The sequence below is a fragment of the Esox lucius genome, chromosome 2, assembly GCF_011004845.1.
Source record: "Esox lucius isolate fEsoLuc1 chromosome 2, fEsoLuc1.pri, whole genome shotgun sequence".
NCBI classification, from domain to species: domain Eukaryota; kingdom Metazoa; phylum Chordata; class Actinopteri; order Esociformes; family Esocidae; genus Esox; species Esox lucius.
The window spans coordinates 15,109,110-15,253,288 of NC_047570.1; the positions used below are offsets into that span (position 1 = coordinate 15,109,110).

The window sequence follows — 144,179 nt, forward strand, 5'->3', positions numbered from 1 at the left end:
ATGAGGGTTCCTACTGCAATATAGAGGGCCCTATTTTTCAAAAGTTACATATGAAGATTATGGCTATCAAATAGTATTAAAACAATGGGAATTGAATGAATGCAATGGGAGTCCCCAAATGTATTTTGATGTATTTAATTCTATCTGGAAGGTGAAGGAGTTATATAATGCTACCCAGAGGATTAGGGTTTATTGTGTTCACTGTACCAGGAGAACTTCACCTTGACTTGGCAATAAAACCAGTCTTCATCCCCTGTAAAGTAAATACCATTGAATTATTGAACTCTAACTTCAAAGCCATGCGGCAATCTATGAAACATATTTAATTTAAGTCATCATTTTCATGATCACATATTAAGTAAACTGACAAAACCTCAGGGTTTGCCTTATTAAATATACCTTCACACAATATATATTTATATTAGTTTGTATTGACAGGTATTCTGTATGCATTATACAGTATTTCAATAAATAGCCCTTCACACTTTATTTTGCTTCCTAGGATACACACTCATAGTGTTGAGCTCATGCTGACCTGAGAAATGCTGATTCTCCAAAAGTGTTCTTTCTCCTCTCAGTATGTAATGGTTATACATAAGTAAAACATTAATTTAGCAAGAATCCACAAGAAGGTTTTTGCAGTTGGGCTGATACTATGAAGATATACAGTGGGGAGAACAAGTATTTGAAACAATGTGTCATGGTTGTGGTAGGAGTAGGACACGGGCGCAGATTCGAGGAAAAGGTTATAATCCATGTTTTAATGAAACAAAAGACTCAAACAAAACAAACAACGGCAGCGACCAATGACGTGGGGTATTCCAAACAAAGGAGAAACCAAAATGAACTACACCAGCATGGCAAAATCAGAGGCCTTAAATGGGGTCCCCAATAGGAGTAGGGTGACCAGACGTCCCGAAAAATTCGGGACAGTCCCGAAATCCAAGCAGTTGTCCCGAATCCTGCCCTAATTGTCCCGAAAATTTGAACGAAGTCTCAAAAGCAGACTCTCGAGTAATGATATATATTTTTTTTGACTCTCGATTAGTTCTAGTATGATAGAACATTAAAAACTGTCCATGCAATGAGGCGTCCTGCAGCCAGCTCCCATCGGCTGCTCATTGGCTGCAAGTTGCAATAGTATGTATAGGCGGCTATAGGCATGAATTTTCATTCATTCATTTTTGAAATGGAGGCTCAGGCTGGTGTCCCGGGACCCGATCAAGGTCAACACGTAGCTAAAAAGCAAAAACGCAAAAAAATACCCCTGGATTACTGCAGTTTTACGCGATGCTGAGAGTGCTGGCAGCAGTGAAATCCTCCGCGAAATATGCCAGCGTCGTGCCTCCAGCGCAACCCAATCTTAGGAGGTATTATATAGCTTATGTATTACACTTTTGTTGTTTCTGTTATTTTATACGCACAAAGAAAATACAACCTATTTGTCCCCTTTTTATGTCATAGAGTAGCCTAGATGAAGACAAATAACTAAAACTGATACATCCACCTGACATTATATACAAGAACCTTCCTATAGAGTTAGTGTATTAGAATGCCTGAGAGCCAGCCAGGCGCACCCACCTTGTCTCCACTGGCGCTGGTGAGGACAAACGTGGAGAAGACCGGGAGCTGGTACTTGGTGTTGAGGGGCCAGCTCTCCACGGACATTACCCATTCTCATCTGGTCACCCTAAATAGGAGGCAACGACCAACACCTGCCTCCAATTGGGGAGACCAAAAGGACTGTCCTGTCCTGGCTATGCCCCGTGCCCAGCGCAGAGATGGCTAGAGGCATAGCCAGGGCGTGACACAATGCTGATTTTGTAGGTTTTCCTACTTACAAAGCATGTAGAGGTCTGTAATTTTTGTCATAGGTAAACTTCAACTGTGAGAGACTGAATCCAGAAAATCACATTGTATGATATTTAAATAATTAATTAGCATTTTATTGCATGACATAAGTATTTGATCACCTACCAACCAGTAAGAATTCCGGCTCTCACAGACCTGTTAGTTTTTTTTTAAGAAGCCCTCCTGTTCTCCACTCATTACATGTATTAACTGCACCTGTTTGAACTCGTTACCTGTATAAAAGACACCTGTCCACACACTCAATCAAACAGACTCCAACCTCTCCACAATGGCCAAGAGCAGAGAGCTGTGTAAGGACATCAGGGATACAATTGTTGACCTGCACAAGGCTGGGATGGGCTACAGCACAATAGGCAAGCAGCTTGGTGAGAAGGCAACAACTGTTGGCGCAATTATTAGAAAATGAAAGGTTCACAGAGGTGGGGGACTCGAGTCACATGACTTGACTCGAGTCTGACTCGAGTCACAATTTTCAGGACTTGTGACTTGCTTGATTAAAGTATGAAAATGACTTGACTTTGACTTGAGAACAAGTTGCTTGAGACTTGACTTGAAGTGGAAGACTCGACAATGACTTGAACTTAGAATAAACAAACAGCAATAAAATAATTGTATATGTTGTGACATCAGCACCACTTATCAGCGTATGTGTCTTTAACGCTGCACAATTCAAACCGCGCCAAACATGGCAGACAGTAACGTTAGTCGAGCTCCACAAATAGTATCGTTTGGATACAAGGACTTGAACTGGACCGGGTGAATAAAAAAAGATATGCCAGATGCAAAATATGCAACAACGTCAAATTTCCTTCGTCATTTTAAGAACCACAAGGAAAGGTAAAAAAGTTTATATTCAGTTTCTCTTTATATTCAGTTTCACTAAGATCTATAACGATTAAGTTACTAATGTAATGAATTAATCTTTTGTTTGTCATAATTTGGCCTTGGTTGCATATTATGTTTTATTTTTTTTCTTGTTAGAAATGTGACCATTATCATTACTGAATACGTCTGGTAAATAGATGTAAGGGAATTTGACTATAACAGTTGCATAGCCTGAATTTTAATGTTGATGGGCATCTTAAAATGAGCGGGCATGTATATTATTACACGTAGGCTATAATGTCTGTATTAAATGTGCGCATTTTCAAGTGTTTGTGGACTGCGTGTGGAAACTTAAAAGCATTGTGCTTACACCATAACAGTTAACTTTACTGCATGAAAGGCTAACATGGGGGCGCCGATGTGATTACTAGCACCTAAACATTTCGAAGAGTTTTTTTTTTTACTCATACAGACAAGAATAATTACAGCGTAATTACATATTAGGCTGTTTTTCAGTCACAATAATTAGTTTATAAGGTTGTTATTATTAGCCCTTATTACATGGATTGGCTAAATTCCAGTGCAGAATGCGTGTTATTTCTTGATAACAGACCGTTGCCATGAAAAACAGCGCGTTGCTATGGACGCAGCAGGATTCTAACCAAAGACGGAACGGACTATTTTCTTTAGAGGAAGCAATACAATCGTTTTTAAATCAATACATTCCTTTTGAAATCAATATTTTGTGTCAAATTATTGATTTATTTGGTAGGTATGTAATAAGCGGGATAAGATATAGCGAGGCGGTTGTTATAGCGAATACAACCCCTTCAGGCTGATTCAAGATCCCTCCGCTTCGTCCCCCCAAAAAATTGCACCGCGGAGGAGAAAAATATTTGATTTTGAAATCGAGCATCGCCGAGCGCACGTCAGAAACAGAGGACAGTGTGTGTGTGTGTGTGTTCATCTCTTTAGTACTGTGACTTGACTTGAAACTTATAAGGACTCGACTTGACCTGCTTAGGGTGTACCCTTGACTTGACTTGACTTGCTTGATTTATCTGAACTGTGACTTGAGACTTGACTCGAGACTTGATGGTTAAGACTTGAGACTTGCTTGGACTTGACCATGTGTGACTTGTCCCCATCTCTGGAAGTTCAAGATGACGGTCAATCTCCCTCGGTCTGGGGCTCCATGCGAGATCTCACCTTGTGGGGCATCAATGATCATGAAGAAGGTGAGGGATCAGCCCAGAACTACACGGCAGGAGCTGGTCAATGACCCGAAAAGAGCTGGGACCACAGTCTCAAAGAAAACCATTAGTAACACACTATACCGTCATGGATTAAAATCCTGCAGCTCACACAAGGTCCCCCTGCTCCAGCCAGCGCATGTCCAGGCCCGTCTGAAGTTTGCCAATGACCATCTGGATGATCCAGAGGAGGAATGGGAGAAGGTCATGTGGTCTGATGAGACAAAAATAGAGCTTTTTGGTGTACAATCCACTCACCGTGTTTGGAGGAAGAAGAAGGATGAGTACAACCCCAAGAACACCATCCCAACCATGAAGCATGGAGGTGCAAAGGGAACAGGACGATTGCACCATATTGAGGGGAGGATGGATGGGGCCATGTATTGTGAGATCTTGGCCAACAACCTCCTTCCCTCAGTAAGAGCATTGAAGATGGGTCGTGGCTGGGTCTTCCAGCATGACAACGACCCGAAACACACAGCCAGGGCAACTAAGGAGTGGCTCCGTATGATGAATGCAGTATGTTATCAGACAATTTGCATTCTTCTGCACGAAAGCTGCGCATGGGACACTCTTGGATTTTCCAGCACGACAATGACCCTAAGCACAAGGCCAAGTACAGCAGAAAAAGTTGAAGGTTCTGGAGTGGCCATCATAGTCTGCTGACCTTAATATCATCGAGCCACTCTGGGGAGATCTCAAATGTGCAGTTCAAGCAAGATGACCAAAGATTTTGCATGACCTGGAGGCATTTTGCCAAGACGAATGAGCAGCTATACCACCTGCATGAATTTGGGGCCTTATAAACAACTATTACAAAAGACTGCAGCTGTCACTGATGCTAAAGGGGGCAATACACCATCTTAAGAACAGGGGTCAGTTCATTATTCTTCTTTGTTGCCATGTTTTGTTTTATGGTTGTGCCATTCTGTTATGACTTACAGTTGAATGTGAATCCCACAAGAAATAAAAGACGTGTTTTGCCTGCTCACTCTTTACAAATGGTAAATGTATTACTAATTCCCCAAGGGTATGCAAACATTTCAGTACAACTGTACATACATTTGTCTTTACGCTGTTGTATAATTCTTCATCATACTGCTGTAATCCATAAACATGAAGTTAGATCCATGCAGATAGTAGGTCGTAATAGTTTGGTCCATGAATTGAGCATTGGTATTTATCAAGGTTCCCTCTGCATCTCTGTTTTTTTTCCAGCAGTTGGACAAATACAGGAACCTATAATACTCAGCCTTACTGTTCTGTTTACAACAAAGAAATTGACAGTGACTGCTTCATTAACCTGGTGTATTAAATAATTGACAGTCCACATGAAATTTGATTTGGAGGGACTTATGACTGTTCACTAATGGAGGGCCACTTGCAATGAGCACAGTCACACAGTAGGAAAAGGGAAAATAACATACAATACTGTCATGGCAGTTAATGGATCAGTTGCATGGTTTGCATTAATGGTTCATGTATCACAGATCCTGTGTAGCTCAATTAGTTAGAGCATGGCACTAGTAACACCCATTAAAAAGAAAGTTTGAAAATGTATGCATTCACTGATGTAAGTCGATTTGGACTGAGCATCAACTTAATGAGTTAAATGTACATGCAACAAACTGAACTGCCTTTGTTGTGTAGCTAGTGATAAGCTCAGCAGTAGGCTATTCAACTAACCTGGATTTGGAAATAGCTTGATGAAAAAATATCCATGTCCAGTTGCAAAAATGGGTCTCCCGTATTTCAAAAATGATCTGGCTGCACAATAACGGCAATACACCATCTTGCATGAACCAAGCAGATGTGTCAACAGCTAAGTTCAGTTATATTTTGAATCTGGTGTTAGATGTACAAGGTACCTAATCTAAAACAAGCTGATGGTGCTCACTGCTACGTATATTGTTGTCTTTGATACGTTTTGCAACATTGAATGGGGTCTTAGATAAGATCCCCCAGGGTAAAGTGCCCCTTTAAATCAATACATCACGTGGATAGCCCTGTATGTTTTTGCCATTTACCTTGGGAGGTGATGGCTCCAGGATGCACTGTGTGATGATAACAAGCCATTGGGAACACGATAAAGAGTTCAAGGTGTTGACTTGGCCTCCAAATTCCCAACATCTTAATCCGATTGAGCATCTGTGGGATGTGCTGGACAAACAAGTCCGATCCATGGTGGCTCCACCTCGCAACCTACATGATTTTGAGATCAAATTATAGGTGGTTATTTACAAATTCCAGTGTCCTCGAGGAGTTGCTGAATCTTTTCTCCTGTTCACTTTGCTCTTCCATTCATGCCCCTTCGTGAGGGGAATGAGACAGTGGCAGTGCTCTCTTGGTTTGGTTCAGGTTCACACGTATCCAGAGTCGATATATTTGACTATGATTCCATCTTTTCTGCAGCTCAGGAGGCGTGCCCTATATCAGCTTTATAATAGATGAGGAATGACTTCATTGTAGGCATGACTGAATTGAATTTTCAATTGACAGTTGGCTCCTGATCATGATCACTCATATCCCCTTGGATTTCACTGCTTAACTCATCCACCTGTGGTTTACCTGCAGGATCCAGAATTGAGAAACGCTCTCCTCCACCAGAGTCCTTGTGGGAGTTTCATTCTTTCTCAATTCAGAGAAGAAGCTGACTCACTCCCTATGCTACCTTAACTATTTCTGATTCCCCTGATTATACTGGACATGTTTTGTGCTAAGAATGTGTCTCTTCTCAGTGTTTTATTGCGACTGGGTCAGGAGTTGTGCATGATTATCGAGGGACACTCTCGTAGCCTTTCTCCCAAGAGAAAGACACCTGAATTATAGACTTGGCGAAGGGCAATATAACTATTGCAAACACACAGACCAATGATGTCTGTGTGTGTTTCTGCGTTTCTGTAAAAGCACTTTGTGACAACTGGTGTTGTAAAAAGGGCTTTATAAATACATGTGATTGATTGATAGATTGATGACACACTGCTTCCTTGGGTTATTAATTCTCAATTGCTCAAAATGGAGTTATGTCATTAATAGAACTATGAAACTATTTCAGTGGCGTACTTACAAAGCACTAGGAACTGAACTGAACAGCAGCTGAATTCTGGCAGGCCCCATCTTCCACAGCTCACACCTAGAGAGACTCCTCTCTGTGGTTTCTCACATTGTCCCGGTCCCCTGAGCTCACGAAGCAGAGGGAAATAGCAGAAAGGAGTTTCTCTTGGCATGACCTTGGGAGGATGGTGCCTGACAAAATTCAGTTATGATCTGTCTATAGGTGTGCTCCCATCGCTCATTAACACAGGTGCAGGCGTCTGTGTTGTGCCTAGAATGTCTAAATAAATGTCCTGCCTGGTTCTAAATGTCTATGGGAATATTTGGACAGGAGCACAATGTCCTCCAAAACCCCCTTCAAAATTCCCCAGTGTATATGCTTCAATTGTCTATGTGCTGGAGTGTTAGACTTAGACTATCCTGTCCGGTGTCATGTTGGGTTGTATGAATGCTCCCTCTGATCTTTCTGGTGTACTGTTGAATAAAGGAGTACCTTAACATTCTTCAAATGTAGATTCTGCCTGATGACTTCTTCTGTCACTGTCCACAGTCCACCTGGTCATTCCTCTGTAAATTAAATCTGGTTGTTGTCTTCTACGGTCGCTGTCCACCGTCCACCTGGTCATCCCTCTCTAAATTAAATCTGGTTGTTGTCTTCTACGGTCGCTGTCCACCGTCCACCTGGTCATCCCTCTCTAAATTAAATCTGGTTGTTGTCTTCTACGGTCGCTGTCCACAGTCCACCTGGTCATCCCTCTCTTAAGTCAACCTATTGGTTTTCTTCTACGTTTGCTGTCCACAATCCACCTTGTCAACCTTCTCGAAAGTCAACCAAGGTGTGTTCTTCTATTGATGCGGTCCACAGTCCACCTGGTCATCCCACTCTAAAGTCAACTTGGTTGTGTGGCTGACCTGGATAATTTCTGCTGAATCCTGATATCGCATGAAACATTATATACTTGTATAATATCCACGTGACATTTCAGGACTAAAACGTAAAATAGTTGTCAGTTGTAACAATACTTTTCTTTACGATGTTTTACTGTCTTTGAGGTTTTAGGCTGCTACTGATGCAACAAAGGCCTTATAAAATAAACTTGATTAACTGATTGCCTTTCCACTACAGACCTGGCACCACTGATCACCTTTCAAGGCAGATTCATGTGGAGGCACGACAAGATTTGAAAGAATTGGCCATCATCCTCAAATATGAGTTGAAGAAAAAAACTGATTGCCACAATCAAAGGTCACCACATGAAAATGGTCAGGCCTGGAGAAGCATTTATTCACTAAATTCACTAAATTGCAGTTAAAGGGCTGATACTATGAAGATATACAGTGGGGAGAACAAGTATTTGATACACTGCCGATTTTGCAGGTTTTCCGACTTACAAAGCATGTAGAGGTCTGTAATTCTTATCATAGGTACACATCAACTGGGAGAGACGGAATCAAAAAAATCCAGAAAATCACATTGTATGATTTTAAAATAATTAATTTGCATTTTATTGCATGAAATAAGTATTTGATCACCTACCAACCAGTAAGTATTCCGGCTCTCACAAACCTGTTAGTTTTTCTTTAAGAAGCCCTCCTGTTACATTACCTGTTTTAACTGCACCTGTTTGAACTCGTTACCTGTATAAAAGACACCTGTCCACACACTCAATCAAACAGACTCCAACCTTTTCACAATGGCCAAGACCAGAGAGCTGTGTAAGGACATCAGGGATAAAACTGTTGACCTGCACAAGGCTGGGATGGGCTACAGGACAATAGGCAAGCAGCTTGGTGAGATGCAACAACTGTTGGCGCAATTATTAGAAAATGGAAGAAGTTCAAGATTACAGTCAATCTCCCTCTGTCTAATCTCCATGCGAGATCTCACCTCGTGGGGCATCAATGATCCTGAGGAAGGTGAGGGATCAGCCCAGAACTACACGGCAGGACCTGGTCAATGTCCCTCTGCTCAAGCCAGTGCAAACTTCAGGCCCGTCTGAAGTTTACCAAAGACCATCTGGATGATCCAGAGGAGGAATGGGAGAAGGTCATGTGGTCTGATGAGACAAAAATGTAGCTTTTTGGTCTAAACTCCACTCGCTGTGTTTGGAGGAAGAAGGATGAGTACAACCCCAAGAACACCATCCCAACCGTGAAGCATGGAGGTGGAAACATCATTCTTTGGGGATGCTTTTCTGCAAAGGGGACAGGACGACTGCACCATATTGAGGGGAGGATGGATGGGGCCATGTTTCGCGAGATCTTCGACAACAACCTCCTTCCCTCAGTAAGAGCTTTGAAGATGGGTGGTGGCTGGGTCTTCCAGCATGACAACGACCCGAAACACACAGCCAGGGCAACTAATTAGTGGCTCCATTAAAGGAACATCTCAAGGTCCTGGAGTGGCTTAGCCAGTCTACAGACCTGAACCCAATAGAAAATCTTTGGAGGGAGCTGAAAGTCCGTATTGCCCAGCGACAGCCCCGAAATCTGAAGGATCTGGAGAAGGTCTGTATGGAGGAGTGGGCCAAAATCCCTGCTTCAGTGTGTGCAAACCTGGTGAAGAACTACAGGAAACGTATGATCTCTGTAATTGCAAACAAAGGTTTCTGTACCAAATATTAAGTTCTGGTTTTCTGATGTATCAAATACGTATGTCATGCAATAAAATGCAAATTAATTACTTAAAAATCATACAATGTGGTTTTCTGGATATTTGTTTTAGATTCAGTCACTCAGAGTTGAAGAATACCTATGATAAAAAATTAAAGACTTCTACATGTTTTGTAAGTGGGAAAACCTGCAAAATCAGTAGTGTATCAAATCCCCACATACCCAGAACTGTCATTGATTTTATGGCGCTGCTAGTAGACAGAGGGACAGAATGTCCAACATTTGTATATAGATGTATATAGAATGGGTAATGAACATTTTCAATAATGGCACTGTACCCAATAAAGCCATTTACAGTTGATGTACATATTCACAGTTCCAGTGTATTCATTCACTATATCTAGATGCATGGAAATGACCATGAGCAGATGTTTGGGTGCAGTATAATGCAACTGTTTTATTTGGGTTCACAGTTTGTTGGTGCCCTGAAATTATGACAATAGTCTTCTAAGTCTCATTGTGATAAACCGACAGTTGCTGAGGGCCACACCACTGTGAAAGAATCTGTTCAGGTGGCATGGCTTTTTGATCATGATTGACCTGTACTGCCTGCCCGCCCTCTGCCTGCTGCTAGATCATTTTTGGAACAGTGGGTGAATGTGTTGGGAGGGGTCAGCGGTAATCTTGCCTTCACCTTTTCAAATTTCAGAGTCATGTAGGACCTTAGTGAAGGGCAGGCGGCGGCCGTTGAGTCATTCTGCTGATTGACAAGGCATCACAGTTTACCTCTGCAGCTGACAGACGCAGACCCAAACCAGACTCTGATGGATGGAGGGGGGGAGGATGTGCAGACCTAGACAGACAGGAGTCAGCGGACCTCTGACATTGTTGACACGTCTCTCTGGTCGGGACATCATTAAATGCACAGACAGGGAGAACAGATAATGACGGTGGAACTCACAGTGCCCTGGAAGGAGAGGTGAGTGGAAGCGTACCAGAAAAAGAAAGGAAATTAGAAAATCCTGTCAGATGACATGTGAGTGAGGGGATCACTTCAAAGATGGCTGCCTTGGCTTTCCTGACCAATCAACACGGAGGCTGCTTTCCGCTCTGCACATCAAAATAAAGTATTTCCAGGTTCTACCTGTTTGGGTTAGGTGGGTTTGCCATTAAGAATGCGCTGATCTCTTGCGCTGTCTTCCCTGTGCGCAAGAGATCTCTCTCATACATGAACAGGTTTGTGCTAGGAGGATGGTGTGTGTGTGTGTGTTGTGTGTGTGTGTGTGTGTGTGTGTGTGCGCAGCACGAGTGCCCATCTCCCTCCTGATCTGTTCATCTCATCCCTGAGCACGCTCTTTCCCATTGTTTGCACTTATGGTGAATATTGATTGACTGTTCTGAAACTAAGATTGGGTATATTTGGTAGTTTGTTTCATGAGCGAGCACTGTTGATGGTTTCTTTTTTTGTCTTCTAATCCTTTGTTTGAACTGGTTACTCTTTATTGAAGATAATATTTTATGATTACTTTCTATAGGTTTTATTGAACTTTTACTTTCAGTACTCTCTTTCAGAATTCCTTTGTATGTGAACAAAGCTCTCTCTGTCACACTCGAAAGATTTGCTGATGGAGCATCTTGATGCTTATGCACAATAGGCAGTGATTTGGCCAATCAGTATTGCCTCACCTAGAGAAGATTACAGGACAGGAGAATACCCCAGTGAAAAGCTGACCTGGATCAAGATGTCAGTGGATCCAACAGTGACTGTATCACGAGTAGATACTACTCCTCAAATAACGCACATTTATATTGTTTTATAATCCTGGAAATTGTTACAGGGACAGATTAAACGTTCTGTAAAATTGCTATCAAAATTTCTATCTAGAACAGGTTCTATAAAAAGTCTTGAAGTAAGACCATTTACCCCAAGCCATAAGCACTATTCACACTTTTTTCACTTTTTTCATTATTTTTTTATTGCACACATTTCTGTTTCATTCAAATGTTTATTCTAAAATGAGTGTAAATTGTTAGCCTTTCCAAATGGATGTGATAATTGTAAGCATGATCATGTCTGTTTTAGTCCCTTTTGAGAAACAGCTGTCCTCCATTGGCGTTCCTTCCTAGGGCTCAGTAGGCTTACTGAGTGTTTGATATCTATGTAAGTCTTATGTGCTGTATTAACTACAACAGTGATTAATGACTCTCTTTTCAAGCTGCAGGCTAAGCACATTATCTTGGAATACACTTAACATTTAACCTAATCTCGGGAGGAACACCATGCACCCTAACCCAAAATCACAATTCACCTGTCTTCACACAAATCTCTGTTCCATTCACACTTTTTTGCAAAACTCTACACACAACTCTCTTTGTGAAGCTAAATTGTCATGTACAGAAAACTGCTAATCCATAACCAAATAATCATCGTAATTCTAAAACTCTCAACAAAGATTTGTCAAGGTGTAAATAATAAATAAGCATAATTAGTCAACAAGCAATTTTTACAACCACTGGACCAGCGGCCCAACATTAATGATGGACCTTAAAGGCTGAAATCTTATTTTGAAACCCACGCAAAATTAATAATTTTGATATTTGTGTATTTTCAGCATAAATACATTTCAGCATTCTCTCTAGACATAACTTACAATCTAATAATATCATGCAAAGGAAAAAATCCATATGGAAAATTCTGGAACACATGGTTACTGATTCCTTAATGCCTTTTTCTAATGGCATTTTAAATTCCGCTCAGCAATGTGTCATGGCTATTCAGCAGTGCCATTGGATTCGATGCACCTCGGGGTAAAGTTTCTTTTACGTGACAGTATAAATATGGCTTTGAGAATGGTTTTGAGTATAATGCTTCATATTCGGCGACAAGTCTGGATTAGAATCAACATGGTGTGACTTTTGAGTGTTTATAGTTTTCAGGAAATGTACTACAAATTCATGAAATATGTGTTAGCCATTGTAAAAAATTAATTGGGTCATTGGGATTCAATTTATGAAACGCTGTGCATAATTAGCAGAGTTGCAAGAAGAGCTCCATCATTGTAAAAAGCTCAACATCATGCCGTGATTCAAAGGTTAGCTACTAATCTGAAGATATCTTACTTTATGTGGTTCTGCATAATTTTATACATCGACATCAATACAACTATTGTGGCCTCAGTGGCAGAAGCAGTGACGATGAATATGGTTTTCTGCACGACTTCATAAATCAATTCCGTTTATGTTTTGAGAACACGAAAATCTCACATTGCATATATTTTCCTGATTTAAAGCTGTTACTGAGGGAAGCTTTTTGATGAAACTGGGTTAACATTTATATTTAATGTCACGTTTCCCCCGGCCCAGCATGAATGTGGATGCTAATAAGGATTGGCATGCTGAAAACAGGATGCGCCACTCCGCTTCTCCCTTGGTACAGCCCACTGTCAGAAAACAATCGCTGTATGTGTGTGTGTGTGTGTGTGTGTGTGTGTACATTTTAGTTTAAAATATTTTTATACTTTGTGATATACCTTGTGATATTAATTTGACCATTAATATCATTTAATATAATTATCTTCTGTATTTTGAGAGGTAAAACAGGAAAGGCATGACATTTGCTTTGCGTCATTTGGGTCAGATATGCAAATGAGGAACAGTTTATGGCAGTTTTCTTGGAAAAAACACACGACCAAACGTTTCGCATCAGTTCTTTTACTGGCATATATTATAAATATTTGTAATGTTTATACTTAGAAAATACTCTATTGTTTACATATATTCCAACATCTTGGCATTTCCCCAAAACTGTACAGCTTAATACCATAATCGACTTAAGCTACAAACCTGAGACACTAGAAGAAAGTAAAATACAGTAGCATGGAACTCTTAGAATTGCTTGCTACACAGTAGCAGTTATGTACCAAGTACAAAAATTAACATATTGGACCCAGTATGACCTTTAAGTCAACCAATAACCAACTACACTCTTCACAAAATATATTTCATTATGTTGCAGTGTCTCGCAATGCAGAATATCAACCATATACAGTGGGGAGAACACACTGCCTTATTTTGCAGGTTTTCCCACTTACAAAGCATGTAGAAGTCTGTCATTTTTATCATAGGTACTCTTCACCTGTGAGTGACGGAATCTAAAACAAAAATCCAGAAAACCACATTGTATGTATCCAGAAAATCAGAACTTCATATTTGGTACAGAAACCTTTGTTTGCAATTACAGAGATCATACGTTTCCAGTAGTTCTTGACCAAGTTTGCACACACTGCAGCAGGGATTTTGGACCACTCCTCCATACAGACCTTCTCCAGATCCTTCAGGTTTCGGGGCTGTCGCTGGGCAATACAGACTTTCAGCTCCCTCCAAAGATTTTCTATTGGGTTCAGGTCTGTAGACTGGCTAGGCCACTCCAGGACCTTGAGATGCTTCTTACAGAGCCACTCCTTAGTTGCCCTGGCTGTGTGTTTCGGGTTGTTGTCATGCTGGAAGACCCAGCCACGACCCATCTTCAATGCTTTTACTGAGGTAAGGAGGTTGTTTGCCAAGATCTCGCGATACAGGGCCCCATCCATCCTCCCCTCAATACGGTGCAGTCGTCCTGTCCCCTTTGCAGAAAAGCATCCCCAAAGAAGGATGTTTCCACCTCCATGCTTCATGGTTGGGATGGTGTTCTTGGGGTTGTACTCATCCTTCTTCTTCCTCCAAACACGGCGAGTGGAGTTTAGACCAAAAAGCTCTATTTTTATCTCAACAGAACACATGACCTTGAGCAGGGGGACCTTGCGTGCGAAGCAGGATTTTAATCCATGACGGCATAGTGTGTTACTAATGGTTCTCTTTGAGACTCTGGTCCCAGCTCTCTTCAGGTCATTGACCAGATCCTGCCATGTAGTTCTGGGCTGATCCCTCACCTTCCTCATGATCATTGATGCCCCACGAGGTGAGATCTTGCATGGAGCCCCAGACCGAGGGAGATTGACTGTAATCTTGAACTTCTTCCATTTTCTAATAATTGTGCCAACAGTTGTTGCCTTCTCACCAAGCTGCTTGCCTATTATCCAGTAGCCCATCCCAGCCTTGTGCAGGTCTACAATTTTATCCCTGATGTCCTTACACAGCTCTCTGCTCTTGGCCATTGTGGAGAGGTTGGAGTCTGTTTGATTGAGTGTGTGGACAGGTGTCTTTTATACAGGTAACGAGTTCAAACAGGTGCAGTTAATACAGGTAATGAGTGGAGAACAGGAGGGCTTCTTAAAGAAAAACTAACAGGTCTGTGAGAGCTGGAATTCTTACTGGTTGGTAGGTGATCAAATACTTATGTCATGCAATAAATTGCAAATTACTTATTTAAAAATCATACAATGTGATTTTCTGGATTTTTGAGATTCCGTCTCTCCCAGTTGATGTGTACCTATGATAAAACTTACAGACCTCTACATGCTTTGTAAGTAGGAAAACCTGCAAAATCGGCAGTGTATCAAATCATTGTTCTCCCCACTGTATGTCTGATCCACAGGCCAAAGAAAATGTTTAACATTTACCATATGATGTCAGCTGGTTAACAAAAGACATCACAGTGCTCCAGTGACCCTGTCCATACGCATTCACCACTCTCCTTTACCCACAACAAAGACACAAAAGAGTGACAGGGTAACCACCTCATTCAGTCCAGTGTGCCACAGCATATTTGGCTAATGTTTGTTCAGGGGAGTCCATCATAGAGAACCGCCAGGCAGTGTGTTGGTGATGGACCACTTCTGTCCGGTGCATTTTTGAAGTGACAGCTGGTATCCAAACTCGTTTTCATTGCTTGCCACCAGCTCAAGGCATCGCCTCGATTTTTTGTTTTGAATGGAACCGCCCTGAAAGAAAAAAAAAAACATGCAGATGAAATTGCACCCATTCACCTTAACCTCACTGTGCTGTGAATTACTAATTTCCCCTCGAACCCTTTAATGGGGCTCTCCGAGATAGTATCAGAATTCTCACAAAAGAATAACAACAATATGTCTGCCATTATACTCAGTAGCCTTCTCAGTAGGAATGCTGAGATGATATGATAATGAAATGGGAATACAGGAGACGGCATTAGATGAGGAGAATACATTGTTCACTTGTCACCTGAGAAAACAGCCCTCGCACTCTGAGAAAACCCAATCTTTGTCATCCAAGGAACCGTGTGCTTCGAAGTGTCCCTCCCTCTCATCTGTCTTTCTATCTATGAATCCATGGGATCTGACAAGCATAAAAGCTTTAAGTTGAATTTAACTGTTGGGACCAGTGCGACGAGAGTCAGTGAGCAGATCAGATAAGCTCACTATCTCAGTGTAACTGCAGGGCCTGGGTTCAGAATATCTTCCCTCAGTCAGGACAACTCAAGCTGTAAAGGCAATAGCATTCAAACAGGCTTATGGTTGAAGACTAAAGGCTTAAATAAAGCAAAGGTGGACCAGGACATGTTGAGTTCCAGCCATTTAGCCCATGGGAACATAAGATTAACCACCTAATACTTCAAACCCCACTTTATAAAGGATTCATACTACAGTTTTTCCCAATTGCTAAAACACAAAATGTAGAATTGGGCTCATCGTGTCAAAACTCTACACACAAGAAAACTAGACCCAACACTTGGAGATGAACATCTAACTACCATGTCAAAATGACATTCTGCAATTAAAATTTAACACTTATAATTCCAAAGGTCATTTTTGGATCAATATGAAACACACATGCACATGCACATTAGACACTCAAAGCAGCAACAACACACCGGTTTTCAACACACTGGTCAGTTGTATTCAAAACACTGGTCAACTGTATTCAACACACTGGTCAACTGTATTCAAAACACTGCTGTTGTTTGTACTTTGTAGACCTTTTTTATTTTCTCATACAGGCCTTTTTTAATTTTCTCAATAGTTAAAGTGCAGTAAATCTACTCACAGTTCAAGCAACACAAAATGTGATTATTTGTTGCTATTGCAACAACACACAAAGAAACATAGAATTACAGTTCAGTCGCTTTATGGATCACGCCTTCTATGAGGGTCTGGCCACATCACCACATCACCCCATCCACATCACAAGCGATGTCCTTCCTGGCCAGGCAACGGGGAAAATATTGTCTTGCATGTCGTATCCAACCATGGATCGACCCCACCTCAGTGTCTCCACATGCCTTGTCCATTGCTTTCCAACGCCAAGCCAAAAATAATTCCTCAATCGGATTGAGAAAAGGGGAATAAGGGGACAGGTATAAAACAGTGAAATGATTGTGGTTGGTGAACCAGTTCCTGACCAGAGCAGCCCGGTGGAAACTAATGACACCAAACCTGGGCTGCACTGGTCTGTCCTGTGTAACTGCAGTATGTAATGCATCCAGAAATGTTAGTATGACTGATTGGTGTTCAGTTACAGTTTAAATGTTGTAATATGTGTAAAATTGCAAAGGGTTTGGGAATCTCATGATCTATGGTACAAAATATCATTAAAAGATTCAGAGAATCCGGAGAAATCTCTATACACGAGGGACAAGAACGAAAACCAATATTGGATGGCCATGATTTTCAGGCCCTCAGGCGGCACTGCATTAAAACCAGACATGATTCTGTAGTGGAAATCACTGCATGGGCTCAGGAACTGCATTGTCTGTGAACACAGTTTGTCACGGCATCCACAAATACAAGTTAAAACTCTACCATGCAAAGAAGAAATGGGATATGAACAAGATCCAGAAACGCCCAAGCTTATTTAAGATGGTCTAAGGTGAAGTGGAAAACTGTCCTGTGGTCTGACAAATAAAAATAGTAAATTATCTTTGGGAATCATGGATGCCGTGTTCTCCGAGCTAAAAATGAAAGGGATCATTCGGCTTGTAATCAGTGTGCAGTTCAAAAGCCAACACCCATGATGTTATGGGGGTGCATTAGTGCAGCATGGCTCCATAGTAAAAGAGTCTGTGTACTAAACTGGCCTGTCTGCAGTCCAGACCTGTCACCCACTGAAAACATTTGGTGCTTTATGAAATGAAAAATACAACAAAGGAGACCCCGAACTGTTGGGCAGCTGAATTCCTATATATGGCAAGGAATTCAGAATATTTTCAAAACTACAGCATTTGGTCTCCTCAGTTCCCAAATGCTTACAGAGTGTTGTTAAAAGAAGAGGAGATGAAACCCAGTAATAAAAATGCCCCTGTCCCAAAATTTCTGAAACGTGCTGCTGGCGTCAAATTCAAAATGGGCATATATTTTTCCAAAAACAATAGCATTTCTCTGGTTCAACATTTGGCATGTTGTCTGTAGTATTTTCAATTAAACATAGGGATTAAATTATTTGCAGATCATTGCATTCTGGTTTTATTTGCATTCTACACAGTGCTGCAAATGTTTGGAAACGGGGTTGTCGTTTTTCGGCCAGAATGTTTTCCTTGTGTGTGTAAGGTTTTGGAGATGTGACTTTTTATAATGGGCATTGTGTTAACAGTTTAGGGGTATTGGGGTATTATTTAGAGATTAGTGTGTATTAAATTGGGAAAAACTGTAGTATGGAGTACTGTCTGTTTAGTTTAGTATGCTTGTCAGGTCTAGCATTCTAAAAAGCTATGGAATTAAACAATTATCTGCTTGAGTGCAATGTGTAAAACACATGGGGGATGGCTAAAGTTTACAAATTATTTCTGTAATAGTTTTTCATCAGTAATTAACATCTCCATGTGTAGTAATGGTTGTCAGATGTAGCATGAAATTTAACATAGTTGATTCAATATGTTCAAGTTAAAGACCGATAGCCATTATATACACCTCATTGGCCACACAATGAAAATAGCTTAGAATGAGTGGGAGGAAAACAATATTACCTGCTATGAGATATGACAAAGAAAACCAATAGAAACAATAGAACGCAAAAGCACTCATGACATTCTTTTCACTTTCAGAGTTGTACATTTGCTGTTTTTATTGGGGTATTTATTTCAGCTTAATAATTATTAAAATAACTACAGTATAGAGAGAAAATCTCACTACAAAAATGATGGTGTTTATTTTTTTTCTCTCAATAACCTGACCTCAAACTTGAATCTCACATAGACTCTTTATACAGTGACCAACAATTTAAACATATGGTTCCTGTTGGTCCAATTTCCATGAGGTGAAAAAAATATACATTAAAGAGAAAAGCATATTGTTAAAAAAAATTATGTGCATAAATTTGTTTACATCCCTGCATTTCTTCTTATATTCTGGATTATCTCGATTTTAATCAAGATAATCCATCCAATTGATTGGTGTGGTATTTAAAGATGTTGATTAAACTGCATGATCAAACTAAGATCATGTTGGATCAAACCCAGGGCTACGGCATAACCTTTTGGAGCCTTTGACAACCTTACATAATGAGTGATGAACATACATTTCTCTGGTTAATTACTAAATTGGTGCAGTGCGGTCAAATCCTCCCACATGTTGCTAGTTTGACCAGTTGTATTCAACAACCACTTTTGTTGAATTTGGATGCTATTAAAGGCAGAATTACTGGCAACAAATTACTATAGAAAAATCATCCAACACTGTTATGGATGTACAGACAGAAATGAATGTCGCTAGAAAAATTCTTACTGTAGCTGTAGTTGCCTAGCTAGCAAGGAATTAACTTTGCCAGACATCATGTGAACATAACATTTAGAATGAATAACCAAAGATCATAGTTCATAGATAAAGAATGAACAAACTTAACAACTGGGTCACGTCTTTGGCTTAGACAATATGAAAGCTGAAAGATTAAGAAGTTACTGTGTTATTATTGTTGTTTGTTGGCAACCACGATATGATTGGGATGAACACCTTCGTTCTGTACGGTACATTACCTTGAAAAAAGAACTCTGCAAAGAGATTCTACCCCGCCTGGTCCCGCTGTGTTGTCGATTATTTCCAAAGTATTGTACAGAATGGAGGCGTTTATCCCATTTATACCACGGTTGCCAACTAATAAAAACATCAACACCCATACTTTTATCCCTTATATAACCACAACAAGCCCTTCAGCGTGCTTGAAAAGTGTGCCTCCCCTAGACGAGAGGCCACATTACAAGGCATGAGGTTGCTCTTTGTACTGGCAATTGGCCAGTCATGTTTGCTCCATGTACTTGATCTTGTGGACTTTTGCCAAACCAACATATTGATTTTATATATATATATAAACCAGTGAGCCAAAAAAGATAAGGGTCCTGGTTTCACAAACAGCAATGAAAGGTTAACTACAAGTGTTTTGTCATTTTCTTTCTCTAATTTGTGTCTGTTTTGGTGCCTATGTGTGTGTGTTTGTTTTAGGAGGCAACTAAAAATCTCATCAGCACTCGTTTGATTGAGTGTGCCATGCTCGTTACCAGGTGAGTTTATACGCCTTCCAGATCTGGGGGTCTGGCCGAAGCGCTGCGCACGCATCTCTTTGGTAGTGTAAATACAACGTTGTATTTAGATACCACGTTAATGTTATTTAAATGAAATACTTGTCACCATTTTTGTAGTCTAAATGGGCTCTTATAAACCCTCTCACCCTCCATGCTTCAGCCCACGCTACAGCCACCTAACTGTTATTAATTTCTTCTCTTTCCCAAGATAAATTACCATTATTTTCTTTACTTTAGGAGCGCATGTTGAATAGCCACTACAAGGCTCTTAAGCAATTTTTGTGGCACAAGAGTCATGTATGTGGGTGTATGGATTTGGGTATGCAATATGCCAGACCTGCTTTTGTGGCTCCCTTCCCCAAAGCGAAGAAAATTCACAAAATTGTCAGGCAAATAGGATTCATCCACTGAGAGAGATTAACTGATTGCTACTCTCCACTTTTCTCCATCTGCTCGAATTTCAGAGCGGTAACCCTTAAAAATGGGATCATTCCTCCTCGCTACAACACTGTACGACCCTATGCTTAAGATGTATTGATGCAATCTATTCCTTTTTGAGGTGTAAAACACATTTCACACCATTTCTAGCATAAAATGTGATTAATAAAGCGTTGTGTCTGACAGTACCATGGCCATAATTCCCTTCTTTAATCACACAATACTCAACCAACTGACAATCTAAAAAAGAAACATTAACTGTTTGTGACTTGTGAGATCAGGCATATTCTTTAGTAAAACCAGGATAACATTTCAAGAATTATACACTGTTCAAAGACTGATTAAAGTATACATCCCACATTATAAAAGGGAAATCACATTCATTAAATTAAATGTACAACATGTAGGCCCCTGAAAGTCTAACTAAAGTAATAAATTAGGACAGATATATTATATTAATGTATGATATATTTATAGATTCTTTCATTAAAACACTTACTACTCAAATAAATTAACTTAGTTCGACTTTAAGGTGCCTAAGACTTTTGCACAGTACTGCATGTGCTTTTCACCAGGTTTCACAGCTGTAAAACTGTGCTAGGCAGCATTTCAATAAACCCCTTGAACAGAACATGATTACCGTTTGAGTCAAAGCATCACACTAATAGAAAAGCAACAGACAGTCATAAATTGACTCCATAATTGTCAATACTTTGACTAACAAGAGTAGTAGTGATAGATAAAACCAATCCAGACATATTACATGATTTATTGCAGGTTTTAAAGCTCTCACTCCTTGTCATGAACATGTGGCATACAGTAGAGAACTATACATTTTTCTTATTCAAGGGCATCTACTCCAAATAAATAACTGATCCATTAATGGATGCTTTAAGATTTCTTTTGAAATCTGTGAATTCAAGTTGAATTCAAGGTTAACACCCCATTTAACATGGATATTTTGAGTGGATATTTTTGTGCATATATTATAAAGACACTGGACAGCATCAGAAGAATTTTAATTGGACCTTCAAACCTTTTACAGAGCACTCTTCAGGACATGTTGATGTGGCCCTCATTACAGGCAACTGTGCTCAGGGGCACTCCAATAATGAAGACAGAGAGAGTCATTATTGTGTATTTACAATTCACATCTAAAAGGCTCAGAGGAATTGGAACCGCGAGGTCTGTGAACCCTAAAACACCTGTATATCTGGGTGCCCTGTGACACCACTTAATGAGACCAACAAAACCACAATGAGCACTGAACTGTGGATGTCTGCAAATGTCACCCACTAAAATGTACCCAATATACTTAACTCCAACATCAAGTAAGTTCTCCATTTACTAATGATCCAACTTGCTGTAAACTAATAAATTCATCTTTGACCCATCATTTTCCATCCCCTGCTGGTCTCCTGGTTCAGTGTGCCGTTATGAGTGTTTTAAAGGTTTCTGACCTGAGTAAAGATCCAGTGGAGCTTCATGCGCTTGGCTGTGGCATAGCTGCACTCAATGAGGCGTGGCCTGCTGTTCACGTCCACCAGGCACTTGTTGTCATCATCATCGATGGTGGGACTGAGCACCCCTACATGTAACTGCTGAGTGCTGGTATAATACACATTCTGTAACAATAGAATAGACAGCACACACACAGGTCACATGGGCTACAGACAGCGTTCAAGCAATCCCAAAAGTGTTAATATGTTTTGGCCTTTTGTCAAGGTTGAGCTTACATCACCCCGAACTGACATGCATATTCATGCTGCTACCCTCACTGATCTGAACCACAGGAGAGGAAACGGCTTATTGCTGTCAGAAATGGCTTATTGTTTTTAGAGAAGAGTGTCGGAATACAAATCGAGCAGCTTCCCGGAAAAAACTCTAATGGCGGTCTCTGATGCCATCATTCCAGCCCCTATTTTCCAAGGGCACTTGTGCGCCCATATTTAACTAACAGTCTGTTAACACCAGTGGCAGGAAAAAAACATCTGTTTGAACTAGGCGGAGAAGCAGAGGGGGTGGTGTGTGCTATAGAGTGCAGCTGTATCTGGGCTCTGACTCCACTTCTGTGCATATGGGAATGAGCAGGCTTGGCTGCACACATGGGATAGCCAGAACCCTGGGAGTGCATGGGGAGGGCAACATCTGGAGTAGGGGGGACATCACAGCTGGACAGGGGAAAGGACAAGTGCTAGGGAGTGGTCTTCCATTGCCAAACCTTGGGCAACAGCAGAATTTCCAGTAATGGCGCATGATTATCTTGCATATTTGGAAAGGGAGAAACATACAACTCAACAGAATAACAACTCTCACAAAAAAATCACTGGTTTAGGTTAGGAAATTCAGACAGGAATTGTTCTCAATCAATTGTTTTCTCAAGTAAGAGTGCCAAAAAAGATGACTACTTGTTTTGCAAGCTGATATTAACCGGGGAAAAAACAGCTGGAAGGGTGTTAAGAAAAGGATACAAAAAGAATTATGTTTTCATAGCGCAGGCCTCGATTCCCCTGTTCAGCCCTGGTCTGGGCTAAGACCTGAGTGTCTTGTAATCCGAGAAACGCCCCTGGTTTAATCCAACCTTGACTTGAGCAAAGAGTGGGCACAATCACACTGTGTATGTCACCTTGAAAGAAGTACTTGTGTTTGAAACTGTGCTGAAACATTTAAAAGAGGTACAAGTGTTTGAAACTGTGCTGAAACATTTAAAAGAGGTACAAGTGTTTGAAACATGTCAATTTCGTAGGGATAAATAACCAGATGATTTTGATCCCTGCAATAATTTGGATAAGACTTGTATAATATACTTGTGGCTATTGAGCCCGGCCATACAACAACAGACAGGATTGGTGCTGTGCCTGTCTTGAAAGCAGGTGATCCTGAGCTTGAATCTCAGCAGTACTTTTCAACAGAAGTACATGTGTTTGTAACTCAGCTGCGCCATTTAAAAGAGGTGCATGTTTTTGGATAGTGTTGCTTTCATAAGAATACATTATCAGTGTATATTGACCGCTGCAGTCATAAGCTCTCCAGATGGGTGCTATGGCTTTGTTGGTTAAAGAGCCAGTCCTGTAAACAGGAGATTCTGAGTTCAAATGTCAACAGTGTATTAAAAAAAAAAGCATGTGTTTGTACCTCGGCTGCGCCTTTTAAAAGAGGTACAAGTGTTTGAACAATGTCAGTTTTGTAGAGATAAATATCCACAGGACTTTGCACATCACAATCATAGACTCGCCGGATGGGTGCTGTCACTTAGTTGTAGAGTAAACAGGAAATTCTGAGTTCAAATCTCAGCAGTGCTTGTGTTTGAAATTTAAAATAGGTAGTGTTTGGACAATCTGTTTCATGGGGAAGAATAACCAGTGGACTTTATTTCCTGCAGTAACATGCTGGGCGCTGAGGCTTAGTTGGTTAAAGCGCCTGTCTTGTAAACTACAGATCCATTCAAATCTCGGTAGTGCCATTAAAAACAGTTACAAGTCTTCGAAAACTGCTTTTTTCCCAGTGGCTTATACAACTGTGGCTGTTGAACTCTGCCATACAAAAGCAGGCAGGAAGGGCACTGTGGCTTAGTTGGTTAAAGCCCCTGGCTAATAAACAGGCAATCCTGAGTTCAAATCTCCACAGTGACTTTTAAAAGAAGTACATATGTTTGAAAACGAGCTGCGCCATATAACAGATGTTCAAGTGTTTGACTGATGTTTGTTTCGTAGGGCTAAATAATTTTTTCCCAGTCTTCTCCTTTTTTAAACTTTAGTAGGACATGAGGTCCTGGTCCACACCTGCGGAGTACCTGGTTTGGGGGGCCCGTTGCTGTCCCTGTCCTTACAGGGTCATACTTCTGACCTAGTCTAATTTTAAATAGACTCTGGATTTAGCCCAGATACATTTATTAATAATTCCAATTGGACTCTTATTATCTCACTCGGCACAGCCAGAAGAGGACTGGTCACCCCTCTGAGCCTGGGTCCTCTCTAGGTTTCTTCCTAAAATTCGGCCTTCTTAGGGAGTTTTTCCTAGCCACTGAAATTCAACACTACTGTTGTTTGCTCCTTGGGGTTTAAGGCCAGGTGTCTGTGTAAAAGCACTTTGTGACAACTGCTGTTGTAAAAAGGGATTTATAAATACATTTGATTGATTGATTGAATAATCAGGGGATATCTATCCCTGCAAAAACGCACTCACACGATGGCAGCTGTGGCCTATTTGGTGGAAGCTCCTGTTTAGTAAACAGGAGATCCTGAGTTTGAATCTGAGCAGTGCCTCATTTAAAAAGTGCTTTGTTTGTAACTCGACTGCGCAATTTAAAATAGATACAAGTTTCTGAACAACATCAATTAGATAGGAATAAATAACCAGTGGATTTTGATCCCTGCAATAACATGCTAGGTTGATGGGCGCTGTGACTTGGTTTAAGCATCCTCTTAAAAGATGTTTAAGTGTTTCAACAATCTCTCTTTCTCAAATTCCTGCGCCAAGGGGGTGGTCCATGATGAGGCATTCCTTGTTATACCGTGGAATGTTGCATTAAAACAAGGCATAAAATAAAAAATACTAATGGCCAACAGGGGGCATCTGTGAGAACGTTGATAGCCGCCTGAAACTGCAGTAATTGAAACAATATAGTGTTTACTGCTTTAAATTCAAGCCTGTGTCTGTTTTTAATAGGCCGTAATACAACATAAAAATTGGTGGAATATTGTCTACTATAAGCTTATTAATGGATTGCTATGTTTCTGTGTTTGATTTCATAAACTCCCACCTGTCACGCAACCTTTGACATTACTGAATCGTAATTTAGATGTTGGATATTTTTGTTAAAGTAATACAATGTTTTTTATTACACTTCACCATGTTTTAATAAACATTTTAATAATTGTTTTAATTTGAAGAGATGAACTGTTCTTTCTGAGTATGTAAATGTAATTATACACACATAGCCTAAATCTTTCCTTTAGTTAATCACAAATATTTAAACTGAAATAGGTCCTACCATTATTTGACTGGAATTATAGCTTTTCGATTACAACGATTAACTTAACATTTCTATAGTCTAATTGCTGACATTTACCCAGCGAACTTTAGGTCTGCTTCATTGATGCTACTTTTCTGCACGAAAATTTCCTGAAGACTCCATCTAATTCTTTCAATAAAAACAATGAAAGTAATAAGAAATGTATCTACCCACTACATTTCTATAATAAAGTGCAATATGCCACAGTAGACCTAAACCAAAATATAATTAAAGTATTTAACATATCTACGTTATAGTAAGTGGATTTTCGAAGTATGCATCCGTGCATGCTTTTTGGGGTAATGAAGACTTTATCAAAACCCTTTGGGCAGTAAAAGAGAAGGGGTTTCCACGATTCTCTTGTCTCTTCAGTTGATGAAAAAGTAAGTTATTGCCACCTATATTGATAGTTATTGTATCAATGTCATTCACAAAATGATGTTTTTGTGCCATGAAATGATATAGCTTGGCAGTGTTCGTCTTCAGTCTCGCTAGCATTTGCTCAATTCTTATGACTATTCCAAACAGTAAGTTAGTAGATACTATTAAGCCTATAACTGGCGAATAATGTGTTAAAACGGCCTGTGGCAAAAGGGTTGGGGTGGTGGGCTAGTTTGGCTCCAGGACCGTTTATTGGCATTACATTTACCAATGTGAACAGAAAAGCGTGTCTACTTGCTGTTTCAAACTGAAATATTGTCCTGAAAACTTTTGTTAATGTGAATAGGCCTTAAGCATTAAAGCCCTAAAATTGTATTCACAATCTCTTGTGTTCATTTGTGAAAATAAATTAAGAAAATATTTTTTTAAAATATGAATATAAAATACACAAATAAACACCTACTACCCAAATACATGGCTTCAGTCTGATTTTCAGGTGCCTAAAGCTTTTACCCAGTATTAAACTTTAACATGGCGCAATCCTATGGAATAGTTCCAAGAACGCTATCTGACTGGATGGCTTCACTCTGTCAAAGTAGTAGACAGTGTTAACTTCAAAGCCACAAAGTGAAGGAGTTGAAAGCACAACAACACAACAAACAGTACAGTGAACCAGGAAAATGAAATATAGTATGTCCTGCCTGCTTTATTTCAGGAGCAGTTATCATAGCAGCTTTTCTCTGCAGCTCTGTGATTTACCATTTCAGTATCACCCATCTCCCTGGCCTTCTCCTAATCCACGGCAGCTGACCGGGGCCTACCTCAACATCAATGACTTAACTGATAATGAATTGGGAACTGTGCTGGATCAAACACTGCACGTAAGTAGCAAGGCATCAAAGATAAATTAACTTGTTGAATGCAAAAATTTAATTTTCTGCCTGAAAAGATTTAAAAGTCCCTATTTATCATGTGCGAGGGCCATAAACAAAGTAATGCTTGATACTCCAAGAAAGATTCCAATCTTAATTTCTAACACATTGCAGAAATGTTATACCTTTTGAAAACAGAAGTTCAACTACAATTCAGTGCACTCCATAAGCATTCGGAGAGTAATGTCAAAATTGCTATAACAGCATGGTTTGCCAAGTCCCATTGCACCCATTGTTTAGCTATTGCTTGTTTTAGGGGGTTTCTGACTTCAGTCTCCTTTTCAGCAAATTAAATGTATGTTCCATCGGATTAAAATCAGGATATTGGCTTGGCCTGTCTAAAACTTTTCACGTTCATACCCGGATGAACTCCTTTCATCAGTGGATGGCGTTGGCAGTGTGTTTTGTGTCATTGGTTACATTGTGAAGCGCCACACTATTTGTCAGGTGGCATGTTCTAGTGCACTGGTAGGCAAAATCCTTCTGTACACATCTGTATTCATTATCCAGCTGCCATCATTAGTTTAATTAACAATAAAGATGAGTGAGTCCATTCCAGAGGCAGCCATGCATGCCCATGCCATGACACTACCTGCACCATGTTTCACAGATGAGATGATATCCTTTGGATCATCTGCAGTTTTTTTCTTCTCCACACTTTTGCCTTACCCTTCACTTTCATAATGATATGATTGTTTGTCATCTGTACATAAAACTCTGTTCCGACACTGCACTGGCTGTCATTTATAGAATTATTTTTGGAACTGTTCAGAGGTTTGGATCTTGCGGTGTAGCTTTTTAAATTCTGCTGCCAAAGGTCAGTGGAAGTAACTTAGCCATGACATGAACATTGTGTCTGAAAAGCATTTAATGATGAGTTAATCAGCTAGATAAAATTAATGCCTAAAATCTGGGCAAATGGCATAATGATTTATCTGTACAATTTAAACTATACTATATTTTTTTCTGACAGTGTTTTTATTTCTTTTTACAAAATTGGGGGAATTTGAATAATTAAAATCACCCAAAAACTTGAGATGGCAGAAATTCCTTTGCCCTCTTTCAATTGAAATCCTGACTAGATGGCTTGCCTATGGCTGATAAAATTGTGGATTTGTGACAACAGACAGAAATAAAAGCAGCCTGCCAAGGTTCGATAGCTTGCATATAAAGGGCGGTAACTTGCATGAAATGTGAAGGACTTATTTCGGCTTAACCAACAATCCACCACAGGTGGTATGTTGCTGTAATCTTGGGCATAGGAAAATATAAATGTGCAGACATATTTTGCTATGTGGGTTGTTGAGTAATCTTAGGTAGCTATAACAACCATCTGGCTCATGTTTAGCATTGTCTGTCATCTTGAAACTGCTATTTGAAATACCTATCACTGTTGGCATTACTAGCCACTACTAAGACATTCTGCCTGTACAGTAGGCACCCTCAGCAACAATACTGTATGAGGGATTGTTGGATAAGTCTTTTGATAATCTTTGTATGTTTTGGTTACTTCTGTTTAGGTGAGAAATCACTCACTCTCTCTTATTTCTCCAAACATTTTGTGTGAGTCCCTGATGGCTAGTTATTGTTTTAGCTATAGACTTAGTTACATTTTCTGTCAACTTGCCATATCATAGTTTTTCTCTGTAGGCCTATAGTAGGCTTCTATATAGTATGCTGCATTCCATTGTTGACGTCTATGCGAACTCCATGCTTGCCGCTGTCAGTGTTATTTATTCTTGCCCTGCAAGTTTAAGTAAAAGATTACTAGCTAGACAATTTATTTAACTGAGCACAGCTAATTGCTTGAAGGAACTGCAATACTTTTCGGGTGATATAAAAATTCTGTCACCATTTGGCACCGCCCCTACTATATACGGCTTCACTGTGCCACTGTTACAATCACCAATTGCTGTATGCTAGGTGTATATGTTAGCTACTGTATGTTTCCAGATAAGAGTCTCTGTATTGGACCAGGTACACAAACTCTCGTTTAAAATGATCAAACATTTGATGTAATTTCATAGCATTTTGCATCTAGCGATGGTGTGTAGAGCACCAACGAGCAGTGTTTATGAAGTTTTGAAAGTCACTGTGTATCAAACAACCATGCATTGGGGTTTAGATTCAAACACACTCCAAAAGTCAGATCTCATGGTTTCATTACACAATCATGGTGTTTTCACTCTTTATTTTTGCAGTGAAAGACTTAAATTATTCTACTCTTGGGATGTGAGATTGATGTTTTCTCTGGAGTTGTTTGTTTAGAAAAGTGTGCAAGGCATCTAGGGAATGATCAGCTTTGGCTGGCTTTCTTTCTTGCAAGAGATCACAGCTTATTTAAGGTCCTCCCAGGAGATTCCTTCTGAGCATATGTTTTCAAATTAGCGTAAAACATCAATACAGGTGCAATGAGGGTGAACAGTTTCTCACTGAGAGATGAATAGGTGATGATGATAGTTAATGCAAAACATAGGCTAATCCTTTAAGAATAAAATCACTTAATAATAAAATAACAGAAACAAGGAACCAATAGAAAAATGACTGCAGGCTTATTCATGCCAGAAATACTGTATATACTAAGTGGAAAGTTATTTGAGTATTACTTGGGTGTTTCACTCTTCAAAACATTACGTAAATGACTACAAAAGGTGAGGCAGATCGTCCCAAGGCAGCAGCTGTGTTGAGGTAGGGATGTATCAGTGTGGCAGTCTGACATGCAGGGTTAAGGGTGAATGATTAAATTCAGTCCTCTGGCTGCTCAATACCAGCTTACGAGTGAGTGGCCATTAGCGTTTGTGGACTGAATAACACACGTTCATAACAAGCGACTATGGAGGAAATCGGTTCAAAGTATCAGTTCAAAACATGAATCTCCTCAGATTCTAGGTTAGAGACGGCAAAGTGTTTATCTTACTATGATGCAATACAAGACAATTGGACTGAAACTCTGAGACATGAAACCGTTGGTGTTTTAATGTGGAGTTCCTTTTAGTCAACTGATCTAGATCATCAGACACTGCCATTACTTGACCATAAAAGAGACTACCCACATGTAGTTCAATAATGGCTCTTAAAAGGTACCACTCAAGACAAGATGAGAAATCTAAAAAAGGATGTTGAAAGGAAGCAGGTACTGTCCAGTACTGAGTCCTGGCAAGCATATTTTGTATTGTCCAAATTTTGAAAGCTAACTAATAAATAACGTGTTTCCATAAGGCTGGTGGTGACATGTTATTACATTTTTTACAGTTTCTCACAAATAAAAGTTAGATGGAAACCTGGTTAATAATATTAAAACAATTGTTTAAATTATTCTAAATCTTCACTGTTAGGCCCAAAGAAATGTAATATGAATAGGGTTTCTATAATGTATGTCTATGATTGGGGCCCATCCTTTTTCTAGGTCACAGAAGAGTTTATCGTACTGGGAATACTCACATTTACCTGCGCCCCTAGATTTTACATGTCAGGGAAATAACCAAGACATTCACACAGCTCAAAAAAATTAAGGGAACATGTAATCATCACAGTATTACACCAAGTCAATTAAACTTCAGGGATATCAATCTGTCCAGATAGGAAGCACAAGTGATTGTGAATCAATGTCACCTGTTTTGGTGCAAATGTAGGTGACAAGAGGTGAGGCAACAGCAAGACAACCCCTGAAAAGGGGAATGGTTTTGCAGGTGGTGGCCACAGACAATTGCTCTATCCTTATCCTTCCTCACTGATTATTCTCTAGTTTTGCATTTTGCTAGTGTCCTTGTCGCAACTGGAAGCATGAGACGGCACCTGCAGCCCATTCAGGTTGCACAGGCAGTCCAGCTCCTCCAGGATGGCACATCCACACGTGTCGTCACAAGAAGCTTTTGCTCTGTCCCCCAATACAGTCTCAAGAGCATGGAGGAGATGCCAGGACATGGGCCATTACACGGAGAGCTGGACAGGGCCATAGAAGGGCATCAACCTAGCCTCAGAAAGAGCTACTGGTGTGCATGTTTCTGACCAAACTGTCAGAAACAGACTCCATGAGGGTGGCATGAGGGCCTGACATCCCCTAGTGGGACCTGTGCTCACAGCTGAGCACCATGCAGCTCGATTGGCATACACCAGAGAACACCAGAATTGGCAGGTTAGCATTGGTGCTCCATTCTCTTTACAGATGAGAGCAGGTTCACTCAGAGCACATGTGATAGACGTGAAAGGGGCTGGAGACGCCATGGTGAACGTTATGCTGCACACAACAACCGGTTTGGCAGTGGGTCAGAGATGGTCTGGGGAGGCCTATCCTTGAAGGGTCGCACATACCTCCACGTGCTAGCCAACGGTACCCTGATGAAAGCCTCCGACCCATCATCACACCTTCTGCTGGTGCAGTGGGCCCTGGGTTCCTCCTGGTGCAGGACAATGCCCAGCCTCATGTTGCCCGAATGTGTAGGCAGTGCCTGGATGACGAAAGCATTGATGCCATTGACTGGCCCTCATGTTCCCCAGACCTGAATCCAATTGAGAACCTCTGGGACGTTATGTATCGCTGCATCCGCCACCGCCAAGTATGCGCCAGACTGTCCAGGAGCTCACTGATGCCCTGATCCAGGTCTGGGAGGAGATCCAGGACACCATCCACTGTCTAATCAGGAGCATGCCCAGACATTGTCGGGAGTGCATACAGGCATGTGGGGCCATACCCTACACTACTAGGGTATGGCATTGGGTATGTCATTTTGTTCTCAACAAATTACACAATGTACATATTTCGTTCATCTAGACCCAATGTGCGATTAAAGTGTTCCCTTAATTTCTTTGAGCAGTATATAATGATGTAGTGATTTAGGCTTAAGGGGGTTCGAACCTGAGGTGTCATCCCATGACAGAGGTACAGGATGGGGACGTTGTCGCTGTCCGGCCCCTGGTCCAGACAAAGGTCAGTCTTCAGGGAGTTCTTCAACTGAGGGGTAGAGATGAAGTTAAAATTCAAAGTCACTCATTGGCTACTTCAGTGAGAAGCTATTTTAATCAGAAGTACCCATTATTATAGATCCACAATGCAGGTTGAGGGGAGAGGAGGTACTTTGGGGACTGAGATGGTGGGTGGTTGTGTGAAGTAAGGCATTTGCTTTGCTGTTTGCAGGGACAGGATTATGTACATACATGATATTACAAAGGAACAGCCAGAGCCTGTGCTTGTCAACACCTGAGTGCCATAGATGTCTCATTCAGCTGATCATAAAAAAGCCTGACAGAACCAAGGATACTCTTTAGGGACGATTCACGTCTTGAAAGGATGAAGCATAACAGACAACATACAAATAAAAAAATGCTATTGATTTGTGGAGTCAGTGGTAAATAATGTGCAAAACTAATTTATGAATAAATAAAACCTTGCACTACTTATCAGTGTGGTGTTTACCAATGCCTTTGACCTCAACTTCTCTTCTGAAGACAATTTTAATTCTGGGTAAGGAATTATCTAACCAAAATTATTATTCATCAAAAGCACCTAGGAAATACAGAGTAATGAGTAATTTCTCGACCCACTTAATCCTTGAATTAATTGTTAAAGGCTGACCTATTTTCGGAGTATCTTTTTACCTTTCATAATAATATGGAAATAAATAATGCAGACCACAGTCCAGTGAGACTGTGTGTCACTGTAGATTCAGGCATATTGCACTGATGCACTGTGGCCACACAGAAATAAATCTTTTGGAACCTAGATCGCTAATATGAATACTGTTAATGTGTCTTTGTGGCCAGAATGCTAATTCAGATAAATGTGTCTTGAATTGCTGAGAATTCCATTTGGCCATCCCGGCGGATCTGTGAGAGGAGCTGACACAAAGCAAGCTCTTCTCACAAGCCCCGGCACAGCACAACAATATATGTACATCCACAATGGAATGGCCTCATGAATACACATTTCAATGTCTGTTACTGTAAGAGCTTGCACAATTCTCTGCAGTATTTCTACCTTTTCCACATGATGCCCACGTTGCCAGGCTGCAGCGTGCCAACCCTGGCAGTGTGTACAAAGGCTGGGCAGACAGGTCTGTGTTTTTTAGAGCCAAGCTGCCGCAGAAGTGCATTTCTCAGTGACAAAATTGCATTCCTAACTGCAGTCATCCAGATCATTATGCGTTGAATTATGATGATTTACTCATGCCTGTTTTTTGTTTGCTTTTGCGGAGACTCTACACAGTGTTTCCATTGTTCTAGAGGGGATCCTGCTTACCACTCCATATGCCACTGTGTCTGTGTACATCCTCATCTCTGGGTAGATGTTGACCAGGTACCAGCGAAACGTCTTACACTGGAGCCGCTTCCTCAGGGCCTTCCTCTCAGAGATATCCCCGATGTCTATTCCTGAGTCCTGCGACCATGCACACACACACACACACACACACACACACACACACACACACAGTGTATTACCATTAAAACATTCTATATTTACTAAATCTAACCTTAATGCTAATCTTTAACCCCCCCCCCCCCACGCCTTCAGGTAGAAAGGGGAACCAGCTCACAGTTATTTCTGATTTCAACTGAAGAGAACTCACTGAGGAATACTTTCCATCTGATTGAATGTGTCATAACTCTTTTGATCCACTCATGTTCCCTGCATAAAGAACCTCAGCACTAAATGACTGACTTTAACACCATCTGTCATTTCCTCTGAGTCCTAACACTGCAACAGTCACGCTCTGCCCCTTCCTTCCTTCTGCACAAGCTGCCACTCCTGTCCACTCTCCTCTAATTATTGTAATTGCTGCATCGCTGACAAACTTAAAAGCCGAAGCTGACCTGATCAACTACAATGGAGGCAAACTGCAGCTCACAGGGGTACTATAAATGGACTAATGAGAGTCTGATAGACAAAACAGAAACAGCTTTGACTTGATATGAAGGAGGTTCATAATACGTTAAGACAAAGGTAGTTCATGAGTTTAATCCTGAGGCCAAATTTTCCTTCAAGCGCGTGTCCGCCTGTGTATCCGTATCAGCATCAACGTGACTACTTGCCCTCTAAAGCTAATGGATTTGCTCATCTATTTGAAATGAATGTTAACATACATTCACCTCCAAAAATATTGGCACCCTTGATAATGATTAGACAGGGAAACATTATACTAGTACAATTGCACAGAGAAAACTAAATAAATGCCAAAATGACTGGAAACCCAAACCATTCTTATGGCTTCCTGTTTGACTGGGTTATAAAAATGACTTGTAAAATGCATACAGTATATTCCACACATTGGAAAACTCAAATACAGCTCATTACCCATGTAGAGTATTATGTCCAGCCTGTTTTGCTCATCTTTTTCAAAGGTGGCAATCATTTAGGAGGTGCAATAATTGTACCATATGAATACCAGTATCTACATAACATGCATAGTTCAGTAAACGTGTTCCAGTTAGTACAAGACAGACATTCACCTCCTGGGGGATGTTCCAGGCCATGTAGACATGGCTCTTAAACTCATCCATCCAGACCTCTGCCACCCTCAGCGCATTCCTTCTAACATGAGACGTCAGGTCCTCAGTGTAGGGCTTATGAGCGCGCTCTATATGGGCGATACGGGCACAGGGCAGGACCTCCACACTGCCCCCACACTGCCACACCTAGTATAACACATAAAAAGAAAAGCGGGAAAAAAGGTCAATCAACGCTCATTGTAAAACCACATTGCTGGGCGAAGGTAAAACCCAGAACAGATCTAGAGAGGGTACTACAGGCCCCAGGACAATTTGGACAATTTGGACACTGCAGAGAAACCGTGACCTCTCCCTGGTCCAGAAAATACCTCACAGTGCAGCGGCTTCCAGAAGCAAACAGAAGCACCATGTCTCCACTGCCATCTGGCAGCTGTCTGACTTACTAGTGGAAAGGTAACGTTTTAATCCCTGATATGTGATGACATTAGCAGTCCCAGTGCTTTATTCATCATTATTAATGGCATGATGGTACATGTTCTGCTAGGAATGTAGAGATAGAATGAGAGAGAGTAAAAAAGAAAAGGACCATGATAATTAGGGAGTGGAAGTACTGGCATTATCTTATAAACAAAAGTCCTCCCGTATTGCTATCGCTGCTATTCTTTCCCAGATGTAGTGTGACACTGTGTTGTGATGAAACTGCCTGCTCTTCGTCCCAGTGGCTCTGTGTATCTTTTCTCTGCCAGCTTTCATCTCTCCACTCCGCCCTGAAGAGCTCATACTGTAGCCTCCAGTCAGGAGCCTTTACTCTCAAATCCCTCCACTGCACAGCGCTAGCTGGACTCCAACAGGCTAACATTCCATCTGGAGAATTGTTGCCACCGACATTTATTCCACATCTCCGCTAGTTAGGTCCAATGCGCAAACATTCACTTCAAAGCTCTGCTGTTGCTCTGGAGTTGAACGGACATTCTGGATAGGTGATGCCGATTCCATGATGTCATGATGTTTCCTCTATTACTGCCCAAAGCACGCCAGAGCATGCCAGTAGTTCCCCTTCCTTTTTCCCTATATAGCACTCAGAGACAGACAGGAAGCTCAGTCATGCACACACAAACACTCTGAAATAGAAAAAAAAACACAAAGACCAGAACACATGCGCAGGACACAACATTCAGACTATATAGTTACAATGTACACTGTAATGACTGAATTATTTTATCTGATGATGTCTGTGGCTGCTTTCATACGTGTAGGAGATGCAAAAACCAAGAATAATTTATTATGGAGTAGTCTTTTACTAGCAGCAGGTTTTTACACTGAAGCCTACTAGTTTATTATGTGTTGTGTGTCATAATTCCTCCCAGGAAATACGTTATTTTGAAGATTTAATTGTTTAATTCTCAGTATAGGAGTCTGCAAATCAAATTCAATGTATGCTTTTTATGTTACAACCAAATCATATTTGAGACATTTTATTTCAGAAATATAAGTTAAATGTATTTTATCTACAACTGCTTTTTTACAGTATCTCACAAAAGATACTGTTTGAGTACACCCTTCCCATTTTTGCAAATATTTGATTATATATTTCATGTGACAACACTTGAGAAATGAAATGTTGCTACAATGTAAAGAAGTGAGTGTACTGCTTGTATAACAGTGTAAATTTGCTGTCCTCTGAAAATAACTCAACACACAGCCACTAATGTCTAAACCGCTGGCAACAAAAGTGAATTCACCTCTAAGTGAAAATGTCCAAATCGGGCCCAATTAGCAATGTTCCCTTCCCGGTGTCATGTGACTCATTAGTGTTACAGGGTCTGTGTGTGAATGGTGTGAATGGGGAGCAGGTGCATTACATTTGTTCAACATGGCACCCCATGGCAAAGAACTCTCTGAGGATCTGAAAAAAATTATTGTTGCTCTACACAAAGATGGCCTAGGCTATAAGAAGATTGCCAAGACCCTGAAACTGAGCTGCAGCACGGTAGCCAAGACCAGACTGCGGTTTAACAGGACAAGTTCCACTCAGAACAGGCCTCGCCATAGTCGACCAAAGAGGTTGAGTGCAAGTGCTCAGCGTCATATCCAGAGGTGGTCTCTGGAAATAGACATATTAGTGCTGCCAGTTTTGCTGCAGTGGTTGAAGGGGTGGGGGGTCAGCCTGTCAGTGCTCAGACCATATGCCGCACACTGCATCAAATTTGTCTGCATGGCTGTCGTCCCAGAAGGAAGCCTCTTCTAAGGATGATTCACAAGAAAGTCCGCAAATAGTTTGCTGAAGACAAGCAGACTAAGGACATGGATTACTGGAACCATGTCTTGTGGTCTGATGAGACCAAGAACAACTTATTTGGTTCAGATGGTGTCAAGTGTGTGTGGTGGCAACCAGGTGAGGAGTACCAAGACAAGTGTGTCTTGCCTACAGTCAAGCATGGTGGAGGGAGTGTCATGGTTTGGGGCTGCATGGGTGCTGCCGGCACTAGGGAGCTACAGTTCATTGAGGGAACCATGAATGCCAACATGTACTGTGACATATTGAAGCAGAGCATGATCCCCTCCCTTCGGAGACATGATAACGACCCCAAACACACCTCCAAGATGACCACTGCCTTGCTAAAGAAGCTGAGGGTAAAGGTGATGGACTGGCCAAGCATGTCTCCCTAAACCCTATTGAGCATCTGTGGGGCTTCCTCAAATGGAAAGTGGAGGAGCACAAGGTCTCTAACATCCACCAGCTCCGTGATTTCGTCATCCAGTGATGCTCTGGTGAACTCCAAGCCCTAGGGTTAAGGCAGTGCTGGAATATAATAGTGGCCACACAAAATATTCACATAATCTGGACATTTTCGCAAAAGTGAGGAGTGTACTCACTTTTGTTGCCAGCGGTCTAGACATTAATGGCTGTGTGTTGAGTTATATTGAAGGGACAGCAAATTTACACTGTTATACAAGCTGTACACTCACTACTTTACATTGTAGCAAAGTGTCATTTCTTCAGTGTTGTCACATGAAAAGATATAATCAAATATTTGCAAAAATGTGAGGGGTGTACTGAGATACTGTACATCAGAAACAACACAAACACCTGGTGCCCTTCAGCTCCTACAGCAGAACTACTGTGCACTCAGTAGGCAGTGTACTTGGTATATTTCCCAAGGACCAGGTTGGGCCCCCGTGTCTCCAGAACTACCTGAAGTCTTCAGGGGCATGGTATCCAGGGACTTTGGTCAATTCTGACACAACGGCATCAATCATTCACTCTGTGAACCTTCTGTTACGTCTTATCCCAAAAACGGCTCTATTGGGTTGACATCCGCGGATTGTGCAGGCACTCACGTAAATTGAACCGGCATTCATCCGACGAGGCAACAATTTTCCACTTTTCAATAGTTCAGTGTATACGATCAAGTGCCAACTGGAGTTGCTTTATCTTGTTTTAAGTTGATAGGGGTTTAAGCCAGTGTGGTTTTCTACTGCAATAGCTCATCCACGACAAGGACAGATGAGTAGTGAATTCCTAGCCATTGTACCGCCATTGTACTGCACTCTTAATTATTATTACTGTGCCTGTTTGGGGCCTGTCTGCTGGTTTGCACCATTCTAGCTATCCTCCTTCAACCTCTCTCACCAACAAGCTGTGTTCCCCTACAGGAAATCCGCTGTGTGGAAAAAATGTTTTGTCACATCATTCTCTATAAACCCCCGACACTGTTGTGGATAAAAAGCCCAGGAGGTTGTCCATTTCTGAGACAGTGGAACTGGCCCCCCTGACAGAAACATTCATACCATGCACAAAGTCGCTTGTATTCAGCATTGACGGTTAGATACAACTATGCTTAGATATATCCCCTGCATGGTTTTAGACACACCCTTGAAATTATAATAAACGACATGAGGAAAATTGAATATCTTACATGAGGAAAATGGGATTGTCTCATGAGAAAAATAGGAAATGTGAGGTGTTGAAAAATGTATAGTAAAGTAAATGATAAATGGAACAGTAAAATAAAGAATTTTTTTAATTAATTTTTTTGGCTTATAGCAAAGGAAATAATTAAACACTTTCATGCTTCACTATCCTTTTAAATAATTTCCTCATCGAATAACCTTTTACTGACAATTGTCCTTCCTGGGATTCCATAGTACCTTACTAAATGGCCAGTAAGTGTAGAGTATATTTCCATCCCATTACAACACATTCCGCAAGCTAAAACAGCCCATGGGGGAGGGTTGTTAGAACTATGACACAATAAGTGAGAGAACACTATTCATTACATAAATTCCCTCCACATGGCATTTCATGATCCCTGTGTACAGGATTTTAACATACCCTTGTGACATAATGTGAAGATGGTGCAGCTGTTCCATTCACCCTGAAAAACCCAGGACTACTCTTTGCAGATTAACTCTATGCTTAGACCAGAGAGATCCCCTGAGCAGCAGTGTGGCCTGTGTGTGCACGTCTGTGTGAGTGTCCCTTTGCGCAGGTCTGGTGTCAGCTGGAGTGTGTTCTGACAGTGGGTCTACAGGCAGCACCAATATGCTGCAGGCAGGCCGGTCCTGCTGGAGCCCAGTGGGGCTGCTGATCCGGGACCAGTGCCAGGGGATCTATGGGCTCCAATCCTGCAGGACTCACTTTATTGCATCCCCTTTCGTCAGACCAAGGCCTCCTATCAGTCCAAACACCCAGGACACAATACAGGGCAGCAGGCTACGCCCTTCAACCAGGAACCTGATTTCCCTGGTCTCTATTTTTAGAGTGTAGACCAAAATAATGTATCAATTGTTTGTACAAAGCTCTGAACAGACCACTGATTTATTATGTGGGTGATAACATCTCCAATGTTTTGAGCAGAAAGTAATCAGTGGGGCCATTATCAAACCCTAGATCATAAAAGTGCATCATTTTCAGAGGGAAATGACTTATTGGACTAGTCCCCTCCTCTTTCCTAAAGAGTGACTGATGATTATATCTCTGTCATTACTGAGGATGGATATTTCCTCGTGTTGTCTCTCTCTCTCTCTCTCTCTGTCTCTGTCTGTGGATTTACTGTAATCTACAGAGCACAGCTGGAGGGGGAATGTGATTGTCCCCTGCTTCATGGTGTTATTGTTAGAGCTGAGTATAGTATGTGTACAGTGGGTGTAACAGTGATATTATTAGACCTCTCTGGGGAAAAATATGCCTCCTCTGGACAAAGTACTCATACAGCAGTACTGCAGAGATCCCACTGATTCAAGTGATGCAGAGGAACTGACGGCAACTCACACATACAGGAGATATACTTGATTGTCTGGAAGTATGTTGTGAGTGTAACAGCGAGACAACTGACTAACCTAAAGCTGTCTTTTGAAGTGTTGATTTAAATGTGACACGATCCTTTTCTTTGCTACGAAATAAGGGGCGCTTCAACTGGAACTTTAAACAGTGGAGCTTTAAAGACTGGAAAATAACTAAACAATTTATCTATGTGTTTGGGTTGGTTCTCCACCTAATCCTCTTGCTACACCTTGTGAATGTGTTCCAATTACACACCCCGCAATTCTTAGAGCAAGAGGACACATGCAGTTAGCCAAGTAACCGCTTTACATAAAAAGCAGAGGCCAAACTCAGTCAGGGCTGGGCTGCCAAAAACAGTGCGGGTTATTATTGCTGTTAATTCGCCTGGATCAGTGCCATTCTCTAGATGAACAATGCCTAATATCTGCTTGGGGTGGCATCCTTACTCACCCTGACCGCCAACTCAACATTCTCACCCCCATACACCTCCATGCCTTCGTCCAGCAGACCAATCTCCTCAAAGTAGAGCCTGTCCACGACGAAGCAGCCAATCAGAGCAGGGCTCCTACGGGATCAAACACAAGGTAGACACAAATAGTATTCCAATGTGTTAGTCTACCTGACTTATGCATTCTTTTCTGTAATAAATAAAAGCAACTGGGAGACAATAACAAATGTTAATTTAGATGATTTATAGTATATCTGAAGAAATCTGGGTCACTTATATACTATTACTACCTATATACTATTAGTCATTTCTTTCCATACCTAATTGGTGCACTGTTGTTGGCCTGGTGCCACCAGGACTTAGGTGGGTTGAGGTAGCGGCACCACAGCTCCCAGTCAAAGCCTTGAGCAGACAGCGGGTACTCTTCAATCTCAAACGTGTCGTATTTGATGTTATCAAATGATGGAGAGATTATGCGTGTTCTATCCTCCTGAATTCTTGTGAGAACAGGCTCAGCCCTTTGAACACAAAGAATGCAATGAGGTACAAGTATACATATGTAAATGAGAATGTCCAATGCAAGTAAAGAGCGTACAAACTCCGCAATTAGCTTTCTGTAATAGCTCCATAAAAACATGCTACTGGGAAACAGCAGTGTAATAATAAAGCTTGGGATGGAGAACAGATCAATTATTTCTAAAGGTTGCATTCATACTTCTCCAAATGAGCACAAAGCAATGTGAACAGTCAAAAGTATTTGTGCGTTGTTGCTCAGTTATGGCTTAGACAAGAAGAGGTCTGAAGCTGAGTTGGCATTTTTGGTATTCTCAACATAACATGTGTGTAGGTACTCCTGCCAACTATTTAGAATGAAACAATGAATGGGCTGTTGCTAATGCACATACAGGTAAAAGCATTCCTGAAATATGCCATTTGTGCCACAGTCTGTAGGTTTAGTAGAGAATCCCCTCAGATTAAAACCAGAAATATTTTGAATGCCATTGAAATCCCCCCTGACACATTTGGGTCAGGCTGTTGAGAGCACAATTTGCCAGTATGAGAACTCTGTCAGAGCAATGATCATTGTATCCCAAGGGAAAGACAGGTGGGGCAGACTTCCTGCCACACAGTTATCAGAAGCCCTGTTTATACCTCCTTCTACCATGCAGCCTTTTGTGCAGCTGATTAAAAGGCACACCGTGATCCGATTGGGATCAGACCTTACAGTGGGTGTAAACTGACAAGATCAGGGTGTGCATTTTAGAAACATGTTTAAACAGAACCGCACTTTCGATGTCAAAAGGGGCTTTGTGCGTGGTTGTACGGCGCCGCGTCTGACAGCCCGTACCGTATGCATCACCAAATGTTGTACCTCAAGTGTGTTAACGTACTGTGTCAGCGCACGGTGACTCACCAGCCTACGCTGAACTCCACGTGGGCGTCAAACAGGGCAACGACTGGAGCGGTGGCCACTCTCCACCCACTCACCCTGGAGCGGATCAGACCCTCTTGCTTATTATGGCGCACCACCTTGATGAATCCGGGCCGCTGGCTGTTGGTCTCAGAAACAAAGTCCTGCAACTTCTCCTTCAGCTCATCTAAAAGAGACACACGGGGCATGGATGCGAGGGCATATACGTACACGCGCACGCGCAACACACACACACAAACACGCGCGCGCCCAGACCAAGGTGAGGATACTATGAAGTGCTAGTGAGAATACATTGCCTACACCAAACCGAATATACTATCCCTTCACCTATGGGTATTTTAGGGGTAGGAGGAAGCCAAAAGTACTCATGCTCCACTGCTTTGATCACTAGACCAAAGAGTTTGCCTTCCGATCCAGTTGTAGGGCTCCATAGAATTGCTGTGCATGAGGGGATATTGCAATCCTGAAGGATCAGGCTGCAATTCTATCAAAAGCATGAAAGGAAAAGAATGAAGTGGGCACAGTTGGTGTGGTGCTTTTGGCCTCAATACCTTTTCAACTACTCAAGAAGTAGCTACATCTTTAGTTCAATATTAGATTTGTTAGCATAGTGCCACAGGCATGTAAGTGTTTTCAGACAGAACTACCGAATCGTGCGGTGGTTCCACATTTGCAATACTTCTTAAATGTATGTCTCAATCAAATATTGCTTTAATCTTACTCAACATAATATCAAACAAAGGTACCAATTGAAATAAACATCAAGACAATAATCTTGTCCAAAATGACATCAGTGGAGAGATGCTTGTTTTAACGGCCTGGTAATTGGGAATTTGCCGGTGACCTGAAACATCCCAATTTACCCTGCAGGACTGGAAATCTTTACATTCAGAGTGATCACACAATGAGGGAATATCGGCCTAAGAATTGCCAACCCAAAGGTTTCAGTAAATTGTAAAGAAAAGTGCCCTATAATGAGCTGGGTGGTATGAAACCCCTGAACAATGCCAGTAGAGAAGACAATCAGTGAGACTATTCCACAGTCTCCGCTCTGCACTGCATCATTTTGAAGTAAAAATATGGGGTAAATTAGTTTGCTCACCCCCACCAGGCACCTGCTTGTTTGCATCTAACGTACCATCAGTCATCTCTCCCAATGTTCGCCAGATGGACGACATGCCAGGAACAAAGACAGCCATAATCCAATGATCACACATTTCTTAATGTTTAACACCATACCAAACAGTCCAGCCGGGAGGAATGACTTACTGCAAACACTAATGGCTCCACTGAGATGGAGACAAGAGTAGCAGACAGGACAGGAAGAATCTGCCTTCATGCTTCAAAAGATAACAATTTATATTGGCTCCCTTGCAGTCAGTACACTTGGTATAACATACTTACATACAGTGGATATAAAAAAGTCTACACAACCCTGTGAAAATGCTAGGTTTTTGTGATGTAAAAGAATGAGACAAAGATAAATCATGTAAGACATTTTTCCACTTTTAACGTGACCTATAATGTGAACAATTCAATTGAAAAACAAAGAAAATCTTCAAGGGGGAAAAATGAAAAATAAAAACCTTACAATAACCTGGTTGCATGAGTGTGCACACCCTCTTATAACTGGGGATGTGGGTGTGTTCAGAATGAACCAATCAAATTCAAACTCATATTAAATAGAAGTCATTACACACCTGCCATCATTTAAAGTGATTAATCACAAATAAAGTTCAGCTGTTCTAGTAGGATTTTCCTGACATTTTCTTAGTTGCATCTCTGAGCAAAAGCCATGGTCCACAGAGAGCTTCCAAAGCATCAGAGGGATCACATTGTTGAAAGATATCAGTCAGGAGAAGGGTACAAAATAATTTCCAAAGCATTAGATATACCATGGAACACATTGCAGACAGTCATCATCAAGTGGAGAAAATATGGCACAACAGAGACATTACCAAGAACTGGATGTTCAAAATGTATGAAAAGACGAGAAGAAAACTGGTCAGGGAGGCTTCCAAGAGGCCTACAGCAACATTAAAGGAACTGCAGGAATTTCTGACAAGTACTGGCTGTGTGCTACATGTGACAACAATCTCCCGTATTCTTCATATGAATGCGCTTTGGGGTAGGGTGGCAAGACAGAAGCCTTTTCTTACACAGAAAAACATCCAAGCCCGGCTGAAGTTTGCAAAAACAAACATCAAGTCCCCCAATAGCACGTGGGAAAATGAGTTAAGGTCTGATGAAACCAAGGTTGAACTTTTTGGCCATAATTCCAAAAGGTATGTTTGGCGGAAAACAACACTGCACATCACCCAAAGAACACCATACCCACAGTGAAGCATGGTGGTGGCAGCATCATGCTTTGGGGCTGTTTTTCTACAGCTGGAACTGGGGCCTTAGTCAGGGTGGAGGGAATTATGAACAGTTCCAAATACCAGGCAATTTTGGCACCAAACCTTCAGGCGTCCGTTAGAAAGCTGAAGATGAATAGGAAGTTCACCTTTCAGCATGACAACAACCCAAAGCACACATCCAAATCCACAAAAGCTTGGCTTCACCAGAAGAAGATCAACGTTTTAGAATGGCCAAGCCAGAGCCCAGACCTGAATCCAATTGAACATTTGTGGGGTGATCTGAAGAGGGCTGTGCACAGGAGATGTCCTTGCAATCTGACAGATTTGGAGCGCTTTTACAAAGAAGAGTGGGCAAATATTGCCACGTCAAGATGTGTCATGCTAATAGACTCCTACCCAAAAGTGCTGTAATAAAATCTAAAGGTGCTTCAACAAAGTATTAGTTCAAGGGTGTGCACACTTATGAAACATAAGATTTCAGTTTGTTTTTCAATTGAATTGTTCACTTTATAGGTCACATTAAAGGTGGAAAAAGTGGTGTGTAGACTTTTTAAATCCACATGTAGAAACTATAACATAGTTGGTACAAAATACTTTTGAGATCGACTAGATAACCTTTATGAGACAGCATGTGTAGCTGTCAGCAATCGTGACTTATGGTGGTCTACTTTATACGGGAAGCACTCAGTGTTTTTATTATAAGAGCCATTGATTTCATTGTAAATCAAGGAGAAGTAACGAATGGAGGGTGTTAGCTCTACTCTACTTACATTTAGTTACCTCATTGGTTTCCATACACAGCTATAGTTTCCCTAGAGTAGCGGTCCCCATTTAAACCTCCTAAACATTTTCTGGCGGAATAGAAATCCAGGTAATATAAAGTCTCACTGAATAAAAAGCACCAGACATCTGTACTTGTCCTAAGAGACTTTTCATTTTAAAGAGAGTATACATTTTCCAGCAAATATAAGAATGATAGTGGGAGCATAACTGTAAAAAAGCTACATATGAATCATACATGATTGAATTTGATTCTAATTCACAAAAGATTGTTTGTGTTAACTGCTCCTGCTAGTGGAGTCCTCCAGTTCAGGTCAGGTAGATTGTGTTTGCTGCCTTAAAGCACAACACCTTGCCCTTGACATTTTTGTTCTGTTTGGCTGAGCACTCTAGCGTTTAGTTTATCCTTGAGCAAAACCTGTCCCTCATCGATCATTGGGAAAAGTTGAATTGCCCAACTGAACGTGCTGTGGGTGCTAGTGCTATTTCATTTTGGAAAATGAACATCGGATGCAAGCTCCAAGATGTTTCTCAGATTTCATAAATGCACTCAGAAAGCCAAAAATCTTAATACAGTGATAGAACGGGAAGAGACTAAATTACATTCTCCGTTCAGATCATTCCCTTGTTCTCCTCATCCCTGTCAGGAAATAAATTGGCACCTTATGGGAAACTGTTGATGAATTTGTATCAGTCACATTAACTGGTTTTGTAATTTGTTTTATAAAATTTGTAATTAAGATATTCAGATGCTTGGGGCTTGGGAATAAGAATGAAGTGTAATGATTTTAAGGAATCCTAATAAAGCAAAGGGAGTAATAGGTTAATTACACTGGCAAGAGCTGTTGACCAAAAACATAAATCTTTTATGTCCTACAGAAACTGTAGCTTCCAAGGAAATTCTTATTATGCAATATAAAAGGTACTGTTATGAAGTTAAAACTAATGTGGCTGTACGCATCTATACAAAACATTCTATCTTAATGTATAGTAATCAAGCAAATACCGTTTGTCATTAGGTTTAATTGTACTTCAAGAAAAAATATTCACTTTTGTAAATATGTGAGAAAAAAACATACAGTAAAATGTGTTGCAAAAAAAAGTGAATGCACAGTACAAAAACTGTGATGAATAAGTGATGATACATCATTAAGCTGTTTCCTATATTCCAAATGTGTCTTTCTAAATCGGGCACAGCTGCAGAGATTATACTTTGGGGGGACGAACCTAATCCTTGTTGTTTCGTCAAAATCTTTGTATGTACTGTAGCTATGAGCTGGGAGTTGGAATGACAGAGAGGCTGTCGTCTATCACTCAAAATGAGCCTGGGTGGGCTACTCTGTCAGTAATACACAAATAAATCCATGTCACTCCGCCCAGACTAAGAGGGAAAGAGCGAGAGAAAGTGAGAGAATGAGAGAGGCATGTGACAGAGTAAAAAAAAGAATTGAGAAAATGGACAGACTGATGTATGAAGTGTAAGAGAATATGATGAGGGACCAGAGACCAGGGAGGCTGGGACAGTGAGAGTAGGAGGACAAAGATGGATCTTGAAGTGTCTTTCGAGTCACGACCCACCATAAGCCTTGAGCAGTGAAAAAACATACACAGTCAGAAAAATAACATCTTCTAGACTGCTACAGTAAATTAATGTAGATTTCAGTACGCTGCTAATGTAAACAATTATAAGAGATTGAGTGTATAAGAAATTATTTGTAACAACGCAGCAATGAGCTGATTTCTCACTAAGCCCTAGGCACTTCACATTTTGCCATAAAGCTGACATTTTTTTTTTTTAGGTCATGCCACAAAATTCTATGCATTATTATATGACTTACATTTTATGCTAAAATGTTGACACACGACACGGTCCTCAGAAACCATCCCAAATACTGATATGTCTATGAATTATTGAGCCTTCATCCTATCAGTCTGATTGGACTCCTGTCAATGTCCCTGTGGCGCAAAGACGTCTTCCTCAGACACAGGACATCACCCAATTAGTAAGAAATCAGCCACGTCAATTTGCCCTTCCTCCCCTCAACGGTCATCATGTCTCCTGCATGCTAATGCTTGGTGGAGGTGGAGGTGAAAGCTCTCTGCAGACTGAGAGATTCCCATTGTAATGATACTGGTGCCTGAGGAGAGCACACTGAAATGGCCTCGGCAAAAGCACGGGTCAACAGGTTGACAACACTTAGTAGAGATAAAATTACCAATCATGGCAATAATGATAAGGGTAAATCTATCACAGTGAATCTGACAGAATTCTCGGGCAAACAGGTTGGAATGCCATTAGCAAAATGTCACCGCGTGACTAGTTTTCCTGAGGGACCTCGGGGACCGCTCTCTGCCACCCAATTACGTGATAAAATCAAAGCTTTCTTGGGACACGATAATCCACTTGAGCTGAGCGAGGGACGGACACAACTTTTAGATTTTCACCTCACTTGGGGGGCGGGGGGGGGGGGGTGGGGGGGCAGAGGGCAGATCCAGATAGGGGCACTCAGCCTAGCCCCTATACCCAGGTAATAATGCACTGTCCCTGGAGCTGGACGGGCCGCTCGCTGAGGCAATAAAGTGTGCCTTGTTTACCCAGGGAGAGCTGCATGAGGTCGAGTGCACAGCAGGAGCAAGAGAGGAGACAAGGTGGAACAGGAAAGAGGGATATGTATAAATCAGCTATTCTCCAACCGCACATAAAATGGGCTTCTCCTGTCTGACCCAATCCACTGAACCATCCGACGGTATTCGCCAGATTCAGTCTGCACCAACTGATAGCTGGCCTTAGCTAACTTGTAGTGATATTCCTGTACACAAGTGGGATGTTTGCCTACATCTCACAGCTGGCTTCATCTTTAATCAGCCGTCCCCTATACACCAGACAGTGTGACTGTGGCCATTAGTAGAAGTCAACCGAGGCTGCTCACAGATCCAGCAGTGCTGCCATGAAAACGTCTGTGTCTGTGATGAGACTCAATAGGCTCAGCTGGTGTTCTTCCTTTGAACCAGGCACACTTTGAGACAGTGTGCTCACAGAGCTGGGAGACCATAATAGAGTCACATTCAAAACACTTAATTACCTCTCTGGATGGTAATCTACCTCCAGGCAGATCTCCATGTTTTTCCTGCTCATTAGTATTTTTTTTACCTATCCATTTAATCCAATGAGCACATCCACTAATTAAGGATATTAAAGAGCTAGATTAAAGAAAGGGAGTCTACAGGCAACAAAAAGGGGTAATTACTAAAACTGAAAGATTCTCTATGATAAACTTGAGGCCAACAAAGACAAATGTAGAGTAGTAATATTTCATATACGGTTGTACCTGATGTGACCGACTACACAAATTTATCAAAAATCTAATAAAAAATGAATCGGACTCCATGAACATGTAGTAAAACAAGGAAGAGGAACAATACAAGCAAACAATATGAATCAATAGATTGGCTTAAATTAATTGGTCTGAGAATTTGAATCACAGGCAATTGGCATATGGATTCCCATTGTAAAATGAAGGTTATATTAACAACTTGACAAGATGGTCCTAACATCAAGAAGGCATTATTAATCCTGGCATTATCAGACAATGAGAGAGACAGGGAGCCCATGGCCTTTGGCCACTCATAAAGCAGCTAAGTACGTGTTACCGTTTTGACTATCCACAAATTAATTTTTCTGAAGAAAGTACAGAAGAACAGTCACTTTCCTTATTTATTTGTATGTTTTGTATGTTTTTTTGTATGTTTTTTTTTTTTCCGTAGCAAACAGACATAAAATGAAGACACAAGTGAAGTGTGGAGATTGCTGCCCTGGTACCCGGGGGTGGCATATACTGTAAAGCATGTACACGTAGCCAGAAGAATAACCCCTCGACAAAGTGTCTGCACACTCTGCACACTCGCCATTGTGTAGGAACTGTGTTAAAGTAGGTTTTGAATTAAGAAAGTGAATCAGACAGCAGTGCTTTCTTTTGATCCTATTTGCTAACGGGAATCCAGGCCCATGGCCACTGAATAAACTAGACACATTCGTTTTTTTCCCCTGTCCCAAATTCAAATGCTTTCTACAGTTTCAAACATTGTACAGTGCTTCTCCTGCATCTCGTCAATCAAGCATACATTGGGGTTCTGAAAATTAGGGTTGGCCAGACAGCATGTTCAGGATATATTGTGTAAAAATTTCAAAATTGGTTAATACACCCATGAAAATGCATATGTTGTCCTACATATCAATTAATAGTTTTGGCCAAGGTGAAGTAATGCAGATTTTATGCTATGGACAATTTTCCAGGCACACAAAACATCCTCCACAATGCTTCATTTTATATTTTAGACTTAAGAACGCAGTCAGGGACATAACTGTTTTAAACCTCCCATTCTGGGCTTAATGTTTAATATGTTGTTTATATGTGCATAGTCTTTAAGTAGAATACCCGTCATAGCCCTACCATACCATACCAACCACAAAATTCCAAGTTTTAATGCAAATGGTTTTGATGACAAGGGGCACAACAGTGCCACTTTTACCGTTAGTGGCCAGAAAATCCCCAAATACATCTTTAAGCAGCACCAGTTTTGTAACATAATTGATTTCTGGTACATAAATTCTACACATGAAGACCAATTTATGTTTATGACCTTGCCGTATTGCAGCAACTCAACTCAAATATTAAGACATATGCTGATTACACTGATTGTTAAATAAGGAAGTATTTGTCATCACCTACATTCTTGGATGGACCAACCACAACTGTGCTTACCAGCACCCAACACATACCAAGGAGTCGCTAAAGCCCAACATGGCAAACTAACTCTGTGCAACATTTCCAATTCCAAGCTCAGCAAATTTGCAACGCTGCATGCATGTGGAATATTAAATATGTCAAAACCCTTTAGACTTGTATGTCCACTTTTGTGCTCATATATGTTGAGGTCTCTGGCTGAGGCCACAGATTTAATCCTTTATCATATTTTATTTTCAGAATAAAATATGGGATTATTGTAGCATAGTTTAGCATTTTTCCCTCTTGAAAATTATGACTTGCAATAACAAAATGTCTACTTTAAATCACATGATGATCATCGTTTGCCTCTTGCTCCTAAGCAAAGTTGAGTTAGGTTAAAACCCTGTTATTTGTTTGACCAAAAAAAGCACCACCATTAAAGTTCAAAACGAAAAAGTGTCAGATAATCAACCTACGTCTGCTACTGAGAAAACAGTTGGTGGCATTACATTTTGTCCATGGGAAATTACACTTTGATAGGGTCTATGATGCTCACCATTGTCACTGTTGTCATCAACAAGTATGATCTCTTTGAGCAGGTGGAAGGGGGTCCTGTGCATGGCAGAGTGGACGGAGCGCAGAATAACAGACAAGGCCTCGTTCACAAAGATAAACACGATGCTCACTTGAGGAAGATTAGAAGGATATGTGACGTTTTTACACCTGAGGATAAAACATACTGGTGGTTAGCTGAGAATGGGGAGAAGAACAGACCTGACTCAGAGATGTGTATAATCTCAGATGACTGGGCGGTTAGACACGATTTGGTTGAGCATGATTCAAGTAGGTATACATACATTTTCTGAATAAATTATAAATTCACAAGGTAAACGCATAGTCATAATGACCAACTGCCACCAAAAAAAACATATTGTTAAGAAAACAGCAGAAATATGTACCCTAAATTCCAAATTGACTACACAGAATAAATGGCATGATTTTGGTAATATTCACTCACATTCAAAACCGAGTGTATGTATGTAACAGATTAACTGGTTGGTCACAGATAATGTCCTGGAAGGTGTCCACAGACATTGAATGCTGTTTTTTGAATTTGTGATTTGAAGTGGTGACAATAACTGCTTAAATTCAATTCTAACTTTATGTATATATGAATAGGCAGGCTTAAATTTCAATTGTCAAGGACAACTCTGATATAAGGTCCTCTTTTGTTTTAACTGGGAAATTGCATGCAGCAAAATAGATTGTTTTATCTTGACTAAATTTGACACTAATTTTCCCAACATTCAAACTTCCTCACTAGCTTAGTAATTAATGATTTGTGTTGCCTTTTCCCTCTGCCAAAACTAATTCAGGCATGAATTCAGTCCTGCCCATTGGCATGTAATTTGGCCGAAACAAAAAGGAATCAGAAAGTTCAGCCACCTTTTAACATGAAAACCACTGAACCACCATTTTTTTAAAATGCTTTTTAAACAGTAAAAGCAACTATCAAAACACAACTAGTGTGCTACAGATAGACCACTGTGAATTCTATTTGAATATCAAGTTCCTGTTAGACCCTAGGCTGATGGTATGACTTGGGGAAGAGCAGCAGTTTATGCATGTTATATTTTCTGTGATGTGCAGTGCATTGCTCAGCTTACCCGTCAGGTCTGAGGTCTGGGATCGCTCTGTCCAGGGAGAGGCGGTCACTGAGGTAGCCGTTGTAGCCATAATACTGGAACATCTTCAGGGCCACCCTGCGGCTGTCTGGGCTCAGCTCCTGACCCCAATGGGCAAACAGGGATGAGTCAGAAAACGATTTGTCTCCTTGAACATACTCTCCTTTCAAGGGGGTTTCTGTGAAAGGCAGAGGGAGAGAAAAACAGTTAGAAAATGGGTATTGTATAAGCCAGCAAGCCACACATTCACCTGCCTCTTCATGGAGGTATTGAGAGTTAAGAGGAAGGATTAAATAACAAGGTCAATGCAACCATTGTTAGAAAACTAGGCAGAACTATTACATTATTAAATTAACTGATGTTACAGTGCTTAAATCAACACTGAATCTTAGACCTAGTTCTTTAAAGAAAGTATGTCGCTAATAACAAAGCTAATTCAGCTTTAGGAGAGATTGGCCCACAAAATTCTGTTTGGCCCAATCTCTCTGTATCTACTACAGTAATGGGACTCATTCTCACACTACAAGAAGCAGCGCCGCTAACTTTGTAATATTCTGTTATAAGAGATGTAGAGTTGTAATGGTCAGAACAAATTGTTATATATTGCTTTGGTAGAGTGGAACTAGCTCACAGTAACTATAAAAACTGTTTCTGCCAAGCATTGAGTTTTAACGTTCCTACAAGGCATGGTTAATTATGTAAACTAGCCTGTACCAGTAAAGGGATCTGCAAGGTGGGATATAACTTTTGGTATATTGAAGCTCCTGAATATATACAATACTAGATATATACACATACAGCGCCTTGAAAAAGACCAATTCTAATTTCACTGAATTACAAATGGTCCATTGCTGTTAGCAGCAGGGGCATTGACAGTCAAAGGGGTATGCTGAAAGATTTTTTATAAAACAGCTGTCAGGCGGTCACTTCTGGTGAAGGGTTTTGACCAAGGCATGACAGTTTAGCCTTTTCTTTCTTTACTATAATAACAAATTAAGATAAATATTGTGTGTTGCAATTTAGTGATGATGAATGTACATTTACTGTAATTCCTAACTTATCCACTTGACCGAAATGTTGATAGAGAAATCTAGGCAACATATAGTAAAACATGTTCATTATAAAAAAGGTGGTGTAGATAGAAATAGAAAATACCAAAACATTCGCTACATTTTGGTATACCATCCACTATATCAGCCACTCCAATTTTGCAAAATACAGAGAACTGTTGCAATAGAACCTGCTGGAGTGCTCTAAAATCTGAAGCTTAGGAGGAAAACTCAGCAGGACATTAAATCCCAAGCACCAAGCCAGAGCAACACTGGAGTGGCTCAAGAACAAAATTATGAATGTCCTACAGTGGCCCAGTCAAAATCCATATTTGAATCCCTTTGACCATCTGTGATACTATGAGAAATTGCTAAGTTTCCTTCAACCGGGTGCCAAGCTGCCAAGAAGAAGGTACAGAAATCATTCCAACAGCCCAAAGCTGTTACATACTGTTAGCTATTGTAACATAAGACATATATGAAATATATGTGCATATTCTCACAATGTTTAGCACAAGACTTAAAGCTGTTAATGCAGTGAAATATACATTTTTGTATGTAAATTTTTTATTTTCTTTATTGCTGAATGTAAATCACCTACTAGCATCGCTTTCAGTGTGGACCGCAAGTGAGTTTTGGGACTTTATATTCTCAATTTTCTCGTATTTGTAGCAATGTGTAACATTATTAATTGATCATACATTGTTTAATAAAATCAAATAATCTGCTACAAGTGTCACACTTTAGAAAGCAGACACTGTATTAAAAATCAAAGATACAATGAAGGTGAAAATATAACATTTTGAACTGAAAACAAAAACGATACACAATGAGCAAAAACAAAACAAAAAGCTCTTAAAAAGACTCTCCATTAGTATGTGTGATTACAGTGTTTACAACTGGAATCCAACAGAATTTAAATAGATCCTCATTTACAGTCTTCCGTTATGGCATCCATAGCCACACACAGTATGCCTCAAGGCTCTCATTTATTGCAGTCCTTCCTTTAAATCCCAATGTCTCCTGGGATATTATGCAAAGGGGTTCTACAATGTGTCAGAGTAAGGACAGAATGATAAATCCTGAAGCTCCGCTAAGCTGAACGCGGCAGAGTGATTTGAATGTGACATTGTTGTAAAGCCTGGTGACATTTATGATGGCTGTCAAGACACGAAGAGTAAATACTCAATACATTTGTGCAAATCTTGAATGTCATTTCATCGTATATTATTCGAAAGGGGATCAGTAGAGAAGGTTATTTCATTATGGTTCAGTACAGTGTGTTCATCTAGGAGCTTTTGATGGCTTTAGAATGATCCTAGACTGTAAAGGGATTGCCATTAATGTATGGGGTTTTGTCTCCCCACAGCATTTTATGACACGTGATAATGGTCTTGACTCATTATAGCAACAGAGGAGGTACATACAGCTGTGCTGTGTCTTTAACCAATACACCACTCTGGAGCTGGGTAGCCTTGAATATTAAAGTCATTTACAGGCATGCGTTTTGGCAAGGAAGTTGCTGGATTTTATGTTGCAGTATACCTCCTGAAATCTAGAATGTTTTGTGGAGCAAAACACGCCCCACCTGCTGCATCAGGGTCGCGTCAATGCCCCCAAAGAAGGCACGTTCCAGGACCTTTCGGTGGCAGCCAGCAAGGCCAGCACTGCCCCTGCCTCCCATTGGGACCTCGTCAAGGGATCTAAAAAGACACTCCCCTGGAGCTCCTCAGGGGAGAATCTGAAGAAGGAAAAGAATCATGTTGCCCTAAGTGCTGCAATGCCCCAAAGATCTGGGAGCTGCTGACGAAGAAGAAAACAGCAAGGGTGAAAAGGTAGTCTCTGCAATGATTGGACCACACCCATTCCTCCAAAACCACCACCAGTAAGCTGCCCCAGAGATAACGGCGCATCCCCAGCAAATTAGTTAAACCAGTGCTCTTTGTCAATTCTCGGTGTCTCTCCCTCTTACAGTATATACTGTCAAATAAAATGAAATTAATTAATGCATACATGTATTATATTCATTGATGTGGGACAGGGTTTGTATTTCACTGAATCTTATTATAATGTCATTAGATTGGTGCAGGATACTAGCTGTTAGGCAATGCTTTTGCACATTTCAACATGCAAATAAATAGTTGGTGTTTTTCGCCGGCACATTCAGTTAGGTCGGGAAATAATTGGACACTGACACAAGTTTTGTTACTTTGGCTGTTCACCAAAATATATTCAAGTTACAGTTAAATAATGAATATGGGCTTAAAGTGCAGTCTCAGCTTTCATTCACATCCAAACTGGAGGAAGCACTTTAATATGTAGCCCCCTCTTTATCAAGGGACCAAAAGTAATTGGACAATTGACTCAAAAGCTATTTCACAGACAGGTGTGGGCTATTCCTTCATTATTTCTTCATCAATTAAACAAGTAAAAGGTCTGGAGTTGATTCCAGATGTGGCTTTTGCATTTGGAAGCTGTTGCTGTGAACCCACAACATGTGGTCAAAGGAGCTCCCAATGCAAGTGAAAAGTAAAACAGGACATCCTTAGGCTGCAAAAAAAAAAATCCATCAGAGAGATAGCAGGAACATTTAGAGTGGACAAATCAACAGTTTGGTACATATTGAGAAAAAAAGAACGCACTGGTAAGCTCTGCAACACAAAAGGCCTGGATGTCTACGGAAGACAACAGTGGTGGATGATCATAGGACCCTCTCCATGGCAAAGAAAAACCCCTTCACAACATCCAGCCAAATGAAGAACACTCTCCAGAAGTAGGCATATCATTATCCAAGTCTACCATAAAGAGAAGACTTCACAACAGCAAATACAGAGGGTTCACCACAAGGTGCAAACCATTTATAGTCTTGAAAAATAGAAAGGCCAGATTTGACTTTGACAAAAAACATCCAGACCAGTTCTGGAACAGCATTGTTTCGACAGGTGAAACAAAGATCAACTTGTACCAGACTGATGGGAAGAAAAAAGTATGAAGAAGGCTTGGAACTGCTCATGATCCAAATAGCGTACCACATCAGTTCTAAAACACGGTGGAGACAGATATTTGGTAGATCAACTCAGCAGAATAAAATCCATTTGACAAACCAACTAACATTTCCACTAACATGAATGTCAGATAAAAAAAGAAAAAGGGGTCAGAATTAGTCTAGATTTGAAACCTTATCTGTTTGATAGGAGTCCAAAAAAAAAAAAGTGTTACCTATTCAATTGAAATTAGAATAATTTTTGAGGTATAAAATGGGAGATGTGTTTCCTCAACCATGAGTAGAAAAACATTAAGACATGAAGTTATTGTTAAACATGCAACCAAATCAAGAGGAATGATGTGATTTTAATGAAACGGCAGATGTCTGAGTATTGTTTCCTGTTTGATTGAATGGTATAAAGTCAGAGTGGGGATTGTATATCCAATAGACTGAATCTATCCTCTTCATTGTTTGGTAAAGGTCTCTCAGGAGCAGTGCTGCATCATTAATCAGAACAACATCTCTGCCCTTGCTAGCCTGTTATGGTGACAAAGTAGGAGATTTGTCTAATTGTATTACTTCAGTCAGTGTGTAGGGTGGCATTGGACTTCCCTGCAAAACAAAAAAAACTGTCTCAATACTGCATGTAAAAAGACTGAAGCAGCAAACAAAATTAAAGAACAGATGTTTTCACACTCAAACAGCTGAAATTAACACATGATCTGCCAAATAATGCTGTGACAAATCTTTTGCATACCAATCTATGTTGTTCCAGACATCCTCTCATAGCAACAATGTATCAATTCATCATCTGTAGTAAATTTGATAACACCATTGTGTTTCTTTCGTCCCTTTAAACTTTTCCTTGCAAGTTGTAAGATGTAAATGCATACATGGTAAATGTAAATGCGTGCATAGTAAATGTAAATGGGTATATGCTAAATCTAAATGCGTGCATAGTAAATGTAGATGGGTATATGGTAAATGTAAATGCTTACATGATAAATGTAAATGCATAAATGGTAAATGCAAATGCTTACATCCATTTTTATTTAAACATTATGCAAATCAATGGGCTGGTCCACACCTGAGAGGCAATTTGCATAAATGTTTAAGTAAAAATGATAACGAAGATGGAAATTTAACATAAAAGAAATTGTGAAATTTACTTCAATCGAGTTTACCTTAACTTTATGTATAAATCTCTGTCAGATCCTGGCTGGGGGCCTCTAGGCATCTCTATGCACCTGGGGGCCACAGTCAGGGTCTGAACGCAGAGATGACTCTAGGCATCTCTGTGCTGCTGTTTTGGTTGGCCCCAATTAGAGGAAGCTGCTTCATGTTGCCTCTAATTGGAGACCCTATTTAAGTTGCCCTTGTTGCTTCAGTTTGCGGATCATTGTTTGTTACGCATGCAGTTTGTGGCCCCTTTTGTTATTTTTGTTTTTATAATAAAAGGTTGTTTCCCTTTCTTCGCTCTGCGCCTTGTGCCCTGCCTTCCTACAATCGTGACAATCTTTATCATGAAAACATTTGAATTAGGCAATTTTGTTTTGACTTTAAAATTAACTATTTCCACTCTAATAATTGAATTGCCCCAAGAATCATGCACACAGCATTGTTCAAAATTTAAAAGCGTTGATATATTTTTGATTTCAATTTAACATGTAAGCATTTCATTTTTGCTTGTCTCCCTCTGTAAATGTATGCTGCTTTACATATTAAAAATAAAATGTCAGCATAATGTCCGTTTGCTTCAAAAGATATATGAAAGGTTAATAATTTGTTGACAGCTAGTGTATAATTTCTACTTTCTTACTATGGTAGTAAATGTCATCAGCATCACTCATTCAAAGTCTTGTCATTGGTCAAATGTTTCTCCTTTAATAAACTCTCATCATCAATTAATTTTATAGGTTAAACATTATCCTACACAGACAACTGGGTCTTTCCACAAAGACAGTTTCAGTCCTTATGACCAACTCAAGTGTAAATATAAAAAAAAAATTGTAAGAAACATTACACTCATTTCATTTGCAATAATAAAACATGATTGATTTCAACTGACACCATATATTTTGTCATGTCGTCCATGGCTTTTACTGAACTGATTCTTAGGATATGACTAATATAAAAACCCATACATTTTGCATATGATATTGCCTGTTTGATTTGATTATTGACAAAACAATTGTGATGCTAACCTCAGTCCACCCTCAAACATATAGTCAAGGTTTGTGACAAAATCTACTAGAAGATAATAACAGAAAAACAGTTATTAAGGTTTACCTACATTTCGTTGATTTATATTGTGAGATTAGGGTTCCCAAGCACAACCACTCAACAAAACATAAAACTCTTGAAAGCAATCCTTTTCATTGCTATGCAATATGCAATCATGCCACTAAACCTACGACCAAACAAGTAACTTACTTGTTTGATCATAACAGTATTGTGAGACTGTGGCAGGGTTAAAGTATTCATATTAATTACTACAGTTAATCAATCTTATAACCACATGCACTGTTGACTGTAAAGCTATCTATGTTCAGAATATATATTGTCCAGTAGTCCATACGTCTATAGACTTTTTAGATGTCACTGGAGAGGGAATTCAATAATTGTCAAGGAAAACTATTAATTAGGTCTTTACACCTAAGTCTAACATACCCTGCACATATTTATATATTCCATTTGGATATATGAACACCATATGATTTAAATGAATGCACCATCAACTGCAGATTTTCGGGAAGAACTTCATGAGGGCCAGGGGGGCTCAGTTGGTAGAATATGGCTATTGCAATGATGTGATTTTGATATCTTAGTGGACCAGTCTGAGGGGCAAAAAAGTATAGATCTACAAACACTACTGACCTGTATGTTGCTCGGGCAGCATTGTGCGCTTGATAAGAGTGTCTTCTAAATATCTCAACTGTAGGCATGAGGCACACATCAACAGTGTCTACCTACCTGTGGGACCTTCCTGGTGCACCTGAGTGTCTCCACATACATCCTCTGGCTACTCTTCCTACTGGCCAGCTGAGTCTGTAAAACCAATGGCAATTTCACACGGGAGCAACAGTCACGTGATAATCTATTTCCACACCGTCATGTCTAGCTGATAAGGAACATTTGTGCATGGATGTCAAATGTATCATTGGCTAGCAGGCTATGTCATTTTGACATTAAGGAAGTTTGATCAATCCTTAATCCAAATATTAGCAATCCACAACAGACATCCCTGCTGATAAACGTGCCTTATAAACACGCTTATAAAAGTGCATTTGTATAGCCTACAGTAGTAAAAGTGTCCGTTGATTGCTATTAAAAGGTCATCACTATATTGCACAAAGGGCATCAGGAGTGCAATGCAAATTCATCAAGTAATTTTGTGACATATTGAGAGTGAGCTGTCACTCAGCTTCCTGAAAGCAATCATTAATCAACATTCTCAATCCTAAAACACAGATTATGTTGGAGCTTGTATTGTTAACATGGCAATTTTAATTACCAAAGAGCACAAATTTTGGGGGGACAAACACCCAGAACATAGTTTGAGTTTTTAGATTTCATTCCCTTTGAATTTCACCCAGGCCTATAGCAATTCAAGTTTCAGTTGCCTGAGAATTCATCTATTCAATCTTGATGGGACAAGTATAGGAAGATGTAGCTCTAAATGTATTCCAATCCCAGAAAATGTCTCTAAGCTCATTCATTTTACTGCTTGTGCTGGTGATAAATCAGGCCTCCATAAGAGAGAAAGGCAAGATGGACAGCTGGGTCAGGGATTAGTGTTTTAGAGATAGGGTAGCCTAGGTGACCTGCACGGCCAACTTCACCCTGTGTCATCACTTTAGAGTGTCATGCTTTAACTTAGTAGATGCAGTCGCAAACCTTTGATTACAACACAATGCTGTTGATACAGTTACTCCTTTGTGCAACACTACCTCTCAGGAATTATGTTCATATACAACTCATTTGTATACAGCAATTCTACTCAGTATTAACATAAATCGGTGGAATTACGTTGGCTATTAATATATCCCCAGGGCTATTAGTCCTGAATGACTTCCTACTGAGTTGCTCCAGAAAATGTTGCTATTATATTGATCCTTAACGTAATCGATTAAAAATGAAAAACCCCTCATTACAAATAACATTAACAGATAAAAGTTAAGGTTAATTAGGGTCAAGGTTAGGCACAACGGTACTGGCGTTAAGGTTAGGAATATGTTTAGGGTTAGGATATGGTCAAGGTTAGGCATGAAGGTAATGGCGTTAAGGTTAGGATTAAGTTTAGGTTTAGGTTCTGGTTAAGGTTAGGCATCACAGTATTGAGGTTAAGGTTAGGAATAGATTTAGAGTTAGGTTATGGTTAAGGTTAGGCATCACAGTACTGAGGTTAAGGTTAGGAATACATTTAGAGTTAGGTTATGGTCAAGGTTAGGCATCACAGTACTGAATTTAAGGTTAGGAATAAGTTGAGGGTTAAGTTATGGTTTCGGTTAGGCATCACAGTACTGAGGTTAAGGTTAGGAATACATTTAGAGTTAGGTTATGGTCAAGGTTAGGCATCACAGTACTGAATTTAAGGTTAGGAATAAGTTGAGGGTTAAGTTATGGTTTCGGTTAGGCATCACAGTACTGAGGTTAACGTTATTATTAGGTTTAGGTTATGGTTAAGATTAGGCATCACAGTACTGCGATTAAGGTAAGGAATATGTTTAGGGTTAGGTTATGGTTAAGGTTAGGCATCACAGCACTGAGGTTAAGGTTAGGAATAAGTTTAGGGTTAGGTTATGGTTAAGATTAGGCATCACTATACTGAGGTTAGGGTTTGGATTAAAGGGTAAGGTTACAAAGACCAGTCTAAACAACAGTGTAAAAACAATACAATTCCATAACAAAAAGTCTTGCCTCTCACTGGAATCGAAATCGCAACCATCATCTCGACCACAACAACCTTGCAAGCAGCCACTCTTCCTAAATGCCCCTGGCAGCCAGTTTTCGATAGTACAGTAGGTAAATGCCACTTTTCTCATATGTTGACACTGAATGTAACCGTGAGTCATTAAGCAGGAATAGCACAGGGATATGTTGATATTGAACGTAACAGCAATGCTGATAAGTTCATATCAAACGTAATCACATTCTCTAAAATAGTTATTTTTACATAGTTCCAGCGATACTAGGTTGGCTTTGTGCTTTGTGTGTAAGGACACACAAAGCACCTTTATTCCTGGTTCAGGAAAGCATTAAGCGAAATAGCATAGGGATGACAACAACAAGAGGCAAGGGAGAGGTTTACAGAAGGACTTCCCTCGCATAGGGAAAAACCTTAATACAGTGAATGGTATGCTGCAGCAAAACAGGATATGTTCCTTCCGCTAGCCTCGACAGAACACAAAGAATCAAGCCAGGCAAAGGTAAACCACGCAAGTGAAGATTTAAAAGAAAATAAAGATTTTAGAACGATAACAAACTGTGCTCCAATGTGCCACTCTTGGCTGCCGGTTCTCTTTGGTTGTTCAGTGAGATGGATGTCTTGTCTGGGGTATAATAGTATATTAAGACTCAACAGCTGTCATCTGTGCTGCTTTACCGTGAAGCACCATATCAAACACTATCAGGTGATCTACATGAAGATGTATTAAAGTTGCTCTCCAGCAGAGTGAGGGAAGGTCAAAACAGACAGTGGGAGGGAAACACACGGAAGACCCTTAACATCCTATCCCAAAACCCAGTACATAACCATAGATGTTTCTATTGTATTGTTTTATTGTCAAGTTACAATATATAGTTTTGTTACAGTTTTCCCCAATTAAAACCCTTTCGGAATCCTTTCTGAAGTAATAATTGTAATAGCCTGTTCCGGAGACGAAAAGAGATGAATAGATTAAATCCCATTTCATCGCAATGCGGCCTTACAGGGGAAAATTTTAGCCAGGTACTTTTAATCTTTTTTTCTCTGTCACCTCCAAAGCAAGGCGCTGCACACATTGCAAGGCTAAGTTGTGTTGACAAAAACACTATACATCTTTACATGGTGACAGAGAACTGAAAATGACCCTAGTCATAAATTCCCTTTGAGTAGCCATTATTTCCCAGAAACCCTTGACAGCTCCCTACTTGAATGTATGTGTGGTTACATGTTCAGGTAAGCTGGGTTTCTGAATAAACATTAGGGTGCTGCTGAAACAAGACAGGTAGCTGACTCATTGAACAGTTTGCCTTTAAGGTAGACTGAGATGGCACTTTAGATTATGCACACTGACAAGAATAATTGCAAAACACCATAGAAATACTGCATTACAGCTTGTTGAAATGGAAAACTGAGCAGATTAAGGAAGTGGAGTAGTTCTGTTACTCCCGGTGAGTTTATGGCCACTAATTTTACCATTCATTATCTATCTATTCATTCTACAAAATTACATAAATCCTTCCCATCCATCACCACCCCTTTTCAACAGTCAAAGCCCTTTAAAACTAGCATATCCGCAGAACAAGAATACTTACGTAAAAAGAAATGCATAATTAGCTTACACTCCAACCCCACACAGCTAAGCACTGTGACATACTGTATCACTGCTCTCAAAACAACTTTAGTTTGGTTGGAGCCAACACTTTTATCTTGACAGCTAATACCCAATTAGCATGCTCACAGGTTGGGAGCCTGTCATGCTGGGACCCAGTCATGACTGATATGTCATGTTTCCATAAGGGCTTTACAACAGTGTTTTGACCTAAAAACCTCTGACTTTTCTTTGACTGTGTCGATGAGGCAATTTCTCATTGTCACTGCCTCACAGACAAATCCTGCAACACCACAAACGTCATTCTTTTAAAGGCCCATGTGGATTGGTACACTTTAAAAGACAACATGCAGAGTGCTCAAAACAAGGATTATGAAACACAGGAGTTACATAACAAAAACGATATCAAAAGTCCCCTTGTCCCCTTGCACTTTTCCCAGCTAAGCAAAAACTGTCCCCTTGCCACTACCTGGGAACTGAACATATGAAAATGAACACGTACTGTAGAGGTATTCAAAATTAAACTATTTCTGTGTTGCTCACAGGGGGCTACCACTTAACTTTAATTAAATACAGAACATTGATTGATGCATTCATCTCATCAGCTTTCACTCTAATGGTACATCATGAATCGTGACATTGATTGAGCTATTACATTTTTTATTTCTTTTTTTATGTATACCATGTAATTGTTACTGCAATGTTTCTATGTTGATCTTATTTGACTGGACACATGCCTTAGGGGTTATTTAAGGAGATGTGCTTCATGATGTCATATAATCTGACGAAGACCCAAAGACTGTTTGTTCATGTGCATCTGACTACAATCAACATAATCACTCTGGTCTCATCTTTCTGAAATCGTTCTTTTTCTGGGAGTAGGGGAGGAGTATGGCTGTAATGGAGAGTAGGGAAAATACATTACACGGGTGCAGTTTGGATATAGGGGAAGCAATCCCTGCAACATTCATGTAACCCTGTTTCTTTAACCTCAGCAAAGTGAAAATAATCAACACCCCCTTAAGGATGGAGCTCACATTTATATCACTATCTTTCCTTAGGATACAAATGAGATTAGGAAATGACAAAAAACTTAAAAATAGAAGATCATCAGAAGTAAGGGCATTTTTTTCAGAACATCATAACATCATAACAACTCCAAATTAATCAAAAAACTTTTGAAGGGAGTAAAAGATTACGTGTTATCTGTAACATCAGCTTACATAAAAACTGTAACTCATATCAGTTACCTTAAAGCAAAACAATTGTAATGAGATTATAATTTCTTTTGCAAAACCAGCGGCTTTCTTTTCAACTATTCAATTCAGAAAAAAAGACACTATGATGATTAGGAAGATTGATCCTTAAAATAGATCCAGTTCTGTTTTGTCCACTCTGTACATCACCCAGTATGATAACTCTTGAAGGTTTCTGTTTTTGGTGTAGACTTTGGTCTGGGTATGCCCTCTGCCCGGGAACCAACTCATCAGCGCAAAATAAATCTATCAGTGAAACATTTCACAACAGTGGCTGAAGAACAATTGTTGGCAGGAGTATGTGAAAATAATTTTTTCCTTGTTGTTATAAAATTAATTATAAATGATTCAACAAAAAATTTCACCATCAATCTACACCCAATACCCCCATAATGACCAAGCAAAAACAAGTTTTTTTTTTTAAATGTGTGTCAATTTCTTAAAAAAAATAAAAAAATAGATCTAATTTACATAAGTATTAAGACCTTTTATTCAGTACTGTGTGGAAGTGACTTTGACAGAGATCACAGCTTTGAGTCTTCCTGGGTGACATGCACAATGAAATGTGTCATGACAAAAAGTGTCATGACAAAGGGTCTGAATACTTATATATTAATTGCCACAAATTTCATAGGATATTGTGTACTGTAGATTGACTGGGACGCTGAAAATGTAAATAAAATATGTTGTTAATATCAACCTGAATTATTCCTAACTTTGTCACATGGTCACAGATGGTAGCAATGAAAATGCTTTAGTGATGCAAATTAGCATGGATGTGTGGTTATGTTTTACAATCTCAGAGTCTCTCCTCTTCCACTACATAAAACTGCATACCAAAAACGTTGCTAAGGCTATGAGACAGATGAATCCACAAGTAAAACATCTTATGTAAATGGTCCTGTGTCTCATTTCTCAAATATATACAAGCCATTTGGGAATTATGTATTTGATTTATGTCCTCAGTTGCCAGACAGTCTGACTCACAGTGCATCACTAAACTAACAACTTTGGCAGGGCTGGAGCAATTACACCGATGGCATACAGTATGCTTTGGGGAAGCGCTGTCCTATGATATGTAATCATGTCTTGACCTATGATTATTAAAGATGGCTTGCATTTATTTTCTATTATTTAGCAAATCGTGTTCTACTTGGAACTCCTTGGAGCTGGGATCCTAATTATAACATCAACAAAGTAGTTAACCTTCCTCTGTTTTGGTATAAATCTGCAGGATGGTTCTTTAGACGTGTCACAGCTCTGAAATTCATAAAGCTATGAAAGCAAGGCCTGACCATCCAATATATGCATGTTATAGTTAGCCTATACACCAATCATTCTGCATTTATATTGTTGAATATTGTTTGGGTAAAACATACTTACAGTACATGATGTGTTCTGGTGGGGTAATAGTATAATTTAATCTAAGTTAATGAGGCTATTATTATTAGGTTATATTCCTCAAGAATCAATGGGTGTATATCATACATTTAGTCCAGAGATTAATGAAGAAATTGAGGATCCTTTAATGTTTGAAAACAATCATTTTCAGTAAGCTATTACCCAGGTCGCATACCAATGTTGCACCTCAGTTTTTTTATGGAATTCCAAACACTTCAAAATGAACCACAAAATTCTGCCACAAGTCTGAATGTCACATCATAACTAAATTAATTTGGCCATTATTGAAACTTTGATTCAAAGTTAATTAGTGTAATACAACAATTGACAAAGCATGCTCTATTGTTTTCACTGAATGCAAAAAAAGAGGTGCGAGAAATACAGAGATGTGTCTGATGTACCTACCTAAGCCTTTTGAATATCTTTCAAAATGAAGCTGAAAACAGACAAAAAAGCTGGGAAGAGACAGAAATATATGATCACGTCTATATTGCTATATTTCCCCTTTATATTACATCACAAGACTTTGTTACCATCAAAAAAGTACTTGGCTTAACCAAATGAAATCGTATCAAGGCAGCTAAAGCAAGGCAGATGCTGGTTGATAATGACTGTGAGTTCTCTGGTCAAAATCTATGATGACTACAGAATATGGCTTGATGTATTACAGAAGAACATGCATATTAATTGACTTTAACGAAAGCCCTGCAGGTTAATTAGTCCTAGTATTTTATCAGAGATAAAAATGAAATCATTTTTGCAAACGAGCCTGCAGAAGCAAAGAGAGACCAGTGGTTCAAATATGGGTCTGCATGTGTGTCATATTGACCCCATATTACCCCATTACATACCTAAACATGAATTTCAGTGTAAGCAATAGAGTCAATGACTCAGAGACAACACAAATGAAAAAAATGCTCAACTATAACTTTACCCATAGTGGGAGGCAGACTGGGCATTTCTAACACACCAGTGCATTTTCTTTCCTAAAGGCCCCCACACCAGCCAATATAGTTTCTCAAGGCCCACACACCAGCCAATATTGATTCTCAAGGACCCCACACCAGCCAATATTGTTTCTCAAGGACCCCACGTCAGGCCCTTTTAGTTTAAAAGCAAAATATTTTTTCTGTAATAACTGTAGTTACACAGGCCTGATATTTTCACAAAAAGCCAGATGGTAAATCCGCTCCTACACACATAAACCGGATCCTTAAATGTTTTCCTTCAAAATGTGTATTTTATTTAAATACCTTATTTTGATTAAACATAATAAAAAAAAAACGTTATTCCCAACCTTGGTGAACATAACACTGTAATTAGACTGCATCTTAAATGAGCACACCTAATAAAGAAATATGTAATTTAACTTTTAGGAGAAAAAAGTTGGAGATATAAATCCTTCAGTGTAAAAAGACATAGTTATTACTTTTGGGCAATATTGCCAAGCCCTACTTATGGGAAACACGGTATAGGAAAGAGTACACACTGTGGCAGAGGTTACTTACATTGCCTTTCTCCACCAAAGTAGCTGATCAAGTTAGTTATTTGTCTAAGGCATATGGTCTGCTAACCCAGGATTTGGGAACCAGCCTCCTCTTATCCACTGCCATTATGAACAGGGTTGCTGGATCAGGAAGAAACAGGATGGCTGGAAGGTTAGCCTGAGGTAGTAGTGTTGTTGTTGTTTAATGAGTCTCCTAGCTAACTGAACCAGCTGGCTGATTGTGTCAACAGCCACTGAGGGAAGAAAAGTCCCATATCCCAATAAGTCTCCCATAATGAGACTTAAGATTGAAACAGGCTGAATTCAAGACATCAAGCTAGTAATAATAGTAAAAAAAATGGTGTGCCTCCCTTTTATAAGATTTATTTTGGTACTGTACCATCCCTCATGCAAACAGCAAGCAATATGTCCACCATCTTCCTAGGTATTCCACAGCTCCCAAAAAGCCTTTCCCTCCCACACATTGACAGAATACATGTATGCTGACAAAGGACAAAACACCCGGTGAATAGAAGTAAAGGGAAAATCAGTCATGTTTTGTCATCATCACACCCCCCCCCCCTTTTTTTTTATTCATTCATTAGATTTCCAAACCAGGTAGAATTGCAGTCAGAATAAATAGCTTTCATTTAAGTCCTGTCTCCACAGCATCCCATTCTCTTTGCGTGAGGGAGCAATATGGGTACGAGGAGTTAAGAATCTCTTCTCCAAATTAACTTCCAACATCCTACCCTCTACAACAGTGCAATATTCCAGTGACTGTGGAGACCCCACTGACAGCACCAGAGGACCCATGAGCACTTCCATTTCCCAAAATTAAACAACCTGTCCATCTCAATGAGGCCCAGATCAACTCCTTTTTCAGCAGCGATTAGCTCTCTAACCAGGGGGAGCAGAACTAGAGGAGGCGGAACAACGCTGACTGGGGGGGCCGTGTGCAGCTGAAGCCAGTGAGCATGCTCAGTCTGTGGGCTGTAGAGACACCGATCCAGCTTGGCTGACACAGCATTATGTCTACCAGACCACCAGGGCTCATTTTCTCTCATTGATGTTTTCCTCTCTAAATATTTATGGCAAGATTTGTGATAATTACCACCAACCTTCCTACAGCAGCATGCTATTATATCTCTCAAAGCAGGAGGGTTTGGCCTGTCAGCTTAGCAAACATTTTCTCAGATGCAAATGACCAACACATTCTAAGTGATGGCAGTGGCATGGGCCAGCAGTTAAGATAAGGGCAGAGAGGAGGTTGTCAGCACTGAAGGGGTCTGTGAAAAGTTATTGTGTGGAAACAACACGCTTGCATCCACCTTCTCCCTACGTCTCAAGAAAAAAACAGGACAACAGATAACAACAGAAGTGTACAGCTTTCAATTAGTGATATTAGAGAATGACGAATTGTCCGCAGTTTACAATCTAATGCACAGATTAGACTTTCTACAGTACGTAGAAAGTCCATGGAAAAAGAGCAAAGCCAAAACAGGACTGGCCACCCCTCAGACTGCCACCTCTCTAGGTTTCTTCGACTCTTTGTTACCGGGTCGAAGAAAGGGAGGTTTTCCTAGCCACTGTGCATCAATTCCTGATGAGTGCTTGCTCTTTGGGGTTTCAGGCTGGGTATCTGTAAAAGCACTTTCTGACAACTGCTAATGTAAAAGGGCTTTAAAAATTCATGTGATTATTTGATTGATTGAGTAAAATATTATGTGGACATGATAAATTAAAATGGTCAACGGGATGTGAAATTGGCAATGGGTCAGTAGCATTGATACTCTGAGAGGTTAAAGCTGTGGTTCTGATAAAAATAACCTGTCAATCTGCTGGCATAGAGTATATACAGCATGGTGAGAGAAATGCTTTTCAATAATACTGTAATCACAATGAGGAACATCCACTATTTCCTTTTTTTAGGGGTTTGTGACAAGCAATAAAATATTCTGTTACAATCATGACTGGGTTTGCAAATTCATAGATTCTGAACCAATTTCCCTAACTTAATTTCCAGGAAGTGCTATGAGAGATTTAATTGACACAAAATTGTCTGCAGTATGGTAAAAAAAAATTAAACAGTCGTGTCCTTATCACTGCTCTGCAGATATTCCGCTAAAGCACATGAGAGTGGAGGTTTTAACTGTGCCTCAGGTCAGACAGAGCGGTTGGCTGCTGACGAATGCCATCGCCCTCTGTGCCTGACAGACAAAGCACTGCCTGGTGGCTATATTTCTCCTATCATGTTTTGTCAGAATATCTGTTGTCCAAAGCTTCAAACTAGCTTTTTAGAAAAAGGCAAATCAGAAGCATCCATATACAGTTTTCAGCAGTAACACAATACCCTGTAGCCTTTCAATTCAAGACCATTCTCTTTTCTGTTTGTAGCTGGACAACATTCCATAACTATTAGCATAAAGATATTCAAAGCTGTGACTGAACAAAGAATGTCTTGCTACGATTAAACAGGCATTATTTGTATTGAGTGTGTTATATGCAGTGTTTCCCATACTCTTTTTCCCAGGAGCAGGGGACAGGGTGGTTATTGTGCGCCGATATCAACAACATAAAAGGTCAGATGCACTAAATGCTACAAAGATGTTTATTATGTTTTACAAATGGTAAAAAACATACTCAGAGTACATCAGTCTCTCTTGCTTGTAAATCATTTCTTAATATTATCTTACAATACTTTCTTAACATAATTTCCTAACACCAACTTGAGTCCTGCCCCAAAATAACCATTATTTTATTTTAGATACATTAATTTACTTAAAGGGATAGTTTGTCCAAAAATCATATTTTGGTGACAGTCCCTTTACCCTGAGTAAGTCCTTCAAGCACATTAAGTAATTTTTTAAAACAATCCATTATTCAGCTCTGTCTAAGTCAGTAATTAGCGTTATTAGCATTGTACAAATTCATGAATAGAATCAGTACGTACCCCTATCACAAAGCACATACTCTAAAACACTCCAAACTAAGACAAGCAGATTTGTTTACCTCAAAAAACATGACAATGTTGTATTAATCAAAATAAAGTTTATAATTCTTAGATTCAGATAAACAGGTAATTCCTGTGTTTACCGGTCAGTTTTGTTCACCATTGTATCAATCCACGCGTTCATTTGGGAAGAGTATGTATATATGCAGTAAATGAGAGTTAGTATTTGCTACCTAGAAAGGAGGTTACCTATTTCGTCTTTGATATTCACCTTTAAGAATGAATCTTTATTTGCTTGAGAAAGAAAGGAAAATACATATATATTATGTCTGACTCTGAATATGAGCAGGAAGAAAAAAATTATGGGAATATACTGTAGCCTTACTTGGTCCAACCATAATACACAGATTTGCCCGAATAGAAGCTTGGAGAGCAGCTAAAGGGGGCGATGGTGAACATGTTAATCCCCAATCCTTACCCAGAATATCCGGAGGCAATGTGTACTTTGTGTATTATAACATAGCAATCACAAGAATTACTTAAAATCTGTCTTATCTACACGGGTTGAACTGGGTAACTTTATGGAATTACATTCACCTTTAGTCCTCTTAAGTGAACGTGGGTCATGATCCTATAAAAATAATTCTCCCAAACATTGTGTGTCTCGTTGGCACCATTGATTCTCTCACAATACGACTCTGGAGAGGTAGAGGTATTGTCCCAATTGCAGAGCGGGTAGAATTTAATTAACTCAAGATCCACAAGCAGGCAGAAGTCGACATTGATAATTACAAACAAAGGAAATCCAGAAGTGCAAAGTTTAAAGTTTATTTATCAAATCCACCAAATAACACAGCATCATCCTGCACAATTCTTGTGACATGGCACACTATGTAGTAAGAATTAAGAAATACACAAAGCAATAATACAGCAAAAAATAAATACATAAAACCATATAGAAATAATATACATAAGTGTAAACTAGCAGCAATTTTTAAAAGCTAGACAAAGCAACCTATCTTCACATAGCTTGTTGGTTAAAGTTCACGCTCACCACTATGACATCACTGCCAAAGAACAGGAGCTGTGTATGGTGGCTATAGGAAATAGTTTGCTAGTGCCCGTTTGAAATCAGCCAATTCCGCCGGCTGTTTCGTCAGTGTACAGTTAAAAGAAATCAAAGTTACCGCGACAGATTACTGAATGTAGTTTGAAGTGTTTTGAAGTTGCAATGCAAGTGGCACGAAATGTTTCTATTCATGCATTTGGATTACGCTAATTACAAACTGGGACAGAGCTGAATAATGGATTGTTTGAAAAAAATACTCTATGGGCCTCCGGGAATATATGAAAAATATGAATTTTGGATGAACTGTCCCTTAAAGCTCTAACCATTTCTTAATGTGCTCCAAATTATGAAATTCTTTACCTTATGTAAAATATAATTTAAACAGTATGGTTTTGTTTATATTTTTATTGGAAGTTTCACAAATACACCCTATGCAAATCCACAAACCATTATGAATTCATATCATATCAACTATTTGTTTTGAAGACAAAATCGGGAAGTCATATTTTGCTGCTGAATCTCCAATGTTGCTTGCATGATCCTTTGGATCGGTAGTCAGGGCACATGCTAACCCATCCTCCCCAACTACTCTACTTCTGTTTCTGTCCATAGAAAGACCACTTCACTCATTTTCAATTCAAAGCATTAAAGTATATTAATTATATTTCAAATAAATCAGATAATTATAAATATACTTAATATGCTTTAAAATATTATTAAAAAAAATAATAGGTTATTTAAAATATATTTGAATAACTTAAGACAGAACCAGTTACCTCATGTCTGCCGTCTGTAAGTGCAAACACTTTCCTCATTGATGAATGTACCACCACTATTTCTAGGAACTTTTTGGGGTCCAACAGAATAAAAATGCATTCAGCCGAAAATGCTAGTGTCTCAATGCACAAGCTGTGTTAATTTCAGTTCTGCACAGAATTTTGCGGAATGTAAATACAAACAGCATTTACATTATAACAGAATGTGTAATGACTATTCCTCCCAATATCACAAACTTAAAACCGTTCTATTTTTACACTTTGCATTAGCATTATAAAGGCAGCAGGGTACATTTGATGGTTTTCAGTTGAGGAGGCGGAATTGAGAGGCCGAAGAGCAAGGCTGGCAGAGCAGAGCAGAATGCTCCAGGCATAAACCTGTCTTATGACCAAAAACTCTGGCTCCAAAAACAGCCTCCGACTGGTGTAAGCTTCACTATACAAGCTTACGCCTCAATGAAGAACACAACAAAGATTCTAAATCAATATCAATAATAGCAGCGATTTGAGATCTAAACAGATAAAGTTAGGAAAAAATAATTTATAACACCAAAGGTAAAGGCACAGGTAATGATGTTTACATATCCTGCTCAACTGTAGATTGTGAAAACAAATATCAAATTAGTTTAAACACTATTTGCTCATCAGCCACCAACATGTAATACACAGATAGGCAAGCACAGTATTTGAACACTAATCCATGTTTCTCAAATGTGCAAACATCTTGTTGATTGAGCAAACATCTGCTATCCTTGTGTGTAAGGGGCACTTGTGGGAACAGGTAATATGTCACTCTGAATATTTCAGGACACAGCACCACTCATCTCTCAGTGAAGTCCTTTAGGTATAGCCTACAGTGCCATACTGACAGATGTTGACAAGTTGAAGAGAAATCAGTATTTGAAATGAAAAACATTTAACATATTATTGTATATTGTGAATTATAAACACATTATTTATTTTCAAATATCTACCCATAATGCTGATGCAATACAGGTGCAACAACCTTTGATCTTCGAGAGGTTCTGATGTCTTTACTGGATTCACCTCCTACAGTAGCAAAAACACAGGGTCATTCCGGTGACTTAATTCGCAATATGCCCAATTATCAACATATGAAGAACCTGCTAAACTGCCATCCAAATTTAAAATGACCACCTGACAGCAGAACTGTCTGGTTGAGACAAATGCTCCTACAGTACAAATGCATACTTCAGGTTTATGAAATGCATAAGCATTTTTCTTTTATTATATGCTTGTGTTTCTACTTTAAACTGTACCCTTTTTTTTGAGGGGACCAAGGGCAAAGTTACCAAATCTGTCAAAGTACCTAAAAGTCTCTAACAGTTTGTATTGTTTGTCACAATGAGCACCTCTTTCACTCAAAGAGAGCAAGGTGTTGCCCCTCTGAAGTGGTATACCTTTGTTGAATAACGTAGATCAACAGAGAAAATGAACCTTCGGTCACAGCAATCATTCCTAATTCAGGAAGCCCAAATCAGATACTGCATGTACATTTTGTAATGAATTTCTGTCAATGTTCTGACCATTTTTGTGGATCGCTTACCATATTGTCTAAAGCATTATCAGACTATTTCAAATCTCTCATTCATTGTATTTATTTGAAACATGTTGTTGCTGGAGAATTTTGGGGGTATTTTTTTTAACACACTGCACACTAGGCTATAAGGTGTTTTATGCATGACAAAACCCTCAAAACAAACAAACAGCCAATAACATGTAATAACAAAAAGCCAACGTCTATAATGCAACCAAAATATTTATCAAAAATTTGCCAACCTTTCAAATGAAAAAAATACCTGCCTATCATTCTACTAAATGTGTCCACCGCTGTCTTTATAAACCCTCACACAAAGCCCATAGATAAACTTTTAGATATTGTGCAGTTATATCACATGTTCTTATAAGCGAGGGAACAGTCTGAAGGCACTATTACATTGTGGGTTTAATACCAGGGTGTCACAGCCAGCAGTGACCAAGAGTTTCTCCACCACACTGATGTTTCGACCAAGTAACGTTTTGTGGCTATAAACCAGTGTAAGGACGCAAAGCCCCTAGAGGCTTTTCATTGTGTGTTCATCATGTATTCAGAAATATTTAATATTTCGATTTTTCAGCACATTCAACTAAAAAAACAACAGTTTGGCCTAAAATACTGTTACATTAAATAACCAATGTGCCAACTGGTCTTGGTACTGTACCTGTGCTCTAATCTCAGAATCTAGTATTAAACTAGCATTATAATCAATTTAATATCTAAAATGGTATTCATTCTCACAAGTTTTATCAAAAGACATGAACACATCAGTGATACATTTTTCTTCAAACTTTCAAAAGAGGCAAAGAGAACACCACTGTCTGTGTCTACCACTACGTGCAGCAGTTAGCTGCTTATGTAAAATGAAAATAGTCTATATTATGATTCAGCGAAATGGCAAATAACCTAAACTGGGAAAGAATTCAGTAAATGATCACTTTTAGAAGCATGCATTGTATACACTCACCTAAAGGATTATTAGGAACAGCATACTAATACTGTGTTTGACCCCCTTTCGCCTTCAGAACTGCCTTAATTCTACATGGCATTGATTCAACAAGGTGCTGAAAGCATTCTTTAGAAATGTTGCCCCAGATTGATAGGAAAGCATCTTGCAGTTGATGGAGATTTGTGGGATGCACATCCAGGGCACGAAGCTCCCGTTCCACCACATCCCAAAGATGCTCTATTGGGTTGAGATATGGTGACTGTGGGGGCCATTTCAGTACAGTGAATTAATTGTCATGTTCAAGAAACAAATTTGAAATGATTCGAGCTTTGTGACATGGTGCATAATCCTGCTGGAAGTAGCCATCAGAGGATGGGTACATGGTGGTCATAAAGGGATGGACATTGTCAGAAACAATGCTAAGGTAGGCCGTGGCATTTAAATGATGCCCAATTGGCACTAAGGGGCCTAAAGTGTGCCAAGAAAACATCCCCACACCATTACACCACCACCACCAGCCTGCACAGTGGTAACAAGGCATGATGGATCCATGTTCTCATTCTGTTTACGCCAAATTCTGACTCTACCATCTGAATGTCTCAACAGAAATCGAGACTCATCAGACCAGGCAAAATTCTTCCAGTCTTCAACTGTCCAATTTTGGTGAGCTCGTGCAAATTGTAGCCTCTTTTTCCTATTTGTAGTGGTACCCGGTGGGGTCTTCTGCTGTTTTAGCCCATCCTCCTCAAGGTTGTGCGTGTTGTGGCTTCACAAATGCTTTGCTGCATACCTTGGTTGTAACGAGTGGTTATTTCAGTCAAAGTTGCTCTTCTATCAGCTTGAATCCGTCGGCCCATTCTCCTCTGACCTCTAGCATCAACAAGGCATTTTCGCCCACAGGACTGCCGCATACTGAATGATTTTTCCCTTTTCACACCATTCTTTGTAAACCCTAGAAATGGTTGTGCATGAAAATCCCAGTAACTGAGCAGATTGTGAAATACTCAGACCGTCTGGCACCAACAACCAAGCCATGCTCAAAATTGCTTAAATCACCTTTCTTTCCCATTCTGACATTCAGTTTGGAGTTCTGGAGATTGTCTTGACCAGGACCACAACCCTAAATGCATTGAAGCAACTGCCATGTGATTGGTTGATTAGATAATTGTATTAATGAGAAATTGAACAGGAGATCCTAATAATCCTTTAGGTGAGTGTATGTATATCTGTATAATGGAGTTCGGTTTCTAAACACAACCTACATGAACCAGAACATTCTATGTTAAATGACCACTTTCTGAAAGCGTCCTGTATTTGTTCCCAGTAAAAACAGACATGTAAAGGGCTTTCCTCCTCTAGTCCACTCCAAAATCCCTGTGGTCTGTACTCATCAACATGAGGCATCTGACACAGACACTCCAAGTCTGAAAGTTGACTGAGACAGCAGAGGACAGACTGCTATCTGTTCCCACATCTGACAAATGCTAATTGAAGTGTCAGAGGGTCTTTCAATTTCAACTGGAGAAAAGTAAGTTTATTGAAATGATATGGTAAATGCATGATCTTACTTATAGTTCATTGTAATGCCACAACCTAGAGCTTTGAATAAAGTGAACATAATGTGGTTTTCTCCCTCATTTAAAATTAAATCCAGCAATATGACAAAGATGCACAAACAGGTAAGTGGGTCAACTAAGAGCACAATCTGCTGTTTTACTGGCTACCATTTGGTAAGAGCATGATGCAAACTTGTGCACATAATGTGTTTGACTGGTTTGAGAGTGAAGTGTTGAATCTCACTCGCAATATCAGAGAAGCTGCTTGTGGCAATGTAATTTCATTGAGCAAACCTTTAAAGGGAATGAAGTAATCAGAAGAGAGAAATTACAGGAAAGAGTAATGAGAGTGCTCGGCATTTTCTTTCAATCAATTCTCTTTTGATTCAAATGTTACAAGAGGGGCCCACATGGTTATTCCAGAAGAGAAACACCCCGACACAAGTGGCATGTTAAAAAAGTGGTAAGATTTACACATCAATGGATCTTTGTAAGCACAGGGGATTAGGGGCTTGTCTAGAAGCCTACCTGAACAATTCCTGGACATTTAAAATCTGTAAAACCCAACTATTAAACCTAATCTAACATTTAGTTTCAAGATACTAAACCCTATGCTGAAATTAAGTGTCTGATTAGGCTTTGTTCTTCCTTGTGAGATTAGTCAGTCTCTAAAACTAAGACAACTAAAGCGCTTCTCTCTGCCCATTGGCTAGCCGAGCGGTTTGATAGCATAGGCATCGCTGATTTTCCCCTCACAATTACATCAGTTCATAGTTTATCTTTTGAGTCGTCTGTGGTTTACAACAGAAAACCACAACGTGGGTGCACTCGAGGACCACCCCATACGGAAATGTAATATATGACAATATATGTATCTAACTTATATGTCTTATATGAGCATATATCTTGTAAACATATATTTGGTTTGATCAACAAATATGTATATATATGTACATACAGTATGTCAAAATATACAAGAATTGTCAGATTGATATATGTAATTAAGATATATGATCATGTATTTAAAAATATATGTTAAGTATTTTAATGTATATGGCCATTTATTAGATTTCAGTATGTGTCAAACCAACCACACATGCTTCTCCAGCATCAAAACAAATAATCACTTCCAGGCTGGGTTCCACATGCATGCTATTACCTATAACATAGTTCCTACAGCCAAGAACCCCTTCTGACACAATGAGGCCAGAATGACTCCATCTGCACCTGGAAGTTTGTTTCAACACATGACAACTTGATGCATCTGAACTGTTCTGGTTAAAGCAGAAAAGTTAATCAAATTCCTGTGAGACAGTAAAGCCCAGGAGGGAGAAACATAGCATGATGTTAAAGGCTCATGGGTCACACAGTCTCATGCAATGCCATGCCAGTTGGCTACATGGTGCTGCTATAACAAGGGTAACGGGGAGAGACACAGGGAACAGACACAGTGCCAATGTTCTGAACCCTGGAGGGCATATGATACACTGGTCCCTCTCCTCACAAAGAAAAAGAATCCCTGCAAGCTCACTGTCTAACAGTGGCCATATTGTTTGAACAAGTTTTGATCCCAAACCATTATTATCCTTATTATTATCATTATTACTTAAGCTAAATGGCAGCAAACAGCACATACAAGTAACATGAACAAAAACAATCCCAAATCAGTCATTCTGAATGGATCTGAAGGAGAGATTCTAATGTTCATTATGAGAAAAAGTGACTTCAAATGAATCACTCTTTGATGTGCCCAGGTCAGAAATGTGATTATATGGATGGATGATAACCAAAATGAATGACAGGATGTGCCCCTGCTCAGTAGGCCTAACCAGACGATTTAGAAGCTCAATGTAATGATGCTCACACACTCCGCCCCTCTTTCCCAAAATCTGGTTTAGGAAGCACAGTGGCCACTAATTTATCCCATAGATGTTAGAAGGCACAATAACCAGCAATGTTATTGAAATGTCCATGGGAGAAATGACTAGCCATTTCCTGAACCAGAGCCCTATTGGGTACCAAGTAAGAAAAAAAATGAAATTAGATGATGTGAAAATGAAGCCAGAGTTTCAACACAGAGTGGGTAGTAGATGCCTTAGTAGGAGTCTCTCCCAACACAACAGCACACATGCAAGGTTGCAGTGAAGCACACATTTTTGTCTGGTTCAGTGAATTTACTCTGGCTGACTGGACCTATACTCACAACCCCTCACAGATTCTTCACTCCCTCTAACTAATAGGCAATTAGGTCCCATTGCCACTAATTAGAATCCCCTACTCAAGAAATGGGAAAAACAGAAAGTGGTTTCTCTGTAATTAGCTGCCTCATATACTCGATAGGTAGTGAGCAAGGTCACTCAGAAACAGGGCCACATTCCCTTCTTTTTACAGTCAGGACCAAGTTTAAATGGCTCTAAAAACTACATTTAGGGTGAGAAAAATGCATTTGTCTGAAGCCAAAAAATGCATATTTCACCACGCAATTTTCTTGATCTGGTAATCTAACCATGTGAACATCTGGAATTTTATACCACTGACTGGATTCATATGTTCTCCTGAGATTTAACATGGACTACGATGGGAACAAAGTTTTTCTAAATCATGGTTTCAAAAAGAAACCCAGTCAATCATTGTTGGTTTGAAAGGCTTTTTCCACCCACGCCGCCAAGTATAAAAATGACAATTTTGTCAGCCTTGACCATGGTGACGTAGTATACAGACTTGCCACTATAATGCTCCTCAATAAAAGCAACTGCCAGACTAAATGGTACCAACTTATTTACAAGTCTCAAGACTACTTCTCAATATCTTCTGTTCCAAGAGTATCCGAGATAGCTCACGCTGGTCAGTACTTAAACCTACATTTGCTCTGGAGATAGCTCACGCTGGTCAGTACTTAAACCTACATTTCCTCTGGAGATAGCTCACGCTGGTCAGTACTTAAACCTACATTTCCTCTGGAGATAGCTCACGCTGGTCAGTACTTAAACCTACATTTCCTCTGGAGATAGCTCACGCTGGTCAGTAATTAAACCTACACTTGCTCTGCGAGATAGCTCACGCTGGTCAGTACTTAAACCTACACCTTCCCTGGAAATGACTGAAACAAATTCAAAGACCCTTGTCGACCTGTAGCCAGTATACAAAAATCATATAGGTTTAGGAGTTGGGGTTTGTTTAGGCCACCTCTCAATAAAAATAGGTTTATTTAAAACGATTTTGTATGACATGACTGTAAGAGAACTTCTAATATTGGCTTTGATTGAATTAGAAACATATCATATTTAATGTCAGCAATGGATTATTTATGGGTAATGAGACCTGGGAGCCAGTGAAGAGGGGATATGGCTTCAAATACATTTTGAATGTCTTCTCAATTAGGGCTAACAGTAATAAAACCCCAGGAAGGCCACGGGTGATGCATCCTCCAGTGTAATCTCACACAGTCTCCTCTTTCCTTCCTGCTCGCTCTGTCTCACTTTAATCTCCAGGTTATCAATACATAGTTCACTGCTACCCTTAGCTGGTTAGCATACCTGCTATTTCTGCCATACAGACAGTAGGCATGTGACAGTACAACTCTTCTTTTCCTTTTTGCCAATACTAAGACCCTACCTAGAGAATAGGAACCTTTACTAAACGTCTGTAGACCTGTTTGGAATGCATCTGTCAACGGTGCTGAGCTTTGCAGTAGCATGACCTCGATTTGCACCACTGTTCCAACTCTTCCTTCCTTCTCCTCAGGGAGTTTCTTTATGAATTCCTAAGAAAATGTGTTTATGCATGCCCCTATGTAGAATATCCTCAGCTATGTTGGTTTCAGCAACAATTATAGGGAAGACAACAGGTGTGCTGCCTACATTATGAGATAAGAGGCCAACTCAAAGATCATGATATTGAAGACTATTAGAAAAAGATGAACATGAAACAGCTTTTCTGTTCAAACCAAAAGGTGACTTCCTAACTGAGAGTCAATTATAACATTTAATTTCACAAATTTCATAATTTATCATTCATGCCTCTTTGTAAGGAACAGGACATTATAAAAAGTGGGAAGACAATCCAGCAAGCAAGTAAAAACAAAGCGCTTTAAACAAAGCAGAATATCTTTAAGTTAAGGGATCTTTGTATAAGGGAAATGAGGCCATGTTTGTATAAGGGAAATGTTTCCATCCCACCAGAATGAACATAATATACTCTTATGATAAGTGCCAAAGGATCTTTATTGAGAACAGCAAGTCAGGACACCCATTTAACATCCCATATAAAAGGCAGCACCCAAAGCAATGTCACCTTCACTGCCCTGGGGCATTGGGATTATACAGCTCCAGAAAAAATTAGGAGACCACTGCACCTTTTTCTTTCCTTTCGAAAAAAGGAAAAAAGGAAGGTTTTGAGTGAGGAACAGAGGCGTTCAATTTGTCTCTTACTTTTAACCCTTCTTTTCTTTACTCAAAACCTTCTTTTTCGACTTCCTTTGGTCTCTTAATTTTTTCCGGAGGTGCATATAGGCCAGAGGGAAGAGTGCCCCCTACTGGTCTTTCAAAACCACTTCCAGCAGCATTTGGTCTCCCTATAGGGCTACATACCAGCTGAACTGTGCAATCCTGGCGTGGAAGGCAGGGAAAATGTTCGAGATATCGTCATCGTCATGCATTTGTCATCAAACATTTTTTTTATCACAAATCGTCAAAATGTACAATCATAACTTAATCAGTAGGGTTAGAGAATATGTGCTGTAAATTGAATAAGTAAGCTTCACCACTGCCTGTTTTGCAGATTATGCAACATACATCTTCTTTCACTTTGAATATGACACAAATGAAAACGTGGCACTGACTCGGCCATGAATTGTCAGCTCAACATTGTGTCAATTAAGTGTTCAACATTCAAATAGCCATGTGTGACATGCACTTAGAAGCTAGCAAGAGGCTCTACAGTGGATATAAAAAGTCTACACACCCCTTTTAAAATGCCAGGTAAAATGCCAGGTACTAAAAGAATGAGACAAAGATGAATCATGTCAGAAGCTTTTCCACCTTTAATGCGACCTATAACGAGAACAATTCAATTGAAAAACAAACTGAAATCTTTGAGGGGGAAAAAAATATAATTATAACTCACAATAACCTGGTTGCATAAGTGTGCACATCCTTAAACTAATACTTTGTTGAAGCACCTTTTGATTTTATTACAGCACTCAGTCTTTTTGGGTAGGAGTCTATTAGCATGACACATCTTGAAGTGGCAATATTTGCCCACTCTTCTTTGCAAAAGTGCTCCAAATCTGTCAGATTGCAAGGACATCTCCTGTGCACAGCCCTCTTCAGATCACCCCACAGATGTTCAATTGGATTCAGGTCTGGGCTCTGGCTTGGCCATTCTAAAATGTTGATCTTCTTCTGATGAAGCCATGCTTTTGTGGATTTGGATGTGTGCTTTGGGTTGTTGTCGTGCTGAAAAGTGAACCTCCTCTTCATCTTCATCTTCATCTTTCTAATGGACACCTGGAGGTTTTGTGCCAAAATTGCCTGGCATTTGGAACTGTTCATAATTCCCTCCCCCCTGAATAAGGTCCCAGTTCCAGCTGAAGAAAAACAGCCCCAAAACATGATGCTGCAAACACCATGCTTCACTGTGGATATGGTGTTCTTTGGGTGATGTGCAATGTTGTTTTTGCGCCAAACATACCTTTTGGAATTATGGCCAAAAAGTTCAACCTTGGTTTCATCAGACCATAACACATTTTCACACATGCTGTTGGGGGACTTGATGTTTGTTTTTGCAAACTTCAGCCGGGCTTAGATGTTTTTTCTTTTTAAGAAAAGGATTCTGTCTTGCCACCCTACCCCATAGCCCATTTATATGAAGAATACAGGAGATTGTTGTCACATGTAGCACACAGACAGTACTTGCCAGAAATTCCCGCAGTTCCTTTAATGTTGCTGTAGGCCTCTTGGAAGCCTCCCTGACCAGTTTTCTTCTAGTCTTTTCATCACTCTTGGAGGGACATCCAGTTCTTGGTAATGTCTCTGTTGTGCCATATTTTCTCCACTTGATGATGACCGTCTTCACTGTGTTCCATGGTATATCGAATGCTTTGGAAATTCTTTTGTACCCTTATCCTGACTGATATCTTTCAACAATGACATCCTTCTGATGCTTTGGAAGCTCTCTGCGGACAGCTGAACTTTATTTGCGATTAATCAGAGTCACTTTAAATGATGGCAGGTGTGTAATGACATCTATTTAACAAATATTTCCCCCTATTTTCAGTTTGTTTTTCAATTGAATTGTTCACATTATAGGTCACATTTAAAGTGGAAGAAGTTCTCACATGATTTATCTTTGTCTCATTCTTTTACATCACAAAAACCTGGCATTTTAACAGGGGTGTGTAAACTTTTTATATCCATTGTAGATGGTTTGGTCACAACGCACCCTGGGTAGTTATAGCTCAAATTTCTAGATATTTTACAGATGATCAAAGGACACAGGATGCATCTGAGTGCAGTTTGGATTGTCAATGAATTTTACAGTTTGTTATTTGAATAAATTGCCACAAATCTCTAAAAATCCGTTTTTACTTCATCATTGTGGGGGATTGTTTGTAGTTTGATGGCAAAAAATTATGTATTTAATACATTTTAAATTAAGTCTATAACATGACACAATATGGAGAAACTGAAGAAACTCAATTTAGCAAAGATCCACCAGTTCACTTTATAGGACTTGGAAATCAGACCGCATGTGCGCAAATGCTTGTGCAACAGAAAGAGCAGCAGTGTACAGTACTATTTCATCAGCATAACATTTCAATTTGGCATGTGCATGACAAATATTTTCACTGTCGATAATTCCTCAGCTTTTGTCATCAAATAGTCGAATAGTCGACCTCATCCACTCATGCCAAAAATATTTTAAAATATAATGTTTTATTTAAAAATGTATTTAACCACCTCAATAATGTTTTGGTAGGCTAGATAGGCTATACTTTTATTCGGGAGACATTCAGATTCAGAAATGCCTTAACAGCAGCAAATAACCTAATGCATAAGCCTGTCTTAGTATTTTATAATAAGTGATTTATTTCTAAGTATTGTACCAAGCTTTTCCATTTATTACAATTGCAAATGAACTATAAAGGTTGTCAAAAAAAGCTCACTGTATCCCATGAATTAGCGCAGATATGTATGAATTGCCTTACAAGCTATTGTCTTTGTGTCAATGTTTGCTGGCCAGAACAACAGAATACAAAATGTATTAGACCATCTAGTCAGCAATTTTTTTATATATTAAAACTATACGTTCCAAACGAAACTACACTATATAGACTAACAGAGTTACGTTAGTCTGCATTAAATCAAACAAACCTACCGATGCGTTCCAGTGAATACAAAAAAATATCCTTGGAAGGAAGCTTAATAGCAAAACATTATATACAATTTATGAACAAAAACCAATCTGGCTAGCGCATCCATAGATGCAGGAATCATTAGGCAATACCCATTTTATTACGAAAAATGTCCACGTGCTCCGGGAGTAGACGAGTAGGCCTACGTAGTTTGTCAACTATCAGGCCCGCAGCTGAGAAAATAATTTAAGCCAATACAAATGTTGCCGGAATGCACAGGTATGCTTTCGCTAGCCGTGATAATTTCCTGTACTTGGCCGTTAGCCAGATTTGTTTAGTCTATAAGAAATAACCCGTAATTTCTGCCAATCTGTAGTACAGATTTATTTTGCAGCTTTCGAAAATGTTATTAACTTGTCGATAAATCCCATCCTAATAAACAGAATGAACAGTAAATGAACTAAAATCAAACCCTGAGGAACACCTTTGTGAACTTCAAGTAACTGAGTTATATCACTAAGATAATTCTGAAATCAGAAGCTATTGTGAATGGCCAAGCCTAATGAGATCAGTTTTATCAACAAGATGGAATGATTAACTGCATCAAAAGCCAATGACAGATCTATAAATATAGAAATAGAGTTAGATTTTTCATCCAAGGCTTTGTCAATTTCATCTACAACAAATGTAGTATGTCCAGATCTAAAACCAGACTGGTATCGGTTCAAAATGCAATTGTCAGTGTTTACCAATGATTCAGGCATTTTAACAATGAAAATCTGTTTAGTTCCAGTAATGTCTAGGTCACTAATATCCTCACTGCCATGGGTGATTTTCCAAACTTTAGTAGTGATCCCAGAAATAATTGTTAGATTGAAAATATGTGACAAAGTAAGATGCTTTAAAGTTGAATATCCTCATCCTTTTAAAATGTTTTCCTGGTTAATCAATCATGCTCACAGTCTCTGAATACCACAATTTATTTTACAGTTGTATCATAGCTATAAACTACCCAGTCTGTGAAAAGGTCAAATGAAATTACTACACAATTGAAGATTTTGTTTTGCTCTTCAATGCCATAATTCTCATAAATCAACACACAATAGCACATACAGTAAGCTCACTACATTGCTGCCTTGAAATATCACTGATGGGGCTATCCAATTGGTAGCTTTTTTATAGCTTAAACAGTTGTCAAGGAGAGCAGTCTTGTGTATTGCGAGGCAGAGGACTGTGAGTTTGATTGCAGTATGGGGCTAGGCCAACGGTCAGTGGAGCAAGCTAAACTGTTAGCAATAGAACATTGATGGAAATTTCCCTAGTGCCGTGTGACCCGGATCGTAAGTTGACAATACCAGGGTATAGAGTCCTGCATCATGTCCACAATGACAACATTGCCTTCTAAGGCAAATTAGTCAACATTACAATGGTCATGATAGTAGCAGTTGAAGTTGTTTGATGTTGTGTAACACTAAATATGAACCTTTTGTAATTTACAAGTAATTGTTTTTATTTCAGCTTGTCTAAGGTTGATAAAACAGGTTGATATTAATAATGTTGCTATAAAATAACCTGCTAGCTATGCTTAATTATTTTAAAGTTCTCCTTCAGATCTGGTGGGCATATTAGGTTGATATCAGTTAACCAAACGAATAAAGAATTTCTGAAGTACATACCTGGTACAGTAGTACCAAACAATCATCATGCCAATTTTACAAGGATTTTCTCATGTACGTTTGCAATAGTACTATTTGTCTTGTGAAGAAAATAAATTAGCTAACCCTGACAACATTAGTTGTTACTTAGTTGTACATTTCAGTGACCAAGTGGTGTGAGATCAACTTGTCATCTATCATTTGTACTGGTTTATTCTGCATCCTGATATCAGCATTAGCTGGTATTCCATAGTAATACAAGTCCCATGTGAATGGGGCTTTTGATGCATTAAGTAATAAAGCCTACAGTAGTCTAGGATCACCAATAATTTCATGACTATTTGTAGTGGTATCTCAGCAGTCTGCAGATCAGCTGAACACTGCCTTTTCAGACCTAATGTTAGATCAAATGAACCACTTGTTTTCAATTCATATTTTCCCTATGTTCAGCACGTTAAACATGATGTCTCATGACATTTGGTCTATGTCTGCAGCCGCTTGCAGCCATTATGCCAGTCAATATTTAATTGAAAGGATGTGGTGTAAGAATTGAAAAAATAAACAGAAATGTAAATGCTCTACAGCCAAAACCATGAGAAAATAAAAATATTAGGTAAACATTTCTTGTTTGATGATAGACATGCAATTTAAACACAAACACACACACCTGCTGCATCTCTAACTCCTCTTCTCAAGAGTAAACACTCATTGTGATTTAGAGGGCTATTCCATTGATTTGACAGGTTGATTTGATTGAGGCTCTACAACAAACGAGCATTATTATCTCGCCCTGAATTAGCACCATATTGTAAGTAAACCCCAGAAGACCTTCTGGCAATTCAATCAGAACACATAAGAGCAATATAGGGAACTTGCCCCGTCTATACACCAGGCCAGTTGCTTGGGTAAGGAAAAGGTGCACTGAAGCAATGATCACTGTGCAAATGGTATGTTATTCTTCCGTTGGGGGCTTTTAAAATTTGATAGTTTTATTTGGATAGACAAGAATTGTTGCCAGTGTAGCATCGGTAAATTCAACATTTGAAAAGTGCCCTCTATTGTCTCTTCAGTTACAGCTGGGATGTGGAAATCCTCAATGTACTTGAAGAAGTAGAACTGTCTCCTGTTATGGGAAACTCCAATCTCCAATTTATATAAGCACAAAACAATCCAACAATTTGTGGGTCCGTACAACTACGCTACAGTTAAAAAATGTCACATAGAAATTATCCTTGTTTTCCATGAAAGCATACATGAAATGAGTTTGAATAGGAAATATAGGAACATGAATAGGAAATATGGTCATTGACAAGGTTAAAAATAATTATTTTCAATTGAAATAATTGTGTCCTTCAAACTTTGCTTTCGTCAAAGAATCCTCCATTTGCAGCAATTACAGCCTTGCAGACCTTTGGCATTCCAGTTGTTAATTTGTTGAGGTAATCTGAAGAGATTTTACCTCATGCTTTCTAAAGAACCTCCAACAAGTTGGATTGGTTTGATGTCACGTCTTACATACCATATGGTCAGGCAGCACCCACAACAGCTCAATAGGGTTGAGATCCAGTGACTGTGCTGGCCACTCCATTATAGCCAAAATGCCACATGACTGATTCTTTCCTAAATAGTTATTGTATACTTTGGAGCTGTGCATTGGGTCATTGCCCTGCCATAGGAGGCAATTGGCCTGTTGTAGGAGGAAATGCAAAGGCTATGGCATGGCACTGCAAAATGTGATAGCCTTCTTTTTCAAGATCCCATTTACTCTGTACAAATCTCCCACTTCACCACCCCAGACCATCACATTGTCTCTACCATGCTTGACAATGGGCATCAAGTACTCCTCCAGAATCTTTCTTCTTTGTCTTCTTTGTGATCCGAACACCTCAAACTTAGATTTGACAGTCCATAACACTTGTGTCCCTTTCTTACTCTGTCCAGTGTCTGTGCTCTTTTGCTAATTTTAATATTTTATTTTTATTGGCCAGTCTGAGTTCTTTGCAATTCTGCCTAGAAGGTCAGCATCCCAGAGTTGCCTGTTCACTATTGATGTTGAGACTAGTGTTTTGCAGGTACTATTTCATGAAGCTGCCAGTTGAGGACCTGTGAGGTGCCCGTTTCTCAAACTAGACACTCTAATGTATTTGTCCTTTTGCTCAGTTGTGCACTGGGGCCTCCCACTCCTCTTTCTATTCTGGTTAGAGCCAGTTTACGCTGCTCTGTAAAGGAAGTAGTACACAGCGTTGTACAAGATCTTCAGATTCTTGGCAATTTCTCTGCATTTTCTTGCATGAAATAGCCTTCATTTCTCAGAACAAGCATAGACAGATGACTTTCAGAAGACAGTTCTTTACTTTTTGAGCATGTAAATCGAATCCACAATTGCTGATGCTCCAGATATTGAATGAGTCTAATGAAGGATATTGCTTCTTTAATAAGAACAACAGTTTTCAGCTGTGCTAACATAATTGCAAATTGGGGTTTTTAATAATCAATTACCCATTAAAAATGATTAACTTGGATTAGCAAACACAATGTGCCTTTGGAACACAGGACTGAGGGTTGCTGATAATGGGCCTCTGAACGCCTATGTAGATGTTCCATTAAAAATCAGCCGTTTACAGCTACAATAGTCATTTACAACATTAACAGTGTCTACACTGTATTTCTGAACAATTTTATGTTATTATAATGGACAGAAAATTGGCTTTTCTTTCAACAACAAGGACATTTTTAAGTGACCCCAAACTTTTGAATGATAGTTTAAGCATTCACCCCCTCAATATTTGTTAGAGGAACATTTGGCATAAATAAGAGCCATATTTTTATAGGTCTCCACCAGCTTTGCAATTTTCCCATTCTTCTTTGCAAAATTATTCAAGCTTCTTGAATTTGGATGGGGACCTTTAGTAAACAGCAATTTTCAACTCTGCCCACATATTCCCATTTGGAATGACATTCAGGCTTTGACTGGGCCAAACAAGGACATTCACAGGCTTGCCCAGAAAGCATCTTCTGTGTTGTCTTGGCAGTTTGCTTGGGGTTGTTGTGGTTCTAAAAGATGGATTTTCAACTCAGTCAGTAGTCTTGTTCTGGTTTTGGATCAGGTTTTCTTCAATGACCTCTCTGTATTTTATTTTGTTCATCCATCCCTAAATTCTGTCCAGTCTCTCTTTCCCTCCCACTGAAAAGCATCCTCATAGCAGGATGCTGCCACCATTATTTTTCAGGGTAGGGATGTGTTCTAAGTATGATGTGGGGTGTTATGCTTCTGCCAAACATATGCTTGTTGTTCAGGCCAAAAGGCTCAAAAAGCCCTATTTTGGTCGCATCTGTCCATAGAATCTTCTTCCTCTTGGTTTCAGAGTCTCCCACATGCCTTCTGGCGAACTCCAAGTGAGATCAGATTAATTTTTTTAGACTCTCCCATGAAGGCCACTTTTGTGATGCACCCAGGCTATTTATGCAGTATGGACAGTGTTTCCCAGATCAGCCACAGAATAATTAATCTCCTTTAGAGTTGCCATAGGCCTCTTGGTGGCCTCCCTGACTAGTGGTCTTCACGCTCAGATACTCAGTTTTTGAGGATGGCCTGTTCTAGACAGATTCACAGATTCACTTTACTTTTCAATACAATGGAAATGTTCTTATATCCTACCATGATTGGTGCTTTTGAGGAATTTCCTTCCGGATTTGCTTTAAATGTTCCTTTTGTCTTTGTTTGAATATTCCTTCATTATTTAGTTTTGTAAAGAACTGGACAAACCAACTGTGGAACCTCCCATTGACAAGTGCATTTCCCTTAAATTATGTGAAATATCCTAATTGGAGAGCCACTATACAAGATTTCACACAAGGACCATGTATGCTGAGTCTCTCCCCTAAATCATTCTGGTAACTGTCCTGCGGTGTTCTAAATCTGAGTCTGGGTCAAATTCATTTATTGTGTTGACAAGAGTAATGCTCCAACTGTGACATAGAAAGGGTAGGAGAGAATCATACAATAACCAAGTTATAATATACATCCCCGTTTCCAAAAAAGTTGGGATGCAGCGTAAGAAGCAAATATATGCAGAATGCCATGATGTGCTAATCATTCATCCCTATATTTAATTTAAAAGAGTACATGTTTCTCCAAAACTTGGATATATTTACTTCACAGATGTACAAGTCACCTATGCCATGTGCACTAATGCACCGCCATACCATCACGGATGCTGGCTTATGAACAGTGCGCTCATAACAAGCCGCATGGTCCCTCTCCTCTTTAGCCCAGAGGATGCGGCGCCCATGGTTCCCAAAAGGAATTTCACATTTTGATCCTTCAGACCACCGGGCAGATTTCCACTTCGCCTCAGTCCATCTTAAATGAGCTCAGGCCCAGAGAAGGCAGCAGTATTTCTGGATCTTCTTTATATACGGTTTCTTGTTTGCATGGTAGAGTATTAACTTGCATTTGTGGATGCAGCGACGCACTGTGTTCACATACAATGGCTTTCAGAAGTGTTCCTGAGTGATTTCCACTACAGAATAGTGTCTGTTCTTAATGCAGTGCCCTCTGAGGGCACGAAGATCGCGGCCATCCAATATTGGTTTTTGGCCCTGTCCCTTGTGTACAGAGATTTCTCTGGATTCTCTGAATCATTTATTGATATTATGTACCATAGATCATGAGATCCACAAACTCTTAGCTATTTTACATTGAGAAACGTTGTTGTTCAATTGTTGCACTATTTGCCTGCTCAGTCTTTCACAGTGTGGTGAACACCTCCCCATCTTACTGTACCTTCTGAAAGGTACATCCTCTCTGGGGTGCTGTTTTTATACCCAATCCTGTTGCCAATTAACCTAATTAGTTGTGAGATGTTTCACCTGTTTTTTTTTGCATTATACAACTTTTCCCGTCATTTGTTGCCCCTGGCCCAGCTTTTTTTAAATGTGTTGTTGGCATCAAATTCAAAGTGGGCATATATTTTTCAAGACATTTTGGCATTTCTCAGTTTCAATATTTGATATGTTGTGTTTATACTATATTCTATTGAATATAGGGTTTAAAAAAACATTCTTTACATTTTACACATCATCCAAATGTTTTTGGAAACCGGGTTGTAACTGTATCCTGTAAAAAGGGACAAAGTCTAATGGAATTTGATTAGGGGACTCCAGATTCCCTATAGAACAAGCCAAACAATATGCAAATGCAGTCTACATCCAAATATTTTTACATCAGATCCCCATTTGACTTATTTACTTACTTTATAAAATGACATTCTGTATAAAATGAGTATGCAATATAAAACTATATAAGACAATTATAATGAATGGAATTAACACTTTACCAGTTTAATAGTATTTTAACAGCATTTCCAACACAAAGTCCTGGTGGACAGACCACAGAAATAATAATGGTACTTTAGAACTGTAATGAAAGAACATGTCGCAGGAGATAATGAGTGGAGTTAGTTCCTTTGCTTCTGAAAATCCTGACTGCCCAGATGTTAACATCTTTTGAATTTCATTAGGGACATTTGGCCCGATATTTGTCCATAACTTCCAAAGAGAGATTGTGTGAGCCCTTAGTTCTGATCCTTGTTCATTTCTTTTAACAGTTATGGACCTAGAACATAATCAAGATTCTGACCAATTACAAAAGACTTTCATTTGGAGTTAATGTAGATTAATCCAATAATAGCATTTGGGAAAACAAACAAACCTCCGTTGGGATACAGTATGTACTGTGTCATATTACATTAAATCATCTATCAAGCTTAAGTAACTGCATTTGACATTGAGTCTAAACATGAAAATAGATGGCAGTAAAAATATTTACTTGTGCAGCAATAATTAGATACTAAGCTGATTATGGCAGAATGCCAACTATGTTATATATAGAGTCAATTTTGTTTAAACAGCATATGCTTATAATGGTGTAATGGTATTATTTCATGCTTTATTGATAGAAGAGCTGAGAGAGTGTGCTAAAATAGCAGTGGAGTAGATTAAAATAAATGTTGTAGCAGTATATGTGGACTGGAGACTGTGGCTTAAACCAATACCTCATTCTGATCAATTTCAAAGGGTGTAAAGTCCAAACAACCCTAATCAAAACACCTGTTTTTCTGAGTTATCTTCCAAATGATAAAATCGTTCTGCTTGAAAATTTTCTGCAAATTTTATTATTACATTAACATTTGACTATCCACAATAATTGCATTATTGTGCTCATATAGGCCTACCCATGCCATTTTAGCAGATAGGTAGAGTATACTAGGCTAGTTTTCACATGCAAACAATCTACGCTAAAGTTCATATGAGACACACTGAGAGAACGATACCCTTTTTGTAATTTATGTAGTGTAAATGACAAAACTCAAGAGTACCATAATAACCAACGATAACAATAACAATAGTGTTTCACCAGTGAACTGCTGAAACACTAATAATCAGTAGTCATAAAAAGCCTGTGCAGCAAATGCAAAAGCAGACCCAGGTGTTAAAACAGAAGGTTTGACATTTTAAAGGATAGAATGTACTAAGAGAAAGGCAAACTGAATTGGAAAAAAAGTAAGGTATTGTTGCAGCTACACATTTATGACCATTATGTTATTATATTTTATGTGGTGGAAGCCATTAAGGTTACCAACACTGTTCCAATTATAAAGTGTAGACTACCAGCCTACTAGGAATGTTGCCCCAGAAATAAAGAATGGCCTTTGGAATGTTCTCATTGTCCTTTGCCCTTTCCGACACATGGTCCAGTCAGGCAGACACTTGAGAAAGTCCGATTATATTAAAGTGATCACAGAAATGTTTAACTAAAATGTAAGGGAAATTTCATATGACACAATAAATGTGTTGGCTGGTTTGGAGCAAAAAGGAAAGTCAAAAACGAAATCCTCAAAATGCCATCTATTGACCAACATATCCATGTTATGCCAGTCAACATAATGCAGGTCAAAATACAAAACGATTAGTGGGCTAAAGCATGTAGTCAAATATTACTTTACCTTGTATGTGCTGGTTGACCACATTTTCAAGTCGATCAAGTCTTTCAATGATCCGTAGAGTGTCCCCCTTTTTGTCGCCTTCTAACTTTTTCTCTGGGATAGGCTTAGGAACTTTGATGTATACATTCGCGATATAATTAGTGACCCATCCAACATAGAGCAGACACACGATGTTGGTCATGCCACTCAAGATCACGCATGTAGACACCAAAGTTTTGGTTCTCCTGGTGCAAGCCATCCCGACATCCCTCCATACAGCCCACAAAATCCAGTACACCAGAGGACAAGTGCGAATATCGCCCACCCAAATCCTAGAATCTGCTATGCGCGTCACTGGAGAGCAACCTGGATAAATTCCTACAACTCTACAACGATGCAATTCGTTCTGCAAACCCGGGCAACCAGCGCCTCCGCTTCCAATAATCGCACTCTGACTTCACGTACTGAAGCAAAGCCTCTGGTTTAATCCAAATAGATAGGTCAAAGCTGAAGAAAAAACAACTTAGCTGTTGAAAGTAATAAAAAGGTGAACTGTCTTGAAAACGAACAACCCCTATTTCGCTCCATGCCAAGTCCAGACCAGTTGAGATTTTACGGCGTGCGGAACATGCCTTTAACCGCGGTGGCCAACCAGATACGATAGTGACATTGTGATAGGCTACTGAGCATTCACTTCCACAATGGTCCATTGAGATTAAAATGTGGGAGGGTTTTGTTGTGAAGGTTTTCCCTTTCGAAAATAATTAATAGGCCAATGGTACACAGTAATTACACATTAACAATTTTTCATCAACTATTGTAATTTTATAAAACACTATACTTGTTTTGGAAATAATGCTAAACTTCTACCGTACTGTCCGAAAAGGTATATTATGGTGAATAGAACCAATAAATCAATGAACCATCAATTACTTACGACCAAAAAATGAAGACTAACTAATTTCCATTTTTGTCGCATCCTTCATTCTTGTCTGCAATCACAAAACACCCAAGTGCAAAAAAAAAAAGTAATAACACGTTATTTTTAATTGTAGAACTAGGTCAATCAACTAACTAAAAAAATGTACTTCCCAGTTGACTATTTTATAGGTATGAACAAAATGATTTGTATTCTAATAGTGTACAAGCTAAGAAGGGGAAATTAATAGTAAAAGCACCAAATTTGGCAGAGAATAAATATTGATGGCAATAATTGGCACCTTCATCGTATGCTCCTCCCAAACTGGTCAGATCATTAGCCATTAATAGTGTAGCACCCAGCAAGCTGGAAGCTATGCTCAGATCTTGACACACCAACACACATCAGTAGTGGGCGGTATAGTCAACCTACGAGACCAGATGTATCTTCTGAGTCCCCTTTATGCCCTCACACCACAGACAACATTCCAGAAGCCTAGGCAGGTGGAATAAAACAGCGGGTGTTGAAGCCTACTGGTTCTGTGCGGTCTACTAATGGGTCATTCAAATGATTGAGACCAGCCAGCTATCTAATCAACCCACAAAAAGAAGAAAACCTATTTGGCATTAGTCCAGCAACTCTTTGGATCAAAACTACCAAGTTTTTCAGCTCAGTAAACATATAAGTCTATATATATATATATATATATATATATATATATATATATAAACAGTACAGGCCAAAAGTTTGGACACACCTTCTCATTCAATGTGTTTCCTTTATTTATATGACTATTTACATTGTAGATTCGCACTGAAGGCATCAAAACTATGAATGAACACATGTGGAATTATGCACTCACAAAAAAGTGTGAAATAACTGAAAACACGTCTTATATTCTAGTTTCTTCAAAGTAGCCACCCTTTGCTCTGATTACTGCTTTGCACACTATTGGCATTCTCTGGATGAGCTTCAAGAGTTAGTCACCTGAAATGGTTTTCCAACAGTCTTGTAGGAGTTCCCAGAGATGCTTAGCACTTGTTGGCCCTTTTGCCTTCACTCTGCGGTCCAGCTCACCCCAAACCATCTCATTTGGGTTCAGGTCCGGTTACTGTGGAGGCCAGGTCATCTGGCACAGCACTCCATCACTCTCCTTCTTGGTCAAATAGCCCTTACACAGCCTGGAGGTGTGTTTGGGGTCATTGTCATGTTGAAAAATAAATGATGGTCCAACTAAACGCAAACCGGATGGGATGGCATGTCGCTGCAGGATGCTGTGGTAGCCATCCTGGTTCAGTATGCCTTCAATTTTGAATAAATCCCCAACTGTGTCACCAGCAAAGCACCCCCACACCATCACACCTCCTCCTCCATGCTTCATGTTGGAAACCAGGCATGTAGAATCCATCCGTTCACCTTTTCTGCGTTGCACAAAGACACAGCGGTTGGACTCATCGGACCAAAGCACAGATTTCTGCTTGTCTAATGTCCATTCCTTGTGTTTCTTGGCCCAAACACATCTCTTCTGCTTGTTGCCTCTCCTTAGCAGTGGTTTCCTAGCAGCTACTTGACCATGAAGGCCTGATTCTCGCAGTCTCCTCTTAACAGTTGTTCTAGAGAAGTGTCTGCTGCTAGAACTCTTTGTGGCATTCAGCTGGTCTCTAATCTGAGCTGCTGTTAACCTGCGATTTCTGAGGCTAGTGACTCAGATTAATTTATCCTCAGCAGCAGAGGTGACTCTTGGTCTTCCTTTCCTGGGGCGGTCCTCATGATAGCCAGTTTTGTTGTAGCGCTTGATGGTTTTTGCGACTGCACTTGGGGACACATTCAAAGTTTTCGCAAATTTCCGGACTGACTGACTTTCATTTGTTAAAGTAATGATGGCCACTCACCATTAAATGAATTCCAACAGTTGTCCAATAGGGCTGTCGGCTGTGTATCAACATGACTTCTGCACAACACAACTGATGGTCCCAACCCCATTAATAAGGGAAAATATTCCACTAATTAACCCTGACAAGGCACACCTGTGAAGTGAAAACTATTTCAGGTGACTACCTCATGAAGCTCATTGAGAGAACACCAAGGGTTTGCAGCGCTATCAAAAAAGCAAAGGGTAGCTATTTTGAGGAATCTAAAATATAAGACGGGTTTTCAGTTATTTCACACTTTTTTGTTAAGTACATAATTCCATTCAATGTGTTCATTCATAGTTTTGTTGCATTCAGTGAGAATCTACAATGTAAATAGTCATGAAAATAAAGTAAACGCATTGAATGAGAAGGTGTGTCCAAACTTTTGGCCTGTATATATATAAAAAGAATACAAATATATGTAGACACGCCAGCAACAATATTGTCTACACTGGGTACAGTTGCGCTCAAAAGTTTGCATATCCTTGGATAATTGGTAATTATGTACCATTTGTAAAGAAAACCCGAGTGAATAGGGCAAAATATGTATTTTATTTCTTATGGGATTCACATTCAGCTGTAGGTCATAACAGAATGGCACAATCATAAAACAAAACATGGCAACAAAGAAAAAAATTAACTGACCCCTGTTCAAAAGTCTGCATAACCTTAGTTCTTAATACTGTGTATTTCCCCTTTTAGCATCAGTGACAGCGTGCTGTTTTTTGTAATAGTTGTCTATGAGGCCCCAAATTCTTGCAGGTGGTATAGCTGCTCATTCGTTTTGGCAAAATGCCAAAATGCCTCTCCCCAGAGTGGCTTGATTATATTGAGGTCAGGAGACTGCGATGGCCACTCCAGAACCTTCACCTTTTTCTGCTGTAACCACTGGAGGGTCATGTTGGCCTTGTGCTTAGGGTCATTGTCGTGCTGGAGAGTCCAAAAGTGTCCCATGCGCAGCTTTCGTGCAGACGAAAGCAAATTGTCTTCCAGTATTTTCTGATAATATGCTGCAACCATCTTGCCATCAATTTTCAGAAGTTTCCTCATGCCTTTAGAGCTCACACACCTCCAAAACATCAGTGAGCCACCACCATGCTTTACAGTGGGAATGGTATTCTGTTCACTATAGGCCTTGGTTGTGACCATAAAGCTCTATTTTGGTCTCGTCACTCCAAATGACAGTGCGCCAGAAGCTGTGAGGCATGTCATGGCATTGTGAGCCATATTGTAACCGGGCTTTTTTGTGGCATTGGTGCAGAAAAGGCATCTTTCTGGCAACTCGACCATGCAGCTCATTTTTGTTCAAGTAACTGTCTTTTTCAGAGCAGCTTGTATTTCACAGGTAACCTGTGGGTTTTTCTTTGTATCCCAAACAATTGTTCTGGCAGTTTTGGCTGAAATCTTTCTTGGTCTACCTGACCTTGGCTTGGCATCAAGAGATCCCCGAATTTCCCTGAAGTGATTGAACAGTACTGAATGGCATTTGCAAGGCTTTTTGATAAAAAATGTTTATATAATTTTCCATCTTTATAAAGTTCCATCACCTTGTTATGCACATCTTTTGACAGTTATGTTCTGCTCCCCATGGCTCAGTAACTAGCCTGCTCAGTGCATCCATGTGAGAGCTAACAAACTCACTGACTATTTATACACAGACATTCATTGCAATTTAAAAAGCCACACGTGTGGGAAATTCACCTTTAATAACCATTTTCACCTGTGTGTGTCCCTTTGTGTGTCTGTTACAAGGCCAAACATTCAAGGGTATGCAAACTTTTGGTAACATTTTTCTTGAAGGGGTGTGCATAAGAGTGAAATGACACTGTCATGATACTGTCATAACCATGACATCACACATGAAGGAATAATTTTTAATGTTTATGAATGTTGTCATTAAGTGTCATTCAGTTGATTTTGTCATTTTTTTAATGCAAGGTTGACATTGTTTGGGATGTCTTTGTCATGACAACTTGACATTAACTGAGACAACATAACCTGCCAATGTCTTTGTTATGACAACTTGACACTAACTGAGACAAAACATCCTGTCAATGTCTTTGTTATGAAAACTTGACATTAACTGAGACAACATAACCTGTCAGTGTCTTTTTTATGAAAACATGACAGTAACCAAGACAACATAACCTATCATAAACCTAATTATCAAACTTGAAGAAACTATTTAGCCAGTATTCTGTCTGCCATAAATGGAACTTTGCTGATCCTGTGACTGGTGCTAATACTCAGCATATTGAGCGTGTATTGCAGAAATACAAATTGAAAATATGGAGTCACAGAAGTAATAGACTCTGTGCACCAGCGTAGTGAGGAACTTCCGCTTTTGTCTAGAAGTCAAAAGAACGCTGGCTGAGCTGGAACAGTCTCTTCAACCGGAATGTTGTTCAGTCTCTTCAACCGGAATGAAGCTTAAAATTCCATAGCCTCAAAAAAGCACTAAAACAGGTCTCCTATTTTATTTTACTACTGTAACCTCATTTTACAACAAAACTGAAAAATAACAACTGGCATAGGAAGTAAACATTTGGTCCTATATGGTATTAATTGCGCTTAAACCTGCATTACGTGGAAGTATATAAAAAATCGCCTTTTCTGATTATTTCTAGTCTAGCGCTTGAAGTCATTGAATGGCGCAAGCCATATTTTATTAAAAAGAGGACATTCTCCTGATTAAAATGATGCCCCACTTGTACCTTGAAACTTAAATGAGTCACGTACATTATATTTCTTTTTTTTCCGTACAACAGCATCACTCATCTTGTTGTGAGTTTAGGTGTTTACTAATGCGGATGAGTATTAGTAAGTAAACCGGAAACTGCAATGCAGACTTCTAGACAAAAGCGGAAGTTCCTCACTACACTGGTGCACAGAGTCTATTGCACTCGTGAGTCACTGAAGATTCACCTCAAAATGGAGTTGCACCACTGGTTAGCTATACGCCATTATAATGGTGTATTAGGCAGACTTTTCCATGATGTGAAAAAACAAGTCAAGTTAATATCAAAGTTTTTTTGCAGGAACATAGTTTGTACTGTAATGTAGTACACATTATTCCAGAGAAAATATCCATAATCTAATTTGTTAATATGCTTACAGTGCGGAAACCATTATTAATAAGGTAGACTGGCTACTTCAAATAGGTGTGACGCATACAAAATGTATGATCGCATTTGGGGTTGAAATAGAATTTTGAAGGACACTTTTATATTGAAGGATACTTGCAACGGTTGGCCTATAGGGGGAGGTTTGACGTGGTTGTGTTGCACTGGGACTGTTAACGATTCAAACACCTGCACGTTCTCGTAACTCTTCAAGGAAAAGCCATGTCTTTCTCATAATTTATCCTGTTTTCTAGGTCGGTAAAGTACAAAAGTACACTGGACATTTAGATACAGTTTGATTACTTGGCTGTTAAAGTGTATGTAGAGGGTTGGAAAAGCATGGTAATGTTATGACTATGACAGAGTCCCATGTCTGTAAAATGTCATGACGGTGGTGCATTCCTTTGAAAAAAAACAAATGTGTTACTGTACTGAATAGTTTTTTTTCGAAAACAACACTCCTCACAATTAATCCCTAGGATTAATATAATTGAATTTTGTAACTGTATTGTTTAGGAACTTTGCAATCATTGCACTGTAAGGATTAGCTAGTTCCTTGTTAGCTGGCTTCGGTTGGTTATTAGCTGGCTCCAGTTAGCTGTATGCTAGCTCCAGTGAAGTGTTTGTCATTTCGGGGTAGCACTTTGCTAACTTGCTCAGTCATGTTCTATTTGTGTTAACATGAAGGTAATTTGTTAAACTCTCACTATATAGCCTACTTTATAAAGAATGTTTTCAATGTGATTATATTACGGCTAGTTTATATTACTTGCAAAGAACTAGGTACTGTACATTAATGGATGTCCTGTATCAACCTTAAGAAATTACAGTACAAACTGTGTTTTTGCAAAAAACGACATGAGCTTATGTCCTGTGTTAACATGAATAAATGACACTACATTCTGTTATTTAATGTATTTGTAAACCATTAATAAGGGTTATCATTGTTAACCGTTTTTTCAAGTCTTGTTCATAATTGTTCATCAATGTTCATTCAAGGTAAATACTGCATTTGTTAACGGTTGTTCATGTACACTTATCGGAAAGCGTTACCAAAGTAGGATTGTTGAAAGTATTTTACATTTTTTTTGGAAACATTTGTTGCGCAAAAACAATAAAGGACATTTATTGCTTTTGTTAAGGAATTTAAATGCATTTGACTGATTGTATTACATCTTTATGACAGTATTTGACAAACTTAATGACATCTTTATGACAAGTCCAAATTGTACCCACTGTACTTGAGGTCAAGAAAAATATTCATGACACTGTTATGAATGCATTTGACAATGTTATAACACATCATGACATCTTTATGACAAGTCCAAATTGTACCACTTTACTTGAGGTCAAGACAAAATGTTTATGAAAGGTTATGTTTCTAATTAACTGCGCCACAGCATGGTTTGGAGGTTGCGCCGTAGCCGAATGGAAGGCCCTGCGACGGGTGGTGGAAACCGCCCAGCTCATCACTGGTACCCAGCTCCCGGCCATCGTAGACCTCCAGGACAAGCGATGTCTGTACAGGGTGTGGGGCATCATCAGGGACCCTTCACATCCATGCCACAAACTGTTTGCCGTCCTTCTATCAGGCAGGTGGTACAGGTCTCTTCGTTCTCGCACCAGCAGGCTCAGGAACACTTTCTTTCCATCTGCTGTAACCCTGCTGAACTAGGTACCCATCATTAACCACACCCACCCTTTGTACTACTGGACTGCCTTGCAACGTCTGAAGTTTTCAGTTGTTACAGTTACTTGTCTACCTCAGGAACCTCATTTCTGCTATCCCTGCATTTCAGTGGCACATGCTACCCTACTCCTTAAATGTCATTGTACTGTACTTGCTCATTACAATAAAGTTGAATCTAATCTAATGTTGTGGTTAATGTCAAGTTGTCATAACAAAGACATTGACAGGTGATGTTGACTCAGTTAATGTAAAGTTGTCATAACAAAGATATTGGCAGGGTGTGTTGACTCAGTTAATGTCAAGTTGTCTTTACAAAGACATCCCAAAGTATGTTTTGTCTAAGTATATCTACCTGGACAAAACAGATCTGTAGCCACTGCCATGTAGGTAGATGGTTGTGGTGGCTCCAGCCATGCAGTAGGTAGATCTTACCTGTAAAGAAAGATAGATCTGTAGCCACTGCAGCCATGTTACCATCTACAGTACAGTAGGTAGATCAAACCTGTCAAGACAGTTAGATCTGTAGCCACTGCAGCCATGTTATCATCTACAGTACAGTAAGTAGATCTAACCTGTCAAGACAGATAGATCTGTAGCCACTGCAGCCATGTTATCATCTACAGTACAGTAAGTAGATCTAACCAGTCAAGACAATTAGATCTGTAGCCAATGCAGTCATGTTACCATCTACAGTAGGTAGATCTACTTTGACAAGACAGATAGATATGTAGCCATCCCATCCACCCTAGATGTATCCGCTGGTAGCCAGTATACCTAAAAACCAACAATACAGTTTAAAAACATGTTAAGTTTTCCAAATTGAGAGTCATGTTTTTCAAATACAATTGGAATTGAGTTGATAGCCCCTAACATTCCAAATGTATATTAAAAAAATTGTAATGGCACTGGCTCCCAAATCTATATCAGGCATTTAAGTGGCCATTATAGTTCATACTAGTATGTCAGAGTAGTTCAATGACCAATTTCTCAGGCTCTAGGTATCACAGGTACACAAAACTGAATGAATGTTCATAGAACATGTCTATGGATGAAATTGATAAACATTTTCCCCAAAATATGATTTGTTTACAATATTGTCATTGAAGTATCCCTATATTGGTTATTGTAATCATTGGTAGCTGATTGTTTCTGTATCCAACAAATATATTGATATTTCTACAGTGTTTTCCCCAACAAATTCAACATTTAACTTTACTTACAATCAACAGATGCTACTAAGATGCATGAAAGGCTACTTGCAATACCTTTTAGACAAAGATACCTCAGTGGTAAGTTGTGTTTAACATTTTAGTGCACCACTTAATCAGATAGACAGGACAGGGAGGCAATGTAATTGCTATGCTTGCAGAATAAACATATTCTCTATTTAGAAAAAACGAAATTACCACATTCCCATTAGTAATTATAATTACCCTGTTTGAGCACAGTACTGTAGACACGCTAAAACAATAGATGCTGAAATCCATTACCAATTACGTAATCATTATTATTATATTTGCTTGTAATAACAATTTTTACAATGGCATAGAAATCACCACCCAAGCATTGTTTTTTGCCGGACTGCGTAAGTCGTCTAAGAAGTGCGAATGTCTCTGAGTGAGTGAGTGAGTGAATGAGTGACTGACTGACTACCCCTTGTTAAATAGGCTAGTGGTTAGTAATGCGGGCTCTGGAATATATAATAGGAAGCCTGAAATTAAGCGGTTCTGTTGGATATCAGGATTTGTTCAGGATAGAAAAAAACCTTGCTGGCTACACAATTCTCTTGTCTTTTCACTTGACGAAAAGGTCAGTTATCGTCATCTATATTGATACAGTAGTTATTGTATCGATGTCATTCCCGAATGTCTAATAAGCTATTAAAACGGCCAGTGGCAAAAGCCATAATGTTCATAGATATTATTTGTGGTGGCGGTAAACTTAATAAGAAACATTACTCAGTTTAACGCTAGTTAATGGTGTCTAACAAAATATTCAAACTTGGTCTGATGTTAATTAGTGAATATAACGCAAAGAGGCTATACTAATACTCTATTGCTGTACAGTGGCGTAGTGACTAGCGACAATACTTTTTATGTGGGCAACCCGGGTTCGGTTCTCGAGAGGGCAGCCACTATTAACCCATTTTATTGCGGGCCAGCTGAACTAGGCTTGTCTGGTTTTTATTTTTTAATTAATTATCTTCATTGGGAAAGAAACAGGCCACACCTGTTTGAATGGAGACCGTGGTATGAGCATTTGAACCAGTCCTTTCGGTGTTCTGAGACTGATTCAGCAGCTCCTTCTCAGGGAAACCTTGTGTGCCCATTGCTTCTGTTGTGTGTCAGACATCATTGATCCCTCTCTTTCTATGTTCGTTTCTCGTGATAGCCTGAATGACATTTCCCCCCTTAGACCTAAAAATGGTAACAAGCTCTGTAACGTCTCAACAGCTAGTCAATAGTTGGCATCATGAAAGATGGATATGCAATATTATATTATAAGGTTGAGAGAGCTATTGATTTAAGATGCCAGTGTTAGTGGAGCATTGAGACTTTGGTTTAATGCCTCTACATGATGCACATGATCTGCTATAGAGCTATGATTTCCTCCTTTTTAATGAGTGAGTTAATGCTCAAACAATTTTGTGCAATTATTTTGGACATTCATGGTTACAGTAAATAGAAGATCATACATAGTATTCAGCACCACAATTCATTGGTGCATGGTTTTGCATCATACATTCCTACAGTATCAAACTAAATCATCTACATTCAAACTTCATGTATACTGTTTACATCTACTATAACTATAGAGACACACCGATCAGCCATAACATTATGACCACTGACAGGTGAAGGGAATAACACTGATAATCTATATAAATATATACATCGATCAGCCATAACATTATGACCACTGACAGGTGAAGGGAATAACACTGATAATCTCGTCATCATGGCATCTGTCAGTGGGTGGGATATATTAGGCAGCAAGTGAACTGTCTGTCCTTAAAGTTAATGTGTTAGAAGCAGGAAAAATGGGCTAGCATAAGGATCTGAGTGACTTTGACAAGGGCCAAACTGTGATAGCTAGATGACTGGGTCAGAGCATCTCCAAAACTACAGCCCTTGTGGGATGTTCCCGGTCTGCAGTGGTCAGTAACTATCAAAAGTGGTCCAAGGAAGGAAAAGCAGTGACTCTGCGACAGGGTCATGGGCGGCCAAGGCTCACTGGGTCTGCGTAGCCACAGACTAATAGGGTGCCCATGCTGACCCCTGTACACTGCAAAGGGCATGTGAGAATCAGAACTGGACCACAGAGTAATGGAAGAAGGTGGCCTGGTCTGAGGAATCAGGTTTTCTTTTACATCACGTGGATGGCCGGGTAGGTGTGTATGTGTTGCATACCTGGAGAACACATGGCACCAGGATCACTATGGGAAGAAAGCAAGCTGGCGGAGGCAGTTTGATGCTTTGGGCAATGTTCTGCTTGGGTCCTGCCATTCATGTGGGTGTTACTTTGACAGGTACCACCTACCTGAGCATTGTTGCAGATCACGTGTACCCTTTCATGGCAACGATATTCACTGATGGTATTGGCCTCTTTGAGCGGGATAATGTGCCCTGCCATAAAGCGAAAATTGTGTAAGGAACACAACAACTAGTTCATTATGTTGACTTGGCCTCCAAATACCCCAGATCTCAATCCACTCGAGCATCTGTGCAATGTGCTGTACAGGTCCAATGTACAGGTCCGATCCATGGAGGCACCACCTCGCAACTTACAGCACTTAAAGGATCTGCTTCTCAAGTCAGATACCACAGCACACCTTCAGAGGTCTAGTGGAGTCCATGCCTCGACGGGTCAGGGCTGTTTTCATGACCTACAACAATATTATAATGTTATGGCAGATCGGTGTATATCTGTACTCTACTGACATTGACCACTGTGGAGACTAAACTACTTATGTTATGATAAAAGTTAACCCTACACCTCTTCAAAAGTTATAACACATTTATCAAAGGAGGTTCATTATATTCCTCACACTAAGGGGTTCTTCTTTCTGACGGACACACCCCACCGTACACTAATTGCCTCTCTGGGCATTCCTTTTATTGTGAGGTCGTTAATGGATTTAAGTTTATGAATCTTTAACTTGGAAAATTGGTATTCGCTTCTGCCCAGTGTGCAGGTCTTTTGTGAATGGCTTCAGTGCTCGTTTTGTAAGTGCGTAGCACAATGTAGCTGGGGAAGAGAATGGTGACTTAATTAAGTGGCTAAGCAAGAAGTCAGTCTTATTTTGCAGACCTTAGTCAGAATGGAAAGTGTTTTGTTAAGGTCTTAGACCAAAGCAGCATGCTCTAATTCTCATATCTGCTGGAATATAATGTGCTTTGTGCAGCAGGGCCTCTGGATTTTCTATGCGTTTGCAAATTGGAACAAAACATTCCCAAAACCCATTCTGGTTCGCTCTTCATGCTGGCTGCTTTCAGAGATGAGACATCTGTGTAATGCCTCCAGTGCTCATCTGATACCAGCTGATGCCAACAGCCCTTTCTCTGTCACCAATCAAAAGGAACTAATGTATACTATTGCAGGTCAGTCCACTTTACAGTTTGAATCCATACATTCCCCTGGTATCATGGTGATCTTGTGAGGTTTGTTGCAGCTTCCTGTTTGTTGCTTAAATATTGGGTTTATGTGCCTCCTCTCCCTGAGGATTCCTAATAGCATAAATGGCAGATACCAAAGCGTCCAATCAAAAAATTCTTTTTCCAATATGATTTAAAGGAGAACAGGCACATGCACAGATAGACCCCAGGGGGGGACTTGAGCCTCTGCTCTTTTCCTCTCTGACTCAACAAGTGCCCTTTTTGTCCATCGGTCATCAGTGCCCACATTCTATCTGCGTGGCACACATCATTCAGACGGGCATGCACTGTCTGTCTGTGAGATGCGCAACACTTGAACAGATGGGCATGCGTTGTCCGTCTGCGTAATGCGCGGACATACAACGGAAGATGACAACGGAAGCTGACAGTCATAAGGAAAACAACAAGTGCATCGCCCCCAGTATCTGTTCCGCTGCCTGCATGTTTCCGAGGAGCCCTTAATCAGAATTTTGGCCCATGTTCGTATACGCACGGCACTGAAGGAGGGGTAGAGTGACCTTTGTACTCAGTGTCTAACCATGAATCCCAAACAAGCCTATTGCACCTTTCCAACATTATTGGAAGGCCCACCCTTGTCATGTGCTGCTTCCAAAGAGTGGAAAAGAGATCAGTGAAGCCATCAACTTTGGAACGCACTTGTGACTTGAATGATGCAGTTGATGTTTCACTTTTAAATAATGTAATAATAATATGAGCGTGAACATCTCTTTGAGAAATCCCACATCTTGTATAACATTATGGCAAGTGGTGAAGTAAGGATAAGCAGATATAATTGCAAAGGGTTAGCATATTACAAAACAAGAAATAACAATAAAATTGTTCTTAGGAAATTAATGGTACCGCCTCAAATTAGGTGGTGTGGAAAAGGACTGTATGGGTGAAATGTACAGTTTGGTCCAGAAAAATATAGACAGTGATACATTTTTCACAATTGTGGTTCTGTGCGCCACCAAAATAGATTTGAAATGAGACAGCCTTGATGCAATTGTAGTGCAGACTTTCAGCTTTAATTCCAGGAGTTGAACAAAAATATTGTATGAAATGTTTAGGAATTGCAACCATTTTCATACAGTCCTCCTATTTCAGGGGCTCAAATGTAATTAGGCAATTTAACACAGTCATAAATATTCATTTTTAATACTTTAATACCAGGACTTTACTACAGCTTTCATCAGTTGTTTTTTCGTGGGTTGTTCTGCTTAAGTTTTTTCTTCAGCAAGAATAAATGGTTGACCAAATAAATGGTCAATCAGATTGAGATCAGGTGATTGACTCGGCCATTGCAATAAACACTAGTGACTCAGTGCCATTGCCATCACTCTGCCTCCATGCCATCACACTGCATGCCCATGCCACACTGCATGCCCATGCCATCACACAGCCTCCACCATGTTTTACAGATGATGTGGTATGCTTCTGATCATGAGCCATTCCAAGCCTTCTATATAAATTTTTGTTCCCATCATTCTGGTACAGGTTGATCTTAGTTTCATCTGTCCAACGAATACTGTTCCAGTACTGGGCTTGGTTTTTTTAATGTTTTTTCTATTGTTGAGGCTTATGAATGGTTTGCACCTTGGGGTGAACCCTTTGTATTTGCTCTCGTGATGTCTTCTCTTTATGGTAGACTTGGATAATGATATGTCTACCTTCTGGAGAGTGTTCTTCACTTGGCTGGATGTTTCTTTACAATTGAAAGGATCCTACGATCATCCACCACTGTTCATATGTCCAGGCCATTTTGTGTTTCAGAGTTCACCAGTGTGTTCTTTTTATCTCAGAATGTACCAAACTGTTGATTTGTCCTGTCGTAATGTTCCTGCTATCTATCTGATGGATTTCTTTTTTGCAGCCTAAGGATGGCCTCTTTCACTTTTCACTTACATTGAGAGCTCCTTTGAACGCATGTTGTGGGTTCACAGCAACAGCTTCCAAATGTGAATGCCAAACTCAATCAACTCCAGACCTTTTACCTGCTTAATTGATGAAGAAATTACAAAGGAATAGCTGACATCTGTCCATGAAATAGCTTTTGAGTCAATTGTCCAATACTTTCTGGTCCTTTGAAATGAGGGGGTTACATACTCAAGAGCTGTAATTCCTAAACCCTTCCACCAATTTGGATGTGAATACCTAAAATTAAAGCTGAGAGACTGCACTTTAAGACCATATTCATTATTTAACTGTAATTTGAATACATCTTGGAAAACAGCCAAAATAACAAAACTTGTGTCCTATTATTTCCAGACCTAACTGTATATATGTTATGGGTAAAGACATTTTTAAGGGATTATTTCTATTAAAGTTGTAGTACCTAATTAGCGTTACCCAAAAAAAATAGAATTGCCTTCTACAAAATGTGTTAAGTTTTCCAAAGGATGTGATAAAAAAAGTAAATTATGCATTACTTATTTTGTATTCAAAACATTAAATACAAAATGTATTCATTTTTATTTATATTTTTTAGAAAGAAAAACAACATATTTTCCATTTTCCAGCAGCAATGTGTGCTAACCTTAACCTTTCTAGATCCACTTGTAGATGTTCTAGAGCAAAACCAAAACCAAATAAATCCACCACCATTGAAGACTCTGGAAAGATTCGTCTATGTCTCAGGCTGTGTGTCACAACTATCTACTGTATCTAACTTGCAATCAACAAACTATAGTCAAAAGTCACTGTCAAGCAATTAATTACCCTATCCTAAAATAAATAAACCATAAATCACCATACAATCTGAATTTGGAAAGGTTAAAGATATACACATTAAACACATTACATACATATCCATTTTTTGTGCGGAATTGCCCAGAAAGAATACCTTATGGAATTCCACTTCACCCATTAAGCCAGCATCAACGCAGACTTACTGGAAGTGACCACAGGAGGACCTCATTAGCCCCTACACTGTTGATCACTTTCATTCAGCTGTGGGACACTTAGGCAAATGGCAGAAGCACATGACCGTACAAATGGAGGGCTGGAGAAAGGAGGTCGATTTGGGATTCAGCATTAGTCATCTCAAGATAAAGACTGCAGCAGGGCCACATTCACAACACGTGTGATAAAGTAGTGGAGAGAAATGTTGCCCCAGCAGGCCAGTTGTATTTTCATCATCGGATTAAATGGGAATAATTATGATAGATCTTCGGCTCTTACAGACATCAGCACTATCACTAGACATATTTATGCCACAGCAGGGAGGTGGTGGGTGCTCTCTCAACCTTCACTGTGGGACACTCATAGTCCCTGCTTCTCCAGAATAGAATGAATTACTGGCCGCCTATGTTGCTGGCCTCAATTATAAGCTTGATTAGATAGAATGGCACAAGTAGAAAGGACCCAGCACTCTGGGAACTACACATTTTTAACAATTGCATTGATAGGACATTTGTATGGATCAGTAAAGCATTATGGAAACACAGAAGATGCACCCAACCATCCACTTACCATTTGCTATCAAATGTAATTCCTTCATAATCCCATTACAATCACATTTGAACAAAGAGGGCCTCATTTGTGATTTGATAAACAATATGGGATCCATTTGCTTTCATTTCCACTTCCCCATGTACGCCCTGAGGTTACATGACAAACAACCATTGGCATCGTCTGCCGCTCCATCTCATCAGCTTCACTCACTTATCGGGGAATGAGTCAGGCCCTTAAATGATCAATGTAGTGGAGTGTGGTCCATTCCTCACAGGAAACAGAATTGTTGCCTCTGTGATTTATTACCGGGTGTAGGCAGAGGTTTTAAGGGCCGCATTGGTACGATGTAAAAACGGTAGTTTCTTTAGTTGGGTGTGATTAAGATGGCCTACAATTATTTGTAGATCTTCTTATACCACTACAAACCAGACCCCAATCCTGAATTCTTGAATCATGCCATTATTACCTGCAGCAATCATTAGGTTTACAATAAATTACATTTGTTAGGTTTTTCCGTGGCTACAGCAAATTGTGTTCTGTGGGGGTACTTGAGGACGGGAGTTGGGAATCAGTGATGCACAATATTTCCTGAAAATATAGTGTATTCAGTGCCCTGACGGGTCAGTTGAAATGCTTATTAAAATAAAATAAAACACCACACGTAGTATTCTGTTCATTACTCATTAGGAAGTAAAGTGCTATACATTTGGTCCTGGCATTACGCCATTCAGATTTTGGGGAAAAATCTTTAGAATTTGCAGGGAACCCTATAGATTCTAAAGGAGCTGTGGCAGTAATTATAGCTTATGTGCCCATGAGTCAAGTCTTCCTCGCTTGTGGACTCTCCTCTTTTGCTCACTCCACAGGTTTTCAATGGGGATTAGTTCTGGCAACTGGTACAGCAATTGCAAAAGCTTGATTCTGTGGTCACTGAGCCATTTTGTGTGGATCTGAAGAAATGCTTTGGATTACAGTTCGACTGGAAGATCCAACAGTGACCTGGTTTTAGCTTTGAGGCTAATGGCAGACAGAGTTTGTTCTAAATTCTTCTAGTACTTGACAGTTCGTTGTACCATGTATCCTAACAAGGTTTCCAGCATCTTTGGAAGAAAAACAGCCTTACAAAATACCATATCCATCATATTTCACAGTGGGGAGGAGGTTATTTTCTGCATAGTCATCCCAATTGTAGACGAAACTTCAGGTGTTTTTTGCTTAAAAGGTATACTTTTCTTTCATATGACAATATAACTTCAGAGTGGTGTTTCAGTAGTTGTTTAAATAGCTTGTTGGCTTGAAGATGCCTTCAAATTTGAGTTTTTGAGACTTGGTCAACCAATATCCAACCATCTTTTGCAGTTCTCCAATGGTGATCAATGGAGAATTTTTCACCTATCGAAATAGCCTCCTTACAGTGCCTGAGGGCAAAATACAGATGACAGATTTTTTGCATTGCCATAATATTAAAGATGGGTAATCAGTTGGTAAACCAAGTGGTTGTATCAGGGAACAAATAGTCAAACCAGTATTTAAATGTTTAAATGTGTGTATTAAATTGTGTAAATAATAATTAAATAATTATTTGACTGTGTTTCCGTGGTGATATTGTAACAGACTGAGATAATGGGAAATGAATGATCTTGCACCATTGGAATATTTGGTAAACATTGCATTTCCCACAGAGAGCTTTGCTAGAGACAAAAAGTACAAAAAGTACAGAGTGTCTGATTGTCTATACCAACACTAATGGATATCATCTCCCAGTACAACGATATTACATTACTAGCCCCCTAAATCTGGACAATGCATGCCAATTGCACCACTCTCTGCGGGATCCCATCAGCACCACTCTCTGTGGCTTATCCAGCATGATTTAATCCCTGGTCTTGCAATGATACATTCAGTGGGCAAATGCTCACCTGGTATGCTGAAGCATCTTGACAGATTGAATGATACCTGGATTATCTTTAAATTGGCAGCTTTGTTTAAGGGTATTTTGGCCTGGGGATAGAAAATGTGCAAACCTGCAATGGTTAGACTTCAGGCACAGGTACCGCACACAATATTTGTCATGCGGCAGAATAATTTGTGACCAGCCCTTCAAGGCATTTCGTGGTTACAATTTTTGTTTGTAAGGGGAATGCAGACCTGTCAACCTGACCTAATAAATGTCCACCTGACTCTGATGGATGTCTTATAATGTACACTGCATCTAATATACATGTATTATCATAATTTACATGCATTATGTACTATGAAATATATTAAAGCCCTCACATCACAAAAAGGTTAATGTTAGGCTTTACAGTATAAGCGTAGTATCAAGTGACAATCTGTGAAGCTTTTGCAAAAAGATACATCATGTCACAATGGTAATTTAGTGTGGAAATCAGCAGGTGAAACGACAACAAAACTTTTCTCTGTCCTTGTGTCTTTAAAATATTGGGGGATAGGGCTGGATAAAGGAAACATGTTTGGAATTCATAGACAGAGCTATGGATCCAAGGACTGAACATCCATGTCATCAGCATTTTAGCTGAAACCTTGTTTTGAGACTATAACCATGTTTTTAACCACTGAAGTCTGAGCTACAGTTGTGCTCATAAGTTTGCATATCCTGGCCGAAATTGTGATATTTTGGCATTGATCTTGAAAATATGACTTATTCGTCTTTTATTTAAGGAAAATTATAATATAAAGCCATTTATTTTCATATACAGTGGGGAGAACAAGTATTTGATACACCGCCGATTTTGCAGGTTTTCCCACTTACAAAGTCTGTCATTTTTATCATAGGTACTCTTCAACTGTGAGTGACGGAATCTAAAACAAAAATCCAGAAAATCACATTGTATGATTTTTAAGTAATTCATTTGCATGTTATTGCATGACATAAGTATTTGATACATCAGAAAAGCAGAACTTAATATTTGGTACAGATACCTTTTTTGCAATTACAGAGATCATACATTTCCTGTAGTTCTTGACCAGGTTTGCACACACTGCAGCAGGGATTTTGGCTCACTCCTCCATACAGACCTTCTCCAGATCCTTCAGGTTTCGGGGCTGTCGCTGGGCAATACGGACTTTCAGCTCCCTCCAAAGATGTTCTATTGGGTTCAGGTCTGGAGACTGGCTTGGCCACTCCAGGACCTTGAGATGCTTCTTACCGAGCCACTCCTTAGAGTTTCAGGTCGTTGTCATGCTGGAAGACCCAGCCACCACCTATCTTCAATGCTCTTACTGAGGGAAGGAGGTTGTTGGCCAAGATCTTGCAATACATGGCCCCCTCCATCCTCCCCTCAATACGGTACAGTTGTCCTGTCCCCTTTGCAGAAAAGTATCCCCAAAGAATTATGTTTCCACCTCCATCATTCACGGTTGGGGTGGTGTTCTTGGGGTTGTATTCATCCTTCTTCTACCTCCAAATATGGCGAGTGGAGTTTAGATCAAAAAGCTCTATTTTTGTCTCATCAGACCACATGACCTTCTCCCATTCCTCCTCTGAATCATCCAGATGGTCACTGGCAAACTTCAGACGGGCCTGGACATGCGCTGGCTGGAAAAGGGGGACCTTGTGTGCGCTGCAGGATTTTAATCCATGACGCATGGTCTGTTTCTAACGGTTTTCTTTGAGACTGTGGTCCCAGCTCTCTTCAGGTCATTGACCAGGTCCTGCCGTGTAGTTCTGGGATGATCCCTCACCTTCCTCATGATCATTGCCCCACGAGGTAAGATCTTGCCCCAGACCGAGGGAGATTGACGTCCTCTTGAACTTCTTCTATTTTATAATAATTGCGCCAACAGTTGTTGCCTTCTCACCCAGCTGCTTGCCAATAGTCCTGTAGCCCATCCCAGCCTTGTGTAGGTCTACAATTCCCTGATGTCCTTACATAGCTCTCTGGTCTTGGGCGTTGTGGAGAGGTTGGAGTCTGTTTGATTGAGTGTGTGGACAGGTGTCTTTTATACAGGTAACGAGTTCAAACAGGTGCAGTTAATACAGGTAATGAGTGGAGAACAGGAGGGCTTCTTAAAGAAAAACTAACAGGTCTGTGAGAGACGGAATTCTTACTAGTTGGTAGATGATCAAATACTTATGTCATGCAATAAAATGCAAATTAATTATTTAAATATCAGTCAATGTGATTTTCTGGATTTTTGAGATTCCGTCTCTCCCAGTTGAAGTATACCTATGGGGACTCACAGACCTCTACATGCTTTGTAAGTAGGAAAACCTGCAAAATTGGCAGTGTATCAAATACGCTGTAGTTGTCTGGCTCCTTTTTAAATCATAATAATGAAAGAAATCACCCATATGGCCTGGATCAAAAGTTTACATACCTTTGAATCTTTGTCAAGGTGACACACACACAGGGCAATTAAAGGTGAATTTCCCACATCTGTGGCTTTTTAAATTGCAGTTAGTGTCTGCGTATGAATAGGCAATGAGTTTGTTAGCTCTCACGTGGATGCACTGAGCAGGCTAGATACTGAGCCATGGAGAGCAGAAAATAACTGTCAAAAGACGTAACAAGGTAATGTAACTTTATAAAGATGGAAAAGGATATAAAAGATATCCAAAGCCTTGCAAATGCCAGTCAGTACTGTTCAATCACTTGTTAAAAAGTGGAAAATTCAGAGATCTCTTGATACCAAGCCAAGTTCAAGTAGACCAAGAAAGATTTCAGCCAAAACTGCCAGAAACATTTTTGGGATATAAAGAAAAACCCACAGGTAACCTCAGGAAAAATACAGACTGCTCTGGAAAAGACGGTGTGGTTGTTTCAAGGAGCACAATACAATGATACTTGAACAGAAACAAGGTTGAGTTGCCAGAACGAAGCCTTTACAAGGCCAATGCTACAAAAAGCCTGATTACAATATGCCCAAAAACACCTTGACATGCCTCATAGCTTCTGGCACACTGTAATTTGGAGTGATGAAACCAAAATAGAGCTTTATGGTCACTACCAACCATTTTTGGAGTGGGGTCAACAAGACATATAGAATACCATCCCAACTGTGAAGCATGGTGGTGGCTCAATGATGTTTTGGGGGTATGTGAGCTCTAATGGGACACTCTTGGACTTTCCAGCACAACAATGAACCTAAGCACAAGGCCAAGTTGACCCACCAGTGGTTACAGCATAAAAAGGTGAAAGTTCTGGAGTGGCCATCACAGTCTCCTGACCTTAATATCATCCAACCATGCAAGACAACCAAAGACTTTGCATGAAATGGAGGCAATTTGCCAAGACGAATGGGCAGCTATACCACCTGCAAGAATCTGAAAAAAAGAATTGTTGCTCTACACAAAGATGGCCTAGGCTATAAAAATATTACCAAGACCGTGAAACTGAGCTGCAGCACGGTGGCCAAGACCATACAGCGGTTTAACAGGACAGGTTCCACTCAGAACAGGCCTCGCCATGGTTGACCAAAAAAGTTGAGTGCTGTGCTTAGCGTCATATCCAGAGGTTGTCTTTGGGAAATAGACGTATGAGTGGTGCCAGCATTGCTACAGAGGTTGAAGGGGTGGGGGGTGAACCTGTCAGTGCTCAGACCAAACGCTGCACACTGCATCAAATTGGTCTCCATGGCTGTCATCCCAGAAGGAAGCCTCTTCTAAAGATGATGCAAAAGAAAGCCGGCAAACAGTTTGCTGAAGACAAGCAGACTAAGGACATGGATTACTGGAACAATGTCTTGTGGTCTGATGGGACCAAGAGAAACTTATTTGGTTCAGATGGTGTCAAGCGTGTGTGGCGGCAACCAGGTGAGGAGTGTGTCTTGCCTACAGTCAAGCATGGTGGTGGGAGTGTCATGGTCTGGGGCTGCATGAGTGCCACCGGCACTGGAGAGCTACAGTTCATTGAGGGAACCATAAATTCCAACATGTACTGTGACATACTGAAGCAGAGCATGAGCCCCTCCCTTCGGAGACTGGGCCGCAGGGCAGTATTCCAACATGATAACGACCCCAAACACACCTCCAAGATCACCGCTGCCTTGCTAAAGAATCTGAGGGTTAAGGTGATAGACTGGCCAAGCATGTCTCCAGACCTAAACCCAATTGAGCATCTGTGGGGCATCCTTAATTGGAAGGTGGAGGACCGCAAGGTCTCTAACATCCACTTGCTCAGTGGTGGAGGAGTGGAAGAGGACTCCAGTGGCAACTTGTGAAGCTCTGGTGAACTCCATGCCCAAGAGGGTTAAGGCAGTGCTGGACAATATTGACACTTTGGGCCCAATTTGGAAATTTTCACTTAGGGGTGTACTCACTTTTGTTGCCAGTGGTTAAGACATTAATGGCTGTGTGTTGTGTTATTTTGAGGGGACAGCAAATATACACTGTCATACAAGCTGTACACTCACTACTTTACATTGTAGCAAAGTGTCATTTCTTCAGTGTTGTCACATGAACATATATAATCAAATATTTACAAAAATGTGAGGGGTGTACTCACCTTTGTGAGATACTGTATATTATCAATTCTCAAAGGGAATGCAAACTTTTGACCACAACTATATGTTTTGAGTGTTTGTTTATAAAAATGCTCAACTAAAACAATAATACATGATTATATTAGTATTCTATTGCACCTAAATTAGCTGTTCATACAGACTGTTTGGTTTTAAATGCTTTGTTTACAACTATTGGAGTAAAACCAGATGCTGATTGTGATGTTTCTTTTAAAACCAGATGGTGGTGGGTCTTCTGCTGACGATGCTGATTTTGGATTAAGTTACATTCTTCAAAAATCAACGGATAAAGATCATACAGCATCAGCATCGTCAGCAACACCACCACCAAACGTGCCGAACTGGTCAACTTAAATAGTCTGCCTTATAAATGTATTGAATCAAATTGATTGATGCTATCAGTTAATGCAGGCACTCAGGGTGTCTGTCCCTTCATTTATTCCTCTACACGGTTCCTAGGGAGGTGCAAACCGTGTCTTAAGCTCACCAGCTTCAATTTATGACATTCACTTTTTAATCAAAGTATAGCAAGCAGATGGCAACTCTCCTCGGGTATAGACCATCATATTACTGATCATATATTCTTTTTTTAAATTCAGATGACAGACATGGTTGACAGATGGGCTTCAGGTTTTGAGGTCATTACATGGTGAGAGTGATCCAAACATCATAGCATGTTCTTGATCCAACCCAGACTTCGGATGCAAATATACTCCATATATATAAAGCTAGTCCTGAGGGTGCATAGAGTAGATGCCTGCATTACCTAAGATGATGACACATGTTCTGTTTATGGAATCTCAAACCAACCTCACTAGGTATTGTAACGCCCATGAATTCGCCATAGAAAGTGGAGCATAGTGTTGGCATTAAGAACTCTTACCACCCACACATACTGACTGATTCAACAAGCCAATCATCTGTCTTGGTTGGGCTAAGTGAGTGACCCTATCTGGGCTGATTTATGTCTGAGTAGGAGGGGCTATCATTACTGTAAGCTGTGACTGGGAGACAAAGACATTGTCCCCCAGCCATGGAGACAGGGTCCATAAATAATCAACAAAACTCACATTGGTAAAGTTGCTGTAAGCTATTTACAGAGACTAGTCCTTGCATTGCTGAGAGAATAATTATTCACACTGAACAGATGAAGGAAATGTTGTGGCTGTTGTCTAAGTAATCTGTATTGCAATCTGTAGTATAGCCAGCAAACACGGATGTGACTAGACTTGTTGGATGTCAGTGTTGTTCGATAATTTGTAATCAATAATCAATAATCAATACTTTAAGATTACCTCATATAGATTCATCATGGCTTACCTACACTGTGATCCCATGACTTCTAGTAATCAAGCAGTTGATTCCGAGTAGTATGATGCTGGATGATTCATGGAAAATTGTATGGGTCTAATGCTTTTAATCTGTGAATGTATGTACAATCCACATAGTTTGCAGGCCACTCTCATAGATACATTTACTTAAAAGGTAGGCGACAACCACATACACATACATAGTGTAACATTTTGATGCGCAGTAGTATACACATCAAAAGTTCAAAAAGCATTCACCAAAGCATTCTATTTAAAATATCATAAAATAGAAAATATTCTGTAAAGGCCTTATCCCTTAATTGGAACTCAAATATGTCAAATATGTTCAAATTTCAATAAAATATTTGCTAAGTACTAAGCAAATTCTTGTTACAGACTGTCACAGAAAATATGAACTGACTGTTATAAATCAATGTGCATGATTGTTATCCAATCAGGCTCTTAGTTAAACCTTTTATATTAGCTCTGCATTACTCAGCCAGTGGTTTTCAGCACATAGCTTACTAGTTTGTTAATTTGGAGCTTCAAAATTTAATTGAGCCACCAGCATTACAGAAAAAACCTAGACTCTGGTTGTCTCAAATGAGGCGATCCTACTGAGATGTTGTGACAACATTGAGTACTTTTCATAATAACAAACAAATATGAATTAGTCAATTAATATAACAATGCGTGCTACTGTTTGTGCTGCTACTATTTTTAGATGAATAACAAAGCAAATTTGATAACTGATATGTAAATGTGAAAATGCAGTGATGAGTGAATTCTTTGTTTAGCAAGCAAGTTTATTTATATAGCACAATTCATACATAGAAGCAATTCAATGTGCTTTACAAATAAAAATACAAAAATATACAAAAATACAATAGCTTAAAACATATACATCAAAACAACATTTTAATAATAAAAAAATTTAATAAGAAAATAAATTCAGTTGAGGACCTGTGAGGCATCTGTTTCTCAAACTAGTCACTCTAATGTATTTGTCCTCTTGCTCAATTATGCAACAGAGCCTCACACTCCTCTTTCTATTCTGATTTTGTGCTGTTCTGTGAAGAGAGTAGTACACAGTGTTGTACGAGATCTACAGTTTCTTGGTAATTTTTCGCAAGGAATAGCCTTGATTTCTCAGAACAAAATAGATTGACAACTCTGTCAAGAAAGTTATTTGTTTCTGGCCATTTCGAGCCTGTAATTGAGCCACAATTGCTGATGCTCCAGATAGCTAGTCTAAAGAATGCCAGTTTTATTGCTTATATAATCAGCACAACTGTTTTCAGCTGTGCTAACATAACTGCCAGAGTTATGTAATAATCAATAAGCCTTTTAAAATGGTAGTTTTTCATCCAAATCATACTACACATGAATATAGATCCCCCAACTTATACTTTAGAATAAGGCAACAATTCACAAGCACTTGCAGACAGTTAATGTGTTTATTTTCCTGTCTGTAGGCTAAACTTGTAAAATGTTTGCTTTGAGACATAAACCCAAGTTACTTACAGTACTTCATTAGAATCAGCCTTTATGATTAGCCTACCCGTCCTAAATGAAGACTTTAGGACTGACTAATGAAAGCAAAACTCCAAACACAAGTTAAAAACATAGGTGTAAGTGAATTCACTGTCAATGCTCCATGATTGTTTAACTTGTGCACAAATAATCTGTGCTCAGAAAACATCATTTCTGTTGCAGGATTTCATTTCCATAGTTTTTCATACATCTTCAAAATTAATCATAATGTTACTTTGATTTCTGAATGAAAAAAATCTAAATTGTTAGGAAAATGTCTATGGATCAAAAAGTGTGCTGCTGTTACCATTTTTAATTTACAAGTTTTATTCTTAACAACACATTTTTGTTTACATTGCCCTGCTTTAAAATGAGTAATGGGAAAGCTAAATAGTTCTACAGAGATTCTAAAAAACAACAGATGGTTTCAGCTGTTTTATGCAGTCATTTATAAGTATTTGATTCCGTCACCTTCTCATTCCAATTAAAGAGGAATTTCACCATAGCTCAACTCCTTAATATTCTAAAATAAATGCACCATTGCCTTAACGTGATCAACAATGAGCACATTTGAATTTAAAATTGATGACCTCTGTGTTAGTCAGTTGATAAAATACCTCCCTAACAAAATGCAGATAGGAGGATATGATTTTATTAATATTTAGAAGACCCAAATAGACACTTAATTTATTTAATTTTAAAACACCAATGTTGCCCATGTTGTTTTCTTTGCCTGGCTATACTTCACCTAGCTACAACAGGTCTCACATGTACAGACCACATTCTGGACATTACGGATGCATTTATCTCGCATATACCATACCAAGAAACTCTAAAAGTACACATATTTACCAGTATAAATAATTTTTTTCCAATGATAATTTTCTTTTGACAAGCAAATTCATGCTATTTCACCATTTGCCTTACATATAAGTAACACCACAGCAAGCATTGATGTTTGGCAATTACATTCCACATAAACTATACCTTAGGGGGTACCACTACAGTTGGCAAAAACACAAACAGTAACACAGAAACTGTAACCAGTAGAAATACCTTTTTCCAATTATAATGTTCTTTTGACAAGCAAATTCATGCTTTCTCAACTTTCCACTAAATCATATGTTAAGTTCTATGAACAAGCTTACTGTTTAATTTTCCTACATTTTCAGTAACAAACGTGAATAGCAGTAAACTAACTGAATTAATTTTAGAATAGCCTACATATTCATGTCGTGAATCGTGTTTACTTGCTATTTGTCTGTGAATCCACGCTTTCAACAACGGCATGCCATTTATATGTGAACAAGGTGTAACAGCCGGTAAAAGCACGTTAGTACTAATTACATAAGAAAACAATCTACGCTGTTCCAAGTTGGAAATTGGAATTTCATAACCGCGGACCTTACAACTTCCATGCTGAGCATAAATAAATTAAATATCTGATCCTGATTAATGTTTGTGGATAAACATCTCTGGCTACCTTGCCTACCTTATGCCTTTGCCTATAAATAACCTACCTTATGGCATTTGGAAATCATTTAATTAAGACACTTATTTGGTTACAATTCTAACCACATTTTGGCATAAAAACACATGTACAATACCATGAAAAGCATAAATGTGATTCAGTGTTGGATAAAATGCCTACAGTTTTCCAGATAGAGGGTCTGACGAGTGTTTTAAACAGAATCCTAACATAATTGTTATTGTACTTGGTCCCTTGATCAAGAGCACAATGGTAGAATATGGTAGAACTATTGGATCATAGATTTATTTAGATTTACATGGGATACCAATAGATTCTGCCAGTCATTATGATCATTTGAGGGGAGACATTTAAGGGCCATACCCTGTTCTAATGGACCAACTTGAAAAAAGACAGCTCCTGCACTCAGTTAACAATGAAACATAATGTCTTTAACATAATACATTACTTTTTAAACAGAAAATTGCTTATTTTGGACCAAATTTGAACACATTCTAAAATTGTAATTAATCATGATTAGCTAGACATTTGAGTGATTAATCACAATTAATCATTTTAATTATTTGACAGCACTACTTCAAAACATAATTTTTTGGAGTCTGAACCAGAGTTTGATTATTAAATCACTTATTATCTTGGCCCATCTATCTATCTTTGTGTCATCAAGCTCAAAGGTTATTACGCTGGGTGAAATGTAATAACAACAGGAAGGAGGCTGCTGCTCAGTGTCCCATCTGTGCATATGTAGGGATTATGGCACTGTGTTCGGTAAACGCTAGTTATTCACTGTCCTCCCTAACACCTTTAAAGAGATCTTGAGCTGAACAGTTTCATTATTCTTTACAGTAGGTATTTAGAAGATGGACATCAGAGATTTCAGAAGCATTCTGCTAAGTTGACATATTTAGATTAACTTGACACTGTAAATAGAACCATATGTTTATTTCCATTACAGTTCGTGCCCCATTCTGAAGACCCGTTGGATAGGTGGTCACAGATGGAATTAAGTTGGAGCAAGGAAACTACACATCCTGCCCTTGACCAGCCTCTTTTGCCCTCCCCGGCATCAGATAGGTTCACTGTAAATTAGCCCAGAGAATGGGGGGAAACAGAGGCCGTCAGACAGGAGGACAAGACACAGTAGGTCAACACCGATGGGGTGCCCACACAAGACATGTTTTAATTTTCTCATTACGCTGCATGCTGGGAAATCTCAGAGGAGCAAAGATATGAGCCTGCAAAATAAGTTGCTTCCGGAAAATAACCAGGAAACAAGGAGAAATGACAGGCAAGAAAATGAATATGTGAAGAGCATCATCAGTGATGTCATGGAGGATTTGAGAGGTAATACGATTAACGGCCAGAGTTGACTCCCCTGGAACAGGGTCTGGGGCTTTTCTCTCCGTAGGCAGTCAGGAGTCAAATAAGGTTAACTTATCACTGTGCTGGAAAGGGGAAGGACAACGCTGCAGCAAAGAACTTTGAATCATAATGGTCACTTTTATTTAATGTATTCATAACGCAAGTCCCTAATCCAGGAGCTGAAGAGTTTAACATTTTTGAAGCCTGAATTGTTGAAAAGAGTTGCTGCAGTGACAGTACTTTTGATAACACTTGCTACCAGTTTCTTGACATTATGCTAGACTGAACCTGACAGGATTATCCATAGAAGGACCATGGTTAGTGAAGCAAGCCACAGTATATGCTTGAATGAAATAGGAAAAACAAATTATTTTCAGTACAACAAATATTCTGCTAGAACTGTGGTATACACTCTAAAAAGAAAGGTTTTCTTGGAGGATCCTTTGTCATTAAAACTGCAGGCAACCCCTATAAGTTCTTCAATGAAAAATATCAAAGGTTATTTTAAAGACAGATGTTCTTCAAAAAACTATTTGAAGAATGTACCACCTCAAAAAACAACCCCAAATTGTTATGAATGGACTGGAATATTAAAGGAATATTTCACAGGGTTCTTCTTATAGTGGTTCCCCACAGTATCAGTGTGAAGAACCCCTAAAGGAATCGCCCAAAAAAAACATACTTTTTAGAGTGTAGGTATGAAACATACATTATAACCACAAGCTTAGAAATATGATCAATAGCTTTGCTTGCTGATGGTACATGTTTATTGAGTATAATGTTTTATTCCCTTCACATTCCTCAACAAAGCAATACTAAATTCTGTAACGGGGGAGAGACAGATAACTGACACAGAGGGTTTGTTCAAGGCCCTAAAGGGCATTTTAATAGCCAAAAGAGAAGGGTGACAGGACAAGGTGAGGGAGAAATCAAATTGAAAGGAAAACCCCTTTCGAGGGGAGGCAGCATCTATCCTGGGGCAGCCTCCTGGTGGGAGTTTGGGAGGAATGGGTGCTGGCAGTCATACTCTTCACTGCTTCTGCACCATCCATCTCCTGGCCATCTTCCTCTACCTCCATCTTGCAACCTTGTCTGGCTCATATTCTGTTTCGTGGCTTTTGGCGTCTGCCTGAACTGCTCCCTCGGAGGGCTCAAATACCTCCCCAGACGAGGTCCCAGTAGGAGGCAGGTGTGTAGCGGCGAAGCTGAACAGCTTTTAGCTTCCAGAACATTCCAGAGGTGGTGTGACGCTGATTTGTTGGGGTACGGGTGCATTCACACAAATAATATATTATAATTTAAGTAAAACAAGAAAAGAACATTTGCAAATAAACAGCAATTTATCACTGAGGTGGTTTAGTAGTGACTGTCACTTTGCATCATGTATGGTCAATGATTCAACACAACTGTTTCTTCCCAGATAGTGTACAGTACATGTGTATTCAGTTAACCTGTGCTGGATGTGTGCATTAGTTCATTGACCGCAAGCTTTTTCAAGGCAACAAGATGAACTAAAGACTGGCTCCAGAGAGGATACCCAGCTTCTGGGGGGGGTTCAATGGCGTGTAGACTTTTTGTATTAATTGCATACAAAACTGATTGGATGACGTCAGTTAGTGCTTTGGGATAAGGGTTAATCAATTATTCTAATTCAATCAACTATTCTATTGATCAAAATACTTCAAGATAGTGTTGACTAGAGGCTGGTCGTGTTTTCTTTTGCTTCCAAAAAGTTATATGCCCATATGAAAATCTGAACTATGGTCAGTAAAGGATTGAAAGAAAAATGTTTGTAATGTGCAGCTCTGACCTCTCAGCTCAGAAAACTAATTTTGAAACCAGACACGGTCGTTGCTATGATACTGTAGACCCTGTACAGAGTGTTGTGAGGTTCTGGAATTATGTCTTTGTATTGCTGCTGTCAGGGCATAATTAGGCGACTACTTAAGGGGATCCGCCCCTGTCACTTACCTGCTCTCTGCCAACCATAGGAATGCCTGAAATGTTTAGGGCCTAGCTCTCATGTGGCTGGTAGATCAGTGGGTCAAGGGGACACGTTGGTTAAACTGGCATTGCCAATGTTCTCTCTTTTACTCCTGGACACTAAGTTGACAGAGTTGTTAATGGAGTTAGTTTCTAGCATGAATACGTCATGAATCATGTCCATTTTCAGAGTGATCTAATGTCCTATGCTATGGGCCAGCGGTAGAATGCACGTGTATTAGCTGTCATTAGTTCTTTCACACAGAATTATTGCTAGTTAGCTAGCAATTGTGATGTGAACTTTGCAAGCGATTTGTTCTTTTTGAATGACTTTTAGTGACTATTCAACTGAGTCAATCAGTCATTCAGACTGAGTAGGTTGTGGAGAGGATCGAACCGATATCAATTGAACAGAAAACACCAGTCTGTTGTGAAGCACATCTTGCACCAAGACGAACAACAGATGTCCATCAGCCAAAACAGATATTGCATGGATGACGTACACCAGTTGAGTGATATGTTCTATTTCATCCCAAATGAACAAAATTACTCAAACTACTCTTTACTAAATGACTCGAAAAGATCAGAGTCAGTAAAACAAGAACTTCCCATCACTACAAGCAATCAAAAGCTGAGTCTGTCAAATTAAAGAAAGATAGACACTGAATGCAATGAAAGGACAAAAACATTATTTTGCTGATGTTGCATGCAATGGGGTGTGCCTAAATTGCAAAGAAAGCGTTGCTTTTGTTAAACCTGCCCCGACACGTTATGCAGACAAGCAGGAGATATTTTCAACAAAATCGCATGCTAGGCATTGAATATGTTTTTTTATGCTGCATGTAGGATTTTGGAATTTTGGAAAATTATAACACTTTGTATTTCCTTTCTTTGGTAAGTACTTGTCATTAGTTCTATTATGTTAAGAATTTTCATATAGTAGTTTTTTTTGTTTAGGATCCTGGCACTGTAATTGGTCTACTGGAAAATAAAGGGGGATGAGATTGTTACAATTCAGTTCCTTGGTCCCTTTGTTCGCTACGCCATCACCACTTAGGCTATCCTGTCACAATCTGTTGCACCAGCTGGGTGTAAGCTCTCAATGAGCTACGACTGGACATTATTTTCTTTTTTTGCCTAGGAGCTCGTAGGTGAAGCCAGGGTGCAACATACCCTAGGGCGCTGACTTGTGAAAATTGTCCATGGTAACGCTGTTCTTCATAGCAATGCAGTTTAGAAAACAACAACTAAGAGCATACCGCGACTTATATATCACATTCACAACCAGCGGGCCTGTAGCAGGGTGCAAATTATACCCAATAGGAACTTTCCTCTAGATGTGTGCATTATACAAACAGGAAGTATTTTGAGAGGTTCTGCTTTAGCCTCTGATTTGTTCAATTATAGCTACTGTAGATGAGCTCTCATGTGTTGGCTTATGTGTGAGAAACCATGCATTATCCCCAGAACTGATTGTTCTAAGACTGTATGAAAATGTTGCAATTCTGATTATGGTTGGGGAAATTATCATTGTCAAGTGATATGCTTCCAGACATAACTTTTCTTTCTTTTTGAAAGCTATTGAGTTTATATGTAAGTATTTTGCTGTGCACAGCTGTATCGTTTTACAAATTTCTGATTTTGAAAAGTAAATGTTTTTCTGCCTCCAATGCAGCTGGTATGTTAGCTACAGTATTTATCCCATATTGTAAGTAGGAAAAGAGCTCTGCCTAACAACTACTGTATCATGATTACATTCTTATTTGATGAATACGCAATGCTTACGTCAGACTTAGCTACGAGTACGTCCAGATGTAAATTCGAATTACAATATCAGACAAAGTAAATATCATACAATGGATGAGGAACATCTAGAAATAAATACTGTACATAGCATGTGAAACGTAACATTTTACTGAATTGAGGGAGACATTTATGTTAAAACGCTTTAGATTCCCATAGCGTCCACAGGCGGCAGTCTTTCTTTAACAATACTATTTGTGTAAACATCACAAAATCTACCTGATAAAAACGTGTTACTGTATTCCCTTGGATGTTGTCATTAATTTGAAACCAGAAAAATTGTCATTAGACCTTTTAAAAAAAAAATGTATTATGCTCAAAATGCTAGCGCCAAAGCGGCCACGACTTTTTACGTTAGAAGAAGCTGTTTGTGTTGTTTGGTGATACAAAGTTGGAAACGTCCTTGCTTTATGAAAGTGATAAAGCTGTCGTGGTAACAAATACACTGTGGAAATATGTTTGGTGTTGTCTATATTTGCTGTAAAATATTGGTAATATATTTTAGATGGCATTAGCAACCCTGTCGTGATTACTTGATAGGTGAGCGCATCAGCTGTGGAGCTCGAATGGTTGCTTGCTCAGTTTAGTAATTGAAAACTTTGCAGTATTTAGCTGTGTAGTCGGCTAACTAGTTGAATGTTTTATTGCGTTTCTTCTGATTTCATTCTTATATGCAAACTGCAATAGCTAACTAGACAACCAATTTTCCGGTTCTGTTTGTATGTCAGTCTATAGAAAAGTTGTCTGGCTACAAATGTGCTTCGCTTGTGAGGCGACGAGCTGTCACTTCCACAAGCTTCCAGTAGTCAGTAATGTTGTGCTTGGCTGACGACGTCGTCACTTGAGCAAGACTATGTCCTGCATCTGCCAACACATACTTTCAATGTCTTGAGATGTGTGTGCCTTATACTTACTGTGGCGAGCTTGCATGAAAGAATAGAGCATTAGAGAGAGACTGGTATTTTATACAGTTCCTGTGCTCCTTACACCACACAACCCCAGGAAAAGTCACACTTTATTACACAATTCAACAAGGAACATGAACCCCGGCCATGTAAGGCTCGGTCACGATAACCACATTTTTGATACTCACACTGTCCCAATCCCCTGAAAACAAACAACCCATAACTTCAATAACCACATTTATGAACTAGAATTACTAAACATGAACACACCACAATACTGCTTTAGAGCTGATTTCTGTTTGTCCTATAATCCTTTGCAACAATGAGTAATTAGCACTTGCCCCTTCAAATCACTAGATTACTTTATGATCACATTAGTTCTGCGAACCTCGAATGGTTGCTTACTCAATTTCGCCCAAAAAGAGTGGCAGTGTTTCGTTATGCAAACTTAGATGTTTGTTCTTGTTTCTACCGATCAGTCATAGAAACAACCACAATTGCTTCCTGAAGTTAGCTTACTGTCTGGTTAGTCTATCAGGGTATTAGAGAAATTGTGTAGTGGCAAATAGGTGCTCTTAGAGGGAGACGAGTAGAAAGAGTGAGAGGTATTATTTTTTATTACAAGTGACTACAAAATGGGTGAAAATGAATAATGGTTTTCGGATGGATGTGGTGTCAAATTAAAGATTATGTGCTCTTTGTCATGGTTGAGCATGGGTAGAAGGACACAGGCGCAGAGGATTCAAAAAGGCAAAAGGTAATTTAATAAACTCGTGAAGTAAAAAAAAAAAAGGGCACAGACAGCAGGAACAAACAACAGTAACAGCAAACAATGACCAACAAGAAACACTGGGGCAGGAAGAACTTAAGTAGGGACACAACGAGAGAGGACAGGCTGCGGATAAGAACAAAAAAACAAACATAATGGGCTGCATTCACAAAACCAAACAGAACAGAACCTCACACTCTTTAAAACAAAGATAACTTGTATTTTTTTATTATATCTGTATGTTTGAAATGTGTGAAAAAATATATATTTTTAGAATTCTCAGTAAACTACAGCAGCATTCTAGAATTCTATTGGGGTCTAAAGGGTTAACTGTGTTACATCTAGCCCTGATACTAGGTTGCTACAGTATTCATAACTCTGGCTAATGAAAGGAAGAAATGCACTCTGGGTCTGGCCACAGCACCAGCAGAGCGACAACTCTAGCAGACACGGTGTCCAAGAGGTTAGTAGATTAGCCCACAGAAATCAGCAAAGACCAGAATGTAAGCTTTTGATGGTCTCTCAACACAAAGGAAACAAAAACAATAAGTGCTGTGACTGATCACTGAGAAGTTGTTCACTCATCAAAGCTGAAGTCTGAATCTGTGACCATCAGCTGGGCCCAGAAAGCACCTACCTTGTCGTCCTAATGGCAGGGAGACTCTGGCCCAAAGTCACTGGGGAGAAGCAATTGCAATTGATTTCCCTTCTTTTCTCTGACTTAATGAAATCAGAAACATGTCTGGAAGGCAATTTTGTCTCCCTCCCTCTCTCTCTCATTAGCGCCCCCCTCTTGTTCCTCAGTCTCTTTCTCCTTCCCTTCCACACTCACTAGTCTTTGAAGTGCAAATCAGATAGGACTGCTGTATGAAAGCAGAGATCTACTCAGATTGTACGTTTGAGACCTTCAAAATACAGAGGGCACACAGGTGTTCAGAGGATGTCAGTGTTTCTACTTTACCAGGCGTATAGGTAAGAAAGGAAAACGCAAAAATAATACAAAGGGACAAAGACATGGTCTTGTTAGGCAGGTTCTTTATTTTAGGTTCATGGACTTCATAAGGGACATGATAAAGGTCCTGGCAAATTAGGCACCCTCTTAAGGCTAAGTGGACTTGCCCCTTGAATGCCATCCCTGGTTGATAGGACACCAATGGTTTGCAATTAATATTAGAAAACACCTATGATATATCTGTGGAAATTGTGGAATGATAGTGTTTCACACAATGAATTCCCCAGAAATTTGATGGGGTGCGTAGAAATGTGCAGTCTAAAATGTAGAATTTGTATTAATAAACAACAGCCATGTTGACACAAGCCCACTCACAAACATTGCTGTAACGAAGTCCCTTATTCATTGCCTCCTTACTAAAATTCTATTCAGAAAGTTTACTTTCTGTTCAAATGGCGAAAACAAGCACTGCATAGTGTAGGGAACAATTGTGCCATCAAAATAGCTTTTTTATACCTTTGGTAAATACTATATGAGCAAAACTTGTTTCTGTTTATCCTCTTGGTCTTTCATTCAAAATATTCACAAAAATCTAACCTTTAAATAAATAAATGAAATTTGTCTCCAAAATATGTGTGCCAAAATGCTTGCCCCCCCTAAAGATTCTCATAATTAACATCTTACTGAAGTATATTCCTGTTCCTATTTTACATTAAGTTCCTCTGAGTAATTGGCAGAGATGGGGGACTCGAGTCACATGACTTGACTCAAGTCTGACTCGAGTCACAATTTTCAGGACTTGTGACTTGCTTGATTAAAGTATGAAAATGACTTGACTTGACTTTGACTTGAGAACAAGTTACTTGAGACTTGACTTGACTTGAAGTGGAAGACTCGACAATGACTTGAACTTATAATAAACAAACAGCAATACAATTATTGTATATGTTGTGACACCACTAATCAGCGTATGTGCCATTAACGCTGCACAATTCAAACCCTAAGCAAGTCAAGTCGAGTCAAGTCACAGTACTAAAGAGACAGTAAAGTTAGTCGAGCTCCACAAATAGTATCGTTTGGATACAAGGACTTTGAACTGGACCGTGTGAATAAAAAAATATTTGCCAGATGCAAAATATGCAACACCAGAGTATCTGACACGACAACAACAACGTCAAATTTAATTCGTCATTTTAAGAACCACAAGGAAAGGTAAGAAAGTAATCTCTTTATATTCAGTTTCACTACTGATCTATAACGATTAAGTTACTAATGTAATGAATAAATCTTTTGTTTGTCATAATTTGGCCTTGGTAGCATATTATGTTTTTGTTTTTTTCTTGTTAGAAATGTGCCCATCATTACTGAATACGTCTGGTAAATAGATGTAAGGGAATTTGACTATAACAGTGGCATAGCCTGAAATGTTATGTTGATGGGCATCTTAAAATGAGCGGGCATGTATGTTATTACACGTAGTCTATAATGTCTGTATTAAATGTGCGCATTTTCAAGTGTTTGTGGACTGCGTGTGGAAACTAAGAGACGGAACAAACTATTTTCTTTAGAGGAAGCAATACAATCGTTTTTAAATCAATAAATTCCTTTTGAAATCAATATTTTGTGTCAAATTATTGATTTATTTGGTAGATAGCCATGTAATAAGCGGGATACGGTATAGCGAGTCGGTTGTTATAGCGAATACAACCCTTTCAGGCTGATTCCCTCCGCTTCGTCCCCCAAAAAAATTGTAACGCGGAGGAGAAACATTTAATTTTGAAATCGAGCTTCGCACCGAGCGCACGTCAGAAACAGAGGACAGTGTGTGTGTTCATCTCTTTAGTACTGTGACTTGATTTGACTTGAAACTTATAAGGACTCGACTTGACTTGCTTAGGGTGAACCCTTGACTTGACTTGCTTGATTTTTCTGAACTGTGACTTGAGACTTGACTCGAGACTTGATGGTTAAGACTTGAGACTTGCTTGGACTTGACCATGTGTGACTTGTCCCCATCTCTGGTAATTGGGAACACTTAAGTGTAAAGTCATGACTTCCAGTTTCAAAATATGGTGTAAATATGAGGTGACACACACAGAAAAACCTGAAAATACGATAATGTGCAACGAAAGGTTGTGGGACTGCACAAATCGGGAATGGCAATAAGAAAATAGCTCAATGCCCATTTCCACTATCAGGGCAATATTAAGAAGTCTAAAGCAACTGCAGATGTTAACAGTCAGCCTGGAAGAGGACTTGTGTCTGGATTCACTTCACACACAGTGAGGAGGATGGTTTGAGTGGTCAAAGAATCTCTAACTTAAGTATCACAGCTGCAGAATTGCAGATTTGATCTTTGGGTCAGACAGTCTCCAAAATATGATCAGATCACCTACTGTACATAACCACAAGTTGTTTGGGAGGGTTGCCATAAAAAAAGCCTTTGCTATCATCAAATGACAAACATAAGCACCTACAGTTTGCAAAACGTTACTGGAACTTTCAATGGGATTGGGTTCTATAGTCAGATGAGACCCAAATTAGAGCTTTTTGGGGGAAAAAACACTAATGAAAGGTTTCAAAACCTGACTGCCTGACAGAACCTGACTGCCTTCCAGAACGCTTAAACTGGGCCATGGTTGTTAATGAAATTCCCTAAGGCTCCACATGTAGAATAAATTCAAAGCAGCGACAATGTCCGATAACACGCAAATTCAACAGTGTGAGGATAAATACAGTGAATTTGTGAACTTGAATGTAATCCAACAGTAGCAAATCTTATTGATTAGAAAGGCACACACCAGTCTGTATAAGGTCCCACACTTCACAGTGCATGTCAGAGAAAAAAAACGTGCCATGAAATCCAAAGACTTTTCTGTAGACCTCAAAGATAGAATTCTGTTGAGGCATGGAGCTGAGGAAGATTATAAAAAATTGCTGAAGCTTTAAAGGTTCCCAGGAGCACAGTGGTGTCCATTATTGTGAAAGGGAAGGAGTTTGGAGCCATCAAGTCTTCCTAGGGTTATCCAACCAGCCAAACAAAGTAACCGAGCAAGAGAGGCCTTGGTTCAGGGAGGTGACCAAGTGGTGTCATGAGTAGGTACAGCCGTGTATGAGACAACCAGTGGACTTGAGGATCTTACATGACAAGAAAATTGTGGAAATATCAGTTGAAGACTTCCCTTAGGTACAGAGATTCTGATCTGCTTCCAAGACAAAACCAGAATTTGTGATGGAGAGAGTCTCTATATGATCTTGGCACACCTTTATATACAGCTTCGGAAAAAATTAAGAGACCACTGCACCCTTTTCTTTCCTTTCCAAAATAATTTAAAAGGAAAGTTTTGAGTGAGGAACAGAAGTGTTCAATTTGCAGTGGTCTCTTAATTTTAACCCTTCTGTTCCTCACTCAAAAATGTGCAGTGGTCTCTTAATTTTAACCCTTCTGTTCCTCACTCAAAAATGTGCAGTGGTCTCTTAATTCTAACCCTTCTGTTCCTCACTCAAAAAGGTGCAGTGGTCTCTTAATTTTAACCCTTCTGTTCCTCACTCAGAAATGTGCAGTGGTCTCTTAATTTTAACCCTTCTGTTCCTCACTCAAAAAAGTGCAGTGGTCTCTTAATTAATTACAGTGTAGTTATGCCTGTATTACAGTTTTTATGCCTGTAATTATAGTACATACCAAAATATGTTTTTTTAATGGACCTATATGAGCAAAGGAAGTATGTGATTTGGGTCAATTTATATGATCTACCGGTTTAGTCTGCATAATGCCCCGTAGGCTGTTCATAACAAGTCTTTCTGTATACTGTTGAGTTGCTTATGCTGCAAGAGCACTACAACATTGGCTTAGACATGCAAGCATATGGCCACTGGGCAATGTTAAGTACCAGTGGAACAATACGATTTAGAGATAATCCCGATCACTGGATTAGGCTGCTGCTAATTATGTGTGGGTTTTCAGTTTCCCAAGCTATTATTGCGGTTCCTGTTGGATACAAGAAAGAGTTGTTGTTGAATGGAGAGTGGGTTTACCAAAGAAACTGACAGAATAGAAAGGATCAAATTATGAGTTTTACTGATTACAATTGATTGGTTACTTGTTTCTGAAGTATGAAGTCATAAAGTTTAAACTGACTAAGGCTGAGCACATTTTAAAAACAAGAGCATGTTTAAAATAAAAAAAGAACAAAAGCACAGGTTACACACCCCTCAAGTTTTCCTCAGTTTTGTCTGCCTGTGGTGATCGTGTGACAGGCCCTTGCTACTGCAACGCTGTGACTCCAGTTTTAGGGGTTAGTGTCTTCTGGGGTCATCATTTTGGTTGTGGCGACACAGGGTCTTTCAGATTAAGTTAATTCCCGCAAGAAGTTTGAGTTGTATCTTTTTTACCATGCTCGTTATGAGCCTCATATAAAGTGAGAATTCTCAAAATGCCTCAGGATTCATTTAGTCCTGGGATATTGGGTGAATGCAATTAACCACCAGATATAATAGAAAATCAACAAAACTCTGCGCACATTTTAGCAACAGCAGCCATTCTTCTGCATCAGTAATTCAAACATATCAAACGTGTAAGAATGCTTCAGAAAAAAATAAGTACAACCTTAACGCTAACCTTAACCCTAACATAGGCAGCTAATATGCAGCTTGCTATGAAGGTTGGCTTATTTGATTTAAAACAGAACATTTTACATCTACATTTTAGCCATTTAGTAGACAATCTCATCCACAGTGACACATATTAGGTATCTGTTCAGGGACCAATGTTCTGGGACAAAATAAATATGTTTCCCCTTGCAGGAGATTCGGTTTGGCAACCCTTTGGTTTCTAGTTAACTGCTAACTGCTGCCTGACTGCTGCCTTTTAAAAACAAACCAGTGAAGGACCTTATACAGTCGTGTGATATTTGATAATATTATTTGAATTTCATTGACTGATTCACAAGAATTGGGGGAGTTGCTTAAACATCAGCCTTTCTGCAGAACTGTGTGGTACACTTAGTGATCCTGCTTAGTGATCTCTGAAGAGTACAGACATCATACAGCAAAAGGAGGATATTTATGGTATAAAATGACATTTTATTAGGGGTTAAATGGTTCATATTTGGTTTATAATTAGCTTAACAGTGGTTATCATTATTTATATTAAAAAGAGAAATTGGGTTCCTACTTCTAGCGTGTACAATGGGGAAAAGCAGAAACATTGTATTTACAGTACAACTCTAAATAGCCATAGCAGCAAAATAACAACTATCTAGCTACAATGTTTGGTTTGGAATTACAGCTCTGGAAAAAATTAAGAGACCACTGTATCTTTCCAAAAAAGTCGAAAAGGAAGGTTTTGAGTGAGGAACAGAAGGGTTAAAATTAAGAGAACATTGCAAATTGAACACTTCTGTTCCTCACTCAAAACTTCCCTGTTTAAATTTTTTGGAAAGAAAAGAAAAAGGTGCAGTGGTCTCTTCATTTTTTCTGGAGCTGTATTTTCTTTTACAGCATTTCCTGCTGGTGGTATAATAAAAACAGAGTGAATTAAAGTTTTTTTGGTAACAGCTAGATTGCTTGGTATTTTAAAACTTTATTCCAATTTCTTTGAGCCTGGCAACCCAAAAACTACGGTTGAAAATAAACAAGAAAAAATCACTAATAATAATACATTATATTTATATAGCACTTTTCATGGACCCAAAGACACGGTACAAAAGTGACATGGAACAGAAAACAAACAGAAAGAAAATAAATACTATGAGAAAACATCGAATATTGAGAGTGTGGGATTTGGCATGGCTATGGGTAGGCGATTTTGAACAGATGAGTCTTGAGGCGTTGCTGGAAGATGGGGATAGTCTCAGAGTCATGGATGGTTTTGGGGAGAGAGTTCCAGAGACATGGAGCAACCCTTGAGAATGCCCTGTCACCAAAGCCTTGGAGCTTGGACTTGGGGATTATGAGGTGTCCTGCAGTACTGGAACGGAGTGTGTGTGTGTTGGTTGATATGGAAGAATAAGGTCGGAGAGGTAGGCAGGGGCGATATTGTTTAGGGCTTTATATGTCAATTGGAGGATCTTGTAGTTGATGCGTTGGGATATAGGAAGCCAGTGTAACTCGCAGATAGGGGTGATATGCTGCCGGGACTTGGTGTGAGTGAGTAGTCTGGCTGCTGAGTTTTAAACAATTTGGAGCTTATGGAATGATGCCGATTTGATGCCGGTGAGTAGGCAGTTAGAGTAGTTAAGACTGGAATTTATGAATGGATGTATTAGGGTTTCAGCAGCAGGACGGGAGAGGGAAGGTCTGAGTTTGGCGATGTTGCTAAGATGGAAGAATGAAGATTTTGACTTGCTGTTTGATGTGCTGATCAAAGGTGGGTGTAGAATCCAGAATGTCGCCAAGGTTACATGTGTGGGGGGATGGAGAAACAACGGTGAGATTGAAAGTGCTATTTTTGGAGAGGAAGAATTTCGTTCCAATGAGTAGAAGTTCTGTTTTGTCACTATTTAGTTTGAGGAAGTTGTCCTTCATCCATGCTTTTATTGCAGTCAGACAGGATTCAATATGGGTCAGAGGTGGGTTGGTGAGAGACTTGGTAGCTAGATATATTTGTGTATCATCAGCATAGCAGTGGAAATTAAGGTTGAAGTGGCGAAGGATTTGATGAAGGGGAAGGCTGTAGATGATGAAGAGTAGGGGACCAAATACTGAGCCCTGGGGGACACCTTGAGTGACTGTAGCTGTAGCCTTTGAGTGAGATGAAATGGGTTCGGTTAGTGAGATAGGAATTGAGCCAGGCAAGTGCAGTTCCCTCAACACCCAGCCCCTCAAGCCTGGTGAGCAGAATCTGGTGGTTAACGGTGTCAAAGGCAGCACTCAGGTCGAGGAGAATCAGGATGTTGAGGGAAACAGCATCAGCAAAGAGGAAAAGGTCATTGACGACTTTGAGGAGTGCAGTTTCTGTCCTATGAATTTTATGGATTTTATCTTTAAAAATCTGCAAAAAAGATTTGGCAGTTTAGTGGAGGGGCTAGAGAGTTAGTCATTGCAGGGCTGAAGTAGGATGCTGACAGTAGAGAAGAGGGTCCGGGAGTTTATACAGGAGCTGTTGAGTTTGTTTGAGATGGAGGAGGACCTAGCAGCACTGAGGGCATCCAGCATTCAAGGCGACGACCAACTTGCTTCATGGTTCGGAGCTCAGATGTAAACCAGGGGGATGGGGAGGTGAAAGAAACATGTCTAGTTTTTAGTGGTGCCAGAGTGTTGAGGGAGACAGACATAGCAGTGTTGAGATGGTTAGCTTGTTCTTCAGGTGATTTGAGGGTGGAATCAATCAGAAGAGCAGAGCAGATGGCGTCTGATAGTTGGAGAGGGTCAACAGCTTTGATGTTACGAAAGGAGATTATGTGCTTGTCAGTGTTGTGTGGCACGTTGGAAGAAAATGATAAATTAATTATCTTGTGGTCAGAAGATGGAGTTATATGGGTAATGGTAAGGCCGACGGAGCAGACGAGATCAAGTATGTGACCTACCCGGACAAACAGACATTTTTTGGCCAAGTCCCTCTTGAGAAAATACATACATACACATCTTAATGATGCGAAACCTGGTTGAATAAAAATATATAAAATATATTTGTGAAGTATTTAAATAATATAACTGTTCTGCTTATCTATGATGGAAAACTCAGAAATGGTAACTTCAATGTAATTATTGTATGTATTGTACACCAATGAGACAAAATATTATCACAGGTAAAGCGAATAATATTGCTAATCTCCTAACAAGGGCACATGTCACGGTCTGGATAGATTAGACAGTAAGCAAACAATCAGTTCTCGTAGTTGTAACGTCTGCTCCGCGTGGCACAGCAGCTCTCCCTCCTCTCCGACGCTCCACCTCGCCAGTGTACAACCACCAGGTGGAGATTGATGGCTGCAGCGCTCCCAGAGGACGCACATGTTCCCTATCACCATTTAGATGTAGTTGTGTTTGTTTCCCCACCGCACCCCACGGACTATTGTTTGCATAGCTCACTACCGTGAGGTGCTGTTGCAGTATGTCTCTTACGCATAGAAAAATAAACTTTGATCATGATTTCTTGTTTTTGTTTTCCTTCCATTTCATTTGCCTCACTTTTACATATTTGTTACACTCGCACCGTCACAGTAGCCAACATGATGGATGCAGGAAAAATGGGCAGGAGTAAAGACCTGGGCGACTTTGAAAAGGGCCAACTTGTTATGGCCAGACGACTGGGCCAGAACATCCATGAAACAACTTTTGGGGTGCTCCCGGTCAGCAGTAGTGAGTACCTACCGACAGTGGTCTGAGAAGGTACAAACCACAAGCCGGTGACAGGGTGTTGGGCACCCACCTACTGCTGCCTGAGGCGCTCACAGGTCAGTGGTTCACTGCATGAACCAGTTGGGTGACATGTAATGGAACAGAAAAATAAGTGTCTAAAACTCGGATAGTTGTCATTCATTAAAGAGCCTTGGTTTTCTGATCACAGTGCGTGTGGACCTCGGCAAAGTGCACCTGGTCCTAGGCCAACAGCCCCTACTGCTGCAACTTAAACAGCAGGCTGCTGTCAAATTGGAAGTCAGAGATCTAAGAGCGTCATAATGGTTCAGGCGTGATGAGGGGCGAGAGGGGTAGTGCCAAGACACACACACACGCAGTTAGTGTTGCTAGATGGAAACATTAAGAGTAGAGCTCAGTGTCTGTATGTGTGTGTGGTAGAGCTGTGTGACTGTAAGTGTGTGTGGTAGAGCTGTGTGACTGTAAGTGTGTGTGGTTTGAGGAGGGCCAAGACAAAAGGGTACGGCACAGTTGCTGCTTGTAAATGGGAGGATACATAATGTCTTTAGGTTTAAAAGTTTTTTTTTTCACTTAAACTACAGTTTTTATAGATCTTGAATTAGGATTACAAATTGTTCAAGCTATTTTTATGGTATTACTTATTAACATAATATATAAATACTGTTACTTAAATACCCTAGATATGTGACTGTTTTTGAATGTGATGTGTATGAGACACTGCGAATCAGGCCATTACGAGAGGAGAAAGATTTGATAGACTCTAGCCGATAAAATACATTGCTTGTGTAGATTGGATAGATGGCTAAAGTAAAATGAACACTAATATTGTCAAACAATGTGCATTAAGCCTATGATTCCCATAAAGGTGTCTTCCCTGACCATTTGTTTCACTCTCAGCAGCTGCAATATTGAACTGCCTAACATATTGCCTTCATGAAAGGAAATTAAAAAATGTATTCTTAGGAAAAGCATAGCTAACCTATGCACCAAGATTGTGGGTTTGATTCCCACGGGGCAGCTGCAGGAAAATCTATGCTCACTACAGTACATTGCTCTAGATCAGACAGCGGTACACTACATTACATTGCTCTAGATCAGACAGCGGTACACTACATTACATTGCTCTAGATTATACAGCGGTACACTATATTACATTGCTCTAGATCAGACAGCGGTACACTACACTACATTGCTCTACGGCAGACAGCGTCTACTAAATTACTCAAATGCAATATAAATAGTAGACATTGCTACATTGCTACATCACTGCTGGTAAGGAACAAGAGTAGTGTAAATTAGTAAATGTTAACATTTTGAAAGGTGGTTTATTATGCTATTTGGTATTATTCAACAAAATTTTAAATACCAAATTATGTTATTGTATCTCATTACCAGGCCATCCAAATTTTGCATGTCTGATGCAGCCAGGCTTCAGATGTGGCCTTCGTAGCCAATAAGAACACTAAAAAAATGACTAAATCTGCAAATTTAAACAACCAAACTTGCGCTATGTACTTCCCTGTATGTGTTTTGTATGACGCTGTACAGTGGGTATAGAAAAGAATCACGCCCCTTCAAAATAATCACGTTTCTTTGCAGCCTGAAATAAAGACAGTTTTTGTTTCATTCAGCTGTATTTACTCAGTGCAACTTATAACATCCAAGTGAAAGATATAACACCAACATGAAAGAAAAAAATAAAAAAAATAAAAAAACAATCACTGAGTTGGAAAAAGGATCACCCCCCTGTGTCAGTATTTTGTTGAACCACTTTTTGCTTTATTTACAGCCTTTAGTCTGTTGGGATATGTCTCTACTAACTTTGCACATCTAGACGTTGCAATATTTGACTTCTTTGCAGAACTGCTCAAGTTCAGTTAAATTTGATGGTGATCGTTTGTGAACTGCTGTCTTCAAGTCATTCCACAGATTTTCAATGGGGTTTAAGTCCGGGCTCTGACTAGGCCATGCAAGGACATTCACCTTTTTCTCCTTCAACCACTGTGTGGTCAGTTTTGCTGTGTGCTTTGGGTCATTGTCATGTTGGAAGGTAAATCTTCATTGACAACTTTCTGGCAGAGAACAGCAGATTTTCCTCAAGAATTTGACAGTATTTTGCCCCATACATTTTTCCTTCTATCCTGACTAGTGCTCAAGTCCCTGCTGCAGAGAAACAACCCCATAACATGATATTACCACCTCCAAGCTTTAATGTAGGAATGGTGTTATTTGGATGGTGAGCTGGATTGGATTTTCACCAGACATTTTGTTTGGCGTTGAGGCCAAATAATTCAATTTTAGTCTCATCTGACTATAACACCTTTTTCCACGTGGCCTTAGAATCTTCAAGGTGCGTTTTGGAAAAGCTCAGTCGTGACTGCATGTGGCCTTTCTTGAGGAGTGGCTTTTTTCTTGCAACCCTCCCATACAAGCCACATTTGTGGAGAATTTGTGATATTGTTGTCACATGCACACAATGAACGCTCTTTGTCATGAATTCTTGCAACTGCTTCAGAGTTGCTGTAGGCCTCTTGGTAGCCTCTCTGATCAGTTTCCTCCTGGCTCTTTCATCCAGTTTGGAGTGACTTCCTGACCCAGGGAGGGTCTGTGTTCTACCAAATACTTTCCACTTCTTAATAATATACTTCACTGTGCTTCTAGGCACTGATAAAGCCTTAGCATTTTTTCTCCTGACTTGTGCCTGTCCACAACTTTATCCCGGAGACCTTTTGACAATGCCTTGCCACCTATAGTTGATTGTTTTCTTCAGTTGCACTACCAAGGACTGAAATTCTTCAGGAAAAGCTTGTTTCATGCTGAGCTAATGAAAATGATCACAGTTGAAAGTCAATTGGCTTTGTGTGCTATTGAGAAGGTGATTAACTACACCTGGTTGGGTTTACAAGTCCTTTTTAGGAGGGGGGTGATTCTTTTTCCAACTCAGTGATTCTGTTTTTTAATTTGTAATATTTTTTAAGTTGGTATTATATCTTTAACTTGGATGTTATGAGTTGTAAATACGGCTGAATAATTTTTTATTTTTTTGTCTGTATTCATTTCAGGCTGCAAAGCAACAACATTTTATTATTTTAAAGGGGGTGATTCTTTTCTATACCCACTCCAGTATGGCTGTTGGATATACAAAAAAACCATGAACACTCACAGAAAAAAAAACATGGACATTTCAGAATGTTTTATGCAGTTCTGTCTGCAAACTGCATGTTGTAACATCAATAAAGAATAAACAGTCAATTGTTTTGAGAAAGTTTGTCTTGTAATTCATGGACTGCACCTCTGTAGGGGGCTAATGACTGAAATATGCTAACATTGCTAAAGTGGGTAAAACTACATTGCCTTCATGTCATTATGATTATATGTCTCTGTTGTCCCACTTCAACCATTCTTCACCTGTTGCTGGGTTTGTGGTCATTGCTAAGGCTGCCTCCTAACACCATCTGAAAAGGCAACCTGGTCTCAGGGGACTACGTAGACTATTTGACGTAAATCTTTGACAGCCAAATTCGTAAGATGTATTATGTTAGGTGAAGTAACCTTAGAGTTATAATCTAGGAAAAAAAGTGAAAGGCTGGTTCAAACCCAGGCCCTTCCATTCCGCAAACAGGTACACTACCCACTGCTCCACATAAGAACTTCCTGATAGAGGCAGCAAGTAGTGGTGTTACAACATTAATATTTTACAAGTGATTTTCCTTCTAACCCTAACCTTAACCCCAGTGCTCTGATCCTTTACCTTAACCCAAACCCTAACCCCAGTGCTGTGATACTTCACCCTAACCAAACCATAACTTTTTTCTAACCTTACCCCAAATATTAACCCTAATCTAAACCCCAGTGCTGCGATACCTAACCTAAACCCTAACCTTAACCCTGTGCTGTGATGCCTAAAGTTAACTGTAATGTTAAAATGCATTTATTACATACTGTAGCAACCTTGGTATGGTTTTTACTCATCCCTCCAAATCCATAATCCCTGTGTGGAGCAGTGGGTAGGTGCCTGCCTGCAGAGCAGAATGTCATCGGTTTAAAACATGGCTTGGATGTTTTGTGCAAATTCATAATGTATGATACGTTTTTGTACTGTTCGTGACATATGATATGTTTGTATGCCATTCATAACATATTATACATTTTAATAGTGTTCGTAACATATGTTATGTTTTATCCAATTTGTAATGTATTATACGTTTTGGTAGTGCATTGTAATGTAATGTAACGTAACATATCATATGAAATCGGGTGCCATGGATTTACATAAAATATTCTATGTAGTGCCCTGAGATCAGGTTGCAATAGGAGCACTAAGCAACTAAGGAGCTACAATATCTATCCCTGCTAGGAACCAGAGACCACCACTTTCTCGCAGTCAGTCCTAAAGCAGCCAAGCCACTGGGGAAATCAGAAACAGACTACACCTTTGTCTCTAATGAACACAACACAACACAGTAAGGAACAGGTAAATTAGAGGACACCATAAACAGGGTTCAAGTGGATAAGAATGTTGGAGATGTATATTATTACTAATAGAGTTGTCAGCAGACAGTGATAAGCAAAGAGGCATTATATTTTCCAGGGAGACACACATTTTGATATAAAAGATATGCATGAATTATGTGAGCGTCTAGCACATAGGCTAAACAAAGAGCATTCCGCAAACGATTTCCAAATTTGGTCTACAATTGTTTGTGTTTTCAATATTCACATTGACTACTACACTAATATCAATTTCAACAAATAAAAATGTCTCCCCTTCAACTGGAGATTGTACTGAAGGCCCTATTTTAAAACAATGCAGAAATTATTTAAAGAAACTTTCTAAATGGAGATAAATCCTTTAATTTGTGGGATATTGTGCAAGCAATATATCATTCTTAATTTATCCTAACATAAGGTTGCATATCATTCTTAATGGAATGTAATACATTTTTACAGTACAAGCAGTATAATGCAAATTTCACTGGGATCAGGTTTTCTAAGAACAAAGACTCAGACAGTGATGTTCTCATTTCATTCCTCCATGATTACATCTGCACCCTGAGATGCTGGATTTTTTTCAACAATGCTGTTTTTTGTTTTGAGTCTAAACACACGCACTAACATGTCAGTGATTGACATAAATCACCATCTGAATGACAGGATAAACATGATGTGCTCTGCGCTCCATGACATAGCCAGCAGACATCACAACAACGTGCTCAGTCCCCCAGAGAGAGGATTTCAGGTCTAGTTAGTGTTTAACAGTCCAGACCAAACACCTGCTTTTGATCCTCATTCACAAATTTGTCACAAATGACCCTATCACCTTGTACAGGGCTTATCATGTCATCCATCACTCCACATTCGGTTATTAAACACCTGTTATTAAGCACAAGATAAAACATTATACGGGTCTATTTCAAATGAATCACAATCTTCACCTTCTCCTTTGTCTTACAGCTATCTTGCAAGCAATCCATGTGCCTTGATTAGAGAACAACTCCATGTCTTCAGAAGTGATGCTACAGTCTCAATTGTGAAGACTTTAATTTTGTGCTGAGCCATATTGTTTTGTGACCTCATTTTGCACTGCCCGAGCAAATGTTCCCTGTCTTCGCTAGAGGGCATTTCGTCTAAATAGGTTTGACATTATGAAGAAATGTGTGTGTATTCCCAAAAAAGGGAACTCTTAGAATAGGTTTGTTAAAGCCTCAACATGGAACCAACAAAGACTTGCATAACTGCCATATGGACATACTTCTTTCTAGAATACACTATATGATTAAGATTTAATGTATTCAAGCATGCAGTCTGTAATCCTCCAGGTTTTTTTCTCAATGTCATAAGGTCTGGTATTGCTACCAAAATGTATCATATTCACAGACTAGCATAGATCAGAATCAAGCATACTGTAACATACGTTGCCTCACATATATATGATAGTGCCATAGTTGTTCAATTTAATAACATCCCAATGCACATATGTCAGAGAAATAATACTTCAAATAATTCACTCCCTGCCTATGGTTCTATTTTTGTTTTGTCAATAATTCAGAAACACCAAAACATATATATCTAATGGGCTTAATCATTAAACTGTTGAAAGGATGGTGCCAGGGGAATCCAGAAGAATCCTCACAATTGATTTTCCTCTCAAATATGACTGTTCATCACATACTTATATGCTATTACTGCATAAACCTATATTAGATTTTAAATCCATGGTCACCTGAATCAGTAAATGCAGGGGAAGACTATTGTTGTTCAACCCTCTTCATCCACATGATCACAATTACCATAATTGAAATTGGATTCTCCTCTAGAATTGCTTTCATTATATATATATATATATATATATATACATATATATATATATATACACACACACACACACATTTGTGTTCAGTCAAAGACACTTCACACAGCTATTTGTAAAAGCCTCACTTCAGGGACAGAATTTTCTCTTGTGCCTTTGTTTTCTGATGCCCATAGGGAAAAAGGAGATAAGTGACAGAAACAAATTGGTCCGGGAGATGACGAGGAAGACACAAGGACAGTCAGGCAGCTAGCTACACGTGCACACTAGCCACGGGGGACACCAGGTGATAGTGAAGCTCTCCACAGACCTGGGACCTTTGCCTTCTGTCTTGAACATGCACCCTTTTGTATTACATAATTACACATTTACATTTGCAGTAACCTCTAAAGATGCACATAGAAGTGTTACACATTTTGGTAACAGTGTCTATTAAGTTCCTAACTGCTATGTAACTAACACAGTACAAACCTAAGTAACAACATAGTAATGTAACTACATGGTAAAATGGTAGGTTTGAAATAACTTAATACATATGCAATTACACATTTGTTTCACATTTATACAATGGGTGCGTGCAATGCTAAAGGCAGAAGAAATATGTTCCAGCCAGTGTCTGTTCCCAAAAATAGCCACTGGTCATAACTATGACATTGTAATGGCTAGTTATTTTTCAATCTCACTGCTCTATCCATTGTATCACCAGTCAAATTCAAAATGTGATCTCTACTGCAAAGAAGCATCTAAACATTTGTATAAATCTAGCATTCTGTCTATCCAACATTTTGATGTTCTAATATTCCAATCAAAATTGCCCTGAAATTATCATGCAACATTCAACGATCAAGCTTAAGTGTAAACTGCAATTGTTTTATCTTCACTTTAATAAAGTACATTGATTACTCTGAGAGTACATAACCACTGGGATAAAGCCCAAAAGTAGTGAAGCCTTTTAGTTATAACTTTTGATTAAAACCTCTTCTGCAGGAAACATTTCTGCTTTTGGAGGAATTCAAATGTTTCAACAATGATTTTTCAGTCTTGCAAGCTCTCAAGTGTATTTTATGGGCCAAACACTGTCTGTTCTTACTGAATGTAGTAGGCACATGGGGCACTGGATCTCTGCTCACAAGTCAAGTTCTCTGCAGATTTTGCAAATGACATTCAGTTCTAAAGATCACATACAAACTAAAGCCCTACTCATACTTAAGAAAAACAGAAGTGGCTTGAACTTCATTGTTCAACGACTGTAGCTTTATTATTGTTAAAGGTCTGTTAAATCATTCAATGAAGTCAGACATCACAGCAAGCCTTCATTTTAAACATTCATGTCAAAACATTCTGCTTGTTTTTGGACAGTCACTTAATTATTGATATTGTTTTTGCAAGACCTTTGACGGTAGGTATCAGTGGAAGACAGGTGAAGACAGAAGTGAAGGGTGAAGACATGTATTGGTACCGGGGGGGGCATATATGTGCATGGATCCTATGAGACTTGCCAGCCACTGGTCAGTTAGCAGTACAGTCAGTGCTCAAAACTAGATTTTTGTGTTGAGCTTGGTGCTGTGAAAGAGATTTTTAGACTGCTGCGGAACCTGAGAGGGCCCATGGTGGGTAAAAATGTGGGTGTTCTGTTCTGAGTTTGCAGATTGGGGGTGACCAGTAGCCCCGCAGTTAGAGCATCTGAAAAGTAACAAAAATCATGCTAAACTGAATCCTGGAGGCTGCTAGATGACAAACCGGTAATTCTGCCCCTGAGCAAGGCAGCTAACCCTGCTCCAAGGTGTTTCTGTGAGTGAGTTCCAAGTAAATATAGCTTTAAAACAAATAATACCCTGTCTTTACTCTTTATTTATTCTTTATTCACTGTGTGTGGATCTGGGCCGGTGATAACATAATACAGCGGTTCTCAACAAATTCTCTCAGGTCCCAGTTAACCAGGGTTGTCTCAGTTGCGATCCATTGTGTTTTCGCAATTAAAATACTGTATGGAAAATGTATATAAAAAAATTATGCACTGTAAAGCATATATAGCATCATTTATTTATTTACCTTTTCCATATAGTATTTCAATAACGAAAAACAATAGCAAATATTAAAAGGGAACCACATTCCCATGTTTCTCATTGTAAATAATTCTATATGGTTGCTATTCTTAATGACGAATTTGGGCAAGCTCCCTTTTTTTTTTTACAAATAAAAATGTATTTGTGAATATGATTACTGTAAGGATGTGACTTTGCGTGGGTGCCAGCAGGACCGGCTCCAAGCATAAGCGACATGGGCCACCGACCACTAGGGGGCCTCCACCTGCTAGGGAGCTCCCGATCAATAGCGAATATGGGGCCCCAAATCTAATTTTGCTTATGGCCCCCAAAAAGTTAGAGCCGGCACTGGGTGCCAGGCTATTGCAATCACTATGGCTATTGCAATCACATGTGAGCCAACCCAACCCACTACATCAGTGCACCCCATTTCCCAGATTACTGACACTGTAATCTTACAGCAGGCTTCATGTCTCTAGTGATGCCTAGTGAGAGGGGCACCTGGAAAGGTATGTTCAGGGTAAACCAGGTTACTGTGCCCTCAATAAAAATCGATCTACAGTGCTGTGATTTATATCTGCTGCACTGGCACAGGATGTTACACGCTCTATTTCCTGGTGATTATATTTTACTGATCAGGGTCTGAACCATTCAGGCTCAGCTAATTTAGATGGGGGCAGAAATGTTCTAACAGCAATGACATTTCAGGGTATGAAAAGGATTTATTTGTTCATCACTTTCACTCTTTGTCCCATTCTCTCTTTTTCTGGTCTCATCTTCTGCAGTCTTTTGGCTGAATTACTAGATATTTTTCATCCACACTGTACAGATAAGAATGATTAATACTACTGATATCAGAATAGTCTGAATTTGAAAGAGTTTTTAATTATTTGATAACTCAGCATGTACTGTACGTGTTTCATCAGTCAGTTGCCCAGCCTAGTAACTGACTACTACCTACTATACATGTGCACATTCTTGCAAAATGGCAAATGTCATTTGACCCAACTGTGCAAATTTTCATCATATCAAGAGAGTCGCAAATCTTTTGCACACTTTTCCATCAAGGACATAAAGAGTGTGGGTCCCAAATCATTTACATGAAAATACCAAAATATTTTATTTTCCTTTGCTTTGTTTGGAACTCATAACATAATGCATTATATATGTATTCCAACATGATAATGACCCCAAACACACCTCCAAGATGACCACTGCCTTGCTAAAGAAGCTGAGGGTAAATGTGATGGACTGGCCAAGCATATTTCCAGACCTAAACCCTATTGAGCATTTATGGGTTTAGACATGAATTTCTGTGTGTTGTGTTATTTTGAGGTGACAGCAAATTTACACTGTTATACAAGCTGTACACTCACTACTTTACATTGTAGCAAAGTGTTCAGTAATAATCAAATATTAGCAAAAGTGTGTGGAGTGTACTCACTTTTGTGAGATACTATATATATATATATATATATATATATATATACATAACATTTATTTGAAATATATTTTTGTAATATTTATTGCACAACAAATGTAATTAATGCTACTACTTGAAACTACAACTACAAGATTCCCCTTAAACCCGCATTAATTCCATCACACATGTTCCTCTGTGTTCCCTTTTATGTGTGTAATAAATAATCAATACTGGAACCTTTTCCTTCTTGGAATAATATTAATACAGTAATACACTTGCACTTCAGTAAATTTCCCTCAATCTCATGTTGGAAACCTAGTTGCACAATACTTATATTAATTGTAACCTGTTTCTTGATCACCAGTGATTTTTAGATAACATTTCAGTCTCTAGGGACCCAATGCAGGGGAACATCCAGTAAGTAAACACGTGATAGTTAAAGGTAAGTGTTGGTTACTGAATAGCTCACACATTTCCCTGTTGACAGTGAAAAGAACTAACTTGATTGCATTGAATATAGGATATTCACCCTTGTAAAGATGCATCATTATGTATTCAATGAAGCAAAACATTTATTGTTCAAGCAAATCTGGTGTAAACTTTAGCAAAGAAACAAGTGCATAGCAACCTAGCAACTCCACAAATTCGATAGACACATCAATTGTTGATCAAGCCAAATTGTGCAGTAAAAATAAGATGTTTGCCCCTACCCATTGCCAGTTAGTTGGCCAGCAGCTATCAAAGGTAAATCACAGAAATAACAACTGTATTAGCATTATTTTGCTAGCTTTTTAGACATACCTGATTACCTGATTTGTCTTTCCTCTCAGAAACTCCAAGCATGCATCTGCTAGTTGCAGCAACTATGGGGTGGAATGTTAGAAGAGCAGAAGCAAATCAGCATTCAGAAAACATGTGTACAGATCCCATGACGTTTCATTGTGGCCACGCCCCTCTCCTGGGGTAAGGATGTAAAACTTCCACAAAATCTGGTGCCATTCAAATTAGCCACTAAATTATCTTGTTAAATCTGGTTAATTCCCTTGGATGCATTGTTTTCTCATTAGCTAGGAAGTGTTTAATACATTCAAATTAACCTACTTCAGAGCAAAAAAAAATAATGTTGGTGCTAGTTATTAGCTTGCTGACAGTAAAGCCATTGCTAGCATTCACTTGTTAAATTTGAAGTAACATTTTAGTGTTA

At 39.4% G+C, this 144,179-nt stretch overlaps 1 protein-coding gene across 1 annotated transcript; it reads right to left on the reverse strand.

The window, feature by feature from the left end:
- Nucleotides 1–15,103: 15,103 nt before the first annotated feature.
- galnt18b (UDP-N-acetyl-alpha-D-galactosamine:polypeptide N-acetylgalactosaminyltransferase 18b) lies at nt 15,104–91,153 on the reverse strand. The gene is made up of 11 exons (XM_010881123.5): nt 90,559–91,153; nt 50,950–51,145; nt 49,839–50,005; nt 41,398–41,581; nt 40,304–40,501; nt 39,986–40,100; nt 34,249–34,434; nt 33,041–33,178; nt 31,661–31,756; nt 21,939–22,103; nt 15,104–15,496 (listed from the first exon to the last, which is right to left on the reverse strand). The coding sequence occupies exons 1-11, from the start codon at nt 90,794–90,796 to the stop codon at nt 15,350–15,352; spliced, it is 1,830 nt and encodes a 609-aa protein (XP_010879425.3). The 5' UTR covers nt 90,797–91,153; the 3' UTR covers nt 15,104–15,349.
- Between the last annotated feature and the right edge of the window lie 53,026 nt (nt 91,154–144,179).

Coding starts and splice junctions, on each gene's coding strand:
- galnt18b (XM_010881123.5), bottom strand. CDS start 90,796: ATGGCTTGCACCAGGAGAACCAAAACTTTGGTGTCTACATGCGTGATC. Junction 40,101..40,303: donor AACAACAGTGCACCAATTAG/GTATGGAAAGAA, acceptor TTGATCCCGTAG/GAGCCCTGCTCTGATTGGCT. Junction 22,104..31,660: donor GTCATGGGATGACACCTCAG/GTTCGAACCCCC, acceptor CTATTGTTACAG/AATGTGTATTATACCAGCAC.